The sequence below is a fragment of the Zootoca vivipara genome, chromosome 2 (genome assembly GCF_965207765.1).
Source record: "Zootoca vivipara chromosome 2, rZooViv2.hap1.1, whole genome shotgun sequence".
NCBI lineage: Eukaryota > Metazoa > Chordata > Lepidosauria > Squamata > Lacertidae > Zootoca > Zootoca vivipara.
This window is the reverse complement of record NC_142584.1, coordinates 119,625,053-119,759,040: the sequence shown is the minus strand read 5'-3', so window position 1 is coordinate 119,759,040 and position 133,988 is coordinate 119,625,053. Positions and strand designations below refer to the sequence as shown.

At 46.4% G+C, this 133,988-nt stretch overlaps 3 protein-coding genes across 3 annotated transcripts; all 3 read left to right on the top strand.

Moving 5' to 3' along the window:
- Positions 1–436: 436 nt before the first annotated feature.
- Positions 437–28,585, top strand: LOC132591223 (uncharacterized). The gene is made up of 3 exons (XM_060268712.2): positions 437–511; positions 6,461–7,963; positions 26,151–28,585. The coding sequence occupies exons 2-3, from the start codon at positions 6,574–6,576 to the stop codon at positions 28,583–28,585; spliced, it is 3,825 nt and encodes a 1,274-aa protein (XP_060124695.2). The 5' UTR covers positions 437–511; positions 6,461–6,573.
- A 16,291-nt stretch (positions 28,586–44,876) lies between these two features.
- Positions 44,877–87,836, top strand: LOC148687215 (uncharacterized). The gene is given in 5 exon segments (XM_088664268.1): positions 44,877–44,950; positions 55,027–57,170; positions 59,485–60,204; positions 85,859–86,571; positions 86,573–87,836. Coding segments are annotated over 4 exon segments (4,038 nt in total). The 5' UTR covers positions 44,877–44,950; positions 55,027–55,139; the 3' UTR covers positions 87,147–87,836.
- A 1,781-nt stretch (positions 87,837–89,617) lies between these two features.
- LOC132591245 (uncharacterized) lies at positions 89,618–124,210 on the top strand. The gene is made up of 6 exons (XM_088662560.1): positions 89,618–89,698; positions 90,428–90,585; positions 97,424–97,474; positions 100,517–100,689; positions 108,668–109,658; positions 121,177–124,210. The coding sequence occupies exons 1-6, from the start codon at positions 89,618–89,620 to the stop codon at positions 121,886–121,888; spliced, it is 2,166 nt and encodes a 721-aa protein (XP_088518686.1). The 3' UTR covers positions 121,889–124,210.
- The last annotated feature ends 9,778 nt before the right edge of the window (positions 124,211–133,988 follow it).

The window sequence follows — 133,988 nt, the reverse complement described above, 5'->3', positions numbered from 1 at the left end:
CTTCCATGGAGGTTTTTAAGCAGAGGCTGGATGGCCATCTGTCCTGGATGCTTTAGCTGAGATTCCTGCCTTGCAGGGGGTTGGTCTAGATGACTCTCCAGGCCCTCCCAGTTCTAAGATTCTGTGATGCTATGGTTCTGTACGATATAATGTCAAGGGATAACACCATTTAGGGTTGTCCTAAATTACTATTCCAAGCCTCAAACGCGTATAACAACTCCACTCTACATTGCAGGGCTGTTGTAACGGGGACACCCTACGCCACGTTGGGAAATGGGTGTGAAAATGACCGGATCCTCATCCCCCCCCCCTCCCGACAATGGATTAAAAGAGATGAAGGGGGAATGTAACCTTCGTGCCCCGGAGGCGTCACTCATTCCTCCCAAGGGTCAGTGAGCTCCACTTCCTAGAGAGGCAGGAAGGTTGGGGGGGGAGCCAAGGTTGGAGGGGGGAGGGGCCTCCATCCACATTCCCAGAAGAGGAGCAGGTCTGCAAAGGAGGAAGAAAAAAGGTGCGAAATGTTTTTGGTTTTTTTTTGGTTGGGGGGAGATTTGGGGTTGTGGGGAGGGGGAGGACGCGCTTTTCCTCCCCCTGAATCAGCAAACAGGGCAGCTGGGAAGGGAGGGCAGGCTTTTGGGCGGGGGGCGATGAAAGGAAAGTAGGGAAGTGCTCCCCCTCCCCTTCTTTCTGTGGATCAGTCGAGCGGTGGAGGGGCTGATTTAGGCCCTGCTGGGATAAAGGAGCCCCTCCCCCAGAGGGGGCGCATCCTTGGAGAGCGCCCAGCCCTTTAGATTGCGGCGGGAAAGGAAATCGGAGTAGAATAGCGAGCGGGGGGGGGAGCAGAGAGGACAAAGAGGTAGAGCTGCAGGGCGGGGAGAGAAAGGGGCAGAAACCCCCACCCAAGAACAACTCACTTCTTCCTGGGCGCTATCTGCAGAGACCCCGATCCATGCAATCCGGCTGCAGATCGGGGACCCCGAGGACAAAGAGGTAGAGCTGCAGGGCGGGGAAGGGGGCGCTGGGCGGGGAGAGAAAGGGGCAGAGAACATCTCACTTCCTGGGCGCTATCTGCAGAGGCCCCGATCCATGCAATCCGGCTGCAGAAATCTCCTTCGAGTAGACCAGGGAGAGATCCCTGAACAGGAGGCCTCATCCACCCACCCTCTCCTCCCTTGAAGCTCAGTCTTTGCCCTGCCATAAGTCCCAGGTCAGCTCCTGCATGGGGCACTGGGGGCTGTTATAGTGAGTCTAACCATGGGGGGAAAGAGGAAAGGGAGGAAGCCCACTTTATTATTTCCGTCCCTTGAGGCTTTTGTCTTGTCAACTAACGTCTCACCCGCATGCCTGTGTCTCTGTGGAGAAACATCTAAAGGGTTCCTAAAGGTAAAAGTAAAGGTAAAGTGACCCCTGACCATTCGGTCCAGTCGTGACCGACTCTGGGGTTGCAGCGCTCATCTCGCATTATTGGCCGAGGGAGCCGGCGTACAGCTTCCAGGTCATGACAAAACTGCTTCTGGCGAACCACAGCAGCACACGGAAACACCATTTACCTTCCCGCCGGAGCGGTACCTATTTATATACTTGCACTTTGAGGTGCTTTTGAACTGCTAGATTGGCAGGAGCTGGGACCAAGCAACGGGATTCGAACCGCCAACCTTCTAATCGGCAAGCCCTAGGCTCTGTGGTTTAACCCACAGCACCACCCATGTGCCCTAAAGGGTTCCTACCCAGAGATACCTGTGCCCCACTCCTCTCAATTCCACCAGGTTTCCATTATTCCCACTATATCAGTTCTCACATCTGTGCGTACTTAACCCGAAGTATGAGTGTAATTGGTTCTGGAAGTCTGTACTTAACCTGAAGCGTACTTAACCTGAAGTGAACTTTCCCATTGAAAGTAATGGAAAGTGAATTAATCCATTCCAGATGGGTCCGCGCCGTTCGCAAACGGAGGTGGTTGTAAACCGAGGTATGACTGTATGGTTCTCCCAAAATGGTCAATATGCACCTCCTGAGGTCAAAGGGGAGTGTGCAGGTGATTAATAAAGATCTAGAGGTCAAAGGGGACAAAATATGGCCCAAGGGGTGGAGGATTATACTGCAGAGTATGAATAACTTCATGGTGACCTTAGGAACCTGATCAATAGTGGACAGGTTCATGGACATAGAGCAGCTCCCTCCCCCCAAAAATTTTTATTCCTTTTATAATAAGACATAATACAATAAAGACAGAAACTAAACAAATACATAACAGAAACATTTAACAAAATACAGACAAACATACAGTATTTTTTGCTCCATAGGACGCGCTTAGTTTTTAGAGGAGGAAAACAGGGGGGGGGGATATTCTGAATCAAATGTGGTACTAAACTATTTAATAAACAACCGGTACCATATATCAGCATAATATTTCAACACATTTAAAAGGAATCTTATACACTAGTCTTTTCTGCTTTATTATCCTTATCAGAATAGGGGAGGTTTTCTGCAGGAAAATATAGTGATATTACATATATTATAGCATATACATCATTTTGCTTCCTTGAATTCTCCTAGGCATAGCAGCCAACTCCTAGAGGCCTAGGTGCCTTCACCCTCCCCGCCAATTAAATACCGTATTTGAGAAAGTCACCCCCCATGTTGAGGGCATGTGAGATGGGGCTTACCTGCCCCCCCCAATATTTTATTAAAGTTGGAAGAGGGAGGGGGAGGGGAGGGAGGGAGGACTCACATTTGTGGGTGATGCTGTGACGCTGGAACTTCAGAGCAGCAGGAGGAGATCCCTGTAGAGGACAGGATCCCTGTAAGCAGCTCTCTCTCGCTCTCTGCTTGGTTCACAGAGAAGTGGGAGGAGGGGCAGAGGGGGACACCACCACTTTTGGAAACATTAATGTGCCTATCAAAGCTACAGCCCCGCCCCCCTTTCCTTTTTCAATTCCTTGTAGCAACTTTGCAGAGTCACCTCAGCCAAATGGAACGTCTGCACACCTCTTTAAACAGCCACTAGAACTCCTCATGCCCTCATTAGCAACTGATAGAACAAGAGGGTAAAGTGAGCTGGCAGATCTTGCCTGAAAGGGGATACAAACGTATTGATCTGAAAATAAATAAAACTCTGAACCACAAGGAAAACTTGTTACGCTTGGGTTATAAACTGTATGCATTTCTGTCTTGATTCTTGGACACTGTATCCCTTCATTCCACTTTTTAAACTTCTCTATCCCACAGTATGTGTTGCTGTTTAGTCTTTGTAACTTTCTCTGTACACCCACCAACTGGCCACCCTAATTTGTTTACATAAGAACTCACAGATCTGATACAGGAAAAGGGATTTTATTACTGAACAAATAAAGCTAGAGAAGTTGAGAGGATGGGAAATCTACATGCAAATGTTCAGTTAACCCTCTCTCCTCCCCTGCGTTGGATCCCCTTTAACTCTTTGTGTCCCGGTTCCCCGCATGCCCATATTGCCGCTGCTGCTTGTGAGCCTCTTCCTCTCTCGGGTGATTCCCTGCCCGTGGCTAAGACAAGCAGCTTGCAATCCTCCGATACCCAAGTCTCTGTTCCTATATTCTTTGTCCCTGGGGAGGCGTCAGCTTGGTGCGTGCAGGGTTGGGGTGTGTGGTTCCAATTGTCCCTCTTGTTGTGTGGATCCCATCCCCCCTTAAGCCACAAGCACCTCGCTGCTGTTGTCGAATTACTGTGGCTCCTTTTAGGAGCCGACAGCTGAAGGGAATAAAAACAGCACGGGCGTTCGGTCCACGTGTTGTCTTTCCCTGTGCTGCCAGCCTTTAACCTTACTCAACACCCCCATTGTGTTTGTTTGCAATCGGTCCCTGTGGGCTCATTTTAACTGCCCTGCAGCTCAAAGGGACTGCTGTTTCACCCGGGGAGGATTTTAAAATGGTTTCTTGTTTGCTGTTTATTGCAGGAGGCTTGTTTTTTGTTTCTGTTAATTTGCCACAAGTTTAAAAAGCTGCTCGAGAGTTTTCTTCTCTCTCTCGCTTTGACCTCCCACCTTCTGGGCTAGGATTCCGAGGATTTGCACAGGTGCTGCTATCTTTTCTCTTTCCCCTAGACCATCACAGGACCCCGAAATTGTCAAGTTGTGTTTGCTGTTTATTGCAGGAGGTTTTTTGTTTGTTTGGTTGGTTCTTTTACTATCTTTTCTCTTTTCCCCCTCAAAAATCACAGGACCCCGAAATAGTCATGTGCTGAAGGGAAGCGAGTCCCGCCCCTCCCTCCTGCCTGCTGCTGCTGCTTCTACCACTTTCTTCTTCTGTCCCCGGATTAGCTCGCTTGTCCTTTAAAAACCCATTAGTTCCTCTTACGAAATAATGTCGCCACCTTGCCTCGCTCTCTGCCCTACCTCCTATTATTGAGGAGAGCCGGCTTGGCTAAACGGCCTCACCAGAGGGCTCCCGGGTGTTTTCACTGGGAAACGGGGTTACTTTTAAATGTTCCAGAGAGAGCTTCTGAGGCAGAGCTGAGGGGACAAAGTGTGCTTCGCAGGCAGGAAGGCAGGCAGGCACGAAGCAGCCCTCTCGACCCCCTTCCCTCTCCCGCCAGGCTGAGGTCAGGAAGGAAAGGGATGGGCAGTCTCAGGCAGGTGGGGGAGTGAGCGCAGTTTGGCGGTGGGAGGGGGCATTGCTCAGCTTTGTGGTGGCGGCGGCGAGTGACACCAGGGCCACGGCCATGCTCGCCCTTACCAGCCCTCCGCAGGAGAAGGAGAGGGAGCTATTTCCGCAACCTAGAAGAGGGCAAGGAAGCAACCTCATGGCTTCGGCCCCCCCAATCTCTCCCGATCTTGCCGATCAGTTGCTGAGCGGCTTCCTTTAACACCCCCTTCATTTTTCTTTTTTTTAAAAAAACACAATGTGCTCTTCACCCCTGGGGAATTTGGCTCCAGGGACCATGCCTTCGCTCCATAAGACGCACAGAGATTTCCCCTTACTCTTGAGGAATTGTTTTACCCTCATTTTTACTTAACATTGTTTTGTGGACTTCCTCAAATCCCACCCTTCTGATTTTCATTTTCAAAATTGTTTTTATCCTTTGCAGTTTTCATATATCAAAACTTCAACCCTTATCCTAGAAACAAAACATTACTTCAAACTAATTATATTTCTAAAACTTTCCTCTCTTATTTCTTTTTCACTTTTTATCCACCTCCTCCTATCCCCCCATCCCCGGTCCTCCTCCAGCCACGAGAAGGTCCCAGGGTGAACGGACACTTGGAGGTGGTCCTTTTTTAAAGTTAAGCCTCCCCCTGCCACCAAGAGGCCCCAAAGCAGAAAGAGGAACAGAAGCAGAAATCCGCTCAACTATCTAATTCCTTACAATTGCTATTTAACTATGCTAAACATGTTTCTCAATTCACACATTACATTATCATATTTTCCCTCCCTAGCCTAAATCTCCTTCAAAGAATAAAAAATAAATAAAAGATCCTACAATTAATCATTCCTTTTAATTTCACATATATCATCTACATTTTTTTCTTCAACTTCAGCCTCTTCCTCTCCCCGGTCTCGTCTTCCTCAATCGATACAGCAAGTTCCATAATATAGCCCAAATTCAAAAGCATTTTTATCCAATGCTACAAAACCACAATTTCCTTTTTTTCTTCATCCGACTCCCGTTCTGACCTGTTTTTAGCCCTGTTTTCCTCCCCTCCTTCTGCCCCCTGATACCATAAAGACTCCCTAGCCAGTCATTAGTCATAACATTTTCATTAAGTCCCAATAATGGTTCTTGTTCTTCCGTCCCTGGATTAACAAAGTTCCATGATACTACTTTGTAGATTTTCTTTCCATCTTGGAGCCTTCCTTCTTTTTTTCCTTTAAAATCTTTCACCTTGTCCCCAGGAGCTAATTCTTCATTTTTTCTTTTCTCCACTGTAATTTCTTGTATTTCCAATCCATCTTCCTTGTCCTCCAATATTTTATTCTTCCTTTACATCAGAGTTAGCGGTCTCTGTCCATGTGCCGCAGCTCTACGTCCTCACTCTCGGGGGCCCAAAACAGAGCTGAACCGGGGAGGAGGGAGCCCGTAAATGGTGCCCGCCAGACATTCAGCCCCCAAAACGCTTGATTGGGTTTTTTGGGGGTGGTCTGCTGCGCTCGAGTGGTTCCACCACCTCTGAAGCACTGAGATCTGCTCCGCTGAATGGACGTCCGACTGGAGAAGATGGCGCGGTCAATCGGAAGTTCAGAGCAGCTCCCTTTCCTGTGAGAAACCTCATTATTTAAAAAGTAAATTCCACAGTTCAACCATATACTGAGATAATGCTGCTTCATTAACGATGATTAAGGGTTATGAAAGGTTTATGATGCATTACCATTATTTCACATTAGTTCACTTCCATTTCCCAAAAATGTGGAACATACGGGGGACATGATAGAATATATGAGATGTTAAAATAAGAGCAGGTGCTAATATTCCTTTCTTCTCCTCGTAGAAAACAAATCGGGTTTCCTCCCCACTTCGCCCTCCAAACCAGACAATAAAGAAGGCAGTCAGAATTCTGTGGGGCCATGTTCAATGTGAATAACGAAGAAGCCATTTAAATACATGGAGTGTGGAAAGAGAAAGGAGAAACAATTTGAAAGTATGGAGTGTGGGAAGAGCTTCAGTCACAGTGGAACACTTAGAATTCATCAACGGAGTCATATAGGAGAGAAACCATTTAAATGCATAGATTGTGGAAAGAGCTTCAGTCAGAGTGCACACCTTAGAAACCATCAACAGATTCACACAGGAGAGAAACCATTTACATGCATAGAGTGTGGAAAGAGCTTCAATCAGAGTGGAAACCTTAGAATTCATCAACGGACTCACACAGGAGAGAAACCATTTAAATGTATGGAGTGTGGAAAGAGCTTCAGTGACAGCGGAAAACTTGGAAGTCATCATCTAACTCACACAGGACAGAAACCATTTAAATGCATAGAGTGTGGAAAGAGCTTCAGAAAGAGTGGACACCTTAGAAAACATCAACAGATTCACACAGGAGAGAAACCATTTACATGCATAGAGTGTGGAAAGAGCTTCAATCAGAGTGGAAACCTTAGAATTCATCAACGGACTCACACAGGAGAGAAACCATTTAAATGCATGGAGTGTGGAAAGAGCTTCAGTCACAGTGGAACACTTAGAATTCATCAACGGACTCACATAGGAGAGAAACCATTTAAGTGCATGGAGTGTGGAAAGAGCTTCAATCAGACTGGACAACTTAGAATTCATCAACGGACTCACACAGGAGAGAAACCATTTAAATGCATGGAGTGTGGAAAGAGCTTCAGTCACAGTGGAACACTTAGAATTCATCAACGGAGTCACATAGGAGAGAAACCATTTGAATGCATAGAGTGTGGAAAGAGCTTCAGTGACAGTGGAAACCTTAGAATTCATCAACGGATTCACACAGGAGAGAAACCATTTAAATGTATGGAGTGTGGAAAGAGCTTCAGTCAGAGTGGATACCTTAGAAACCATCAACGGATTCACACAGGAGAGAAACCATTTAAATGTATGGAGTGTGGAAAGAGCTTCAGTCAGAGTGGAGACCTGAATTCACATCATCGAACTCACACAGGAGAGAAACCATTTAAATGCATAGAGTGTGGAAAGAGCTTCAGTCAGAGTGGAACACTTAGAATTCATCAACGGAGTCACATAGGAGAGAAACAATTTAAATGCATGGAGTGCGGAAAGAGCTTCAGTGACAGTGGAAACCTTAGAATTCATCTACGGAGTCACATAGGAGAGAAACCATTTAAATGCATAGAGTGTGGAAAGAGCTTCCGTCGGAGTGGACACCTTAGAAATCATCAACGGATTCACTCAGGAGAGAAACCATTTAAATGTCTGGAGTGTGGAAAGCGCTTCAGTCAGAGTGGAACACTTAGAATTCATCAACGGACCCACACTGGGGAGAAACCGCTTAAATGCATGGAGTGTGGAAAGAGCTTCACTGACAGTGGAAAGCTTAAAATTCATCAACAAACTCATACAGGGGAGAAGCCATATAAGTGCTAGGGAAGTCTATAGAGGTTCAGTTGTAGTGGAAGTCTTAGAAACCATCAAAAGACTCTGAGGGGTAAGAGTTGTAAGGCTGGAAACTACAAGCCATCAATTAACTCAAATAAGAGAAATGGTTTAAATAGAAGTAGTGTGGGATCTGCTTTGGTTATTATGGAATGCTTTTCCAAAACATCTACTGACTTCCATGGGGTGGAACCATTTAGAGTGTAGAATGTGTTTCTCTGAGTTGACACTTTATTTCACATCAATAACAGGAAATCAATCTTTGTTAAATTGTCCAATTGTCTAATTGGCAATTATCAATAAAAGAGCTTTGTGAGACAGAAAGATAGCAGAGAAATCTATCTGCCTACGAACAACTTCTTAGCTGTGTTTTAGACACTTGCAAAAATACTCGCCCAGTACGCTCCGTCACAAATGTCGAGCCTCTGTTTCTAAAACTCCAGAAACTTTTCCTCCCAAGTTCAGATCACATTCCGTAGCAGCGGAAACTTTTATCCAGATTTCTGTGCCTGTGAAATAATCACATCCACTCCCTTGTTCGTTAAAACAAAGATTTATTGCTTAGAGCAGCTCAGCCAGGGGAGTTCATCTCCATCTCGACTGGAAGCTGTGACATGAACAGACAGTATAAAAACATACAGTGTCGTATATAACAGATACAACAGCAACAGGTACTACTTCCTGTTTATATGAACACATCACAGGGCCCCCGTGATACAGGACGATTGCTGAGCTATTAACCCTCTCAGCTCACAATCTTAAATGCATGCAGCATATGTGAGTTTCTGTTGTTTGTATGTAACATTGTCTAGACATGTATTTAAAGTAATGAAGAGGACATTTCACAATAGTAAGCATAATATAATATTTAATGTATTGTTATATAGGGAGGAGGAGTGTGTGAGTCTGGAGTGTTGCTTCTGAATGAGGACGGACTGAGAGTGAGCTTGTTTTGGTGTTTGGTGGAGGGAGGTGGAAATGTTTGTATCTGGGAATGGAGAGTTGCACAAAGTGGGGCTGAGACTGGGGGTGTTGATTTGGCAGCAGAGTTAGATTAATATTATAGGAACAGCAACATCACTCCCACTGTTATAATTGCAATAATGGAACCATGAAGACACAGAAAGACTGAAAGCACCTACTTACTTGCCCAAGGTAATCTTGAAACCCTCACCTTTTCTTTTGATTTATAGATATATTGTGTATAGATATATTTGGTGACAGGAGAAATAAAAAGGGTAATTAGTGGCCTAAGCAGGAAAGGTTCTGTTCCTAGCTGCACGTCTTGCATGAGGAGGGAAGGGGGCACAGGGAAGAAGGGGCTGTACCAGAGCATCTCAAAGCAATGTGCTGCGGGGGGGGGGGCACGGTGACACAAGTGTGTGTAGAATGCTGTCCCCAGAATGACACGGGGAGAAACAATATGGATGAGTATAATGTGGAAGGAGGTTCAGGCAGGTCCCAAACCGAGAGTGCTAAGGGTCAACTTCCTCCAAATCCACCAGCTGCCCCAAGGCAGGAGCCACCTCTGGGCCCAGAGGGTGGAAAGCCTCCCTCCACCTTTGAAACAGGACATGATCTGACAGAGTCCTCCTGTCAGCAGAGCACAATGTGTATTATTGATTTAATTATCTTATTGTTGCTGTTGCCATCATGGAATGGCTGGATGCAGAGGAGGGGAGAGACCCCTCTTTTCACTCTCCTAAATCTTCCACCATTCCTGCTTCATTGGATTCCATGAGTTCTCGTTTTATGGGGGGGGGACTTTTCTCTATCCTCTTTCTCCATGCTATCTGGTCAGTCACTCCTTCCTTGTCTTCTTTCTAAACTAAAAGGTCCCAAATACTGAACTGTGCACAGTACTCCTAATGTGTTCACACCCTAGATCTGCATGAGACCATTAGGATAGTGGCAGGTGTATGTTTTGCTAAATGCAAAATGGTTCTTTTATTAGATTCAGAGTGAGTGAGACGTTTTACATATTTTTTTCTGAGCAGCAAGTAAAATATATGTTCCCATCTCAAGCTACCTGGGGGTCACTTCGGCACTTGCTACCCCCAGGTAGCTTGAGATGCAAACTCCTTATTGCCATGCTAAAAATATAGATATTATATACAGGCTGTGCTCATGTTTTATGGCCAGACAGGCTTAGCTAGGCCACTCTGCATCAAAGGGTAAAAGCCAGGCCATACATCTCAGGCTTTTACTGAGCGGTGTATAGATAACACATCAAACATTGTTTATAAGGGATAGAGATAGAGTAATAAAACATAGGAATGCAGAGCCAGATCTCCCTATCAGATCACTATCTCCTCAAAATACAAAAATTCCTTCAGTAGCACCAACTAAGTTTTTATTTTGGTATGAGCTTTCGTGTGCATGCACACTTCTTCAGATACCTGTCCTCAAAATACAAAAATCTTCCACAATTAATCCATACAGTGCATTTCGAATCCCTTCCTTAAACATCCCCAGCGTGGATGTTTTTCTGAGCCTCTGCACACGGGGTCAACATTTTCCCTGAGTTACCTAACATGACCCCAAGGTCGCGCTCCTGGTCCCTCACCTCCTATCCTCAGCCTCTATGTGAAATTAAGGATTTTTTTTGGCCCAACATGCATCTGTTTAATCTTGCTGACATTGAACTGGAACTAGAGATGTGAAGGCCCGGAACCCCCCCCCCCCCGAAAAATTCCCCATTTTTTTTCCTGAAGCCTTTTTTGTTTGTTTGTTTTTTGGAAAAATAAAAAATAGATTATGGAATGTTTTATTTTAACATGATGAATAAAATATTTTAAATAAGGGGTTCAAATATTTTATAAATCATTTTTTAAAAATATGTAAGGTATCAGATTATTCTAATTTCTGTGAGGACAAGCAAGTCCTAGGTTACAAACTGAACTCTCCAATGCAAGAACAAGACACATTTCTTCCTTTATGAGGTGCTGTTGTCACCAGAAAAGAAAAAGGTTTCAGTTTTTTGGTTTTGCATTCGTGTGGTATGCATTGGTTCTGTTCCTCTTCACTAGGCCTCAAAGCACTGGAAGAAAATATAAAGCAACAAAAACAGGGGGGTGGGGGGGTTCCGAGCTTCAAAATTTCTGAAAGTTTTACATCTCTAACTGGAACCCTGGCAGAACGAATGGATTGTGCCAACCTGGGTTTAATGACAAAGGGACATGTTGTTGTTGTTGTTGTTGTTGTTGTTGTTACCACACCCATATATTACTTCCAGCATAATATAAAAGTTAATGAAATGTCAAACAAAAAACTCCCTGAACAGGGCTGCCTTCAGAGGTCTTCCAAAAGTTATGTTCTGTGGTACCTCTAGTTATAAACACCTTGGGTTGCAAACCCTTCAGGTTACAAACTGGAAGTCCTACCTCAGGATGAGAACAGAAATCATGCGCCAACGATCCACCATTATGACATCACAATAGAAAGGAATTTGTTTCCTCTTGGAGGCTGAGAGCTGTCAACACTGAAGAGAGACTACAATATGAGGTTGTAAATTTATGAAAGGCTTTTCTCAGCGCTGGATTAAAGACTTTTAAGTTATGAAGAAGATTAAAAAATGAGAGTTAGAAACCAGACCGGACGTGACTTTAAGTATTAAGGATTGGAAATACAGTCGGCACCATTTCCTGCTCTGTTACTCCCATGAAATTTGAGATGACCAGTAAGATGGAAGACACAACATCTGACTTTGTTGACTTTGAAAAACTATTTTTGGAATTACTTTTGGACTTTAGAGATGAGATGCGTAAGCACAATGGAAAAGTACCAATCCCAACAGAGAATGAAGAGAACAAAGTTGAAATAACATCAGACTTGAATCATGAAATACTTTAAGAAGGAGAAGAGGCATGGATCATTGTTCCTCCAGGGGGGGGGGGGGAGACAGGATCCATGTTTGATCCAAAAGACCTTCAAAGAGGAACCAGCATGGAATGATGCCCGCCCAGTGAGAGGGTGGGGGCAGGATGCATGCTGGGGACAGAGTTTGAGGGGAACAAAAAATGGAAGAGGGCTGAAATGTGGAAATACAATTGGATGGCATTGTACAACTGTTAAAGAATTGAGGACACAGCAGGGGACGAAGAGAGTAGAGTAGTGGTTGGAATGGGTCAGAGTGGGAGTGGGGTGAAAGCTTTCAATATATGATTTTCTCTGATTGATTAAGATGGTTCGAATCTGGAACGATTTAAGGAGCTGGCTGAGGCTTCTGGAGACACAGATTCCAAGGGAGGGGGGGGGGCTGAACTAGATTTAAATGTTTAATTGTGATTAGATGAAATAGTATTTGTTTATATGGATATTTTTGGGAATGAAATATGGGCTTTGGAGAGAAATAAAAGTTAAAGGGATTAGTTGTTATGTTTTTTTAGAATTAGGTTAATTGATCAATCTGGGAATGATATTAGCAGGTGAATATGAAATTAGAAATTATTTAAGTATAGTTTAAGATGCATTACGAAATTGTTCAAGGTTAAGGAAAAAATATGTTGAATGACATAAGATATAATGAGAAATTGTTTAAGGTTTATAAAAAAAATATGTTAGAATGATTCAAGATATAAATAAAAACTGCTTAGTTTGGTTATAAAATTGAACTCACTGAGGGAGATGTGAGGAAGTCTACAATGTTAAGAAACTAGATTTAAGATGATTTCCCCCCTTTTATTTTCTATGTCCTGTATTTTTTCTTTCTTTATTGCTTTTTTCCTGTTTTGTATTTTTGTATTTTGTTTTATTTGAAAATGAATAAAAATTATTTGGAAAATAAAGAACAGAAAATATGCACCAACAGCATGGCAGAAGCGGGAGGCCCGATTAGCTAAAGTGGTACCTCAGGTTAAGAACGGACTTAACTCAGGTTAAGTTCCCCACTTTCCTCCCTGACTGTAGTTCCCTTATTAATTCTCTCTCAGATTCAGCACAACAGCTCACCTCACTAGCTTCTCTAACCCTCTCTATCTCAAATCCTCTCCACCTCTCTCATCAACTCCACTCCACTCCTCTCATCCCTGCCTGCTTCTCCTTATATCCCCCTGCTTCTGCCTGGAGAGCTCCTATTGGCTATTCACCTCCCTTACAACTTAACTCTTGCTGGTCCCCTAGAGGTGAAACGCCATAGGGGGTCTCTGGGGTAGTTACCTCCATGGCAGGAGGGGGGGTCCTTGGGAATTGGGGTACTGTTGGGGTGGGCTGGTCTCTGGCAGAGGTCTGGTCTCCGGGGTGGGCTGTGTCCCGCGTTGGTGGGGTCAATAGAGAGTGGCCGTAATTTTGCCAGTATGTTGGATGTTGTTTGGTGGGGTGGATGAGGAGTGGGGGGAATTTGGGGTGTATGTAGGATTTTGTTTGGTGGGGTGGATGGGGAGTGGGGGGATTTTGCCACTATTTTGGATCTTGTTTGTTGGATGTCCACTGGAGGGGGCAATGTTTTAAAACCAAAAATCCAGGTTTTTTCCTGTGTTTGGTGTGTCTGCTGGTCAGTGTAAGTTCATGTTTACCTGCTCTCATGTGACTCTGAAGTTGTGGCCAAATTTCAGGGCGATCGGGTAGGTGCTTTTGGGAGAAAAGTGGGGAATAACACACATGCACCTTCACCATTTTTATATAGAGAAAGATTGTGTTGCAACACCTCCTTATTCTTGGCTATGTTAAGGAGGAAGTGTTCAGATAAAAATTATCTCTGAGGGCATCAGGAATAAATGGGCTGTTTAGTGGCATAACCAGGAAGGACTCGCCTCCTAGTGGGCAGTGCCAGAGAGACCTCCATGCAATGGGGAGGTGGCCTAAGTGTGTGTTCAATGCTTCACTGTAAGCTCATATCAAATTATCCCCAAGATAACACACATAGGGGAGAAACCCTATGGATGTCTATAGTGTGCGTTTGGCAGGTCCCAAACTTAAGGGTCAACTTTCTACAAATCCACAAACTGCCTGGAGGCCGACAGGAAGCTCCCTTTGAACGTCATCGGGGCACATGGACCTGGTGTGGCCACTTCTCAGGGCTCTTTCCAGGAACTGTTGAACCCATCATTCACAAGTGAGGCCTGGTATGCTCTCAAAGGGGTGGGGAAGGGAGGGAGAGGCCCAAAGTCTCTGCCTCCTCCACATCCCCAGGGGTTTAGCTTGTATCTGGACTGCACCACTTCAGCCTGCAAGGAAGACCCTGTTTTCTGGGACACATTGATTCCACCACTTGAGGAAGCAAACCAAGTCAGCCAGGACCCTCCTCCCTTGGGAAAAGGGGTGCACTGGAGAGCAGTCCATCCTGTGAGCTGCCTCCCCTGCAGTCTGAGGCAGGACACATCCTGCCCAGCCATAGATCCACCGCTTGGGAAAATGAGGACCGAGAATTTGGGCGCAACTTGCGCTATTAGTTTTCCCCTGATGTTTCCTGTAACAGGAATAGCAGCTCGGCTGGGGCACCTCCTTGCATAACAAAATGAATTTCAACAGAGAGAAATGTCAAGTCCTGCACTTAGGCAGGAAGAACCACCTGCACAAAGAGAGGATGGGGGACACCTGGCTTACTAGCAGGACATGTGAAAAGGACTGGCTTAACATGAGCCCACAGGGTGATGCAGCAACAAGAAAATATAACTCTATTCCATTATTATTATTATTATTAATCAAATTTATATACTGCCCTATACCTTGAGGTCTCAGAGCGGTTCACAGAATAAAATCAAAATATAAAACCACAAAATACAAAAGCAAAATAAAAACAACCCAATACCCACCCACCCCCGATAATAAACATTTTAAAAGGGCACAGGATGTCAATCAAATCAACCAAAGGCCTGGTTAAATGGTTATATGGTCTCAGTGGGTAACCCCAATCGACAGTCTAGCTGCCACAGGCTGCAGAAACCAATGGCTTCAAGTTGCAAGGAAGGAGATTCTGACTAAACATTTGGAAAGCCTCTCTGACAGCAAGAGCTGTTTGGCAGGGGAACAGACTCCCATGAGAGGTGGTGGGCTCTCCTTCCATGGAGGTTTTTGAGCAGAGATTGGGTGACCATCTGTCCTGGATGCTTTAGCTGAGATTCCTGCCTTGCAGGGGGTTGGTCTAGATGATTCTCCAGTCCCTCCCAGTTCTAAGATTCTGTGATGCTATGGTTCTGTACGATATAATGTCAAGGGATAACACCATTTAGGGTTGTCCTAAATTACTATTCCAAGCCTCAAACGCGCATAACAACTCCACTCTACATTGCAGGGCTGTTGTAACGGGGACACCCTACGCCACGTTGGGAAATGGGTGTGAAAATGACCGGATCCCCATCTCAATCACTCCCTCCCGGCAAGGGATTAAAAGAGATGAAGGGGGAATGTAAGCTGTGCCACCTTCCTGCCCCGGAGGACTTTTTCGGAGGTGGGGGGGGGGGTCTCTTTCCCTGCCGCCTCCGGGGATCGAACCTGGGAGATTATAGGAAAGAAACAGGATATTCAGAGCTTGTTTGGAGGGAGGAGGATTTGTGTCTTCTGGGAGGGAGGCGTCACTCATTCCTCCCCATGGGTCAGTGAGCTCCGCTTCCTAGAGAGGCAGGAAGGATTGGAGGGGGGAGGGGGGGCCCAAGGTTGGAGGGGGAGGGGCCGCCATTCACATTCCCAGAAGAGGAGCAGGTCTGCAGAGGAGGAGGAAAAAAGGTGCGAAATTTTTTTTTGGTTGGGGGGAGATTTGGGGTTGTGGGGAGGGGGAGAAGGACGCGCTCCCCCCCCCGAATCTGCAAACAGGGCAGCTGGGAAGGGAGGGCAGACTTTTGGGCGAGGGGGGGGGATGAGAGGAAGTAAGGGAGTGCTCCCCCTCCCCCTTCTTTCTGTGGATCAGTCGAGCGGGGGAGGGGCTGATTTAGGCCCTGCTGGGATAAAGGAACCCCTCCCCCAGAGGGGGCGCATCCTTGGAGAGCCCCCAGCCCTTTATATATTGCGGCGGGAAAGGAAATGGGAGTAGAATAGCTAGCAAGGGAGGGGGAGCAGAGAGGACAAAGAGGTAGAGCTGCAGGGCGGGGAAGGGGGCGATGGGCGGGGAGAGAAAGGGGCAGAGACCCCCACCCAAGAACAACTCACTTCTTCCTGGGCGCTATCTGCAGAGGCCCCGATCCATGCAATCCGGCTGCAGATCGGGGACCCTCCATTCGCAGGGTTCGCATTGCAAGCCCCACCCCCAAAAAGAAATCAGCCTTCCTGCCTTTTACTATGGGAAATGCAGCGGGGTGGGGGTGCAGGGGGGCCTCACTGCAGAGGGAGCACCGGCAGGGTTTGCATTGCAAGATGCTCAGCTCCCCTGCCCCCGGACCCCTTTTAGGGAATAGAAATGGGAGGCCCGCCAAGGGGGTCCCCCCACCCCCAAACTGAGGCCTCAATTCCGTTCCCCTCTGCATGTTCTGGGTTCCCCCTGGCAGGAATTCCTGGGGCGCTCCTGGCTCTGCCCGGGTACCAAGGCAAGTATGCAGATAGATTAGGTCCTCCAAACGCACTTTGGACATGCCTGGTCCAGAGAGAGGGAGTCCATGGAAGGGTTAATGGAGGCAAGATAGGGCTGGATAGAGACCCCCCTCTCCCTCCTCTGCCCCCTCCTTGCTCTTCTTGCTAGGCCCCTCTGGATGGAGAGGTGGGAGGGCTTGGGAGCAATTTGGCACGAATGGTGAGTCTGCCAGGGGGTCCTCTTGCAAAGGGGACCCTCAGGGGCGGAGGGAGGAGGGCAGAGGAAGTTAGGGGGCTGAGGGAGGAAAGGAAGCATCTATGGGGGAGGAATCAAAGCCATATTGGAGAAAGAGAGATAGATTTGGGGGCTGCCTGCCTTGACTTCTCCCACCTGCCCAGGAATCTGCCATGACTTCAAGTCGACCAGGGAGAGATCCTTGAACAGGAGGCCTGATCCAACCCACCCTCTCCTCCCATGAAGCTCAGTCCTTGCCCTGCCATAAGTCCCAGGTCAGCTCCTGCATGGGGCGCTGGGGGCTGTTATAGCGAGTCCAACCATTGGAGGAAAGAGGAAAGGGAGGAAGCCCACTTTATTATTTCCGCCCTTTGAGGCTTTTGTCTTGTCAACTACAGTCTCTCCCACATGCCTGTGTCTCTGTGGAGAAACATCTAAAGGGTTCCTAAAGGTAAAGGTAAAGTGACCCCTGACCATTAGGTCCAGTCGTGACTGACTCTGGGTTGAAGCGCTCATCTCGCATTATTGGCCGAGGGAGCCAGCGTACAGCTTCCAGGTCATGTGGCCAGCTTGACAAAGCCGCTTCTGGCGAACCACAGCAGCACATGGAAACACCATTTACCTTCCCGCCGGAGCGGTACCTATTTATCTACTTGCACTTTGAGGTGCTTTTGAACTGCTAAGTTGGCAGGAGCTGGGACCGAGCAACAGGAGCTCACCCCATCGCAGGGATCTGAACCGCCAACCTTCTGATTGGCAAGCCCTAGGCTCTGTGGTTTAACCCACAGCACCACCTGCGGCCCTAAAGGGTTCCTACCCAGAGATACCTGTGCCCCACTCCTCTCCATTCCACCAGGTTTCCATTATTCCCACTATATCAGTTCTCACATCTGTGGGATTTAAGGGATTGGGAAGATTGTTATGGAAATGGGTGGGGTTCCTCCCCAGCATGTGTATTTATCATTACAACTAGCTGACCCGGCCACGCGTTGCTGTGGTTCTTTTCTGTGATCCCCCCCCCTGTCCCGATCCATGACGTATCCTGCCCCTCCTCCCTCCACCCCGGCTCATCCCTGTGTTTCGGTAGGATATCCTTCCCTCTGTTGTCCCTGGGGAGTGTTGGCCCCTCCCCCATGTATCTCCATACCTTGGCCCCCACCCTTGGAGAAGGAACTGTTAGGTTCTGGGTTTTATTTCCCAGTATTTACTTTTGTCTGAGCCCTCTGTTGTCCCTGGGGAGTGTTGGCCCCTACCCCCGGTATCTTCCTACATTGGCCCCCAGCCTTGGAGAAGGAGCTGTCAGTTTCTGGGTTCCATTTCCCAGTATTTACTTTTGTCTGAGCCCTCTGTTGTCCCCTCCCCCCTGTATCTCCATACATTGGCCCATGCGCACGCATCGTGAGCATTTCTATATATTTAGATTAAGGATCGGGGGTGATAATGTGCCCTGGGAGGCAGAGAACTACTTAAAAAATCCCGAGGGGGGGTGTCAAATAGCGAAGCCCCATAGCTCCGTAGCAACAGACAGGCCCAGACAGATGGAGGGGGGTCATATGGGCCACCTGGCGCGGGCCTCCAAATCTAAAGGGGGTCTCGGTCTGCATATTCACAATCAGTAAAATGGAAAAAGTAACAAAAGGGTTAAAAACAGGGCCACATTATCTTATCTACCTGGCCCAGGCCTCTGTCTGGCCCTGCAAGGGCATAGCTGCCAAGTTTTCCTTTTTCTCACGAGGAAGCCTATTCAGCATAATGAAATTTCCCTGAAAAAAAGGGATAACTTGGCAGCTATGCTGCAAGGGCCTGGCAGCAGAAGGCGCGTTCTGAAGTACCTGAGTTGTTCAGTTCCATAAAAAACCCAGGAAGTGGCAAGGGGAAGGTAGGGGATTGTAAATGGGGGGGGGGTAGCCACTGGAAATATCTGAGGACTTAAACTGGGGAGAGAAAGTGCATGGTTGTGTGTTTTTTTTAAAAAAAGACACAGAGGCTTACAATCAGTTGTTTCTCCTAAAATAAGACATACCCATAAAATAAGCCATAGCAGGATTTCTAAGCATTTGCGCAATATAAGCCATACCCCAAAAATAAGACATAGTGATAGGCGCAGTTCTGGAGGGCCCCAAGGAAGAGGCAAGGCTGGACACGTAATAATAAATAAGACATCCCCTAAAAATAAGCCAATGTGGGGTTTTTTTTAAGGAATAATAAATATAAGACAGTGTCTTATTTTCGGAGAAACACGGTAAAGTCTAGGTTAAAAGGGGAACAACTGCCCTTACTTAAAATGGCCGCCATAGCCTCGCATGTGACACAACGGTCACTAAATTATAAAGCGAAAAACCCTCACTGTGCCCCCAAGTGCGTGTTAGGAGAAATTATGAACAACTGCCTAATGCTGTCAGGCGTTTATTAATGCAGCCGCCGGGACAGGTTTTGGTTGGGCTTGGGGTGGAATGGCTGTTTTAGTGGCTGTTGGACAGTTGCCCCCCCCACCCTACGTCAGCCCATGACCTATTTGGGCTCCTCCTCCCACCCAGGGCTCCTTTCGGGATAGTATTTAAAGGGTTATAGAGCTGAGGCCTAGTCCGTAAAATGGAGCCTAGGCCTAGTCTTTAGGCTGTAAAGTAGAAGCGAGCCCTTGGCTTGGGCTAGTATTTAAATGTGACCCGAGGCCTCCGCCCTGCATCTCCATTCCTTGGCCCTGGCCTGACTCTGTGGGTTGTCTGGTAATAGACCCCCTTCAGATCCCCCTGAGCCTCAGAGTCCCCCTGTTTTACAGGATATTGTGGCGGAGGCGGGGTTTGTGGGTGTGGTGCATTGTTGTGGCTAATCCCTGTGATTGGCCCCACGTGTCCCGATCCATGATCTATTCTGTCCCCCCCCCCCGTGACCAGCGTATCTCATGACGTTTTGAAGGATGGTATTTATTGGGGGGGGTATTGCTGCTAAATTGTAAAGTAAAAACCCCTTGCCGTGCCCCCAAGTGCGTTGCTGTCGGTTATCCCCCCCCTCGGGCCTAGTGGGGGCCTACATAAACAGAGGCCGTGCTGCGGCCTGTGATAATGGCTGCCTTGCTGATTTCATTTGCTTGGTTGATGATGATGTCATTTGGTTTGTGGGTGTGGCTTATATTTCACAGGAAGGGAGGGGGTGGAGGAGGGTATTACGCCACTTGAGGGCGCTGTTTGAGTTGGTGGGAAAGCAGGTCTGTACCTGCGCAGCTGTGCGATTTGAGGGATTTTTGCCCCCAACAACGCTCTGGGAGTGGCCTGGATCGTTGTGTCAAAATTTCAGGACGATCGGTCAAGCGGTTACGGAGAAAAGTGTCAAACGCAGTTTCACGATTTTTACATTTATATATATAGATTGTTATTGTTATTTATTTATTGAACCCCTCCCCAAACATAAATACATACTCTATCCACCTGTGGATTTATAGTCAGTGGTACGTCCAGCCCAATCTGCATCAGTATACCCAAACTTTTCAGGATTACTAACAGCTGGCAACCTCCATTTACAATTCATTGTGCCCTTCAAATACCGTACCCCCCCTTTTCACACCCGCACAGTCCTGTTCAGTGGGGGCATTTACCTTCCCACTAAGAATTCCCACAGCATTAGCTAAAACAGGTCTACAAGTGGTAACAAGATACAAAAGTCTACCAATTGCTGACCTGTATTCTATGTTGTCAGGCAATGGTTTCAAATCCTGCTGATTCCTTAAGAAGTCAGTAGCCATGGGCGTTGGAACTGGGTGTGCATCTTGCATTTGCAAATTCTGGATAAGGTCATGAATCTTTTGCCGTTGATTTAGAAGAAATGACCCATCTTCTTCTCTTTCAACTTGGATTCTGAGGTAGTTCTGGATCTTTCCCAGTTCCTTGACCTCAACCTCTTTGCTTAGGTGTTTCACAGCCTGTACATAGTGTCTGTCATTTGCTGTGGCAAGAATCAAGTCCTCAACAAACGCTAAAACGTATGAAAAATGGTCCATCACTTGACTTGCTGTGCAGGCACTTGTCGGCATGGCCTTGCTTGTACCCAAGCTGCATCAGCATTTTGTGCAGTTTCTGATTCCAGGCCCTAGCAGTCTGCTTAAGTCTATAAAGTCCCATTTGCAGTTGGCTCACTAAAGGTCCCTCATGTGGTTTAATAAAACCTTAAGGTTGCTTCTGAAATTTGACCATGAAGAAAGGCAATTGCAATGTCAATGTACCTAATTTCCATTTGCTTGGCGGCTGCAATGCTCAAAGGCATTCTTATGCTGCTGTACCTCACAGCCATACCTCATAATCTTTGCCATAGCGTTGAGAAAAGCCTTGCGCTGCACTTATTCTTTTGCCCCTTTCTTAATCTTAAACAGCCACTTACTTTGTATGGCCTTCTTACCGGGAGGTAGGTCAGTAAGGGTCCATGTCTTATTTTGATGCAGTGCATCCATCTCTTGTGCGGCCTTCCTCCAGAGAGAGGCTTCTGCAGTTTGCATCTCCTCCCATGTAGAAGGTTCTTGAGGTGACGGCGACCCTGTGAAGTAGGAGAGTCATACGGGTGGGACACCTCTGTTGGTTCTGGATGAGCATCTAACCTGTGGTTCCAGGACTGCATCAGCTTCCTCATCCTCCTCCAGTGCTGGCATGTCTCCATACGGATCCTCCTCTTCATCTCTGGTACCGCTAGGAGTCTGGTCCTCTGCCTCCTCTCCTTTTGCATCGCCTGTGGAGGGGGCTGTGACCTTGGAAGACAGCTCTGGACGTGGTAAGGTTAATGAAGAAAGTGCACAAGATTTGGGACTTTTTCTGACTCCTCACATAAATCCACAAGACTATTTTTTCGTCTCATCCTTGTTGTGCTCATCAAAGCATTTAGCTCCTTTGGCTGGCAATCTGTTCTAGAGATATACTGCAGGACTTGCTGCATCCGCCCACAGCTTTCTGGGGTAGGGATGCATATTTTAACAGGAATCTAGTTGTCTCCATGATAGACCTAAACTTTCTCTCAGCTATGGAGTTTTGTTGTGGTGTGTAGGGAATTGTGGTTACATGTTCAATTCCCTCCTTCGCCAGGAGAGTTTGCATTTCATGTGAGCAGTACTCATCCCCATTGATTCTGAACAATCAAATTCTTTTTTTATAGTACCAAGTGCGTTCAGATCTCCCCTTCTTTTCCTTACCTTGTTTATAAGGATGGGGTTTAATTGCCTTTGGAGCCTTACAGTTTCTTGCAGTCTGGTCTTCTTTGTTACAATTAAAGCACACAATTTTTCTGGGTGTGTCTCTGGTCTTTGCAATCTGTTTAGAAGCATAATTAGTGTCTCCATACATGTGCTCTAAATCCTATAAGATTTGAGACGCATCATCTCTTGCAGTCAATAATGGATAACTACTCATCATGGAGCCAATCTAAAATGATGGTTCTGGCTTTACTATTCTTCAGCCTCCATGCTGGCTAAATCCTCTTCACTCAGAACCATAGAGTTGGAAGAGACCACAAGGGCCATCAAGTCCAACCCCCTGCCAATCAGAAAACACCATCAAAGCATTCCTGACATCATAATAATAATAATAATAATAATAATAATAATAATAATAATAATAATAATAATAATATATTTATTGATACCCTGCCCATCTGGCTGGGTTGCCCCAGCCACTCTGTGAGGCTTCCAACCAAATATTAAAAACAATACAGCATCAAACATTAAAAACGTCCCTAAACAGGGCCATCTTCAGTTGTTTTTTAAAAGTAAAATGGCTGCTTATTGCCTTGACATCTGCTGAGAGGGCATTCCACAGGGCGGGTGCCACTACCGAGAAGGCCCTCTGTCTGGTTCCCTGTAACCTCACTTCTCGCAATGATGGAACCGCCAGAAGGCCCTCGGTGCTGGATCTCAGTGGCTGAATGATGGGGGTGGAGATGCTCCTTCAAGTATACAGGACCGATGGCTGTCAAGCCTCCGCTTAAAGATCTCCAAAAAAGGAGACTCCACCACACTCCTTGGAAGTAAATTCCACTGTCAAACAGCTCTTACTGTCAGGAAATTCTTCCTAATGTTTAGGTGGAATCTTCTTTCTTGTAGCTTGAATCCACTGCTCCATCTCCTCTTCTCTGGAGCAGCAGAAAACAACCTTTCTCCCTCCTTTATATGACATCCTTTTAGGACTTCCGGTTTGCTGCCATTGCCGAGCGGCGGGGGGTAACCTCGGTCTCCGAGGCCCCCAGCGCTGTAGAGGAGGTGGTGTCACAGGCGCGCTGTGACCCCTCGGGAAAACCCCAGATCGGGCTTTCTGGGGACGTGGAGACCCAGCAGTGTTCCGTGAAGTCTCCCTCGCTGCCCGGTAAGCTCTTTTAAGAGCCCCGAGAGCAGGCAGAGTGGAGACGGAGACTTGGGTCAATTCGCTACCTCAGCAGTGTGAAGCTCCGAGCCGACGACACAGGGACTATTATGCTTGGGCAAAAGAAAAAGACTGTACATGGAATTGTGCTCCCCTAGTGAGAGAGGGGGAGCACAATCCAGGCAGTGGACAAGATATCTGGGGGGATGAAAGTGTGAAAAAAGAAGAACGGTGTGGGATTTGGGTTAAAGAACTAGAACAGCAGAATGGGAGGGTGAGAGGGTGGTATGGATTGGAGTGGACCAGAGCAGGTGTGGGATGAAAAGTGTTTATGATTAATGAGGGGACGGATTAAAAAGGTCTGAAACTGGAATGTTTTAAGGAGTTAGTCGGTGCATCTGGGGAACCGGACTCTAGGGGAGGGAGGGTCGATCTAGGATAATGTATTAAAGTAGATATGATAGAAGTTATAAATTTGGAATGTTGTGAAGGGAAGCGAGGCCTGCCCCCTCCCTTCTGCCCTCTGCTGCTGCTTCTACCACTTTCTTCTTCTGTCCCCGGATTAGCTCGCTTGTCCTTTAAAAACCCATTAGTTCCTCTTGCGAAATAATGTCGCCACCTTCCCTCGCTCTCTCCCTGACCGCCTATTATTGAGGAGAGCTGGCTTGGCTAAACAGCCTCACCAGAAGGCTCCCAGGTGTTTTCATCGGGAAACGGGGTTACTTTTAAATGTTCCAGAGAGAGCTTCTGAGGCAGAGCTGAGGGAACAAAGTGTGCTTCGGAGGCAGGCACAAAGCAGCCCTCTCGACCGCCTCCCGCCAGCTTTCTGCCCTCAGCGCTCCAGGCTGAGGTTGGGAAGGAAAGGGCTGGGCAGTCTCAGGCAGGTGGGGGAGTGAGCCCAGTGCGGCGGTGGGAGGGGGCGTTGCTCAGCATTGGGGTGGTGGCGGTGACACCAGGGCCACGGCCATGCTTGCCCTTACCAGCCCTCCGCAGGAGAAGGAGAGGGAGTGACTGCCACCGCCAAGAAGAGGGCAAGGAAGCAGCCTCACGGCTTTGGCCCCGCCTAATCTCTCTCCCGATCTTGCCGATCAGCTGCTGAGCGGCTTCCTTTAACACCCCATTCATTTTTCTTTAAAAAAAAATACAATGTGCTTTTCGCCCCTGAGGAATTTGGCTCCAGGGACCACGCCTTCGCTCCATAGGGCGGACAGAGATTTTCCCTTACTCTTGAGGAGGAAAAAAAGTGCATCCCATGGAGCGAAAAATACAGTATCAATTGTTTTACCCTCATTTTTATTTAACATTGTTTTGTGGACTTCCTCAAATCCCATCCTTCTGATTTTCATTGTTTTTATCCTTAGCAGTTTTCATATATCAAAACTTCAACCCTTATCCTAGAAACAAAACATTATTTCAAACTAATTATATTTCTAAAACTTTCCTCTCTTATTTCTTTTTCACTTTTTATCCACCTCCTCCTATCCCCCCATCCCTGGTCCTCCTCCTGCCACGAGGTCCCAGGGTGAACGGACAGTTGGAGGTGGTCCTTTTTTAAAGTTAAGCTTCTCCCTACCACCCCCTCCAGAGCCCCCCCCCGAGCCTCCCCCTGCCACCAAGAGGCTCCAGGGCAGAAAGAGGAACAGAAGCAGAAATCCGCTCAACTATCTAATTCCCTACCATTGCTATTTAACTATGCTAAACCTGTTTCTCAATTCACACATTACATTATCATATTTTCCCTCCCTAGCCTAAATCTCCTTCAAGGAATAAAAAATAAATAAAAAAAAGATCCTACAATTAATCATTCCTTTTAATTTCACGTATATCATCTACATTTTTTCCTTCAACTTCAGCCTCTTCCTCCCCCCGGTCTCGTCTTCCTCAATCGATACAGCAAGTTCCATAATATAGCCCAAATTCAAAACCATTTTTATCCAATCCTACAAAACGACAATTTCCTTTTTTTCTTCATCCGACTCCCGTTTTTAGCCCAGAAATATTTTACCTAGAAATATTTAATATTAATCTCGTTCTGACCTGTTTTTAGCCCTGTTTTCCTCCCCTCCCTCTGCCCCCCTGATACCATAAAGACTCCCTTGCCAGTCATTAGTCATAACATTTTCCTTAAGTCCCAATAATGGTTCTTGTTCTTCCGTCCCTGGGTTAACAAAGTTCCATGATACTACTTTGTAGATTTTCTCTCCATCTTGGAGCCTTCCTTCTTTTTTTCCTTAAAAATCTTTCACCTTGTCCCCAGGAACTAATTCTTCCTTTTTTCTTTTCTTCACTGTAATTTCTTGTATTTCCAATCCATCTTCCTTGTCCTCCAATATTTTATTATTCCTTTCCATCAGAGTTAGCGGTCTTTGTCCATGTACCGCAGCTCTACGTCCTCACTCTCGGGGGCTCAAAACAGAGCTGAACCGGGGAGGAGGGAGCCCGTAAATGGTGCCCGCCGGACATTCAGCCCCCAAAACGCTTGATTGGGTTTTTTTGGGGGGGGTCGGCTGTGCTCGAGTGGTTCTGCCCACCTCTGAAGCACTGAGATCCGCTCCGCTGAATGGACCTCCGACTGGAGAAGATGGCGCAGTCAACCGGAAGTTCAGAGCAGCTCCCTTTCCTGTGAGAAACCTCATTATTTAAAAAGTAAATACCACAGTTCAACCATATTCTGAGATAATGCTGCTTCATTAACGAAGATTAAGGGTTATGAAAGGTTGATGATGCACTACCATTATTTCACATTAGTTCCTTTCCATTTCCCAAAAATGTGGAACATAGGGGGGACAGGATAGAATATATGAGATGTTAAAATAAGAGCAGGTGCTAATATTCCTTTCTTCTCCTTGTAGAAAACAAATCGGATTTCCTCCCCACTTCGCCCTCCAAACCAGACAATGAAGAAGGCAGTCAGAATTCTGTGGGGCCATGTTCAATGTGAATAACGAAGAAGCCATTTAAATACATGGAGTGTGGAAAGAGAAAGGAGAAACAATTTGAAAGTATGGAGTGTGGGAAGAGCTTCAGTCACAGTGGAACATTTAGAATTCATCAACGGAGTCACATAGGAGAGAAACCATTTAAATGCATAGATTGTGGAAAGAGCTTCAGTCAGAGTGGACACCTTAGAAACCATCAACGGATTCACACAGGAGAGAAACCATATAAATGTATGGAGTGTGGAAAGAGCTTCAGACAGAGTGGAGACCTGAATTCACATCATCGAACTCACACAGGACAGAAACCATTTAAATGCATAGAGTGTGGAAAGAGCTTCAGAAAGAGTGGACACCTTAGAAACCATCAACAGATTCACACAGGAGAGAAACCATTTAAATGCATAGAGTGTGGAAAGAGCTTCAGTCAGAGTGGACACCTTAGAATTCATCAACGGACTCACACAGGAGAGAAACCATTTAAATGCATGGAGTGTGGAAAGAGCTTCAGTCAGACTGGACAACTTAGAATTCATCAACGGACTCACACAGGAGAGAAACCATTTAAATGTATGGAGTGTGGAAAGAGCTTCAGTCACAGTGGAACACTTAGAATTCATCAACGGAGTCACATAGGAGAGAAACCATTTAAATGCATAGAGTGTGGAAAGAGCTTCAGTGACAGTGGAAACCTTAGAATTCATCAACGGAGTCACATAGGAGAGAAACTATTTAAATGCATGGAGTGTGGAAAGAGCTTCAGACAGACTGGACAACTTAGAATTCATCAACGGACTCACACAGGAGAGAAACCATTTAAATGCATGGAGTGTGGAAAGAGCTTCAGTCACAGTGGAACACTTAGAATTCATCAACGGAGTCACATAGGAGAGAAACCATTTAAATGCATAGAGTGTGGAAAGAGCTTCAGTGACAGTGGAAACCTTAGAATTCATCAACGGAGTCACACGGGGGAGAAACCATTTAAATGTATGGAGTGTGGAAAGAGCTTCAGTCAGAGTGGAGGCCTTAGAAACCATCAACGGATTCACACAGGAGAGAAACCATTTAAATGCATGGAGTGTGGAAAGAGCTTCAGTCACAGTGGAACACTTAGAATTCATCAACGGAGTCACATAGGAGAGAAACCATTTAAATGTATGGAGTGTGGAAAGAGCTTCAGTCAGACTGGAAAACTTAGAATTCATCAACGCACTCACACAGGAGAGAAACCATTTAAATGTATGGAGTGTGGAAAGAACTTCAGTCAGAGTGGAGACCTGAATTCACATCATCGAAATCACACAGGAGAGAAACCATTTAAATGCATAGAGTGTGGAAAGAGCTTCAGTCAGAGTGGACACCTTAGAATTCATCAACGGACTCACACAGGAGAGAAACCATATAAATGCATGGAGTGTGGAAAGAGCTTCAGTCAGCGTGTACACCTTAGAATTCATCAACGGACACACACCGGAGAGAAACCATTTAAATGCATGGAGTGTGGAAAGAGCTTCAGTCACAGTGGAACACTTAGAATTCATCAACGGAGTCACATAGGAGAGAAACAATTTAAATGTATAGAGTGTGGAAAGAGCTTCAGTGACAGTGGAGCACTTAGAATTCATCAACGGATTCACACAGGAGAGAAACCATTTAAATGCATAGAGTGTGGAAAGAGCTTCAGTCAGAGTGGAGACCTTAGAAAGCATCAACGGATTCACACAGGAGAGAAACCATTTAAATGTATGGAGTGTGGAAAGAGCTTCAGTCACAGTGGGTGCCTTAGAATGCATAAACGGATTCACACAGGAGAGAAACCATTTAAATGCATGGAGTGTGGAAAGAGCTTCACTATTAGTGGACACCTTAGAACACATCAACGGACTCATATGGGGGAGAAGCCATTTAAATGCATGGTGTGTGGAAAGAGCTTCAGTCACAGTGGAACACTTAGAATTCATCAACGGATTCACACAGGAGAGAAACCATTTAAATGCATAGTGTGTGGAAAGAGTTTCAGTCGGAGTGAACACCTTAGAAACCATCAACGGATTCACTCAGGAGAGAAACCGTTTAAATGCATGGAGTGTGGAAAGAGCTTCATTCAGAGTGGACACCTTAGAAACCATCAACGGATTCACACAGGAGAGAAACCATTTAAATGCATGGAGTGTGGAAAGAGCTTCAGTCGGAATGGAGACCTTAGAAACCATCAACGGATTCACACAGGAGAGAAACCATTTAAATGCATGGAGTGTGGAAGGAGCTTCAGTCGGAGTGCACACCTTAGAAACCATCAACAGATTCACTCAGGAGAGAAACCATTTAAATGCATGGAGTGTGGAAAGAGCTTCAGTCAGAGTGGAAACCTTAGAAAGCATCAACAGATTCACTCAGGAGAGAAACCATTTAAATGCATGGAGCGTGGAAAGAGCTTCAGACAGAGTGGAAACCTTAGAAACCATCAACAGACCCACACTGGGGAAAAACCATTTAAATGCATGGAGTGCGGAAAGAGCTTCACTGTCAGTGGAAAGCTTAGAATTCATCAACAAACTCATACAGGGGAGAAGCCATATAAGTGCTAGGGAAGTCTATAGAGGTTCAGTTGTAGTGGAAGTTTTGTTGTTGTTGTTTAGTCGTTTAGTCGTGTCCAACTCTTCATGACCCCATGGACCATAGCACGCCAGGCACTCCTGTCTTCCACTGCCTCCCGCAGTTTGGTCAAACTCATGTTGGTAGCTTCGAGAACACTGTCCAACCATCTCGTCCTCTGTCGTCCCCTTCTCCTTGTGCCCTCAATCTTTCCCAACATCAGGGTCTTTTCCAAGGATTCTTCTCTTCTCATGAGGTGGCCAAAGTATTGGAGCCTCAGCTTCACGATTTGTCCTTCCAGTGAGCACTCAGGGCTGATTTCCTTAAGAATCGATAGGTTTTGTGAGGGACAGGGGATATCGCGAAGTCCCTCCCCTCCTGAGTTCAAGCCCATCCCCGAGCACAGGGGAAAGCAGAGGGAGCTCCGATTCCAGTGAGGAAGCAGGAAGTCGTGTCCGAGGCTCAGGCAGGGTAGCGGAGCCAGGGTCCCAGGTGGGACAGGAAGGGGCAAATAAGGGGGGGAGACCCATCCCCCCAACTCCGGAATTACGGAGAAAGAGGAGGGGAAAGAGGATGGGTCTTCCAAGGCTTTTGTGTTGGGGAAAGACGCGCCAAAAGCCATTCGGAGGTTCTGCAACGTAATGACCCCATCGTTCCGTGTAAATAGCAATGACTTCAGCACTGTAAATACGCAGCACCAATAAAAGAATAAAATGCAGAGCTGCGTAGCGTCGTTACTCTGAAGTAGCCTGCTCCGGCCACTGTGACAGCAACCTCCGAATCTTTTTTTGGGCTACTTTGGAGTTGCCGGGATGAGTGTGTCAGAGGCGGAGAAATGGCGGCAGATCGCGGAGAAAGCCCAGCAAGACCTGCAGCAGTTGGCGCAGCAGGCGCAGGGGGAATTAAAGGCAGCTAAAGAAGAAACCAAGAAGGTCCAGGACGACTGGCTACAACTTGCGGAACAGGTGAGAGCGCTCCAGGAAAGAGAGCAGCAATTAAGGGCGGTGGCGGTAGACCTCCAAAACAAGCTGGATGCAGAGAAAAACAAGGCGGGAGGGGCACCCCAAGTCCAAGTGCTGCCAGGAAGGAGAGCCGGGACCCTAGTAAGCAAGTTCAATGGAGACCCGAGGGAATATCATGGCTTTGAGACTGAGATTGTGTATGCTCTTGAGCTGCACCATAATGAGTTCCCTGATGATGAGCACAGGGTAGCGTTTATTGTGGAGCACCTTACCGGGGCAGCCAGGGAGTGGCTAAGACCGTTAATCGCAACAAAGAATCCTTGCATGAAGAATGTCAAACTATTTCTAGAAGGTTTGAAAACGATGTATTCGTCCGATAGTCATATGGACCAGACTAAGGAGGAACTTCATAATTTACGCCAAGGAAAAATGACAGTTCGCGAATATTGGGCGAAATTCACCATGCTGGTGCACAGACTGGGGTGGGAACTAGAGTCAGGCCCAATGCAAGCGGCGTTCTACTTGGGTTTGCATGAGGAGGTGAAGGATGAGCTCTCGAGAGGTCCAAAGCCCAGTAATATGGATCAGCTGAGCAAAGCGGCTCTGGCGGTGGGGGTGAGACAGGAATCCCGGTGGAGCGACAAGCAAGCAACGCGCGCAAAGCGGGCTTGGTTCCCACGGTCGCAGGAGAAGCCACTCCTCCAACAACCCTTTCAAGCCACGCCTGGGGCCAGCCAGGACCAGGAACCCATGCAGATTGATAGCGCGCGCGCGCGGGCTTTTCAAACCCCAGCGGCGCCAAGACGCAAGGAGGGAAGGGGCGGGAATTGCTTTCTCTGCAACTCCCCCCAGCATCTCGTCAGAGACTGCCCACATCGCAGGGAGTGGCAAGGAAAGGCGGGAACGGTTATGCCCTCCCCCACTGACGCAGCACCACAGCAGGGAAACGGGAAAGCCTGGCTGCAGGAGACAAGGGGCAGCAGCCAGGCACAGTCAGCAGACAACAGCCCCAGCCCGCCCACCCGCAGAGAGAGGAGCAGAGCCAGCCCACCCCTCCCAGAGCAGGAGTGGTTCTAGAAGTGACGCTAACGCTCCCAAATGGCTATCCCCTGACAGTCCTCGCCTTAATTGACAGTGGTGCCTCAGCCAACTTCTTCTCGAGAAACTTTGCAGAAGAGCACCAGATCCAGCTTCTGCAGCTGGATTTTCCTCTGCACGTGGCAACCATTGACGGCAGAGAGTTGCTGGGAGGGGCCATCACTCATCAAACCCCCCCCCATGAGAATGACGGTGGGAAGGCACTCAGAGACACTGGCATTCAACGTCACCACCATCTCAGACCCCCCCATCGTCTTGGGCATGAGCTGGCTGGCGCGCCACGACCCCTCCATCAGTTGGCACCAGAGATGCATCACGTTTGGGTCGGACTTTTGTCTGGAACATTGCATGCAGCACCAACCAGGGGAGGGGCCTCCGATAGCCACGGTGGCCACCATGCACGTCAAAGGGGGTGAGGCGATACCCAAGCCGTACTGGGACCTGCAGGAGGTCTTCAGCGAAGCGGAGTCCGACCACCTACCCCCGCACAGGCCTTTTGACTGCCAGATCAACCTGGTGCCAGGGGCAACTATACCCCCAGCCAAGCTGTACGCCATGTCAGACCAGGAACTGGAGGATCTGCGCGCTTTCATCGACAAGAACCTCAAGCGGGGGTTCATCAGAGAAAGCAAGGCAGCAGGGGGCAGCCCGGTCTTCTGGGTGGACAAGAAAGACACGCAACAGCGCCGTCTTGTGGTGGATTTTAGACGGCTGAATTCAGTGACAGAGCCAGTGGCTTTCCCCATGCCCAGAGTGGATGATCTCCTGACAGCGGCACGCAGGGGCAAGATTTTCACCAAGCTAGACCTGAGGGGGGCGTACAACTTGATCAGGATCCGGGAAGGCGATGAATGGAAAACCACGATGTTCACGCCTCTGGGCTCTTTTGAATATCTGGTGATGCCCTTCGGGTTGCAAGGGGGCTCAGCATGCTTCCAGGCCTTCATGCACCACGTCCTGGGGTCCCTCCTTTTCAAGAACTGCTTGGTCTTCCTAGATGACATCCTTATCTATTCCAATGACCCAGTGCAGCATGTGAAAGACGTCAGGGAGGTGTTGCAGCGCCTGAAGAACCACCTGTATGTGAAGCTGGAGAAGTGCAAGTTTCACACCAAAGAGGTGGACTTCCTGGGCTACAAGCTGTCAGACAAGGGGCTGGCGATGGACAAGGACAAGGTGCAGGCCATCCTGGACTGGCACAGCCCCAGGACGCGCAAGGATGCCCAACGCCTACTAGGCTTCGCCAACTTCTACAGGAAGTTCATCAAGAACTTCTCTCGCGTTACGGCTCCCATCACTGACTGCCTGAGAGGCAAGCAGAAGTTCAGGTGGACACCAGAGGCGCAAGCAGCGTTCGAAAGCCTCAAGAGGGTGTTCGCCTCAGACCAGAACCTGTTCCACGTGGTTCAGGATGCGCCCCTTCGCGTGGAGACAGATGCTTCTGATAGAGCTCTGGGCGCCATTTTGTTGCAACTGGACGCCAACAGAGAGTGGAGACCCTGTGCCTTCTGCTCCAGGAAGCTGACCCAGCCAGAGCGCAACTACACGGTGTTTGATAGGGAACTTCTTGCGATCCACGCTGCGTTCCAGCATTGGAGACACTTCCTGGTGGGCGCCAAGCACCCCATCCAGGTGTGCACAGACCACAAGAACCTGGAGTTCTGGAGAACTGCCAGGGTGCTCAACCAGCGGCAGATACGGTGGGCAGAGTTCTTCTCGAACTTCAACTTCTCCATCCACTACATCCCGGGGGAGCAGAATGTCAGGGCGGATGCCCTCTCCCGCAAACCGGAGTACATGGAGGAGGAGGCGCCACCGGCACCCAGGCACATTTCCCCCCCGTCAGCATGGTCCTGCGGAGCAGCAGTGGTGAGCGAGGCAGAACTCACAGCACTGACAGCAGCGGATGAATTTGCCAACCGCATCTTCAGAGAACTGAGAGGGGGGAGGGAGCAGGCGAAAGACTTTGCAGAACGCAGTGGGCTGCTTTTCTACAAGGGTGCACTGTACCTGCCCACCACCCAGCTTAGACGTAAGGTCCTCAAGCAGATGCACGACAACCCAACGGCGGGTCATTTTGGAAGGGACAAAACCACTCACCTAGTCATGAGACACTTCTGGTGGCCAGGGGTGCGGGAAGATGTTCGAGACTATGTACGGGGCTGTGACACCTGCCAGCGGGCAAAGGTGGTCAGAGCACCGCCAGCAGGATTGCTGGAGCCCTTAGCCACACCACATAGGCCGTGGGAAGTGGTGTCCATGGACTTCATCACAGATCTGCCTTCTTCCAGAGGCAAGACCGCAGTGTTGGTGGTGGTGGACCTTATGTCCAAAATGTGCCATTTTATACCGTGTGCCAGGGCGGTCTCCGCAGAAGAAACAGCCAAACTGTTTGTTGACCACGTCTTCAGACTGCATGGATTGCCCTTAAGAGTTATTTCGGATAGAGGCCGCCAATTTGTTTCCAGGTTCTGGCGGCGGCTCATGAACCTCCTGCAGGTGGAAGTCAGCTTGTCGACGGCTAGACACCCGCAGACTAATGGACAGGCGGAGAGGGTCAACGCCATCCTGCAGCAGTACCTCAGATGCTACGTCAGCCAGAGGCAAACAGACTGGGTGGATCGCCTGCCACTGGCAGAATTTGCCTACAATAATGCAGTGCACGTCTCCACAGGGGTGTCGCCCTTTAAGGCCAATTATGGGCGCGACCTCAGATCTTTCCCAGAGAGGGAGGGGGAGGGGGAGGAGGAGGAGGAGGGCCCGCAGGCTGAGGATTGGGCAGAGGAACTGGAGACGGTGCACCAGCAGCTCATAGAACACTTGGAGAGAGCCAAGGAAGCGTACAAGAAGGGGGCAGATCGCCACAGGCGACAAGGGGAGGTCATCAGGGTGGGGGACAAGGTTTGGTTGTCCTCGGAGGGCCTTCCCATCAGAGGGAGGTGCAAAAAGCTGGCGCCCAGAAGGTTGGGCCCCTTCACGGTCACGCAACAGGTCAACCCGGTGGCCTTCAGACTGGCACTGCCAGAGGACATGAGGGTGCATCCAGTGTTTCATAGATCGCTGCTGTCGCCGTACAGGGAAAGCAGCAGGCTCCGAGGCAGCGAACAAACCCCCGAGGGAGGGGGGGAGTGGGGAGGCAGGGAGCAACTCAATGAGGCCACGGCCATCCTGGATTCACGGAGGGGGGTGGGGGGCCTGGAGTACCTCATGGCATGGGAGGATGCTCCACCGTCCCAGAATGAATGGGTCCCAGCCACTCAGATACAGGAGGAATTCTTGGTGGAAGAATTTCACGCCCTCTTTCCCCACAGACCCAAGCCCTGGCACATGGAAGGGGAGGGGGAGGAGGAGGAAGCACGGGAGAGCAGTTCACCATGGCGTTGGGAAGCGGAGTTTGAGGAACCAGAAGACGAGGTATGGGTGTCACCGAGATCCACCCAGTCAGAGGCAGAAGCAGATTGGCAGCACATTTTTACCCCCACTAGCTCGGACGCCACGGACTTTTTGGGATTCCAGTCCTCCCAGGCGGAAGGGGGGGGGCTCGCAGGACTGGGGGGAGGTGTTCACACCAACGGGCTCGGAAAGTACGGAGTTCTTAGGCTTCGAGTCGTCCCCGCCACCTGGGGGGGACTTGGGGAGGGGAGAAGGAGAGCTTGGGAGGGGGGTGGATGTGAGGGACAGGGGATATCGCGAAGTCCCTCCCCTCCTGAGTTCAAGCCCATCCCCGAGCACAGGGGAAAGCAGAGGGAGCTCCGATTCCAGTGAGGAAGCAGGAAGTCGTGTCCGAGGCTCAGGCAGGGTAGCAGAGCCAGGGTCCCAGGTGGGACAGGAAGGGGCAAATAAGGGGGGGAGACCCATCCCCCCAACTCCGGAATTACGGAGAAAGAGGAGGGGAAAGAGGATGGGTCTTCCAAGGCTTTTGTGTTGGGGAAAGACGCGCCAAAAGCCATTCGGAGGTTCTGCAACGTAATGACCCCATCGTTCCGTGTAAATAGCAATGACTTCAGCACTGTAAATACGCAGCACCAATAAAAGAATAAAATGCAGAGCTGCGTAGCGTCGTTACTCTGAAGTAGCCTGCTCCGGCCACTGTGACAGGTTTGATGTTCTTGCAGTCCATGGGACTCTCAAGAGTCTCCTCCAGCACCATAATTCAAAAGCATCAATTCCATATCCAGTTGTTCCATATCCAGTTCTAACTGTAGTTTCTTGTCCCACATAGAGATTTCTCAGGAGACAGATGAGGTGATCAGGCACTCCCATTTCTTTAAGAACTTGCCATAGTTTGCTGTGGTCGACACAGTCAAAGGCTTTTGCATAGTCAATGAAGCAGAAGTAGACGTTTTTCTGGAACTCTCTAGCTTTCTCCATAACCCAGCGCATGTTTGCTATTTGGTCTCTGGTTCCTCTGCCCCTTCAAAATCCAGCTTGCACTTCTGGGAGTTCTCGGTCCACATACTGCCTAAGTCTGCCTTGTAGAATTTTAAATTTGCTAGCGTGTGAAATGAGCGCAATTGTGTGCTAGTTGGAGCATTCTTTGGCACTGCCCTTCTTTGGAATTGGGATGTAGACTGATCTTCTCCAATCCTCTGGCCATTGCTGAGTTTTCCAAACTTGCTGGCATATTGGGTGTAGCACCTTAACAGCATCATCTTTTAAAATTTTAAATAGTTCAGCTGGAATATCATCACTTCCACTGGCCTTGTTATTAGCAGTGCTTTCTAAGGCCCATTTGACTTCACTCTCCTAGATGTCTGGCTCAAGGTCAGCAACCACACTACCTGGGGTGTACGAGACCTCCATATATTTCTGGTATAATTCCTCTGTGTATTCTTGCCACATCTTCTTGATGTCTTCTGCTTTTGTTAGGTCCTTACCACTTTTGTCCTTTATTATGGTAATCTTTGTACGAAATGTTCCTTTCATATCTCCAATTTTCTTGAACAGATCTCTGGTTTTCCCCATTCTATTGTTTTCCTCTATTTCTTTGCATTGCTCATTGAAGAAGACCCTCGTGTCTCTCCTTGCTGTTTTTGGAAATCTGCATTCAGTTTCCTGTATCTTTCCCTATCTCCCTTGCATTTTGCTTGCCTCCTCTCCTCCGCTATTTGTAAGGCCTCGTTGGACAGCCATTATGCTTTCTTGCATTTCCTTTTCCTTGGGATGGTTTTCGTTGCTGCCTCCTGTATAATGTTACAAGCCTCCATCCATAGTTCTTCAGGCACTCTGTCCACCAAATCTAAATCCTGAAACCTGTTCCTCACTTCCACTGTGTATTCATAAGGGATTTGATTTAGATTGTATCTTACTGGCCCAGTGGTTTTTCCTACTTTCTTCAGTTTAAGCTGGAATTTTGCTATAAGAAGCTGATGATCTGAGTTACAGTCAGCTCCAGGTCTTGTTTTTGCTGACTGTATAGAGCTTCTCCATCTTTGGCTGCAGAGAATATAATCAATCTGATTTCGATGCTGCCCATTTGGTGATATCCATGTGTAGAGTCGTCTCTTGTGTTGTTGGAAAAGAGTGTTTGTGATGACCAGCTTGTTCTCTTGACAGAACTCTATTAGCCTTTGCCCTGCTTCATTTTGAACTCCAAGGCCAAACTTGCTAGTTGTTCCTTTTATCTCTTGATTCCCTACTTTAGCATTCCAATCCCCTGTAATGAGAAGAACATCCTTCTTTGGAGTCATTTCTAGAAGGTGTTGTAAGTCTTCATAGAATTGGTCAATTTCACTTTCTTCAGCACCGGTAGTTGGTGCATAAACTTGGATTACTGTGATGTTAAAAGGTCTGCCTTGGATTCGTATCGAGATCATTCTGTCATTTTTGAGATTGCATCCCATTACAGCTTTTGCCACTCTTTTGTTGACTATGAGGGCCACTCTATTTCTTCTACAGGATTCTTGCCCACAGTAGTAGATATGATAGTCATCTGAACTGAATTCGCCCATTCCCTTCCATTTTAGTTCACTGATGCCCAGGATGTCAATATTTATTCTTGCCATCTCATTTTTGACCACATCCAGCTTACCATTATCCATGGTTCTTACATTCCAGCTTCCTATGCAATATTTTTCTTTACAGCACCGGACTTTCCTTTCGCTTCCAGGCATATCCACAACTGAGCGACCTTTCGGCTTTGGCCCAGCCGCTTCATCAGCTCTGAATCTACTTGTACTTGTCCTCCGCTCTTCCTCAGTAGCATGTTGGACGCCTTCCGACCTGAGGGGCTCATCTTCCAGCGTCATAATTTTTATATGCCTGTTGTCTTTGTCCATGGAGTTTTCTTGGCAGGGATACTGGAGTGGCTTGCCAGTTCCTTCTCCAGGTGGATCACGTTTAGTCAAAACTCTCCACTATGACCTGTCCATCTTGGGTGGCCCTGCATGGCATAGCTCATAGCTTCTCTGAGTTATTCAAGCCCCTTCGCCACGACAAGGCATTGATCCATGAAGAGGAAATTCTTAGAAACCATCAAAAGACTCTGAGGGGTAAATGCATGCAGCGTATGTGAGTTTCTGTTGTTTGTATGTAACATTGTCTAGACATGTATTTAAAGTAGTGAAGGAAACTTTTCACAATAGTAAGCATAATATAATATTTAATGTTTTGTTATATAGGGAGGAGGAGTGTGTTAGTCTCTGGAGTGTTGCTTCTGAATGAGGATGGAGTGAGAGTGAGCTGGTTCTGGTGTTTGGTGGAGGGAGGTGGAAATGTTTGTATCTGGGAATGGAGAGTTGCACAAAGTGGGGTTGAGACTGGGGGTGTTGATTTGGAAGCAGAGTTAGATTAATATTATAGGAACAGCAGCATCACTCCCACTGTTATAATTGCAATAATGGAACCATGAAGACACATAAAAAACTGAAAGCACCTACTTATATGCCGACGGTCATCTTGAAATCCTCACCTTTTCTTTTGATTTATAGATATATTGTGTATAGATATATTTGGTGACAGGAGAAATAAAAGGGGTATTTAGTGGCCTAACCAGGAAAGGTTCTGTTCCCAGTTGCACGTCTTTCATGAGGAGGGAAGGGGGTACAGGGAAGAAGGGGCCGTACCAGAGCATCTCAAAGCAATGTGCTGCGGGGGGGGGGCACGGTGACACAAGTGTGTGTAGAATACTGTCCCCAAAATGACACGGGGAGAAACAATATGGATGAGTATAATGTGGAAGGAGGTTCAGGCTGGTCCCAAACCGAGAGTGCTAAGGGTCAACTTCCTCCAAATCCACCAGCTGCCCCAAGGCAGGAGCCACCTCTGGGCCCAGAGGGTGGAAAGCCTCCCTCCACCTTTGAAACAGGACATGATCCGACAGAGTCCTCCTGGCAGCAGAGCACAATGTGTATTATTGATGTAATTATCTTATTGTTGCTGTTGCCATCATGGACTGGCTGGATGCAGAGGAGGGGGGAGACCCCTCTTTTCGCTCTCCTAAATCTTCCACCATTCCTGCTTCATTGGATTCCATGAGTTCTAGTTTTATGAAAGGGGGGGGACTTTTCTCTATCCTCTTTCTCCATGCTATCTGATTAGTCAGTCACTCTTTTCTCGTCTTCTCTCCAATCTAAAAGGTCCCAAATACTGAACTGTGCCCAGTACTCCAAATGTGTTCACACCCTAGATCTGCATGAGACCATTAGGATAGTAGCAGGTGTATGTTTTGCTAAATGCAAAATGGTTCTTTTATTAGATTCAGAAGCAATACAAGCGCAAGTGAGTGAGACGTTTTACAAAAATTCTTCTGAGCAGCAAGAAAAATATATGTTCCCATCTCAAGCTACCTGGGGGTCACTTCGGCCCTTTCTACCCCCAGGTAGCTTGAGATGCAAACTCCTTATTGCCATGCTAAAAATATAGATATTATATACAGGCTGTGCTCATGTTTTATGGCAAGACAGGCTTAGCTAGGCCACTCTGCATCAAAGGGTAAAAGGCAGGCCATACACCTCAGGCTTTTACTGAGCAGTGCATAGATAACACATCAAAGACTGTTTATAAGGAATAGAACAGGGGTCCCCAAACTAAGGCCCGGGGGCCGGATGTGGCCCAATCGCCTTCTAAATCCGGCCCGCGGACGGTCCGGGAATCAGCATGTTTTTACATGAGTAGAAGGTGTCCTTTTATTTAAAATGCATCTCTGGGTTATTTGTGCGGCCTGCCTGGTGTTTTTACATGAGTAGAATGTGTCCTTTTATTTAAAATAAATCTCTGGGTTATTTGTGGGACATAGGAATTCGTTCATATTTTCCCCCAAAATATAGTCCGCCCCCCTCCCAAGGTCTGAGGGACAGTGGACCGGCCCCCTGCTGAAAAAGTTTGCTGACCCCTGGAATAGAACATTGGAATGCAGAGCCAGATCTCCCTATCAGATCACTCCCTATCAGATCCATACAGTGTATTTCGAATCCCTTCCTTAAACATCCCCAGCATGGGATTTGCATTTTTCTGAGCCTCTGCACACGGGGTCAACATTTTCCCTGAGTTACCTAACATGACCCCAAGGTCGCGCTCCTGGTCCCTCCCCTCCTATCCTCAGCCTCTATGTGAAATTAATAATTTTTTTTGGCCCAACATGCATCTGTTTAATCTTGCTGACAATGAACTGGAACTGGGGATGTGAAGGCCTGGAAAACCCCCCGGAAAAATTCAGGGGGAAAAAACTGTTTTTTTTCCTGAAGCCTTTTTGTTTGTTTGTTTTTTGAAAAATTGGAAAAATAAAAAATAGATTATGGAATGTTTTATTTTAACATGATGAATAAAATATTTTAAATAAGGGGTTCAAATATTTTATAAATCATTTTTTAAAAAATATGTAAGGTATCAGATTATTCTAATTTCTGTGAGGACAAGCAAGTCCTAGGTTACAAACTGAACTCTCCAATGCAATAAAAAGATACATTTCTTCCTTTATGCTGTTGTCACCAGAAAAGAAAAAGGTTTCAGTTTTTTTTGTTTTTGCATTCGTGTGGTATGCATTGGTTCTGTTCCTCTTCACTAGGCCTCAAAGCACTGGAAGAAGATATAGGGCCTTCAAGTGTATGTGCTGTTGTGGCAATCAGATAAGTGTTATGAAAGAAAAAAGAAATGAAAATATTTTAAACATTAAATGCTGTAAGACAGTCTTTAAAAAGTGAAATAAACTAATTTAAGCATATAGTAGTAGCTAAAGTGGTTAACAGACCACACACATCAGTGTGAGGAAATACAGAAGGTCTCATGGACAAAACATGGGAGGTGGAGTAAGCATGTTGCATAGCAAACAGTGATGAATGCCAAGTTAAATTTCAGTTTATATTTTTTTAATATGCTCGTTGTGATAATTTTATGCCCATTAAAATTGTCCATAGTTATATTTTATGTTTCTAAAGTAACAGAATGACTTTCAATCTGGAAAAGAAAAAAGAAGTGCTAATGTAGCATTTTTCTTCTTCCAATTTTTCCAAAAATCTCCCCCCCCCCGTGGGGGTTTCCGAGCTTCAAAATTTCCGAAAGTTTTACATCTCTAACTGGAGCCCTGGCAGAATGAATGAATTGTGCCAACCTGGGTTTAATGACAAAGGGACATGTTGTTGTTGTGTTTAATGAAGAAGGGACATGTTGTTGTTGTTGTTGTTGTTGTTGTTGTTGTTGTTGTTGTTGTTCTTCTTCTTCTTCTTCTTCTTCTTCTTCTTCTTCTTCTTCTTCTTCTTCTTCTTCTTCTTCTTCTTCTTGTTACCACACCCATATATTACTTCCAGCATAATATAAAAGATAAGAAAATGTCAAACAAAACAACTCCCTGAACAGGGCTGCCTTCAGAGGTTTTCCAAAAGTTATTTTCTGTGGTACCTCTAGTTATAAACACCTTGGGTTGCAAACCCTTCAGGTTACAAACTCCGCTAATCTGGAAGTCGTACCTCGGGTAGAGAACTTTACCTCAGGATGAGAACAGAAATCATGCGCCAACGATCAACGAGCCACCATTATGACATCACAATAGAAAGGAATTTGTTTCCTCTTGGAGGCTGAGAGCTGTCAACACTGAAGAGAGACTACAATATGTTGTAAATTTCTGAAAGGCTTTTCTCAGCGCTGGATTAAAGACTTTTAAGTTATGAAGAAGATTAAAAAATGAGAGTTAGAAACCAGACCGGACGTGACTTTAAGTATTAAGGATTGGAAATACAGTCAGCACCATTTCCTGCTCTGTTACTCCCATGAAATTTGAGATGACCAGTAAGATGGAAGACACAACATCTGACTTTGTTGACTTTGAAAAACTATTTTTGGAATTACTTTTGGACTTTAGAGATGAGATGCGTAAGCACAATGGAAAAGTACCAATCCCAACAGAGAATGAAGAGAACAAAGTTGAAATAACATCAGACTTGAATCATGAAATACTTTAAGAAGGAGAAGAGGCATGGATCATTGTTCCTCCAGGGGGGGGGGGAGACAGGATCCATGTTTGATCCAAAAGACCTTCAAAGAGGAACCAGCATGGAATGATGCCCGCCCAGTGAGAGGGTGGGGGCAGGATGCATGCTGGGGACAGAGTTTGAGGGGAACAAAAAATGGAAGAGGGTTGAAATGTGGAAATACAATTGGATGGTATTGTGCAACTGTTAAAGAATTGGGGGGACAGCAGGGGACAAAGAGGGTAGAGCAGTGGTTGGAATGGGTAAGAGTGGGAGTGGGGTGAAAGCTTTCAACATATAATTTTCTCTGATTGATTAAGATGGTTCGAATCTGGAACGATTTAAGGAGCTGGCTGAGTCTTCTGGAGACACAGATTCCAAGGGAGGGGGGGGGGCTGAACTAGATTTAAATGTTTAATTGTGATTAGATGAAATAGTATTTGTTTATATGGATATTTTTGGGAATGAAATATGGGCTTTGGGGAGAAATTAAAGTTAAAGGGATTAGTTATGGTTTTTTGCCTTCAGTTTTATCTGTTTATCTTTGTATTGAGAAATGTTTTTTTGTTCTGACTATCAGTCGAATAAAGTATATTGATTGATGGTTATGGTTTTTTTTTAGAATTAGGTTAATTGATCAATCTGGGAATGATATTAGCAGGCGAATATGAAATTAGAAATGATTTAAGTATAGTTTAAGATGTATTACGAAATTGTTCAAGGTTAAGGAAAAAATATGTTGAATGACATAAGATAGAATGAGAAATTGTTTAAGGTTTATAAAAAATATGTTAGAATGATTCAAGATATAAATAAAAACTGCTTAGTTTGGTTATAAAAATGAACTCACTGAGGGAGATGTGAGGAAGTCTACAATGTTAAGAAACTAGATTTAAGATGATTTCCCCCCCTTTAATTTTCTATGTCCTGTATTTTTTCTTTTTTTGCTTTTTGCTTTTTTCTATTTTGTATTTTTGTATTTTGTTTTATTTGAAAATAAATAAGAATTATTTGAAAACAAAGAACAATAATCATACACCAATAGCATGGCGGCAGCGGGAGGCCCGATTAGCTAAAGTGGTACCTCAGGTTAAGGATGGACTTAACTCAGGTTAAGTTCCCCACTTTCCTCCCTGACTGTAGTTCCCTTATTAATTCTCTCTCAGATTCAGCACAACAGCTCACCTCACTAGCTTCTCTAACCCTCTCTATCTCAAATCCTCTCCACCTCTCTCATCAATTCCACTCCACTCCTCTCATCCCTGCCTGCTTCTCCGTAGATCCCCCTACTTCTGCCTGGAGAGCTCCTATTGGCTATTCACCTCCCTTACAACTTAACTCTTGCTGGTCCCCTAGAGGTGAAACGCCATAGGGGGTCTCTGGGGTAGTTACCTCCATGGCAGGAGGGGGGTCCTTGGGAATTGGGGTACTGTTGGGGTGGGCTGGTCTCTGGCAGAGGTCTGGTCTCCGGGGTGGGCTGTGTCCCGCGTTGGTGGGGTCAATAGAGAGTGGCCGTTATTTTGCCAGTATGTTGGATGTTGTTTGGTGGGGTGGATGAGGAGTGGGGGGAATTTTGGGTGTATGTAGGATTTTGTTTGGTGGGGTGGATGGGGAGTGGGGGGGATTTTGCCACTATGTTGGATCTTGTTTGTTGGATGTCCACTGGAGGGGGCAATGTTTTAAAACCAAAAATCCCGGTTTTTTCCTGTGTTTGGTGTGTCTGCTGGTCAGTGTAAGTTCATGTTTACCTGCTCTCATGTGACTCTGAAGTTGTGGCCAAATTTCAGGGCGATCGGGTAGGTGCTTTTGGGAGAAAATTGGGGAATAACACACATGCACCTTCACCATTTATATATAGATTGTGTTGCAACACCTCATTCTTGGCTATGTGAAGGGGGAAGTGTTCAGATAAACATTATCTCTGAGGGCATCAGGAATAAATGGGCTGTTTAGTGGCATAACCAGGAAGGACTCGCCTCCTAGTGGGCAGTGCCAGAGAGACGTCGATGCAGCGGGGAGGCGACCTAAGTGTGTGTTCAATGCTTCACTGTAAGCTCATATCAAATTATCCCCAAGATAACACACATAGGGGAGAAACCCTATGGATGTCTATAGTGTGCGTTTGGCAGGTCAACTTTCTACAAATCTACAAGCTGCCTGGAGGCCGACAGGAAGCTCCCTTTGAACGTCATCGGGGCACATGGACCTGGTGTGGCCACTTCTCAGGGCTCTTTTCAGGAACGGTTGAACCCATCATTCACAAGTGAGGCCTGGTATGCTCTCAAAGGGGTGGGGAAGGGAGGGAGAGGCCCAAAGTCTCTGCCTCCTCCACATCCCCAGGGGTTTAGCCTGTATCTGGACTGCACCACTTCAGCCTGCAAGGAAGACCCTGTTTTCTGGGACACATAGATTCCACCACTTGAGGAAGCAAACCAAGTCAGCCAGGACCCTCCTCCCTTGGGAAAAGGGGTGCACTGGAGAGCAGTCCATCCTGTGAGCTGCCTCCCCTGCAGTCTGAGGCGGGACAGATCCTGCCCAGCCATAGATCCACCGCTTGGGAAAATGAGGACCGAGAATTTGGGCGCAACTTGCGCTATTAGTTTTCCCCTGATGTTTCCTGTAACAGGAATAGCAGCTCTGCTGGGGCACCTCCTTGCATAACAAAATGAATTTCAACAGAGAGAAATGTCAAGTCCTGCACTTAGGCAGGAAGAACCACCTGCACAAAGAGAGGATGGGGGACACCTGGCTTACTAGCAGGACATGTGAAAAGGACTGGCTTAACATGAGCCCACAGGGTGATGCAGCAACAAGAAAATATAACTCTATTCCATTATTATTATTATTATTATTATTATTATTATTATTATTAATCAAATTTATATACTGCCCTATACCTTGAGGTCTCAGAGCGGTTCACAGAATAAAATCAAAATATAAAACCACAAAATACAAAAGCAAAATAAAAACAACCCAATACCCACCCACCCCCGATAATAAACATTTTAAAAGGGCACAGGATGTCAATCAAATCAACCAAAGGCCTGGTTAAATGGTTATATGGTCTCAGTGGCTAATCCCAATCGACAGTCTAGCTGCCACAGGCTGCAGAAACCAATGGCTTCAAGTTGCAAGGAAGGAGATTCTGACTAAACATTTGGAAAGCCTCTCTGACAGCAAGAGCTGTTTGGCAGGGGAACAGACTCCCATGAGAGGTGGTGGGCTCTCCTTCCATGGAGGTTTTTGAGCAGAGATTGGGTGACCATCGGTCCTGGATGCTTTAGCTGAGATTCCTGCCTTGCAGGGGGTTGGTCTAGATGATTCTCCAGTCCCTCCCAGTTCTAAGATTCTGTGATGCTATGGTTCTGTACGATATAATGTCAAGGGATAACACCATTTAGGGTTGTCCTAAATTACTATTCCAAGCCTCAAACGCGCATAACAACTCCACTCTACATTGCAGGGCTGTTGTAACGGGGACACCCTACGCCACGTTGGGAAATGGGTGTGAAAATGACCGGATCCCCATCTCAATCACTCCCTCCCGGCAAGGGATTAAAAGAGATGAAGGGGGAATGTAAGCTGTGCCACCTTCCTGCCCCGGAGGACTTTTTCGGAGGTGGGGGGGGGGAGTCTCTTTCCCTGCCGCCTCCGGGGATCGAACCTGGGAGATTATAGGAAAGAAACAGGATATTCAGAGCTTGTTTGGAAGGAGGAGGATTTGTGTCTTCTGGGAGGGAGGCGTCACTCATTCCTCCCCATGGGTCAGTGAGCTCCGCTTCCTAGAGAGGCAGGAAGGATTGGAGGGGGGAGGGGGGGCCCAAGGTTGGAGGGGGAGGGGCCGCCATTCACATTCCCAGAAGAGGAGCAGGTCTGCAGAGGAGGAGGAAAAAAGGTGCGAAATTTTTTTGGGGTTGGGGGGAGATTTGGGGTTGTGGGGAGGGGGAGAAGGACGCGCTCCCCCCCCCGAATCTGCAAACAGGGCAGCTGGGAAGGGAGGGCAGACTTTTGGGCGAGGGGGGGGGATGAGAGGAAGTAAGGGAGTGCTCCCCCTCCCCCTTCTTTCTGTGGATCAGTCGAGCGGTGGAGGGGCTGATTTAGGCCCTGCTGGGATAAAGGAACCCCTCCCCCAGAGGGGGCGCATCCTTGGAGAGCCCCCAGCCCTTTATATATTGCGGCGGGAAAGGAAATGGGAGTAGAATAGCTAGCAAGGGAGGGGGAGCAGAGAGGACAAAGAGGTAGAGCTGCAGGGCGGGGAAGGGGGCGATGGGCGGGGAGAGAAAGGGGCAGAGACCCCCACCCAAGAACAACTCACTTCTTCCTGGGCGCTATCTGCAGAGGCCCCGATCCATGCAATCCGGCTGCAGATCGGGGACCCTCCATTCGCAGGGTTCGCATTGCAAACCCCACCCCCAAAAAGAAATCAGCCTTCCTGCCTTTTACTATGGGAAATGCAGCGGGGTGGGGGTGCAGGGGGGCCTCACTGCAGAGGGAGCACCGGCAGGGTTTGCATTGCAAGATGCTCAGCTCCCCTGCCCCCGGACCCCTTTTAGGGAATAGAAATGGGAGGCCCGCCAAGGGGGTCCCCCCACCCCCAAACTGAGGCCTCAATTCCGTTCCCCTCTGCATGTTCTGGGTTCCCCCTGGCAGGAATTCCTGGGGCGCTCCTGGCTCTGCCCGGGTACCAAGGCAAGTATGCAGATAGATTAGGTCCTCCAAACGCACTTTGGACATGCCTGGTCCAGAGAGAGGGAGTCCATGGAAGGGTTAATGGAGGCAAGATAGGGCTGGATAGAGACCCCCCTCTCCCTCCTCTGCCCCCTCCTTGCTCTTCTTGCTAGGCCCCTCTGGATGGAGAGGTGGGAGGGCTTGGGAGCAATTTGGCACGAATGGTGAGTCTGCCAGGGGGTCCTCTTGCAAAGGGGACCCTCAGGGGCGGAGGGAGGAGGGCAGAGGAAGTTAGGGGGCTGAGGGAGGAAAGGAAGCATCTATGGGGGAGGAATCAAAGCCATATTGGAGAAAGAGAGATAGATTTGGGGGCTGCCTGCCTTGACTTCTCCCACCTGCCCAGGAATCTGCCATGACTTCAAGTCGACCAGGGAGAGATCCTTGAACAGGAGGCCTGATCCAACCCACCCTCTCCTCCCATGAAGCTCAGTCCTTGCCCTGCCATAAGTCCCAGGTCAGCTCCTGCATGGGGCGCTGGGGGCTGTTATAGCGAGTCCAACCATTGGAGGAAAGAGGAAAGGGAGGAAGCCCACTTTATTATTTCCGCCCTTTGAGGCTTTTGTCTTGTCAACTACAGTCTCTCCCACATGCCTGTGTCTCTGTGGAGAAACATCTAAAGGGTTCCTAAAGGTAAAGGTAAAGTGACCCCTGACCATTAGGTCCAGTCGTGACTGACTCTGGGTTGCAGCGCTCATCTCGCATTATTGGCCGAGGGAGCCAGCGTACAGCTTCCAGGTCATGTGGCCAGCTTGACAAAGCCGCTTCTGGCGAACCACAGCAGCACATGGAAACACCATTTACCTTCCCGCCGGAGCGGTACCTATTTATCTACTTGCACTTTGAGGTGCTTTTGAACTGCTAAGTTGGCAGGAGCTGGGACCGAGCAACAGGAGCTCACCCCATCGCAGGGATCTGAACCGCCAACCTTCTGATTGGCAAGCCCTAGGCTCTGTGGTTTAACCCACAGCACCACCTGCGGCCCTAAAGGGTTCCTACCCAGAGATACCTGTGCCCCACTCCTCTCCATTCCACCAGGTTTCCATTATTCCCACTATATCAGTTCTCACATCTGTGGGATTTAAGGGATTGGGAAGATTGTTATGGAAATGGGTGGGGTTCCTCCCCAGCATGTGTATTTATCATTACAACTAGCTGACCCGGCCACGCGTTGCTGTGGTTCTTTTCTGTGATCCCCCCCCCTGTCCCGATCCATGACGTATCCTGCCCCTCCTCCCTCCACCCCGGCTCATCCCTGTGTTTCGGTAGGATATCCTTCCCTCTGTTGTCCCTGGGGAGTGTTGGCCCCTCCCCCATGTATCTCCATATCTTGGCCCCCACCCTTGGAGAAGGAACTGTTAGGTTCTGGGTTTTATTTCCCAGTATTTACTTTTGTCTGAGCCCTCTGTTGTCCCTGGGGAGTGTTGGCCCCTACCCCCGGTATCTTCCTACATTGGCCCCCAGCCTTGGAGAAGGAGCTGTCAGTTTCTGGGTTCCATTTCCCAGTATTTACTTTTGTCTGAGCCCTCTGTTGTCCCCTCCCCCCTGTATCTCCATACATTGGCCCATGCGCACGCATCGTGAGCATTTCTATATATTTAGATTAAGGATCGGGGGTGATAATGTGCCCTGGGAGGCAGAGAACTACTTAAAAAATCCCGAGGGGGGGTGTCAAATAGCGAAGCCCCATAGCTCCGTAGCAACAGACAGGCCCAGACAGATGGAGGGGGGTCATATGGGCCACCTGGCGCGGGCCTCCAAATCTAAAGGGGGTCTCGGTCTGCATATTCACAATCAGTAAAATGGAAAAAGTAACAAAAGGGTTAAAAACAGGGCCACATTATCTTATCTACCTGGCCCAGGCCTCTGTCTGGCCCTGCAAGGGCCTGGCAGCAGAAGGCGCGTTCTGAAGTACCTGAGTTGTTCAGTTCCATAAAAAACCCAGGAAGTGGCAAGGGGAAGGTAGGGGATTGTAAATGGGGGGGGGGTAGCCACTGGAAATATCTGAGGACTTAAACTGGGGAGAGAAAGTGCATGGTTGTGTGTTTTTTTTAAAAAAAGACACAGAGGCTTACAATCAGTTGTTTCTCCTAAAATAAGACATACCCATAAAATAAGCCATAGCAGGATTTCTAAGCATTTGCGCAATATAAGCCATACCCCAAAAATAAGACATAGTGATAGGCGCAGTTCTGGAGGGCCCCAAGGAAGAGGCAAGGCTGGACACGTAATAATAAATAAGACATCCCCTAAAAATAAGCCAATGTGGGTTTTTTTTTAAGGAATAATAAATATAAGACAGTGTCTTATTTTCGGCGAAACACGGTAAAGTCTAGGTTAAAAGGGGAACAACTGCCCTTACTTAAAATGGCCGCCATAGCCTCGCATGTGACACAACGGTCACTAAATTATAAAGCGAAAAACCCTCACTGTGCCCCCAAGTGCGTGTTAGGAGAAATTATGAACAACTGCCTAATGCTGTCAGGCGTTTATTAATGCAGCCGCCGGGACAGGTTTTGGTTGGGCTTGGGGTGGAATGGCTGTTTTAGTGGCTGTTGGACAGTTGCCCCCCCCCACCCTACGTCAGCCCATGACCTATTTGGGCTCCTCCTCCCACCCAGGGCTCCTTTCGGGATAGTATTTAAAGGGTTATAGAGCTGAGGCCTAGTCCGTAAAATGGAGCCTAGGCCTAGTCTTTAGGCTGTAAAGTAGAAGCGAGCCCTTGGCTTGGGCTAGTATTTAAATGTGACCCGAGGCCTCCGCCCTGCATCTCCATTCCTTGGCCCTGGCCTGACTCTGTGGGTTGTCTGGTAATAGACCCCCTTCAGATCCCCCTGAGCCTCAGAGTCCCCCTGTTTTACAGGATATTGTGGCGGAGGCGGGGTTTGTGGGTGTGGTGCATTGTTGTGGCTAATCCCTGTGATTGGCCCCACGTGTCCCGATCCATGATCTATTCTGTCCCCCCCCCCCCCCCCGTGACCAGCGTATCTCATGACGTTTTGAAGGATGGTATTTATTGGGGGGGGGTATTGCTGCTAAATTGTAAAGTAAAAACCCCTTGCCGTGCCCCCAAGTGCGTTGCTGTCGGTTATCCCCCCCCTCGGGCCTAGTGGGGGCCTACATAAACAGAGGCCGTGCTGCGGCCTGTGATAATGGCTGCCTTGCTGATTTCATTTGCTTGGTTGATGATGATGTCATTTGGTTTGTGGGTGTGGCTTATATTTCACAGGAAGGGAGGGGGTGGAGGAGGGTATTACGCCACTTGAGGGCGCTGTTTGAGTTGGTGGGAAAGCAGGTCTGTACCTGCGCAGCTGTGCGATTTGAGGGATTTTTGCCCCCAACAACGCTCTGGGAGTGGCCTGGATCGTTGTGTCAAAATTTCAGGACGATCGGTCAAGCGGTTACGGAGAAAAGTGTCAAACGCAGTTTCACGATTTTTACATTTATATATATAGATTGTTATTGTTATTTATTTATTGAACCCCTCCCCAAACATAAATACATACTCTATCCACCTGTGGATTTGTAGTCAGTGGTACATCCAGCCCAATCTGCATCAGTATACCCAAACTTTTCAGGATTACTAACAGCTGGCAACCTCCATTTACAATTCATTGTGCCCTTCAAATACCGTACCCCCCCTTTTCACACCCGCACAGTCCTGTTCAGTGGGGGCATTTACCTTCCCACTAAGAATTCCCACAGCATTAGCTAAAACAGGTCTACAAGTGGTAACAAGATACAAAAGTCTACCAATTGCTGACCTGTATTCTATGTTGTCAGGCAATGGTTTCAAATCCTGCTGATTCCTTAAGAAGTCAGTAGCCATGGGCGTTGGAACTGGGTGTGCATCTTGCATTTGCAAATTCTGGATAAGGTCATGAATCTTTTGCCGTTGATTTAGAAGAAATGACCCATCTTCTTCTCTTTCAACTTGGATTCTGAGGTAGTTCTGGATCTTTCCCAGTTCCTTGACCTCAACCTCTTTGCTTAGGTGTTTCACAGCCTGTACATAGTGTCTGTCATTTGCTGTGGCAAGAATCAAGTCCTCAACAAACGCTAAAACGTATGAAAAATGGTCCATCACTTGACTTGCTGTGCAGGCACTTGTCGGCATGGCCTTGCTTGTACCCAAGCTGCATCAGCATTTTGTGCAGTTTCTGATTCCAGGCCCTAGCAGTCTGCTTAAGTCTATAAAGTCCCATTTGCAGTTGGCTCACTAAAGGTCCCTCATGTGGTTTAATAAAACCTTAAGGTTGCTTCTGAAATTTGACCATGAAGAAAGGCAATTGCAATGTCAATGTACCTAATTTCCATTTGCTTGGCGGCTGCAATGCTCAAAGGCATTCTTATGCTGCTGTACCTCACAGCCATACCTCATAATCTTTGCCATAGCGTTGAGAAAAGCCTTGCGCTGCACTTATTCTTTTGCCCCTTTCTTAATCTTAAACAGCCACTTACTTTGTATGGCCTTCTTACCGGGAGGTAGGTCAGTAAGGGTCCATGTCTTATTTTGATGCAGTGCATCCATCTCTTGTGCGGCCTTCCTCCAGAGAGAGGCTTCTGCAGTTTGCATCTCCTCCCATGTAGAAGGTTCTTGAGGTGACGGCGACCCTGTGAAGTAGGAGAGTCATACGGGTGGGACACCTCTGTTGGTTCTGGATGAGCATCTAACCTGTGGTTCCAGGACTGCATCAGCTTCCTCATCCTCCTCCAGTGCTGGCATGTCTCCATACGGATCCTCCTCTTCATCTCTGGTACCGCTAGGAGTCTGGTCCTCTGCCTCCTCTCCTTTTGCATCGCCTGTGGAGGGGGCTGTGACCTTGGAAGACAGCTCTGGACGTGGTAAGGTTAATGAAGAAAGTGCACAAGATTTGGGACTTTTTCTGACTCCTCACATAAATCCACAAGACTATTTTTTCGTCTCATCCTTGTTGTGCTCATCAAAGCATTTAGCTCCTTTGGCTGGCAATCTGTTCTAGAGATATACTGCAGGACTTGCTGCATCCGCCCACAGCTTTCTGGGGTAGGGATGCATATTTTAACAGGAATCTAGTTGTCTCCATGATAGACCTAAACTTTCTCTCAGCTATGGAGTTTTGTTGTGGTGTGTAGGGAATTGTGGTTACATGTTCAATTCCCTCCTTCGCCAGGAGAGTTTGCATTTCATGTGAGCAGTACTCATCCCCATTGATTCTGAACAATCAAATTCTTTTTTTATAGTACCAAGTGCGTTCAGATCTCCCCTTCTTTTCCTTACCTTGTTTATAAGGATGGGGTTTAATTGCCTTTGGAGCCTTACAGTTTCTTGCAGTCTGGTCTTCTTTGTTACAATTAAAGCACACAATTTTTCTGGGTGTGTCTCTGGTCTTTGCAATCTGTTTAGAAGCATAATTAGTGTCTCCATACATGTGCTCTAAATCCTATAAGATTTGAGACGCATCATCTCTTGCAGTCAATAATGGAGCCAATCTAAAATGATGGTTCTGGCTTTACTATTCTTCAGCCTCCATGCTGGCTAAATCCTCTTCACTCAGAACCATAGAGTTGGAAGAGACCACAAGGGCCATCAAGTCCAACCCCCTGCCAAGCAGAAAACACCATCAAAGCATTCCTGACATAATAATAATAATAATAATAATAATAATAATAATAATAATAATAATATATTTATTGATACCCTGCCCATCTGGCTGGGTTGCCCCAGCCACTCTGTGAGGCTTCCAACCAAATATTAAAAACAATACAGCATCAAACATTAAAAACGTCCCTAAACAGGGCCATCTTCAGTTGTTTTTTAAAAGTAAAATGGCTGCTTATTGCCTTGACATCTGCTGAGAGGGCATTCCACAGGGCGGGTGCCACTACCGAGAAGGCCCTCTGTCTGGTTCCCTGTAACCTCACTTCTCGCAATGATGGAACCGCCAGAAGGCCCTCGGTGCTGGATCTCAGTGGCTGAATGATGGGGGTGGAGATGCTCCTTCAAGTATACAGGACCGATGGCTGTCAAGCCTCCGCTTAAAGATCTCCAAAAAAGGAGACTCCACCACACTCCTTGGAAGTAAATTCCACTGTCAAACAGCTCTTACTGTCAGGAAATTCTTCCTAATGTTTAGGTGGAATCTTCTTTCTTGTAGCTTGAATCCACTGCTCCATCTCCTCTTCTCTGGAGCAGCAGAAAACAACCTTTCTCCCTCCTTTATATGACATCCTTTTAGGACTTCCGGTTTGCTGCCATTGCCGAGCGGCGGGGGGTAACCTCGGTCTCCGAGGCCCCCAGCGCTGTAGAGGAGGTGGTGTCACAGGCGCGCTGTGACCCCTCGGGAAAACCCCAGATCGGGCTTTCTGGGGACGTGGAGACCCAGCAGTGTTCCGTGAAGTCTCCCTCGCTGCCCGGTAAGCTCTTTTAAGAGCCCCGAGAGCAGGCAGAGTGGAGACGGAGACTTGGGTCAATTCGCTACCTCAGCAGTGTGAAGCTCCGAGCCGACGACACAGGGACTATTATGCTTGGGCAAAAGAAAAAGACTGTACATGGAATTGTGCTCCCCTAGTGAGAGAGGGGGAGCACAATCCAGGCAGTGGACAAGATATCTGGGGGGATGAAAGTGTGAAAAAAGAAGAACGGTGTGGGATTTGGGTTAAAGAACTAGAACAGCAGAATGGGAGGGTGAGAGGGTGGTATGGATTGGAGTGGACCAGAGCAGGTGTGGGATGAAAAGTGTTTATGATTAATGAGGGGACGGATTAAAAAGGTCTGAAACTGGAATGTTTTAAGGAGTTAGTCGGTGCATCTGGGGAACCGGACTCTAGGGGAGGGAGGGTCGATCTAGGATAATGTATTAAAGTAGATATGATAGAAGTTATAAATTTGGAATGTTGTGAAGGGAAGCGAGGCCTGCCCCCTCCCTTCTGCCCTCTGCTGCTGCTTCTACCACTTTCTTCTTCTGTCCCCGGATTAGCTCGCTTGTCCTTTAAAAACCCATTAGTTCCTCTTGCGAAATAATGTCGCCACCTTCCCTCGCTCTCTCCCTGACCGCCTATTATTGAGGAGAGCTGGCTTGGCTAAACAGCCTCACCAGAAGGCTCCCAGGTGTTTTCATCGGGAAACGGGGTTACTTTTAAATGTTCCAGAGAGAGCTTCTGAGGCAGAGCTGAGGGAACAAAGTGTGCTTCGGAGGCAGGCACAAAGCAGCCCTCTCGACCGCCTCCCGCCAGCTTTCTGCCCTCAGCGCTCCAGGCTGAGGTTGGGAAGGAAAGGGCTGGGCAGTCTCAGGCAGGTGGGGGAGTGAGCCCAGTGCGGCGGTGGGAGGGGGCGTTGCTCAGCATTGGGGTGGTGGCGGTGACACCAGGGCCACGGCCATGCTTGCCCTTACCAGCCCTCCGCAGGAGAAGGAGAGGGAGTGACTGCCACCGCCAAGAAGAGGGCAAGGAAGCAGCCTCACGGCTTTGGCCCCGCCTAATCTCTCTCCCGATCTTGCCGATCAGCTGCTGAGCGGCTTCCTTTAACACCCCATTCATTTTTCTTTAAAAAAAAATACAATGTGCTTTTCGCCCCTGAGGAATTTGGCTCCAGGGACCACGCCTTCGCTCCATAGGGCGGACAGAGATTTTCCCTTACTCTTGAGGAGGAAAAAAAGTGCATCCCATGGAGCGAAAAATACAGTATCAATTGTTTTACCCTCATTTTTATTTAACATTGTTTTGTGGACTTCCTCAAATCCCATCCTTCTGATTTTCATTGTTTTTATCCTTAGCAGTTTTCATATATCAAAACTTCAACCCTTATCCTAGAAACAAAACATTATTTCAAACTAATTATATTTCTAAAACTTTCCTCTCTTATTTCTTTTTCACTTTTTATCCACCTCCTCCTATCCCCCCATCCCTGGTCCTCCTCCTGCCACGAGGTCCCAGGGTGAACGGACAGTTGGAGGTGGTCCTTTTTTAAAGTTAAGCTTCTCCCTACCACCCCCTCCAGAGCCCCCCCCGAGCCTCCCCCTGCCACCAAGAGGCTCCAGGGCAGAAAGAGGAACAGAAGCAGAAATCCGCTCAACTATCTAATTCCCTACCATTGCTATTTAACTATGCTAAACCTGTTTCTCAATTCACACATTACATTATCATATTTTCCCTCCCTAGCCTAAATCTCCTTCAAAGAATAAAAAATAAATAAAAAAAAGATCCTACAATTAATCATTCCTTTTAATTTCACGTATATCATCTACATTTTTTCCTTCAACTTCAGCCTCTTCCTCCCCCCGGTCTCGTCTTCCTCAATCGATACAGCAAGTTCCATAATATAGCCCAAATTCAAAACCATTTTTATCCAATCCTACAAAACGACAATTTCCTTTTTTTCTTCATCCGACTCCCGTTTTTAGCCCAGAAATATTTTACCTAGAAATATTTAATATTAATCTCGTTCTGACCTGTTTTTAGCCCTGTTTTCCTCCCCTCCCTCTGCCCCCCTGATACCATAAAGACTCCCTTGCCAGTCATTAGTCATAACATTTTCCTTAAGTCCCAATAATGGTTCTTGTTCTTCCGTCCCTGGGTTAACAAAGTTCCATGATACTACTTTGTAGATTTTCTCTCCATCTTGGAGCCTTCCTTCTTTTTTTCCTTAAAAATCTTTCACCTTGTCCCCAGGAACTAATTCTTCCTTTTTTCTTTTCTTCACTGTAATTTCTTGTATTTCCAATCCATCTTCCTTGTCCTCCAATATTTTATTATTCCTTTCCATCAGAGTTAGCGGTCTTTGTCCATGTACCGCAGCTCTACGTCCTCACTCTCGGGGGCTCAAAACAGAGCTGAACCGGGGAGGAGGGAGCCCGTAAATGGTGCCCGCCGGACATTCAGCCCCCAAAACGCTTGATTGGGTTTTTTTGGGGGGGGGGTCGGCTGTGCTCGAGTGGTTCTGCCCACCTCTGAAGCACTGAGATCTGCTCCGCTGAATGGACCTCCGACTGGAGAAGATGGCGCAGTCAACCGGAAGTTCAGAGCAGCTCCCTTTCCTGTGAGAAACCTATTTATTTAAAAAGTAAATACCACAGTTCAACCATATTCTGAGATAATGCTGCTTCATTAACGAAGATTAAGGGTTATGAAAGGTTGATGATGCACTACCATTATTTCACATTAGTTCCTTTCCATTTCCCAAAAATGTGGAACATAGGGGGGACAGAATAGAATATATGAGATGTTAAAATAAGAGCAGGTGCTAATATTCCTTTCTTCTCCTTGTAGAAAACAAATCGGATTTCCTCCCCACTTCGCCCTCCAAACCAGACAATGAAGAAGGCAGTCAGAATTCTGTGGGGCCATGTTCAATGTGAATAACGAAGAAGCCATTTAAATACATGGAGTGTGGAAAGAGAAAGGAGAAACAATTTGAAAGTATGGAGTGTGGGAAGAGCTTCAGTCACAGTGGAACATTTAGAATTCATCAACGGAGTCACATAGGAGAGAAACCATTTAAATGCATAGATTGTGGAAAGAGCTTCAGTCAGAGTGGACACCTTAGAAACCATCAACGGATTCACACAGGAGAGAAACCATATAAATGTATGGAGTGTGGAAAGAGCTTCAGACAGAGTGGAGACCTGAATTCACATCATCGAACTCACACAGGACAGAAACCATTTAAATGCATAGAGTGTGGAAAGAGCTTCAGAAAGAGTGGACACCTTAGAAACCATCAACAGATTCACACAGGAGAGAAACCATTTAAATGCATAGAGAGTGGAAAGAGCTTCAGTCAGAGTGGACACCTTAGAATTCATCAACGGACTCACACAGGAGAGAAACCATTTAAATGCATGGAGTGTGGAAAGAGCTTCAGTCAGACTGGACAACTTAGAATTCATCAACGGACTCACACAGGAGAGAAACCATTTAAATGTATGGAGTGTGGAAAGAGCTTCAGTCACAGTGGAACACTTAGAATTCATCAACGGAGTCACATAGGAGAGAAACCATTTAAATGCATAGAGTGTGGAAAGAGCTTCAGTGACAGTGGAAACCTTAGAATTCATCAACGGAGTCACATAGGAGAGAAACTATTTAAATGCATGGAGTGTGGAAAGAGCTTCAGTCACAGTGGAACACTTAGAATTCATCAACGGAGTCACATAGGAGAGAAACCATTTAAATGCATAGAGTGTGGAAAGAGCTTCAGTCACAGTGGAACACTTAGAATTCATCAACGGAGTCACATAGGAGAGAAACCATTTAAATGCATGGAGTGTGGAAAGAGCTTCAGTCAGACTGGAAAACTTAGAATTCATCAACGCACTCACACAGGAGAGAAACCATTTAAATGTATGGAGTGTGGAAAGAACTTCAGTCAGAGTGGAGACCTGAATTCACATCATCGAAATCACACAGGAGAGAAACCATTTAAATGCATAGAGTGTGGAAAGAGCTTCAGTCAGAGTGGACACCTTAGAATTCATCAACGGACTCACACAGGAGAGAAACCATTTAAATGCATGGAGTGTGGAAAGAGCTTCAGTCAGAGTGGACACCTTAGAATTCATCAACGGACACACACAGGAGAGAAACCATTTAAATGCATGGAGTGTGGAAAGAGCTTCAGTCACAGTGGAACACTTAGAATTCATCAACGGAGTCACATAGGAGAGAAACAATTTAAATGTATAGAGTGTGGAAAGAGCTTCACTATTAGTGGACACCTTAAAACACATCAACGGACTCACATGGGGGAGAAGCCATTTAAATGCATGGTGTGTGGAAAGAGCTTCAGTCACAGTGGAACACTTAGAATTCATCAACGGATTCACACGGGAGAGAAACCATTTAAATGCATAGTGTGTGGAAAGAGTTTCAGTCGGAGTGAACACCTTAGAAACCATCAACGGATTCACTCAGGAGAGAAACCGTTTAAATGCATGGAGTGTGGAAAGACCTTCATTCAGAGTGGACACCTTAGAAACCATCAACGGATTCACACAGGAGAGAAACCATTTAAATGCATGGAGTGTGGAAAGAGCTTCAGTCAGACTGGAAAACTTAGAATTCATCAACGCACTCACACAGGAGAGAAACCATTTAAATGTATGGAGTGTGGAAAGAACTTCAGTCAGAGTGGAGACCTGAATTCACATCATCGAAATCACACAGGAGAGAAACCATTTAAATGCATAGAGTGTGGAAAGAGCTTCAGTCAGAGTGGACACCTTAGAATTCATCAACGGACTCACACAGGAGAGAAACCATTTAAATGCATGGAGTGTGGAAAGAGCTTCAGTCAGAGTGTACACCTTAGAATTCATCAACGGACTCACACAGGAGAGAAACCATTTAAATGCATGGAGTGTGGAAAGAGCTTCAGTCACAGTGGAACACTTAGAATTCATCAACGGAGTCACATAGGAGAGAAACAATTTCATAGAATCATAGAATCATAGAATCATAGAGTTGGAAGAGACCACAAGGGCCATCCAGTCCAACCCCCTGCCAAGCAGGAAACACCATCAAAGCATTCCTGACAGATGGCTGTCAAGCCTCTGCTTAAAGACCTCCAAAGAAGGAGACTCCAACACACTCCTTGGCAGCAAATTCCACTGCCGAACAGCTCTTACTGTCAGGAAGTTCTTCCTAATGTTTAGGTGGAATTTTCTTTCTTGTAGTTTGAATCCGTTGCTCCGTGTCCGCTTCTCTGGAGCAGCAGAAAACAACCTTTCTCCCTCCTCTACATGACATCCTTTGATATATTTGAACATGGCTATCATATCACCCCTTAACCTTCTCTTCTCCAGGCTAAACATACCCAGCTCCCTAAGCCGTTCCTCATAAGGCATCGTTTCCAGGCCTTTGACCATTTTGGTTGCCCTCTTCTGGACACGTTCCAGCTTATCAGTATCCTTCTTGAACTGTGGTGCCCAGAACTGGACACAATACTCCAGGTGAGGTCTGACCAGAGCAGAATACAGTGGTACTATTACTTCCCTTGATCTAGATGCTATACTCCTATTGATGCAGCCCAGAATTGCATTGGCTTTTTTAGCTGCTGCATCACACTGCTGACTCATGTCAAGTTTGTGGTCAACCAAAACTCCTAGATCCTTTTCACATGTACTGCTCTCAAGCCAGGTGTCTCCCATCCTGTATTTGTGCCTTTCATTTTTTTTGCCCAAGTGTAGTACTTTACATTTCTCCTTGTTAAAATTCATCTTGTTTGCTTTGGCCCAGTTGTCTAATCTGTTAAGGTCATTCTGAAGTGTGATCCTGTCCTCTGGGGTGTTAGCCACCCCTCCCAACTTGGTGTCATCTGCAAACTTGCTCAGGATTCCCTCAAGCCCATCATCCAAGTCATTGATAAAGATGTTGAACAAGACTGGGCCCAAGACAGAACCCTGTGGCACCCCACTAGTCACTACTCTCCAGGATGAGGAGGAGCCATTGATGAGCACCCTTTGGGTTCGGTCAGTAAGCCAGTTACAAATCCACTGAATGGTAGCATTGTCTAGCCCACATTTTACCAGCTTCTTTACAAGAATATCATGGGGCACCTTGTCAAAGGCCTTGCTGAAATCAAGATAGGCTACATCCACAGCGTTCCCTTCATCTACCAGGCTTGTAATTCTGTCAAAAAATGAGATCAGGTTAGTCTGACATGACTTATTTTTCAGGAACCCATGCTGACTTTTAGTGATCACAGAGTTTCTTTCTAGGTGCTCACAGACTGTTTGCTTAATGATCTGCTCTAGAATCTTTCCTGGTATTGATGTCAGGCTGACTGGGCGGTAATTGTTTGGGTCCTCTCTTTCCCCCTTTTTGAAAATAGGGACAACATTTGCCCTCCTCCAGTCTGCTGGAACTTCGCCTGTTCTCCAGGAATTTTCAAAGATTATTGCCAGTGGTTCTGAAATCACCTCTGCCAGTTCTTTTAATACTCTTGGATGTAGTTCATCTGGCCCTGGAGACTTGAATACATCTAAACTAGCCAAGTATTCTTGTACTACCTCCTTACTTATTCTGGGCTGTGTTTCCCCTGCTGAATCATCTGCTCCATATTCTTCAGGTCGGGCGTTGTTTTCTTTCTTGGAGAAGACTGAGGCAAAGAAGGCATTGAGGAGTTCTGCCCTTTCTCTGTCCCCTGTTTGCATTTCACCATCTTCTCCTCTGAGTGACCCCACTGTTTCCTTGTTTTTCCTTTTGCTACGGACATACCCATAAAAGCCCTTTTTGTTGCTTTTAACCTCTCTGGCGAGCCTGAGTTCATTCTGTGCTTTAGCTTTTCTGACTTTGTCTCTACACGTGCTGGCTATATGTTTGAATTCCTCTCTGGAGATTTCCCCCCTTTTCCATTTTTTGTACATATCCCTTTTAAATCTTAACTCAGTCAAAAGTTCTTTAGATAGCCAGCCTGGCTTCTTTAGGCACCTTCCATGTTTCCGTCTCATTGGTATTGCCTGAAGTTGTGCTTTTAATATCTCCCTTTTAACAAACTCCCAACCATCATGAACTCCCTTCCCTTTTAGTATTACTGTCCATGGGTATAGTCCATGGGTATAGTACTCTATACAATTTAAATGTATAGAGTGTGGAAAGAGCTTCAGTGACAGTGGAGCACTTAGAATTTATCAACGGATTCACACAGGAGAGAAACCATTTAAATGCATAGAGTGTGGAAAGAGCTTCAGTCAGAGTGGAGACCTTTGAAAGCATCAACGGATTCACACAGGAGAGAAACCATTTAAATGTATGGAGTGTGGAAAGAGCTTCAGTCACAGTGGGTGCCTTAGAATGCATAAACGGATTCACACAGGAGAGAAACCATTTAAATGCATGGAGTGTGGAAAGAGCTTCACTATTAGTGGACACCTTAGAACACATCAACGGACTCACATGGGGGAGAAGCCATTTAAATGCATGGTGTGTGGAAAGAGCTTCAGTCACAGTGGAACACTTAGAATTCATCAACGGATTCACACGGGAGAGAAACCATTTAAATGCATAGTGTGTGGAAAGAGTTTCAGTCGGAGTGAACACCTTAGAAACCATCAACGGATTCACTCAGGAGAGAAACCGTTTAAATGCATGGAGTGTGGAAAGAGCTTCATTCAGAGTGGACACCTTAGAAACCATCAACGGATTCACACAGGAGAGAAACCATTTAAATGCATGGAGTGTGGAAGGAGCTTCAGTCGGAGTGGACACCTTAGAAACCATCAACAGATTCACTCAGGAGAGAAACCATTTAAATGCATGGAGTGTGGAAAGAGCTTCAGTCAGAGTGGAAACCTTAGAAAGCATCAACAGATTCACTCAGGAGAGAAACCATTTAAATGCATGGAGCGTGGAAAGAGCTTCAGACAGAGTGGAAACCTTAGAAACCATCAACAGACCCACACTGGGGAAAAACCATTTAAATGCATGGAGTGCGGAAAGAGCTTCACTGTCAGTGGAAAGCTTAGAATTCATCAACAAACTCATACAGGGGAGAAGCCATATAAGTGCTAGGGAAGTCTATAGAGGTTCAGTTGTAGTGGAAGTTTTGTTGTTGTTGTTTAGTCGTTTAGTCGTGTCCAACTCTTCATGACCCCATGGACCATAGCACGCCAGGCACTCCTGTCTTCCACTGCCTCCCGCAGTTTGGTCAAACTCATGTTGGTAGCTTCGAGAACACTGTCCAACCATCTCGTCCTCTGTCGTCCCCTTCTCCTTGTGCCCTCAATCTTTCCCAACATCAGGGTCTTTTCCAAGGATTCTTCTCTTCTCATGAGGTGGCCAAAGTATTGGAGCCTCAGCTTCACGATTTGTCCTTCCAGTGAGCACTCAGGGCTGATTTCCTTAAGAATGGATACGTTTTGTGAGGGACAGGGGATATCGCGAAGTCCCTCCCCTCCTGAGTTCAAGCCCATCCCCGAGCACAGGGGAAAGCAGAGGGAGCTCCGATTCCAGTGAGGAAGCAGGAAGTCGTGTCCGAGGCTCAGGCAGGGTAGCGGAGCCAGGGTCCCAGGTGGGACAGGAAGGGGCAAATAAGGGGGGGAGACCCATCCCCCCAACTCCGGAATTACGGAGAAAGAGGAGGGGAAAGAGGATGGGTCTTCCAATGCTTTTGTGTTGGGGAAAGACGCGCCAAAAGCCATTCGGAGGTTCTGCAACGTAATGACCCCATCGTTCCGTGTAAATAGCAATGACTTCAGCACTGTAAATACGCAGCACCAATAAAAGAATAAAATGCAGAGCTGCGTAGCGTCGTTACTCTGAAGTAGCCTGCTCCGGCCACTGTGACAGCAACCTCCGAATCTTTTTTTGGGCTACTTTGGAGTTGCCGGGATGAGTGTGTCAGAGGCGGAGAAATGGCGGCAGATCGCGGAGAAAGCCCAGCAAGACCTGCAGCAGTTGGCGCAGCAGGCGCAGGGGGAATTAAAGGCAGCTAAAGAAGAAACCAAGAAGGTCCAGGACGACTGGCTACAACTTGCGGAACAGGTGAGAGCGCTCCAGGAAAGAGAGCAGCAATTAAGGGCGGTGGCGGTAGACCTCCAAAACAAGCTGGATGCAGAGAAAAACAAGGCGGGAGGGGCACCCCAAGTCCAAGTGCTGCCAGGAAGGAGAGCCGGGACCCTAGTAAGCAAGTTCAATGGAGACCCGAGGGAATATCATGGCTTTGAGACTGAGATTGTGTATGCTCTTGAGCTGCACCATAATGAGTTCCCTGATGATGAGCACAGGGTAGCGTTTATTGTGGAGCACCTTACCGGGGCAGCCAGGGAGTGGCTAAGACCGTTAATCGCAACAAAGAATCCTTGCATGAAGAATGTCAAACTATTTCTAGAAGGTTTGAAAACGATGTATTCGTCCGATAGTCATATGGACCAGACTAAGGAGGAACTTCATAATTTACGCCAAGGAAAAATGACAGTTCGCGAATATTGGGCGAAATTCACCATGCTGGTGCACAGACTGGGGTGGGAACTAGAGTCAGGCCCAATGCAAGCGGCGTTCTACTTGGGTTTGCATGAGGAGGTGAAGGATGAGCTCTCGAGAGGTCCAAAGCCCAGTAATATGGATCAGCTGAGCAAAGCGGCTCTGGCGGTGGGGGTGAGACAGGAATCCCGGTGGAGCGACAAGCAAGCAACGCGCGCAAAGCGGGCTTGGTTCCCACGGTCGCAGGAGAAGCCACTCCTCCAACAACCCTTTCAAGCCACGCCTGGGGCCAGCCAGGACCAGGAACCCATGCAGATTGATAGCGCGCGCGCGCGCGGGCTTTTCAAACCCCAGCGGCGCCAAGACGCAAGGAGGGAAGGGGCGGGAATTGCTTTCTCTGCAACTCCCCCCAGCATCTCGTCAGAGACTGCCCACATCGCAGGGAGTGGCAAGGAAAGGCGGGAACGGTTATGCCCTCCCCCACTGACGCAGCACCACAGCAGGGAAACGGGAAAGCCTGGCTGCAGGAGACAAGGGGCAGCAGCCAGGCACAGTCAGCAGACAACAGCCCCAGCCCGCCCACCCGCAGAGAGAGGAGCAGAGCCAGCCCACCCCTCCCAGAGCAGGAGTGGTTCTAGAAGTGACGCTAACGCTCCCAAATGGCTATCCCCTGACAGTCCTCGCCTTAATTGACAGTGGTGCCTCAGCCAACTTCTTCTCGAGAAACTTTGCAGAAGAGCACCAGATCCAGCTTCTGCAGCTGGATTTTCCTCTGCACGTGGCAACCATTGACGGCAGAGAGTTGCTGGGAGGGGCCATCACTCATCAAACCCCCCCCATGAGAATGACGGTGGGAAGGCACTCAGAGACACTGGCATTCAACGTCACCACCATCTCAGACCCCCCCATCGTCTTGGGCATGAGCTGGCTGGCGCGCCACGACCCCTCCATCAGTTGGCACCAGAGATGCATCACGTTTGGGTCGGACTTTTGTCTGGAACATTGCATGCAGCACCAACCAGGGGAGGGGCCTCCGATAGCCACGGTGGCCACCATGCACGTCAAAGGGGGTGAGGCGATACCCAAGCCGTACTGGGACCTGCAGGAGGTCTTCAGCGAAGCGGAGTCCGACCACCTACCCCCGCACAGGCCTTTTGACTGCCAGATCAACCTGGTGCCAGGGGCAACTATACCCCCAGCCAAGCTGTACGCCATGTCAGACCAGGAACTGGAGGATCTGCGCGCTTTCATCGACAAGAACCTCAAGCGGGGGTTCATCAGAGAAAGCAAGGCAGCAGGGGGCAGCCCGGTCTTCTGGGTGGACAAGAAAGACACGCAACAGCGCCGTCTTGTGGTGGATTTTAGACGGCTGAATTCAGTGACAGAGCCAGTGGCTTTCCCCATGCCCAGAGTGGATGATCTCCTGACAGCGGCACGCAGGGGCAAGATTTTCACCAAGCTAGACCTGAGGGGGGGCGTACAACTTGATCAGGATCCGGGAAGGCGATGAATGGAAAACCACGATGTTCACGCCTCTGGGCTCTTTTGAATATCTGGTGATGCCCTTCGGGTTGCAAGGGGGCTCAGCATGCTTCCAGGCCTTCATGCACCACGTCCTGGGGTCCCTCCTTTTCAAGAACTGCTTGGTCTTCCTAGATGACATCCTTATCTATTCCAATGACCCAGTGCAGCATGTGAAAGACATCAGGGAGGTGTTGCAGCGCCTGAAGGAGAACCACCTGTATGTGAAGCTGGAGAAGTGCAAGTTTCACACCAAAGAGGTGGACTTCCTGGGCTACAAGCTGTCAGACAAGGGGCTGGCGATGGACAAGGACAAGGTGCAGGCCATCCTGGACTGGCACAGCCCCAGGACGCGCAAGGATGCCCAACGCCTACTAGGCTTCGCCAACTTCTACAGGAAGTTCATCAAGAACTTCTCTCGCGTTACGGCTCCCATCACTGACTGCCTGAGAGGCAAGCAGAAGTTCAGGTGGACACCAGAGGCGCAAGCAGCGTTCGAAAGCCTCAAGAGGGTGTTCGCCTCAGACCAGAACCTGTTCCACGTGGTTCAGGACGCGCCCCTTCGCGTGGAGACAGATGCTTCTGATAGAGCTCTGGGCGCCATTTTGTTGCAACTGGACGCCAACAGAGAGTGGAGACCCTGTGCCTTCTGCTCCAGGAAGCTGACCCAGCCAGAGCGCAACTACACGGTGTTTGATAGGGAACTTCTTGCGATCCACGCTGCGTTCCAGCATTGGAGACACTTCCTGGTGGGCGCCAAGCACCCCATCCAGGTGTGCACAGACCACAAGAACCTGGAGTTCTGGAGAACTGCCAGGGTGCTCAACCAGCGGCAGATACGGTGGGCAGAGTTCTTCTCGAACTTCAACTTCTCCATCCACTACATCCCGGGGGAGCAGAATGTCAGGGCGGATGCCCTCTCCCGCAAACCGGAGTACATGGAGGAGGAGGCGCCACCGGCACCCAGGCACATTTTCCCCCCGTCAGCATGGTCCTGCGGAGCAGCAGTGGTGAGCGAGGCAGAACTCACAGCACTGACAGCAGCGGATGAATTTGCCAACCGCATCTTCAGAGAACTGAGAGGGGGGAGGGAGCAGGCGAAAGACTTTGCAGAACGCAGTGGGCTGCTTTTCTACAAGGGTGCACTGTACCTGCCCACCACCCAGCTTAGACGTAAGGTCCTCAAGCAGATGCACGACAACCCAACGGCGGGTCATTTTGGAAGGGACAAAACCACTCACCTAGTCATGAGACACTTCTGGTGGCCAGGGGTGCGGGAAGATGTTCGAGACTATGTACGGGGCTGTGACACCTGCCAGCGGGCAAAGGTGGTCAGAGCACCGCCAGCAGGATTGCTGGAGCCCTTAGCCACACCACATAGGCCGTGGGAAGTGGTGTCCATGGACTTCATCACAGATCTGCCTTCTTCCAGAGGCAAGACCGCAGTGTTGGTGGTGGTGGACCTTATGTCCAAAATGTGCCATTTTATACCGTGTGCCAGGGCGGTCTCCGCAGAAGAAACAGCCAAACTGTTTGTTGACCACGTCTTCAGACTGCATGGATTGCCCTTAAGAGTTATTTCGGATAGAGGCCGCCAATTTGTTTCCAGGTTCTGGCGGCGGCTCATGAACCTCCTGCAGGTGGAAGTCAGCTTGTCGACGGCTAGACACCCGCAGACTAATGGACAGGCGGAGAGGGTCAACGCCATCCTGCAGCAGTACCTCAGATGCTACGTCAGCCAGAGGCAAACAGACTGGGTGGATCGCCTGCCACTGGTAGAATTTGCCTACAATAATGCAGTGCACGTCTCCACAGGGGTGTCGCCCTTTAAGGCCAATTATGGGCGCGACCTCAGATCTTTCCCAGAGAGGGAGGGGGAGGAGGAGGAGGAGGGCCCGCAGGCTGAGGATTGGGCAGAGGAACTGGAGACGGTGCACCAGCAGCTCAGAGAACACTTGGAGAGAGCCAAGGAAGCGTACAAGAAGGGGGCAGATCGCCACAGGCGACAAGGGGAGGTCATCAGGGTGGGGGACAAGGTTTGGTTGTCCTCGGAGGGCCTTCCCATCAGAGGGAGGTGCAAAAAGCTGGCGCCCAGAAGGTTGGGCCCCTTCACGGTCACGCAACAGGTCAACCCGGTGGCCTTCAGACTGGCACTGCCAGAGGACATGAGGGTGCATCCAGTGTTTCATAGATCGCTGCTGTCGCCGTACAGGGAAAGCAGCAGGCTCCGAGGCAGCGAACAAACCCCCGAGGGAGGGGGGGAGTGGGGAGGCAGGGAGCAACTCAATGAGGCCACGGCCATCCTGGATTCACGGAGGGGGGTGGGGGGCCTGGAGTACCTCATGGCATGGGAGGATGCTCCACCGTCCCAGAATGAATGGGTCCCAGCCACTCAGATACAGGAGGAATTCTTGGTGGAAGAATTTCACGCCCTCTTTCCCCACAGACCCAAGCCCTGGCACATGGAAGGGGAGGGGGAGGAGGAGGAAGCACGGGAGAGCAGTTCACCATGGCGTTGGGAAGCGGAGTTTGAGGAACCAGAAGACGAGGTATGGGTGTCACCGAGATCCACCCAGTCAGAGGCAGAAGCAGATTGGCAGCACATTTTTACCCCCACTAGCTCGGACGCCACGGACTTTTTGGGATTCCAGTCCTCCCAGGCGGAAGGGGGGGCTCGCAGGACTGGGGGGAGGTGTTCACACCAACGGGCTCGGAAAGTACGGAGTTCTTAGGCTTCGAGTCGTCCCCGCCACCTGGGGGGGACTTGGGGAGGGCAGAAGGAGAGCTTGGGAGGGGGGTGGATGTGAGGGACAGGGGATATCGCGAAGTCCCTCCCCTCCTGAGTTCAAGCCCATCCCCGAGCACAGGGGAAAGCAGAGGGAGCTCCGATTCCAGTGAGGAAGCAGGAAGTCGTGTCCGAGGCTCAGGCAGGGTAGCGGAGCCAGGGTCCCAGGTGGGACAGGAAGGAGCAAATAAGGGGGGGAGACCCATCCCCCCAACTCCGGAATTACGGAGAAAGAGGAGGGGAAAGAGGATGGGTCTTCCAAGGCTTTTGTGTTGGGGAAAGACGCGCCAAAAGCCATTCGGAGGTTCTGCAACGTAATGACCCCATCGTTCCGTGTAAATAGCAATGACTTCAGCACTGTAAATACGCAGCACCAATAAAAGAATAAAATGCAGAGCTGCGTAGCGTCGTTACTCTGAAGTAGCCTGCTCCGGCCACTGTGACAGGTTTGATGTTCTTGCAGTCCATGGGACTCTCAAGAGTCTCCTCCAGCACCATAATTCAAAAGCATCAATTCCATATCCAGTTGTTCCATATCCAGTTCTAACTGTAGTTTCTTGTCCCACATAGAGATTTCTCAGGAGACAGATGAGGTGATCAGGCACTCCCATTTCTTTAAGAACTTGCCATAGTTTGCTGTGGTCGACACAGTCAAAGGCTTTTGCATAGTCAATGAAGCAGAAGTAGACGTTTTTCTGGAACTCTCTAGCTTTCTCCATAACCCAGCGCATGTTTGCTATTTGGTCTCTGGTTCCTCTGCCCCTTCAAAATCCAGCTTGCACTTCTGGGAGTTCTCGGTCCACATACTGCCTAAGTCTGCCTTGTAGAATTTTAAATTTGCTAGCGTGTGAAATGAGCGCAATTGTGTGCTAGTTGGAGCATTCTTTGGCACTGCCCTTCTTTGGAATTGGGATGTAGACTGATCTTCTCCAATCCTCTGGCCATTGCTGAGTTTTCCAAACTTGCTGGCATATTGGGTGTAGCACCTTAACAGCATCATCTTTTAAAATTTTAAATAGTTCAGCTGGAATATCATCACTTCCACTGGCCTTGTTATTAGCAGTGCTTTCTAAGGCCCATTTGACTTCACTCTCCAAGATGTCTGGCTCAAGGTCAGCAACCACACTACCTGGGGTGTACGAGACCTCCATATCTTTCTGGTATAATTCCTCTGTGTATTCTTGCCACCTCTTCTTGATGTCTTCTGCTTTTGTTAGGTCCTTACCACTTTTGTCCTTTATTATGGTAATCTTTGTACGAAATGTTCCTTTCATATCTCCAATTTTCTTGAACAGATCTCTGGTTTTCCCCATTCTATTGTTTTCCTCTATTTCTTTGCATTGCTCATTGAAGAAGACCCTCTTGTCTCTCCTTGCTGTTTTTTGGAAATCTGCATTCAGTTTCCTGTATCTTTCCCTATCTCCCTTGCATTTTGCTTGCCTCCTCTCCTCCGCTATTTGTAAGGCCTCGTTGGACAGCCATTATGCTTTCTTGCATTTCCTTTTCCTTGGGATGGTTTTCGTTGCTGCCTCCTGTATAATGTTACAAGCCTCCATCCATAGTTCTTCAGGCACTCTGTCCACCAAATCTAAATCCTGAAACCTGTTCCTCACTTCCACTGTGTATTCATTTTTTTTTTTTAATAATATTTTTATTGATTTTATAAAAGATACATTGAAAAAGAAAAATAAGAAAAAAAAGGTACAAAAACGATAAAAAAAAATAAAAGAATAAAGAATAAAAAATAAAAAATAAAAACATCACATAATCTTGTTAACATCTTATCATCGACTTCCCCGTCCCCCCTGCCCGACTCTTTTTTCTCTCTCTCTCTCATACAGCTTTTGCAATACTCACGAATAATTAAACAATTCCAATTCTTAGTCTTACATCACTACTATTATTTGTTCAAACTTTGGTAACCCTCTTAACTTCTTCTAATTACCTCCTTTAGCCTCTAGTTTCTCTCTAAGAAATATATCATGTTCCCAAATCCTCCCTCTTTATAAAGTTTTACAATACTTCTTAATTCTTCCCCCTTCCTCTCCTGGGTAGCAGTTCCCTCAGAGCCACCACCAGATCCGTAATCCTTAAACCTTGAACCTCAGTCCTTTCCAATTCTTAAACTTCATAAGCCGTCCTTTAAATAATACTTCACAAAAAATACATTTTTACCCCACACCTTCCCTAAGCCACTCCATTCCAGACCATTCTCCACTTTTCCCCTTTTGTTGCTTTAAGTGCTCAGCCTGTCTCCCTCCCATATCTTCATTTTCCTTGTCCCCCATTATCATGAGACTCCTGACTGGATAGTGTCCCTCTTCTCTCACTAGAGAGACACCAAACCAGTCCCAATCGTCTTTTTCAACCACAATTTGATTGTCTCTAACTGAGGTCTGGCCTCCCTCTCTCACTGGCAGGCCAGAGCCCCAGACTTCGTCTCCATCTGGAGAGTCTTGGATCCAACAAAAGTCCTTCTCTGCCACTCTCACTGGTTGCTCTTCATCTGACTGCTCCTTTTTTTCTTCTTCTTGAAAATTTTCCTTACAGTCCTGTTCTTCCTCCTTCGCTTGTGGTTGTAGATTTTCCACTTGGGGTTGTAAAATCCCCACTTGGGGCTGTAAAGTCCTATTGGGATTACACAGTTCCTGAGTCATTTCTTGGATAAAATCCAAAATCTGTTGCACAGTGATCTCTTCTGACTGCATGTCGGTTGTTTTGTCTAGCTGAGTTCTTTGTCTTCTCGTATTACACCACGAGGCATGTACGTTAGTTCCCAGGGTGTTGCTATTGTCTTTTATTTATTTTATCCATAATAAAGGCTCTTTTTTTTAACATCCAGAGTTCAAGGCTTTTTAATTCTCAAAGTTGCCTCAAAATCACACTATATTGTAACCATACATCCAAAGTTCACCAAGATTGATACATAAAGGCTATTTTAAGGCTACAATCTTTTCCCCTTGCTTCCTCCCGGCTCCGCTGGTAATGGCTTCCAGAGTCCCGCTCCCAGGGTCCAGGAGGGGGGAATCGTTTAGCCTCACGACGTTCCTTGCAGAAATCCCAGATTAAAATCCTCTCTTCCCTTGGCTCTGCCGCCTAAGGGAAGGGCTCAAGTTAACTTTCTTAAGAGAGTTCTTGTCGTTTCAAAAGCACGGCTGCAGGCTAGTTAGCTGTTGCTTGAAATATCGGTGGGGGGGGAGCGACCTCCGTTCCCTTATAATTTAAACTCCCCTCCCGTGTCCAAATTTAATTCTTTCAAATCAAGTCTTGTTCTTTTACTCACGGTCGAATTCTATTTTTGAAGGTATCTGCCGCTCCCTTGTCGTCGGATCGGAGCTTTCCGCCATCCAAGTAGCACTGGACCCAAGGCTCCGTCACGTTCCCTCTGCTCTCAGCGCCCCCGGCATGGGGGCTTTCCGGGCAGCGAATCGTGACTATATGGGGCACAGCTGGGAAATCCAAGCCCCCAGAACGCTCAATCTGGGGTTCTACGGGTGGTCGCGGCGCTCGCGCGACTCTCCCCCTTCTTGGTGGCGGTGGGGGTCTCGGAGACCGAGACGATCCCCGCCGATCGGCAATGGCGGCAAACCGGAAGTCCACTTCCACTGTGTATTCATAAGGGATTTGATTTAGATTGTATCTTACTGGCCCAGTGGTTTTTCCTACTTTCTTCAGTTTAAGCTGGAATTTTGCTATAAGAAGCTGATGATCTGAGTTACAGTCAGCTCCAGGTCTTGTTTTTGCTGACTGTATAGAGCTTCTCCATCTTTGGCTGCAGAGAATATAATCAATCTGATTTCGATGCTGCCCATTTGGTGATATCCATGTGTAGAGTCGTCTTTTGTGTTGTTGGAAAAGAGTGTTTGTGATGACCAGCTTGTTCTCTTGACAGAACTCTATTAGCCTTTGCCCTGCTTCATTTTGAACTCCAAGGCCAAACTTGCTAGTTGTTCCTTTTATCTCTTGATTCCCTACTTTAGCATTCCAATCCCCTGTAATGAGAAGAACATCCTTCTTTGGAGTCATTTCTAGAAGGTGTTGTAAGTCTTCATAGAATTGGTCAATTTCACTTTCTTCAGCACCGGTAGTTGGTGCATAAACTTGGATTACTGTGATGTTAAAAGGTCTGCCTTGGATTCGTATCGAGATCATTCTGTCATTTTTGAGATTGCATCCCATTACAGCTTTTGCCACTCTTTTGTTGACTATGAGGGCCACTCCATTTCTTCTACAGGATTCTTGCCCACAGTAGTAGATATGATAGTCATCTGAACTGAATTCGCCCATTCCCTTCCATTTTAGTTCACTGATGCCCAGGATGTCAATATTTATTCTTGCCATCTCATTTTTGACCACATCCAGCTTACCTCCACTCATGGTTCTTACATTCCAGCTTCCTATGCACCGGACTTTCCTTTCGCTTCCAGGCATATCCACAACTGAGCGACCTTTCGGCTTTGGCCCAGCCGCTTCATCAGCTCTGAATCTACTTGTACTTGTCCTCCGCTCTTCCTCAGTAGCATGTTGGACGCCTTCCGACCTGAGGGGCTCATCTTCCAGCGTCATAATTTTTATATGCCTGTTGTCTTTGTCCATGGAGTTTTCTTGGCAGGGATACTGGAGTGGCTTGCCAGTTCCTTCTCCAGGTGGATCACGTTTAGTCAAAACTCTCCACTATGACCTGTCCATCTTGGGTGGCCCTGCATGGCATAGCTCATAGCTTCTCTGAGTTATTCAAGCCCCTTCGCCACGACAAGGCATTGATCCATGAAGAGGAAATTCTTAGAAACCATCAAAAGACTCTGAGGGGTAAATGCATGCAGCGTATGTGAGTTTCTGTTGTTTGTATGTAACATTGTCTAGACATGTATTTAAAGTAGTGAAGGAAACTTTTCACAATAGTAAGCATAATATAATATTTAATGTTTTGTTATATAGGGAGGAGGAGTGTGTTAGTCTCTGGAGTGTTGCTTCTGAATGAGGATGGAGTGAGAGTGAGCTGGTTCTGGTGTTTGGTGGAGGGAGGTGGAAATGTTTGTATCTGGGAATGGAGAGTTGCACAAAGTGGGGTTGAGACTGGGGGTGTTGATTTGGAAGCAGAGTTAGATTAATATTATAGGAACAGCAGCATCACTCCCACTGTTATAATTGCAATAATGGAACCATGAAGACACATAAAAAACTGAAAGCACCTACTTATATGCCGACGGTCATCTTGAAATCCTCACCTTTTCTTTTGATTTATAGATATATTGTGTATAGATATATTTGGTGACAGGAGAAATAAAAGGGGTATTTAGTGGCCTAACCAGGAAAGGTTCTGTTCCCAGTTGCACGTCTTTCATGAGGAGGGAAGGGGGCACAGGGAAGAAGGGGCCGTACCAGAGCATCTCAAAGCAATGTGCTGCGGGGGGGGGGGGCACGGTGACACAAGTGTGTGTAGAATACTGTCCCCAAAATGACACGGGGAGAAACAATATGGATGAGTATAATGTGGAAGGAGGTTCAGGCTGGTCCCAAACCGAGAGTGCTAAGGGTCAACTTCCTCCAAATCCACCAGCTGCCCCAAGGCAGGAGCCACCTCTGGGCCCAGAGGGTGGAAAGCCTCCCTCCACCTTTGAAACAGGACATGATCCGACAGAGTCCTCCTGGCAGCAGAGCACAATGTGTATTATTGATGTAATTATCTTATTGTTGCTGTTGCCATCATGGACTGGCTGGATGCAGAGGAGGGGGGAGACCCCTCTTTTCGCTCTCCTAAATCTTCCACCATTCCTGCTTCATTGGATTCCATGAGTTCTAGTTTTATGAAAGGGGGGGGGGCTTTTCTCTATCCTCTTTCTCCATGCTATCTGATTAGTCAGTCACTCTTTTCTCGTCTTCTCTCCAATCTAAAAGGTCCCAAATACTGAACTGTGCCCAGTACTCCAAATGTGTTCACACCCTGGATCTGCATGAGACCATTAGGATAGTAGCAGGTGTATGTTTTGCTAAATGCAAAATGGTTCTTTTATTAGATTCAGAAGCAATACAAGCGCAAGTGAGTGAGACGTTTTACAAAAATTCTTCTGAGCAGCAAGAAAAATATATGTTCCCATCTCAAGCTACCTGGGGGTCACTTCGGCCCTTTCTACCCCCAGGTAGCTTGAGATGCAAACTCCTTATTGCCATGCTAAAAATATAGATATTATATACAGGCTGTGCTCATGTTTTATGGCAAGACAGGCTTAGCTAGGCCACTCTGCATCAAAGGGTAAAAGGCAGGCCATACACCTCAGGCTTTTACTGAGCAGTGCATAGATAACACATCAAAGACTGTTTATAAGGAATAGAACAGGGGTCCCCAAACTAAGGCCCGGGGGCCGGATGTGGCCCAATCGCCTTCTAAATCCGGCCCGCGGACGGTCCGGGAATCAGCATGTTTTTACATGAGTAGAAGGTGTCCTTTTATTTAAAATGCATCTCTGGGTTATTTGTGCGGCCTGCCTGGTGTTTTTACATGAGTAGAATGTGTCCTTTTATTTAAAATAAATCTCTGGGTTATTTGTGGGACATAGGAATTCGTTCATATTTTCCCCCAAAATATAGTCCGCCCCCCTCCCAAGGTCTGAGGGACAGTGGACCGGCCCCCTGCTGAAAAAGTTTGCTGACCCCTGGAATAGAACATTGGAATGCAGAGCCAGATCTCCCTATCAGATCACTCCCTATCAGATCCATACAGTGTATTTCGAATCCCTTCCTTAAACATCCCCAGCATGGGATTTGCATTTTTCTGAGCCTCTGCACACGGGGTCAACATTTTCCCTGAGTTACCTAACATGACCCCAAGGTCGCGCTCCTGGTCCCTCCCCTCCTATCCTCAGCCTCTATGTGAAATTAATAATTTTTTTTGGCCCAACATGCATCTGTTTAATCTTGCTGACAATGAACTGGAACTGGGGATGTGAAGGCCTGGAAAACCCCCCGGAAAAATTCAGGGGGAAAAAACGCCCCCCCCTGTTTTTTTTCCTGAAGCCTTTTTGTTTGTTTGTTTTTTGAAAAATTGGAAAAATAAAAAATAGATTATGGAATGTTTTATTTTAACATGATGAATAAAATATTTTAAATAAGGGGTTCAAATATTTTATAAATCATTTTTTAAAAAATATGTAAGGTATCAGATTATTCTAATTTCTGTGAGGACAAGCAAGTCCTAGGTTACAAACTGAACTCTCCAATGCAATAAAAAGATACATTTCTTCCTTTATGCTGTTGTCACCAGAAAAGAAAAAGGTTTCAGTTTTTTTTGTTTTTGCATTCGTGTGGTATGCATTGGTTCTGTTCCTCTTCACTAGGCCTCAAAGCACTGGAAGAAGATATAGGGCCTTCAAGTGTATGTGCTGTTGTGGCAATCAGATAAGTGTTATGAAAGAAAAAAGAAATGAAAATATTTTAAACATTAAATGCTGTAAGACAGTCTTTAAAAAGTGAAATAAACTAATTTAAGCATATAGTAGTAGCTAAAGTGGTTAACAGACCACACACATCAGTGTGAGGAAATACAGAAGGTCTCATGGACAAAACATGGGAGGTGGAGTAAGCATGTTGCATAGCAAACAGTGATGAATGCCAAGTTAAATTTCAGTTTATATTTTTTTAATATGCTCGTTGTGATAATTTTATGCCCATTAAAATTGTCCATAGTTATATTTTATGTTTCTAAAGTAACAGAATGACTTTCAATCTGGAAAAGAAAAAAGAAGTGCTAATGTAGCATTTTTCTTCTTCCAATTTTTCCAAAAATCTCCCCCCCCCCCCGTGGGGGTTTCCGAGCTTCAAAATTTCCGAAAGTTTTACATCTCTAACTGGAGCCCTGGCAGAATGAATGAATTGTGCCAACCTGGGTTTAATGACAAAGGGACATGTTGTTGTTGTGTTTAATGAAAAAGGGACATGTTGTTGTTGTTGTTGTTGTTGTTGTTGTTGTTGTTGTTGTTCTTCTTCTTCTTCTTCTTCTTCTTCTTCTTCTTCTTCTTCTTCTTCTTCTTCTTCTTCTTCTTCTTGTTACCACACCCATATATTACTTCCAGCATAATATAAAAGATAAGAAAATGTCAAACAAAACAACTCCCTGAACAGGGCTGCCTTCAGAGGTTTCCCAAAAGTTATTTTCTGTGGTACCTCTAGTTATAAACACCTTGGGTTGCAAACCCTTCAGGTTACAAACTCCGCTAATCTGGAAGTCGTACCTCGGGTAGAGAACTTTACCTCAGGATGAGAACAGAAATCATGCGCCAACGATCAACGAGCCACCATTATGACATCACAATAGAAAGGAATTTGTTTCCTCTTGGAGGCTGAGAGCTGTCAACACTGAAGAGAGACTACAATATGTTGTAAATTTCTGAAAGGCTTTTCTCAGGGCTGGATTAAAGACTTTTAAGTTATGAAGAAGATTAAAAAATGAGAGTTAGAAACCAGACCGGACGTGACTTTAAGTATTAAGGATTGGAAATACAGTCAGCACCATTTCCTGCTCTGTTACTCCCATGAAATTTGAGATGACCAGTAAGATGGAAGACACAACATCTGACTTTGTTGACTTTGAAAAACTATTTTTGGAATTACTTTTGGACTTTAGAGATGAGATGCGTAAGCACAATGGAAAAGTACCAATCCCAACAGAGAATGAAGAGAACAAAGTTGAAATAACATCAGACTTGAATCATGAAATACTTTAAGAAGGAGAAGAGGCATGGATCATTGTTCCTCCAGGGGGGGGGGGAGACAGGATCCATGTTTGATCCAAAAGACCTTCAAAGAGGAACCAGCATGGAATGATGCCCGCCCAGTGAGAGGGTGGGGGCAGGATGCATGCTGGGGACAGAGTTTGAGGGGAACAAAAAATGGAAGAGGGCTGAAATGTGGAAATACAATTGGATGGTATTGTGCAACTGTTAAAGAATTGGGGGGACAGCAGGGGACAAAGAGGGTAGAGCAGTGGTTGGAATGGGTAAGAGTGGGAGTGGGGTGAAAGCTTTCAACATATAATTTTCTCTGATTGATTAAGATGGTTCGAATCTGGAACGATTTAAGGAGCTGGCTGAGTCTTCTGGAGACACAGATTCCAAGGGAGGGGGGGGGCTGAACTAGATTTAAATGTTTAATTGTGATTAGATGAAATAGTATTTGTTTATATGGATATTTTTGGGAATGAAATATGGGCTTTGGGGAGAAATTAAAGTTAAAGGGATTAGTTATGGTTTTTTGCCTTCAGTTTTATCTGTTTATCTTTGTATTGAGAAATGTTTTTTTGTTCTGACTATCAGTCGAATAAAGTATATTGATTGATGGTTATGGTTTTTTTTTAGAATTAGGTTAATTGATCAATCTGGGAATGATATTAGCAGGCGAATATGAAATTAGAAATGATTTAAGTATAGTTTAAGATGTATTACGAAATTGTTCAAGGTTAAGGAAAAAATATGTTGAATGACATAAGATAGAATGAGAAATTGTTTAAGGTTTATAAAAAATATGTTAGAATGATTCAAGATATAAATAAAAACTGCTTAGTTTGGTTATAAAAATGAACTCACTGAGGGAGATGTGAGGAAGTCTACAATGTTAAGAAACTAGATTTAAGATGATTTCCCCCCCTTTAATTTTCTATGTCCTGTATTTTTTCTTTTTTTGCTTTTTGCTTTTTTCTATTTTGTATTTTTGTATTTTGTTTTATTTGAAAATAAATAAGAATTATTTGAAAACAAAGAACAATAATCATACACCAATAGCATGGCGGCAGCGGGAGGCCCGATTAGCTAAAGTGGTACCTCAGGTTAAGTTCCCCACTTTCCTCCCTGACTGTAGTTCCCTTATTAATTCTCTCTCAGATTCAGCACAACAGCTCACCTCACTAGCTTCTCTAACCCTCTCTATCTCAAATCCTCTCCACCTCTCTCATCAATTCCACTCCACTCCTCTCATCCCTGCCTGCTTCTCCGTAGATCCCCCTACTTCTGCCTGGAGAGCTCCTATTGGCTATTCACCTCCCTTACAACTTAACTCTTGCTGGTCCCCTAGAGGTGAAACGCCATAGGGGGTCTCTGGGGTAGTTACCTCCATGGCAGGAGGGGGGTCCTTGGGAATTGGGGTACTGTTGGGGTGGGCTGGTCTCTGGCAGAGGTCTGGTCTCCGGGGTGGGCTGTGTCCCGCGTTGGTGGGGTCAATAGAGAGTGGCCGTTATTTTGCCAGTATGTTGGATGTTGTTTGGTGGGGTGGATGAGGAGTGGGGGGAATTTTGGGTGTATGTAGGATTTTGTTTGGTGGGGTGGATGGGGAGTGGGGGGGATTTTGCCACTATGTTGGATCTTGTTTGTTGGATGTCCACTGGAGGGGGCAATGTTTTAAAACCAAAAATCCCGGTTTTTTCCTGTGTTTGGTGTGTCTGCTGGTCAGTGTAACTTCATGTTTACCTGCTCTCATGTGACTCTGAAGTTGTGGCCAAATTTCAGGGCGATCGGGTAGGTGCTTTTGGGAGAAAATTGGGGAATAACACACATGCACCTTCACCATTTATATATAGATTGTGTTGCAACACCTCATTCTTGGCTATGTGAAGGGGGAAGTGTTCAGATAAACATTATCTCTGAGGGCATCAGGAATAAATGGGCTGTTTAGTGGCATAACCAGGAAGGACTCGCCTCCTAGTGGGCAGTGCCAGAGAGACGTCGATGCAGCGGGGAGGCGACCTAAGTGTGTGTTCAATGCTTCACTGTAAGCTCATATCAAATTATCCCCAAGATAACACACATAGGGGAGAAACCCTATGGATGTCTATAGTGTGCGTTTGGCAGGTCAACTTTCTACAAATCTACAAGCTGCCTGGAGGCCGACAGGAAGCTCCCTTTGAACGTCATCGGGGCACATGGACCTGGTGTGGCCACTTCTCAGGGCTCTTTTCAGGAACGGTTGAACCCATCATTCACAAGTGAGGCCTGGTATGCTCTCAAAGGGGTGGGGAAGGGAGGGAGAGGCCCAAAGTCTCTGCCTCCTCCACATCCCCAGGGGTTTAGCCTGTATCTGGACTGCACCACTTCAGCCTGCAAGGAAGACCCTGTTTTCTGGGACACATTGATTCCACCACTTGAGGAAGCAAACCAAGTCAGCCAGGACCCTCCTCCCTTGGGAAAAGGGGTGCACTGGAGAGCAGTCCATCCTGTGAGCTGCCTCCCCTGCAGTCTGAGGCGGGACAGATCCTGCCCAGCCATAGATCCACCGCTTGGGAAAATGAGGACCGAGAATTTGGGCGCAACCTGCGCTATTAGTTTTCCCCTGATGTTTCCTGTAACAGGAATAGCAGCTCTGCTGGGGCACCTCCTTGCATAACAAAATGAATTTCAACAGAGAGAAATGTCAGGTCCTGCACTTAGGCAGGAAGAACCACCTGCACAAAGAGAGGATGGGGGACACCTGGCTTACTAGCAGGACATGTGAAAAGGATCTAGGAGTCTTGGTGGACCACTGGCTTAACATGAGTCCACAGGGTGATGCAGCAACAAAAAAAGATAACTCTATTTTATTATTATTACTATTAATCAAATTTATATACTGCCCTATACCTTGAGGTCTCAGAGCGGTTCACAGAATAAAATCAAAATATAAAACCACAAAATACACAAGCAAAATAAAAACAACAACCCAATACCCCCCCAACAGAAAAAAACATTTTACAAGGGCACAGGATGTCAATCAAATCCACCAAAGGCCTGGTTAAATGGCTATATGGTCTCAGTGGCTAATCCCAATCGACAGTCTACCTGCCACAGGCTGCAGAAACCAATGGCTTCAAGTTGCAAGGAAGGAGATTCTGACTAAACATTTGGAAAGCCTCTCTGACAGCAAGAGCTGTTTGGCAGGGGAACAGACTCCCATGAGAGGTGGTGGGCTCTCCTTCCATGGAGGTTTTTCAGCAGAGGTTGGGTGGCCATCTGTCCTGGATGCTTTAGCTGAGATCCCTTCCTTGCAAGGGGTTGGTCTGACTCTCCAGGCCCTTCCAGTTCTCAGATTCTGTGATGCTATGGTTCTGTACGTTATAATGTCAAGGGATAACACCATTTAGGGTTGTCCTAAATTACTATTCCAAGCCTCAAACGCGCATAACAACTGTTGTTGTAACGGGGACACCCTACGCCACGTTGGGAAATGGGTGTGAAAATGACCGGATCCCCATCTCAATCACTCCCTCCCGGCAAGGGATTAAAAGAGATGAAGAGGGAATGTAACCTTCCTGCCCCGGAGGACTTTTTCGGAGGTGGGGGGGGGTCTCTTTCCCTGCCGCCTCCGGGGATCGAACCTGGGAGATTTATCAGGAAAGAAACAGGATATTCAGAGCTTGTTTGGAAGGAGGAGAATTTGTGTCTTCTGGGAGGGGGGCGTCACTCATTCCTCCCCAAGGATCAGTGAGCTCCACTTCCTAGAGAGGAAGGAAGGTTTAGAGGGGGGAGGGGGCAAGGAGAGAGGGGAGGGGCCGCCACTCACATTCCCAGAAGAGGAGCAGGTCTGCAGAGGAGGAGGAAAAAAGGTGCGAAATGGTTTTTTTTTGGTTGGGGGGAGATTTGGGGTTGTGGGGAGGGGGAGAAGGACGCGCTCCCCCCCCCCCGAATCTGCAAACAGGGCAGCTGGGAAGGGACTCGGGAAGGCAGGATTTGGGGCGGGGGATGAAAGGAAAGTAGGGGAGTGCTCCCCCTCCCCCTTCTTTCTGTGGATCGGTCGAGCGGGGGAGGGGGCGCATCCTTGGAGAGCCCCCAGCCCTTTATATATTGCGGCGGGAAAGGAAATGGGAGTAGAATAGCGAGCAAGGGAGGGGGAGCAGAGAGGACAAAGAGGTAGAGCTGCAGGGCGGGGAAGGGGGCGATGGGCGCTATCTGCAGAGGCCCCGATCCATGCAATCCGGCTGCAGATCGGGGACCTCCATTCGCAGGGTTCGCATTGCAAGCCCCACCCCCCAATAGAAATCAGCCTTCCTGCCTTTTACTATGGGAAATGCAGCGGGGGGCCTTTCTGCAGAGGGAGCACCGGCAGGGTTTGCATTGCAAGATGCTCAGCTGTCAAGAGATGCTCAGCTCCCCTGCCCCCCCCTTGGGCCCCTTTTAGGGAATGGAAATGGGAGGCCCGCCAAGGGGGCCCCCCCACCCCCAAACTGAGGCCTCAATTCCGTTCCCCTCTGCATGTTCTGGGTTCCCCCTGGCAGGAATCCCTGGGGCGCTCCTTGTTCTGTCCGGGTACCAAGCCAAGGCTTGGTGGGTCCCTTTTATCTGGAGCAGGGGTGCCTGAACTTTTTTCAAGGAGGGCCAGATTTAATGAAGTGAACATGTATGAGGGCCGACCAAAGTTGTTGACCTTTTTTTTACGATTTTACCCCAAAGTTGTTGACCTTTTTTAGAACACAGAGAGAGTATGCAGATAGATTAGGTCCCCCAAACGCTGGTCTAGAGAGGGAGTCCATGGAAGGCCTGGATAGAGGACCCCCCCTCTCCCTCCTCTCCCCCTCCTTGCTCAACTGGTGAGGCCCCTCTGGATGGAGAGGTGGGGGCACTTGGGAGCAAAAGCCATCTTGGAGAAAGAGAGAGAGACTTGGGGGCTGCCTGCCTTGACTTCTCCCTCCTGCCCAGGAATCTCCTTGGAGTCGACCAGGGAGAGATCCCTGAACAGGAGGCCTGATCCACCCACCCTCTCCTCCCTTGAAGCTCAGTCCTTGCCCTGCCATAAGTCCCAGGTCAGCTCCTGAATGGGGCGCTGGGGGCTGTTATAGCGAGTCCATCCATTGGGGGAAAGAGGAAAGGGAGGAAGCCCACTTTATTATTTCCGCCCTTTGAAGCTTTTGTCTTGTCAACTAACGTCTCACCTACATGCCTGTGTCTCTGTGGAGAAACATCTTCTAAAGGGTTCCTAAAGGTAAAAGTAAAGAGACCCCTGACCATTCGGTCCAGTCATGACTGACTCTGGGTTGCAGCGCTCATCTCGCATTATTGGCCGAGGGAGCCGGCGTACAGCTTCCCGGTCATGTGGCCAGCATGACAAAGCTGCTTCTGGCGAACCACAGCAGCACACGGAAACACCATTTACCTTCCCGCCAGAGTGGTACCTATTTATCTACTTGCACTTTGAGGTGCTTTTGAACTGCTAGGTTGGCAGGAGCTGGGATCGAGCAATGGGAGCTCACCCCATCGCAGGGATTTTAACCGCCGACCTTCTGATCTGCAAGCCCTAGGCTCTGTGGTTTAACCCACAGTGCCACCCGCATCCCTAAAGGGTTCCTACTGAAGTATGAGTGTAATTGGTTCTGGAAGTCTGTACTTAACCTGAAGCGTACTTAACCTGAAGCGTACTTAACCTGAAGTGAACTTTCCCATTGAAAGTAATGGAAAGTGAATTAATCCATTCCAGATGGGTCTGCGGCGTTCGTAAACAGAGGTGGTTGTAAACCGAGGTATGACTGTATGGCTCTCCCAAAATGGTCAATATGCACCTCCTGAGGTCAAAGGGACCGTGCAGGTGATTAATAAAGATCTAGAGGTCAAAGGGGACAGAATATGGCCCAAGGGGTGGAGGATTATAGTGCAGAGGATGAATAATTTCATGGTGAGCTTAGGAACCTGATCAATAGTGGACAGCAAAATAGAAAAAAAATTCCTTCAGTAGCACCTTAAAGACCAACTAAGTTTTATTTTGGTATGAGCTTTCGTGTGCATGCACACTTCTTCAGATACCAGGTAGTGGTATCTGAAGTGGACAGGTTTATGAACATAGAGCAGCTCCCTTTCTCTCTCCCCCCCCCAATTTTTTTTTATTCCTTTTATAATAAGACATAATACAATAAAGACAGAAACAAAACAAATACATAACAGAAACATTTAACAAAATACAGACAAACATACAGTATTTTTCGCTCCATAGGTCGCACCTCACCATAGGACGCACTTGGTTTTTAGAGGAGGAAAACAAGGGGGGAAATATTCTGAATCAAATGTGGTACTAAACTATTTAATAAACAACCAGTACCATATATCAGCATAATATTTCAAAACGTTTAAAAGGAATCTTATACCCTTCGTTGGGTCCACTTTAACTCTTTGTGTCCCAGTTCCCCGCATGCCCATATTGCCGCTGCTGTTTGTGAGCCTCTTCCTCTCTCATAGAATCATAGAGTTGGAAGAGACCACAAGGGCCATCCAGTCCAACCCCCTGCCAAGCAGGAAACACTATCAAAGCATTCCTGACATATGCCTGCTTAAAGACCTCCAAAGAAGGAGACTCCATCACACTCCTTGGTAGCAAATTCCACTGCCGAACAGCTCTTACTGTCAGGAAGTTCTTCCTAATGTTTAGGTGGAATCTTCTTTCTTGTACCGTGTTTCCCCTTTTTTAATACGTAGTCAAAAAGTAAGGCATGGCAGGGTTTTTAATCGTTTGAGAAATGTAAGACATACCTCGAAAATAAGCCATACTTCCGCGACGTGCGGAGCAAGACCACCTAGCGCCCCAGCCAGCTAGCAGGACCCAGCACGCCGGCCGCAACAGGAGGAGGAAGCCTGCCGGGTTGGGTCGGAGCCCGGAAGCGGCGGCGGCGGCTGCAGCGCCGATAAAGTGTGCAGCAGTGCCGCACGGAACACCGAGGGCACAAGCCGGCAGGACCCAGCTCCTGCAGTGCCGGCCGTGGCAGGAGGAGGAAGCCTGCCAGGTCGGGTTGGTGTTTGGAAGCGGCGGCAGCTGCAGCGCTGACAAAGCGTGAAGCGGCGCCACACTCTCTGTGTGTGCGTGTCCGTCTTTTTCTCTGTGAGCGTGTGCGTCTCTCTCTCCCCGTGCGTCTTTCTCTCTCTCTCCCCCTGTGCGCGCGTCTGTCTCTCTCTGTATATTTGTGATCGCGTCTCTCTCTCCCCCCCCCCACATAGAAAAGGTTCCTCTTCGGCTCGTCATTCAGCCACCCCGGCCTCCTCGCCGAGAGCTGATGCGGCTCCTCTCCCCCTCCTTCCCTTTCCCCCCTCCCTTCCCTTCCTTCCGTCGGTCCGTCAGTTGGGGTTGCGCGCGCCAGAGGCGCAGGCCCAAGCCTCATCCCCCTCACGCTTCCCTCACGAGCGTCTTAGAGCGGGACAGGTCCCTGCCTCCCTCCTCATTCCCCGGCCAGCGTGAGAGAGCCCGGGGAGCAGCCTCTATACCTCCACGCGCACACACACCCGGCCGCCACCGGAAAGAGAGCCCTTGATTCAGGATGGGGAGGAGGGGAAACAGAGAGAATAGAAGAGGCAATAAATGCGCCAAGCATCCTGAGCCAGTGGGACCCAGTTGTACCGGCACTTAAAAAAAAAAAAAGACACCCCCTGAAAATAAGCCACCGTGTGTTTTTTTGAGGGAAAAAAGTTGTAAGGCGGTGTCTTAAAAAAGGGGAAACACGGGTAGTTTGAATCTCGGGTGATTCCCTGCCCGTGACTGAGACAAGCAGCTTGCAATCCTCCGATCCCCAAGCCCCTGTTCCTATATTCTTTGTCCCTGGGGAGGCGTCAGCTTGGTGCGTGGGGGGTTGGGGTGCGTGGTTCCAATTGTCCCTCTTGTTGTGTGGATCCCATCCCCCCTTAAGCCACAAGCACCTCGCTGCTGCTGTCGAATTACTGTGGCTCCTTTTAGGAGCCGACAGCTGAAGGGAATAAAAACAGCACGGGCGTTCGGTCCACGTGTTGTCTTTCCCTGTGCTGCCAGCCTTTAACCTTACTCAACACCCCCATTGTGTTTGTTTGCAATCGGTCCCTGTGGGCTCATTTTAACTGCCCTGCAGCTCAAAGGGACTGCTGTTTCACCCGGGGAGGATTTTAAAACGGTTTCTTGCTTGCTGTTTATTGCAGGAGGTTTTTTGTTTGTTTGTTTGTTTCTTTTACTATCTTTTCTCTTTCCCCCCTCAAAAATCACAGGACCCCGAAATTGTCATGTGATGAAGGGAAATGCCCCTCCCTCCTGCCTGCTGCTGCTGCTTCTACCACTTTCTTATTCTGTCCCCGGATTAGCTCACTCGTCCTTAAAAAACCCATTAGTTCCTCTTGCGAAATAATGTCGCCACCTTCCCTCGCTCTCTCCCCCACCTCCTATTATTGAGGAGAGCTGGCTTGGCTAAACAGCCTCACCAGAAGGTTCCCGGGTGTTTTCACTGGGAACGGGGTTACTTTTAAATGTTCCAGAGAGAGCTTCTGAGGCAGAGCTGAGGGGACAAAGTGTGCTTCGCAGGCAGGAAGGCAGGCAGGCACGAAGCAGCAAGGAAGCAGCCTCATGGCTTCGGCCCATCTTATCTCTCTCCCGATCCTGCTGATCAGCTGCTGAGCGGCTTCCTTTAACACCCCCTGCATTTTCTTTTTTCTTTTTAAAAAAAGCACAATGTGCTTTTCGCCCCTGGGCAATTTGGCTCCAGGGACCGCGCCTTCACTCCATAGGACGCACAGAGATTTCCCCTTACTCTTGAGGAGGAAAAAAGTGTGTCCCATGGAGCAAAAAATACAGTATCAATTGTTTTACCCTCATTTTTACTTAACTTTGTTTTGTGGACTTCCTCAAATCCCACCCTTCTGATTTTCATTTTCAAAATTGTTTTTATCCTTTGCAGTTTTCATATATCAAAACTTCAACCCTTATCCTAGAAACAAAACATTATTTCAAACTAATCATATTTCTAAAACTTTCCTCTCTTATCCCCCCCCCACACTTTTTATCCACCTCCTCCTATCCCCCCATCCCCGGTCCTCCTCCTGCCATGAGAAGATCACAGGGTGAATGGACAGTTGGAGGTGGTCCTTTTTTAAAGTTAAGCCTCCCCCTGCCACCAAGAGGCTCCAGAGCAGAAAGAGGAACAGAAGCAGAAATCCGCTCAACTATCTAATTCCCTACAATTGCTATTTAACTATGCTAAACATATTTCTCAATTCACACATTACATTATCATATTTTCCCTCCCTAGCCTAAATCTCCAAAGAAGAAAAAATAAATAAAAGATCCTACAATTAATCATTCCTTTTAATTTCACATATATCATCTACATTTTTCCCTTCAACTTCAGCCTCTTCCTCCCCCCCCCGCCCCCCGGTCTCATCATTCTCAATCGATACAGCAAGTTCCATAACATAGCCCAAATTCAAAACCATTTTTATCTAATCCTATAAAACCACAATTTCCTTTTTTTCTTCATCCGACTCCCGTTCTGACCTGTTTTTAGCCCAAAATTCTGTCCTCCCCTCCCTCTGCTCTCCTGATACCATAAAGACTCCCTTGCCAGTCATTAATCATAACATTTTCCTTAAGTCCCAATAATGGTTCTTGTTCTTCTGTCCCTGGGTTAACAAAGTTCCATGATACTACTTTGTAGATTTTGTCTCCATCTTGGAGCCTAACTTCTTTTTTCCTTTAAAATCTTTCACCTTGTTCCCAGGAACTAATTCTTCATTTTTTCTTTTCTCCACTGTAATTTATTGTATTTCCAATCCATCTTCCTTGTCCTCCAATATTTTATTATTCCTTTCCATCTGTAAACTGAGCCAGTGCACTCCACATGTAAATTTCCCATAACATTTTTTAGCACTGTCAGTTGAAACCCAGGTGCTGCTCCGGATGTTGACATTCTTTCCAGCTTCAAGGGCAAAGCCGAGATTTGAGAACAAAGGATAATGGAGTCAGTTTCATAGAACAAAAGTCATAACCAAATTGGCTGAAAAGAAAGTTTCCAAAGAAGTAAAAGAACGATTGCAATTTTAATGACAGCTGTCAAACGTGATTATTTCTTTCTTGCAACAGTTCACCTCCTATTGATAATAAACACATTCCATTCCTTTATGACATCATAATGGTGTCTCGCTGCGTCTCCTGGGTTGCTGATTTTGGGGCAAAGCGATGCTTTTCTTCAAGCCAGTTACACATTTTTGCAGGGATTTTTATTAACAAAAGGATCTTCCCCCCTTTACCCTGCTTCAGAGGGGAATATAGGTCCATTCCTTGGAGGTTTAAAGCACTCAAAATTTCTTTCTGGCTTCGTGGCATGTTACTGCCTCAGTGGGTAGAGATCGACTCCCGTTTTTGGATCTCCTGTGTCCAAAATTTTTCCAAATTTAAGTCCAATGGGTCAAATTACTCACGTTCTATTCCTTTTGCAGAATTTTTTGCCCTTTCGGAGAATTGGCCGCTGCTGTCTCCCAGTCTTGCAGCTTCGCGCTGTCAAAATTAGTGGTCTCTGTCCGCTTCACTCTCAGGGGCTCAAAACAGAGCCAAACCAGGGAGGAGGGAGCCCGTGAATGGCGCCCGCCAGACATTCAGCCCCCAAAACGCTCGATTTGGGGTTTTTTGGGGGGTGGTCCACTGCATTGGAGTGGTTCCCCCCACCTCTGAAGCACCGAGGTCCGCTCCGCTGAACGGACCTCCGACTGGAGAAGATGGTGAGGTCAACCGGAAGTTGAGGGCAGCTCCCTTTCGTGTGAGAAACCTCTTTATTTAAAAAGTAAATACCACATATTCTGAGATAATGCTACTTCCTTAACAATGATTAAGGGTTATAAAAGGTTGATGATGTATTACCATTATTTCACATTAGTTCATTTCCATTTCCCAAAAGTGTGGAACATTGGGGGGGGGACAGGAGAGAGTGTATGAGATGTTAAAATAAGAGCAGGTGCTGATTGATGTCTGTAATATTCCTTTCTTCTCTTCATAGAAAACAAATAGGATTTCCTCCCCACTTCGCCCTCCAAACCAGACAATGAAGAAGGCAGTCAGAATTCTGTGGGGCCATGCTCAATGTGAATAACGAAGAAGCCATTTAAATACATGGAGTGTGGAAAGAGAAAGGAGAAGCAATTTGAAAGTATGGAGTGTGGGAAGAGCTTCAGTGACAGTGGAACACTAAGAAAATATCAACGGACTGACATGGGGGAGAAGCCATTTAAATGTATGGAGTGTGGAAAGAGCTTCACTACTAGTGGAAGCCTTAGAACACATCAACGGACTCACACAGGAGAGAAACCATTTAAATGCATGGAGTGTGGAAAGAGCTTCAGTCAGAGTGGAGACCTGAATTCACATCATCGAACTCACACAGGACAGAAACCATTTCAATGCATGGAGTGTGGAAAGAGCTTCAGTCACAGTGGAATACTTAGAATTCATCAACGGAGTCACACAGGAGAGAAACCATTTAAATGCATGGAGTGTGGAAAGAGCTTCACTACTAGTGGAAACCTTAGAATTCATCAACGGAGTCACACAGGAGAGAAACCATTTAAATGCATGGAGTGTGGAAAGAGCTTCACTACTAGTGGAAACCTTAGAATTCATCAACGGAGTCACATAGGAGAGAAACCATTTAAATGCATGGAGTGTGGAAAGAGCTTCAGTGGAACACTTAGAATTCATCAACGGAGGCACATAGGAGAGAAACCATTTAAATGCATGGAGTGTGGAAAGAGCTTCAGTCAGAGTGGAGACCTTAGAAGTCATCAACGGACTCACACAGGAGAGAAACCATTTAAATGCATGGAGTGTGGAAAGAGTTTCAGTCGGAGTGGGCATCTTAGAAGCCATCAACGGACACACAGGAGAGAAACCATTTAAATGCATGGAATGTGGCAAGTGCTTCAGTAGTAGTGGAATGCTGAATTTGCATCATCAGATTCATACAGGAGAGAAACCATTTAAATGCATGGAATGTGGAAAGAGCTTCAGTCAGAGTGGAAAACTTAGAATTCATCAACGGAGTCACATGGGGGAGAAACCATTTAAATGCATGCAATGTGGAAAGAGCTTCATTGATAGTCGACACCTTAGAATACATCAACGGAGTCACATGGGGGAGAAGCCATTTAAATGCATGGAATGTGGAAAGAGCTTCACTACTAGTGGAATCCTTAGAATTCATCAACGGACTCATATGGGGGAGAAACCATTTAAATGCATGGAGTGTGGAAAGAGTTTCAGTCAGAGTGGAAAACTTAGAAAACATAAATGGACTCACACCGGAGAGAAACCATTTAAATGCATGGAGTGTGGAAAGAGTTTCAGTCAGAGTGGAAAACTTAGAAAATATAAATGGACTCACACAGGAGAGAAACCATTTAAATGCATGGAGCGTGGAAAGACCTTCAGTCAAGAGTGGAGACCTTAGAATTCATCAACGGAGTCTCTCATTCTGCATCGCCTGTAGAGGGTGCTATGACCTTGGAATACAGCTCTGGACGTGGTAAGGTTAATGAAGATAGTACAGAAGATCTGGGATTTTTTCTGACTGCTCACATAAATCCAGAACACAATTTTTCGTGTCTGCCTTGTTGTGCTCATCAAAGTAAATTGCTTGATCTGCATTCACTATACCAGTCTGTAAGAACATTATTCTGAATCCTTTACCTTCAGACGCGTATTCCACAAGGATACCTGCTTGCGCTCTGGAGTTAAGCTTGTGTGTATGTTCTTTGGGAAGGTTTGAGTAGCATAGACTTCAAAAGGTGTGCATTTTGCTCCCTTGGTTGGCAATCTGTTCTAGAGATATACAGCAGTTAGGGATGCATCTTTTAATAGGAATCTAGTCGTCTCCATGATAGACCTAAACTTTCAGCTATGAGGTTTTGTTGTGCGGTGTAGGGAATTGTGGTTACATGTTCACTTCCCTCCTTCACATCCCACGTGAGCAGTACTCACCCCCATTGTCAGTCATCAGGATAGCTGGAGCTCTCTGGAACTTGTTCTTCACCATTGCAAGGTAGTTCTGGAACATGTCCACTGTCTCACTCTTTTCCTTGATGAAATATGCAACACGATACTTTGAGAAATCATCAATAAATATTAGTATGTACCTGTTCTTCCCTAGTGAGGGAACATTCATAGTTCCACTGTAGACTCTGTCAAGTCACTGCAGACTATGTCAAGCACTTTGATACTTCTTTGCTCTGTGCAAGGAGGAAATGAAGGTTTTACAGCTTTCTGAGTAACGCAGCTTAGGCACTTTGTTGGTGCTGTGGTGCTCTTTGTCACCTGCGGTCCCCTTGCAAGTTCTCTTTTCTGTCGGTCCTGAATGGCGTTGGTGTCCCTGTGTCCCAGCCTTCTATGCAACAGCTCCAGGTCCGCCCCATCTTTCTGGTTTGAGCGTGACACCTTAGCAGACTGATTCTCTGAAAGATCAACCATACACACACACACACACACTATTGTCATTGTCATAGTACAATGAAAATGAATGTCATCCCATAAAAACAAAACAAAAACACAATTACAGCCACACACACACACCCATCACAACTCCCCAAGATCATATCATTTAGTTACAGCATTTAAGATGGTTATAGCTCTTGGACAGAAACTGTTTTTTAATCTATTCGTTCTTGATTTAATAGTTCTATATCTCTTGCCCAAAAGCAACGGTGCAAAAAGACTATATCCAGGATGAGATTAATCTTTTAAAATATTATTTGCTTTTTTTGAGGCAATGGGATCTGTATATTTCTTTCAGAGATGGGAGAGGATGACAGATAATTTTTTGGGCTGTGGTTATGACCTTCTGGAGCACTTTCCTATCTATGACTGTGCAGCTGGAAAACCAAGCAGACATACAGTATGTAAGAATGCTCTCTATGGAGCCTCGGTAGAAGGACACCAGCAGTCTCTCACTCAGCTTGTTCTTTTTTAAACGTCTGAGGAAATATATTCTCTGCTGGGCCTTCTTCACCAGAGCAGTGGTAATCACGCTGAAGGTCATACGCTGCTCGATGGTAACACCCAAAAACTTAAATACAGCCACCCTCTCCACCTGGTCCCCACCAATATACAGGGGCTGAATGTCCGCCTTTTTCTTTCTGTAGTCCACCACCAGTTCCTTGGTCTTGGCAGTATTAAGGACCAGATTATTATCTCCACATAAACCATAGAGCTGCTCCACCTCGTCCCAATAGGCGGACGCATCCCCCCCAGAAATGAGCCCCACCGCAGTGGTGTCATCAGCAAACTTTATGGTTTTGTTGCTGGAGTGGATAGCTGTGCAATCATACATGTAGAAGGTATAGAGCAGGGGACTCAACACACAACCCTGTGGGGAGCCGGTGTTAAGGCTAAGGGTTATGGATATATATGACCCTATTCTAACCCTTTGGGAGCAGTCTGACAGAAAATTCAAAACCCAGAGACAAATTGAGTTGGAAATTCCAAGCGCCTCTAGTTTGGACATCAATCTATGGTGGAGGATAGTGTTAAAAGCAGAGCTAAAATCCACAAACAGCCTCGCATAACTCCCCGGCTTCTCCAGATGGGACAGAGCGGCATGGAGTGTGGTAGTGATAGCATCCTCCGTTTATGCCATTTATGAGATTGGCTTGAACATACACCTCACCATTCTTAGTCAAATTACATTTCCCATTCCCAAATGTTATCTGGAAAACCTTTGCTGTGCAAACTGGACACACTAAGCATGTTGCAACAGAGTTGTGGAACATGCAAAACTTTCCCCACAGTAGTATCCAGAGCTTCGTTGTTCACATTAAATTTTAAATTCACAGAACAAGCATCTTTAGCTTCAACACCATTGCCACCGGCGATTTCAATGTGAGATTCTGCAATCGCCTCGTGTTCCCACCAAGTGGAAAGTGAGCCATGCCTTTCCAAAGGGAGGCAAAGGTCATGGACAGGACATGGCGGACTGGTGAGAAAGCCAAAGGTGAAACTAAGGGCACGGTGTGCAGACAGCTGCAGCCCGTGCATAGGCAGTGGTTTGCCTCGCCCAGAGGCCGAGCCTTGGCTTGTCTGCGTGCCCCCATGGCCGATCCCTACATCTCCCCCTTTCCTTCCTATATGAGCACAAGGCTCGCAGCATCCATGCGCTGTGCATGACAGGGCACTCCCCGAAGCGGAGGGGACCATGACGTGAGGGCCAGGTTGACCTTTGCAATGTTGGGAAATGAGGGAACACATTGTATAAATGACGCATAAAACAATAACAAACATAGTATGAGAAACGGTCAGCACGAAATGTGCAAAAAGTGGGGCCAGTGTGGCAGCAATTAATGTGATTTACAATGTTGACAGCAAGTAATGAGCTTTGCAATAAATTGGCAAGAAATAATGAGATGTGCAATAAGTTGGCAGCAAACAGTGAGTCTAGTGTCTCTGGTTATCAAGTTCAGCAAGCTGGCATTGTTCGGCTGCGAGGAGAGCTTTGATGAAACCTCAAGTGGCTGGACACAGTTCTTTCTTGGTCCGAGCTTGACAGAACAGTGTTCTCGAAGCAACCAACATGAGTCTGATCAAACTGCAGGACGCAGTGGAAAACAGGAGTGCCTGGCATGCTCTGGCCTACGGGGTCACAAAGAGCCGGACACAACTGGACGACTAAACCACAGCATCAGCGACAATCCTGCAACGCTTGGTCTCTCTTGGATGGCCCAGTCCTGCCATCTCTTGTAGGGTCAGCATGAAGTCCTGGAATGGAATGGACAGGTGCTGGTGCTTGCCCTGGCGCTGGAGAGCTGGTTGGACTGCCGGCCTCACACTGAGCTGGGACCCATCGATGGACCCATCGAAAGAACAGCAGAGCCTTGCCCCCCAAGTGGTCAGGGGCGCAGGTCAGGTACTGTAGCTGGTGATAAGACGTCTGTGGGGGTCAATGGCCTGGAACCTGCAAAAGCAACCTTCTTCTGGTGCTTGCTGCTCAGAATTAAAAGCAAGATAGCTTAGGGAAAACAGCAATGTATTCAATTTACACTGAACTTTGCCAGGGTCCGGAAGCTTTCCCCCTGTCTTAACTGATTGACCAAAAGGTTCTCAGCGCATGATGGGCAAAACTCCATCATTACGTGGCCATTGGAGTTATAGGAATTCCATGTGTTAGGGAAACATTCTCTTGCTGGCCGAACTGGTGGCACAACTTAGAGCAATATGAAGGGGTGGTATATCTGTATTTAAGCTTAGGGAATGACCAGAACAGTGATGCAAGCAGTCCTCAGACTTGACTGGCAGGATTTCATGCCTCCAGGATTAAAAGCACAGGAGACTCAGCCAGGTTCTGGAAGCACCGTGGGTCGGCTCTGACCAGCTTTTAGAGCTGACAGTCAGGTGCAGGTGAAGCCCCTTGTTCCATTTTTGCACTTTGATGTCGGGCAGAATCGAAAGTCAACCCACGCAAGAGCATCTGATTTAGCTTCCTGTTGCTGAGGCCAAGTAGGGTAGATGTGCCACATATAACTAAACATCAGGCATTGCACTGGGTAGGGCAAGTGTTTGCAAAAAGAGGAGCAAGCGCCATAGATTCATCACTTAAATAATAAATGGCAGCTACGAACAAATGTGCAATGCTGAAGCACATAGAGCAGGCATCCCCAAACTTCGGCCCTCCAGATGTTTTGGACTACAATTCCCATCTTCCCCGACCACTGGTCCTGTTGGCTAGGGATCATGGGAGTTGTAGGCCAAAACATCTGGAGGGCCAAAGTTTGGGGATGCCTGACATAGAGACTACGTACAAAATAAACTGAGCATCTCTAAAGAGCTGGAAAGCTAAATTCAGAGCTCTTTGCTCTTTGAGCTGCTTTTTACACTCCAAACCACAACTGCTCAGGAAGTTAACGCGTCACCACTTCCTGGCTGCAAGAACAGAGAGGACAGGAAGTGAAGGGGGAGTGAAGGTCCTCCGTGGCTAAATTCCCTCGCTCCCACATCCCTTCCTGCCGTCAGAGAGGAGGCTGCTTTCTGCTCTCGCCTTTGCAAAAAGCTTCCTCGGTGCCCCTCCTGGAATCGGGTGAGTCTCCTTCCTCGGTGCCCCTCCTGGAATCGGGTGAGTCTCCTCTCTCTCTTCCCCTGAGGGTGCAATGGGGAGAAGGGGGTCCCAGGGGTGCAGGGAGGGTGCATGGGGGTCGCTGTTCAGATCATGCCTGATGGGGGGAGACCCCCCCCAAGTTAGGGAGCAGAGCAGGGCCGTCTTAAGCATATCCAGCGCGTGGTACAAAGATCCCTCCGGCGCCCCACCCCCCGTTTCCCAGAGTTGTCGACCTTATTTAAGGGGCGGGGAACCCCAAAGTTGTTGAAATTTTTTAGGAAAAGTTTCCCAGAGTAGTTGACTTTTTTTAAAGGGAGCTGACACCATGCGTACACATTATCTCTGCTTGGGAAAGGAAAACAGGAAACATAAACTTTGTTTAGTTGCTCGTTTATTAATATTGCACTTATTATTAAGTATACATCACCACCACATTTGTTCTAAAGGTTTATTTTTTTAACTGTACTGTGTTCCCATATTCTTTTCCCCCCAAGTTGCTTTACAATGGGATGCTATGTATATGATCTTGCTGCAAACTTCCCATACAACTTGCCAATACCAGTAAGCCTAGCCTTGCCACTCAGCCCAAAAGCTGCTCTTGTCTGATATCCCCCCCTCACTTTTAATATCTATCCAAAGGGCTGATCCATTTTATCTTGGGTAGGATTTGAAAAACTGCCAGCCATCAAAAGAAATCCAGCTCCTTCTCATTTTAACCCCTCACCCCTCCTGGGAAGAAGAAAAAGAAGAAAAGGGGGGGGGGCAGATGGAGAAGGTTATATTTATGCAGACACAGTTTCTCTCCAGCAAAGCCCTGATAGGTGGGGTGCCTTCTGTTACCTGTCCTTGTTGTTGTTTAGTCGCTTAGTCGTGTCCGACTCTTCGTGACCCCATGGACCACAGAACGCCAGGCACTCCTGTCCTCCACCGCCTCCCGCAGTTTGGCCAAACCCATGTTCGTAGCTTCGAGAACACTGTCCAACCATCTTGTCCTCTGTCGTCCCCTTCTCCTAGTGCCCTCCATCTTTCCCAACATCAAGGTCTTTTCCTGTTACCTGTCCTTACAGAACTCAATACCCCCCCCGCCAAAGAAGTGTGTTCCCAATACTGCAACAAAGAATATTAAATAAGACAAATACATATCCTGGGTTTGCATCATGAGGCACATGCCAAAGCCCTCAACCCCAGCGGGGGGGGGGGGGGCGGCGGTCCCTGCTGAGCCCCAGAACCCTTACTCTTGCTGTGTCTTTGCCTGACTTCTCAAAGCAAGAGCAAGGGAAAGCAACTGGCTGCACTTGCTGCTTCAAGGCAGTGGTTCATATTGTGACGGCTCCTCCTTTTCTGCTGAACTCCGTCGGCCAGAGCTGGGAGGCAGAGTTGGGGCTGCGCACACAGCGCTCTCCTCTCTTGCCCGGTGGCTGTGCTGGCGACAGCGGTGGCTGCAGGAGCGCCTGCTTCTCCGCCTCCTCTTGCTGCTGCTTCCATCGGTGCTCGGAACCTCAGGGTCATAGAGCCCACATGGCGCAGCCAAAGGAGGCAGGGAGGAGAGGGGAGGGGGCGGCACGCAAGCCTGCCAACCAGCCAGCCAAGCGCCCACCCCCCAGATGAGCCAGCCAGGCACACGCACCTGGCTTGGCCCAGAAGACTGCCTCCCATTCCCCCCGCGCTCCAAGTTTACGCCCACCCTTCACTGTGGATGGCAGAGAGGAGGCGAATTGTCTGCACAGCCAGCCCACTGCCATAAACACAGTAAACCACGTTCCTGCCAGCCAAATTGGCGGGCGGGGTGGCATGACGTGCCAGGGTCCTGGAGCCGGCTGCCTCAGAGGCAGCGCTCACTTGATGTTCCTGGACCCCGCTGCTGGGCGCCCTTGCTGGGTGTTCGCCGTGGCGCAGGGCGCCACTAAACCAACAGGAAAAAGCGCCTGTGGAGCAGAGGGTCCAAGCCAGGGAGGGGACGAGTTCGCAGGAGGTCTGCAGCTCTGTTCTTCCTTGGGATCCAAATGCTGCCTTCCTTTTTGGGGAGGGGGCTTTGGGTCAAGTAAAATTGGGCATGCAAATAACCCCCCCTTCAGATCTAGGGTTAAGTCACATTTCTTAACAGAGGCTGTAGCCAGATGGGAACATTTGCATATGGGAAGAGCACAGGGAGAAGAAAAGCCCTTCTGCATCTACAGCAGCAAAACCGGACCATGTCCTCTGTCTCAGATGCAACAACACATGTCTCTCCCCTATTCAGGCTAAAAAAGTAGAGGAACTAATGTGAAAGCAAATTTCAGATCTATCCTTATGAAATGCTAAAGCAAGGATAAAAGACTCCTTCTCCCAACATCATGGAGGGATTATCAGTCATTGAGTGGCTTGTACTACTAACATAAGATCCTTTTGGCTGACTGTAATACAATTCATACCATACTGATAGGTACTTGTAAAAGCTTCTGGAAAAAATATAGCAGAGAGTCTGTGGGTTTTGATAAACAAGAAATGGAAATTGGTGCCATCTCAAAAGAGGCTAGTTCTATCAAGCTACCCTAAGCCATTGGGCATCTTGTCACAAGAGGAGCGTAAAGCTCACCTCTGGAGTTTTTATGTTTTGTTTTTCCTTTGGGTGGGTTTTATTCAGCTGAATTCATTATTATTATTTTGCCTTCTCCACACGTGATTTTTTATTTTTATATACAATCTTTTCAACAGAAGATTTACAACCAAAATTAACCAGAATATAAGTAAGAACATGACTCCATAGCTGCCAAGTTATCCCTTTTTTAAAGGGATTTTCCCTTATGCTGAATAGGCTTCCTCGCGAGAAAAGGGAAAACTTGGCAGCTATGCATGACTCACATATTTTCCTTTGTACCAAATTATTCTGAAATCTCATTTTCTATTCCTTAATATTAATATCCTTCTTTTAACTCTTTGTTCTTGACCTCTTAAATCACATTTATATATTTAACAGATTTCCAGATGTTGCCCTTTACCTCCCTCCCCTCGACCCATTACTTCCCTTCACCCATGTGCAATCTTCTCTACATAATGTTATTTCTTGTTGTGTTAACTAACATTTGTATTTCTTATTCCATATATGTTATAATATCATCTTATATTCTTGCGCACTTTGAACTCCAATCCCAATTCTTTCCATGTACAGTATTCCTTTACACAGTTCCACTCTTTGTAGATTTTTTGGTTAGAATTGTTGCCGTTAATTTTGCCATCTCAGGAAATTTGCAAATTTTATAAGATTTCCTCTGGAGCTTTTAAAGGGTCTATAGAGCACCTAGCGGCACAACAGAGCACAAAAGAGCACAACAGATTTAGGACTTGTGCAGGATCTATACTTTGACGGCTTCCATGCCATGGTGGGCAGGGGCATAGGCAGGGGGGGCAGGGGGGCAATTGCCCCCTCCTAGAGCACTACCGTTCCTAGAGGGGGTACCTAGCCTACACCCCAAAAAAGAAGAGAGAAAAAGGCTTGCGCGCTTTTCTCTTCTCTCTGTCTTTTTCTCCCCTCCGTCTCTGGCAAGGAAAAGAGCAGAGGACTGCCCCCTCCCCTTGGGGGGGTGTGGCCGTTGGCCACGCCCCCTGGGAATACCGGCCAGCACGTCATCGCCAGCTAGCCAATCGGGTGGCTGGGGGCGTGGCCGGATCCCTTTAGCGAGCGGAGAGGCTGGGGAAAATGCTTTGCTTGTGCCTCTACTCGCCCTAAGCAGGGGGTGTGTTTCGGCCCCCTGCTGCAGCCTATCCCTGCTGCCCTGCAGAGGCTCTTGGCTGGCCTATAGGGCCAGCTGGGGGGCGGGGTTTTACTACATTTCGCGGCAGCATTCAAACCCTTTTTCTGCTGCTGCACCACATCGGATTTCCATCGTTACCTGCCTTCGGAGGGATTTTTCTGCAGCCTCTGCTGAGCCTCATTACCTTCCTGCTTCTCTCCTGGGTAAGTATTGGCAATGTGAGAGTAGCTCAGTGTGTGTGTGGGGGGGGTGTAATTATTATTTTCGCTCTGCAGTCTTTGCCTTATCTCCGTGGAGTATTGTGTGCTGGTGTGTGTGGCTGGGGGGAGAAGACCAGGCGAGCATAGCTGAGCGTGAGGGAGGGGGCTGTTTGACTGTTCATGCTTTCTGTGAAGGTCTTTTGGGCTTGCATTAATTTCTCTGTGCTGCTGATTGCTGCCTCCCCACCTCTTTTATTTTCCCCCTTTCAATTCGACTGCCCCCCTCCCTAAATCCGCTAATTTCGCGTTTAGTGGGGATTCCCCTGCTTTGCCAATTGTTTTGGTGCTTGAGTCTGGACTGGAGGATTCCCTAACTGGGGGAATTTCTTGCAAGCAGCTGCCCTCTCCTTTGGGTCATTGCTGGGGTGTGTGTGTTGATGTTATTGAGAGGAATACTCAGCCTCCTTTATTTTTTTGATTCCTAAAACTTTTAAGCAACTGTGCAGCCCCTTCCAGGCATCTTAATTACTCCTTGGTTACCTGGTACATACCGGTAGTTCTTGGCCTGGAACAGTAATTGTTTTTTTCTGCTGGGTACTTAAGGCCGCATTGTGTAACTCTGCTGGATACTTAACGCTTATCAGCCGGCCACATTGTATCATAGCAACAGTAATGCTTCTCTTTTGCTTCTCATTTGGTACTGCTGAGTTCCTCTATTTTAGTTCCCGTGCTTGCAATAATTGCTTTTTGCAAGTTGCTTTATCCTTGACCTGAGTGGCTTGTGTTATATTTGACAACATTGCTGAGTTTTCAAATTTAATTTTGCTTTAACTTATATACTTATTAGTTTGACGTTCTGCATTTGGTTTAAAGGAGAATTGGCCAGTGGGCTGGCTGTTTTTTTCTAGAACTCTTTCACAGGACAATTTTACAGTACAATAGTAAATATACGTGTCTCCCACCCATCTCCCACTTTTAATACATACTTTTAATACATACTTTTAATACATTCATTTTATACACCAAAACCCCTCATTTTATACACCAAATCCCCTCATTTACTCATCTCCTTATCATCCTCACCTACCCCACTTCTCACCTCCCCACTCCCACATTTGTCACTGTTGTTTGACTGCTGGTTGGCCTGCCATTAAATTGAAACCTGCTTGTCTGACTGTTTTTGAGAGGAGAGCCTTTTCCCTCCCCCTCCCCACCCCCTTATCTTTTTAAAAATAATAATTATTAAAATACTGCGGTAGAAGGCTGGGTGGAACAAAGTTGGTAAGCTGTTAAAAATCTGAGAGACTGAAGCAGGAGACCGGAGTGGGCACAAAAAAAAAACAAAAACTGCAAGGGAAAGAGGGGGTCAACCCCAATGCATTTTAAACCTCCTCTCAAGGAGTGGGAGTGAGGGGATAGGTGGGCTGAAGAGGGCCACGAGGAAGGCCTGAGCCCAGAGTCCCACTGGGAAAGACCTCTGGGTTTTGCCTTATTTTCCCCCTTTTTAATTTTTTTTAAAAAAACTTTAATATTTTTTTTCTCGCTCAGTGTAATTATACATTTTTGTTATTTAAACTATAAATATCGTGAAATTATGTTTTTTTTTTCTCAAAGTGACACACGACTTGAGTTATGCTCGGTTTTTTGGCAAAATTTGACACACCAAGCTCAAAAGATTGCCCATCACTGCTCTAGACCCTTGCCCCCGGTCCTCCAGACCCGCACAGGGGATCGTGCCCTCTGCCTGGCTGTACCCTGCCTCCACCAGGTGAGTTGAGCATGTGTGCTGGGGGGGGGGGCTCTGCCGCCCGCTGCTGCTAGCCCTGGAAGACAGGGTTGCCTTGCAAGAGGGTTTCCGTGTGTCTCTCCCCCCCAACCCGTAAACGGTCCTGTGTCGTGGTTAGAACTTAGAGGAGACCTGGGTTTGAAGCCCCACTCAGACATGAAGTTCAGTGGTCAGCCTTTGGACACCCCCTCCTCTCAGACTGGCCTTCCTTGCAGGGTTGTTGAGAGTGGGAATTGAGGGTGAGGAGGCAATTTTGCCCGCCTTGAGCTCTTTGCAGGAGAGCAAGGTTAGAGACATGATCCTGGACCTGTGACCAAATAAATCCAATTCAAAACCTGACTTCAGATAGACAATTGCTGCAGATGGAAGTTCTACTTTTGATAAGGGATGCTCATTTTCCTTTTGAACATAGTCATAATACTTCTTAGGATTCCTTTGTATTCAAATAATATATTGCCTATTTTTATGCCCTGGGGTGTGTGTGCCAAACTGGGTCTGTTTCGGGTAGGATCCTCCCTCCGCATGTGCGCGCAGGGCTGGGCTGCGAGGAAAAGCGAAGGGGCAGCAATCCATGTGGGTGCAGGGCAATGATAGCCACCATTTTGTTGGTGCCACATGTGCACCATGTGTGGGAAGTTTTACCTGTTGAACTCTTTCTAGCGGCCTACGGGGGTTTAAAATAAATAAACTGTTTTCCAGTCTGGATTTGAAGTTGATAGATAAATAGTTGATACTGTTAATAATTTTAATAAATAAAAAACTTGGGAAAACTTGATCCTGGACCTGTGACCAAATAAATCCAATTCAAAACCTGACTTCAGATAGACAATTGCTGCAGATGGAAGTTCTACTTTTGATAAGGGATGCTCATTTTCCTTTTGATCATAGTCATAATACTTCTTAGGATTCCTTTGTATTCAAATAATATATTGCCTATTTTTATGCCCTTTTTATGCCAATAATATATTGCCTATTTGGCCCGGTAGTGTTCTTTTTTCTGAATTTGGTCACACACACCCCTTTAGACCTGAGCTTGGCTCATGTTACTCAGAGCAAAAAAACATTAGTACACTGGTGAGCAGAGGTGAATTATCTTTGATTTGTTAGTAGATTAAGGTAATTTAATCTTTGTTGGTTAGCAATTTAAATTTATATCCGTGGTAGAGGCTTGTTATTTCAGTTCATTTGTGGACAGGGTTTGGTGCCTGATTTGAAGTAAAGTAATAATTATATAACAAATAGGGTGGCAATTTATTTGATGGTTGCAGGAAATCTTGGGGCTTGATTTGCATGGAAGTCCACCTTTCTCTTTCTCACCTTTCTCTCTTTCTCTCTTTCTCCCCCACCCCCTCAGCAGGAGGACAGGCCTGAAAACCATTTTGACTCAAAAACTGACCAAATGTTTCTCTATGAGGAGGGAGGCAATGGGGGGAAAATACCTCCCCTTTGTCTCTCTGCTCACAGATCCTGCCTTAAGGGCACATTTCAGGGCACATTTAAGATATGAATAGGGTGTGAGTCTGTGTTCTGGCTCAGGAATTAGGTATTTATCATTTCAAAAGAATGGCCAGGCCCCCTGGTAATCCAACATTACAGGTAACTTGCCATACAGGAAAAATAATCATTACCTTAATAATAACAATATAAATAGATTTATTCAACTGAAACAACAACATTACAGCATATGTTATTTGCTGAAACAAACATCCATGTTTGTTAACCAATTTGGCTAAACAAAAACAATATATATATTTTAAGAAACTTAGACTGTCAGCCCAGCCTACACATGAAAAACTTAAATACTGTCCACTCCAAACAATCAGAAAAATATTGTTTCTATTCTATTCACTGGACTTCTTGAAACTTATCACTGAAGGGGTTGTTGTTTCTGTATTTCTAGGTTTGTAGAACAATAGGATTAAGGTCTTTTTCTCAACTCTGTTCATAACATTTTTGCTGTGAAGAAGGGGCATGTGATCTCTGTTGAGTCAAATTCAGTTTTGAGAACTGCAAAAGTAAACCAAGCATCTGTCATAATATCTTGTAGGCAGTGAAACTGCCCAATGATCTTACAAAAACCTCTGGAAGAGCATGACATTGTGAATGGATTAATGGAATTTATTTACCCCCCAAAAATAAACATATACAACCTTATTCTACATGATTAAAAAACTAATCTTTATTTCATGATGGAACAACCTTTGGATGGTAATATATTTTCCTCAAAAAGCATTTTATTTAAAAAATTTGATTTAAATTAAAAAAATCCGTTTTTTAAGAAATAATTGATTTTTCTCCCCCCTGCTCGGCACGCAATTATATATAATAAAATTTTGGTTTCATTTTGCCTTTTCCGTGCTAAAATGTCACAACCTGGATGACCATGGCTTGCCCCCCCCCTAGATTTGATCCTGGCTACGCCCATGATGGTGGGAGCCACATTTCGAGACTGGAGACTTGCGAAGATGGTGTATAAACACCGGGAATATCAAAGGAGGAGGAGGGGTGTATTAGTCTCAAGATTATTCAAAAATGTGGCATCACCAGCTCCTCTGCTTCCACATACAGATTTGGTCCCCATGCAACCCCAGACAGAGGCAAACATGGCCACAACATCTGCCTGGCTTGCAATGAGAGAGCTCAAGAGCGTCAACAGGGCTCTCTATACAAAGCACCTAGCATGGGGGCACCTACATGTAATAGCTACTTGTCTATTTTCTGCCCATGCACTTCTCAGGCTTTGGGACAGGACGGTGACTGGTTTTGGCACCAAGTTCTGTCCATTATCCCCAATGAGTTCAATGGGATTTACTCTCAGGTCATTACTGTGCAGACCATGCCAGCCTTACAAAGTGGGGTGAGGAGGAAACAGAGGAAATTTGAACCACTGGAAATGTTTAGAAATGGGGCTTCTGTTGGGAAGGGGCTGCCCCGTTTGTGCTTCTCCAGGGGCAGCAGAATGTTTTGGGCAGGAGAATCCCCGCAGGGCCTCTGAGGCTCCCTTTGCTTCTTCCTCTCTCCCAGTACCCTGCAGCTTGTTTGGCTTCTCGACTCCTCAGGATGGATGAAAGAGACTGATCCTGTAAACCGAGCGAGGATGGAAGGGGGAAGATGGACGGTTGACCTGGTCAGGTTGTCTCCTGCATCCCTCCTCACAGCCTCTGAGCGTTCTCTCCCCGGGACCTCCAAGAGATCTGGTGAGTTCCAGGGGAGTGGAGATGGGGACATGGAGGGATGAAGCCGGAGAGGTTTTGGGGCTTGCTCAGCTTCGGGGTGGGAGGAGGCAGGCAGGCGGATGGAGATGGAGAAAGAGAGCACCTTTGGGGGCTCCACCACCTGTCTGCCTGCACCTTTGTCATCTACAGGGAATTTGAGCTTTTATTAGCAACTCACCAAAGGAGCACTGGGGGAGAAACTGTTAATATGAGTCCTATCCACTGGCGAGCTGGCAGATGTGAGCCAGGTTAGTGGTGAGACTGTGTCTTTTCCCACACAGGAGAAAGGAAGTGCTTATCTCCTTATGTTCACGTGATACGTTACCCTGTACACTTTCTCTTTTGACTGAGCAAGATGCCTGTCGCTCACCGCTGCATCTCTCTCTTTGTAATAAAGTAGTTTAGCCTACTTAATGTGTGTTGTGCTTCATGTCGGAGGGCAATCGCAAATTGCTGCACTCCCGGACTAACAGCCAGGTGTGCTCCGGAAAGCTGTCAGCTGGATGGGCCTAACAAAAAGAGCCTCCAGCCTCAGTTTGTAAGCTCCGCCTTCTGTTCTCCAACAATGGACGGAGGGGCTGGAAGGGGGGCAGCGATCGACCGCGATTGACCAAAACCTTGCAGGGATCTACCAGTGGATCGTGATTGACCTGTTGGACATCCCTGCTCTATTTGGATGGAGACCAATAGCATCTGGGATTCTGACATGCAGACCGTCAATCCTGAATGGAGGGATATCAACTGTTTCCTCTGTGACTGTTCTTTGTCTACTCATGCCTTCTTCTTTTTTTTTATTTAAAAAATAAACTTTATTAATTCATTCTTTAAAACAAGTACATTAAAAGAAAGATATGAATACAACAAATCTATACATCAAATATAAGAATAAAACCACTTCCCAACTCTTAACGTATCGCTTATTTCTCATATTCTCCGTATTCTTGCGTTCTTGTGTTATCATTTCTCATTACGAGAAGCCAAGTTACAGGGAACCAGGCAGAGGGCCTTCTCGGTAGTGGCACCCACCCTGTGGAATGCCCTCCCACTAGAGGTCAAAGAGAACAATTACCAGACCTTTAGAAGGCATCTCAAGGCAGCCCTGTTTAGGGAAGCTTTTAATGTTTGATGGATTTCTGTATTTTAGAATTTCTGTTTTTTTTTTTGGGAAGCCGCCCAGAGTGGCTGGGGGAACCCGGCCAGATGGGCGGGGTATAAATAATAAATTATTATTATTATTATTATTATTACTCCTATCATATTAATATAATTTTCTTTTCTTATCACTTAGCTCCTTAAAAAAAAACCCTGCTCTCCTCTAACTTAAACAGACCCTTAATTCCGTTTTAATATTCTTTTTTCTGAAATATTCTTCTACATATTCCCATTTTTTAATCAATTTTTGTTTCGATATATTTCTTATTACAGCAGTCATTTTGTCCAAATTCATAAATTCAACTAATTTTATCTGCCATTCTGCTACTTCAGGTGCCTCTTCCTTTTTCCATTTCTGACCTATCAATAATCGTGCTGCTGCACACCCATATAGAAAAATATCTCTTCTATCCTTAGGAAGGCTTTCTGGGATTAGGCTTAACAAAAAATATTCCGGTTTTTTTTTGAGGGTAACTTTCAATATCTTTTTTAATTCATCATAAACCTCTCCCCAAAAATTTTTGATTTTAATGCAACCCCACCAACAATGCATATAATCTCCTATTTTATCACAACCTTTCCAACAATTCTTATCAGTAGTTTTATATATTTTTGCTATCTTGTCCGGCGTAAGGTGCCAACGATATAGCATTTTCAGCATATTTTCTTTAATTCCTTCACAGGCTGTAAATTTCATTGTTCTTTCCAACAGCTGTTCCCATTGCACTTTATAAATTGGCTTACCCAGATCTTGCGCCCATTTAATCATAACACACTTTATCTCCTCGTCCTTTAATTCCCACTCCAGGAGATATTTATAAACTTTAGATATTGATTTGATCTTATTATCAATTATTAATTCCTGTAGTTTGGATTTTTCTTTGGCAAACCCCTTAACTTTATGTTCCTTAAATAGGCTTTGGACTTGAATATACTGTAGCCAACTTGCACAATTTGATTTTATCTGATCATATGATTTTAAAATTAATTTAACTCCATTTTTTTCTATTAAATCTTGGTAAGTTAGCCAATTTCCCTTCTTATTTTTACCTCCCATTGCTGTCATTTCTAATGGGGAAGCCCACCACGGGATTTTAGGTTCCAATAAATCTTTGAATTCCCACCAATTTTTAAATAAAGTTTTCTTTAGTACATGGTCCGAAAATTGCTTAAATTTTTTTCCCTCTCCCTGTACCAGGTAAGTATGCCATCCGGTCGTAATTCTAAATCCTTCAACTATCAATATTTCCTTGTCTTCTAATAAAAACCACTCCTTAAGCCAACAAAGGCAGGCCGATGCATGATAAAGTCTGAGGTCAGGGACCCCCCAACCTCCCCTTTCTTTAATATCCGTAAGCAATTTGTACTGTACCCTCGCTTTTTCCCCCATCCAGATAAAATTACTTAAGTCCTTCCTCCAGATGTCAAAAATTTCTTTTTTACCTACTATGGGGAGCATTTGAAACAAGAAAAGCATCTTTGGGAGTATTGCCATTTTAATTGCGGCTATTCTTCCTGAGAATGAGAGTTTCAAATCTTTCCATCTCTCGATATCCTTTTTAATCTCCTTCCAAATTCTTCCATAATTATTTTCAAATAGATTTATATTATTTACACTAATTATGATACCCAAATATTTAAAATTTTTAACTATCTCCCATCCTATAATCTTCTCCAATTTATCCAATTCCTTTCCCTTTATATTTTTAACCAACACTTTAGTTTTTTCCCCATTGATTCTAAGCCCAGATACCTCTTCAAAAATTTTTAAAATTTTTCTCAGGTCTTTGATTGTTTCATCTGAGTCCTCTACCATTATCAACATATCATCGGCGAAGGCGCTGATCTTGTATTCTTTCCCATTAACTTTGATTCCTTTGACTTCTTTGTCTTCCTTGATATCTATTAACAGGAACTCAATTGATAATACAAACAGCAATGGGGAGAGGGGGCACCCCTGCCTTGTTCCTCTTCCTATCTCAAATTCTTCCAACACCTCCCCATTTAAAATTAGCTTTGCAAATTGTCTGTTATATATCGAATTGATTCCCTCGTAAAATTTCCCCTTTATACCATACATGTCCAGCGCTCTCATCATAAAAGTCCAGGATAGTGAATCAAAAGCTTTTTCAATATCGAGGAAGACGAAGCCCGCCCTTTTCCCCGGAGTCCAGTCTAAATATTCTATTAAATCCAAAAGGATTCTTATATTTCTGGACATCGACCTTCCTGGTAAAAATCCTTGTTGGTTCTTCCCTATGATTCTAATCAAAACCTTTTTTAATCTACTAGCTAGGATATCAGCAAAAATTTTATAATCAACATTAAGAAGGGAAATTGGCCTAAAATTTCCGGCTTGCCTAAATTCCTCCTCATCTTTTGGGATCAAAGTTACATATGCCTCTTGCCATGTCCTTGGCACCAATCCTCCTTCTAGGATTCCATTTACCAATTTTTGATAAGCCCCTCCTATTTCCTCCTTAAAAATTTTATAATGTTGGCTTGAAATGCCATCTGTCCCGGGGGACTTGCCTAATTTGGATTTTTTAATAGCCTCATAGATTTCCTGCAGCGTCACGGGGTTGTTAAGGGCTTCTCTTTCTTCCTCCGTAATTTTTTCTCTTCTTCTTTCCCCAAAATAACTATTTAGTTTTTCTTGATTTATCCCACCTTTATCATACAATTTTTTATAATATTCAGTGAGACACTTTTGGATATCTTCTATTTTTGTTAGTCTTACTCCCCCATCCATTATCCCACTAACTGTCCTTTCCTTTTGGATCTTTCTTAATTTCCATCCTAATAGTTTCCCTGCCTTATCTCCCCACTCAAAATTTCTTTGTTTAGCCCATTTTATTTTATTTTCTATTTCCTGGCCTATCAATGCAGAAAGCTCTTTCTGTAAAATTTTGATTCTCATCCCCAGTTCTTCATTATTTGGGTTATCCACTAGCTCTTTCTCTTTCTTACCAATTTCCTTCTTTATTTCTTCCAGATTCTTTTCTCTTTCTCTTTTTATTCTGCTTTTTTGTTGAATATACAAACCCCTAACGTAGGCTTTGCCCGCATCCCACACTGTTGTCATATCTACTTCCTCTGTTATATTATTTTTGTAAAATTCTTTTAATAATTCTTTCATTTTTTTTACAAATATCTCATCATTTAAAATTCTCTCATCCATTCTCCACCTATTAAATTTAGTATTTCCCCCCCTAATTTTTATCATAATTGGGTTGTGATCCGTAATTGATTTAGCCATTATTGCACATTTATTTACTTTCTGAATTAAGCCAGATGTTAGCCAGATCATGTCGATTCTAGATGCTGATTTTTTTGCATTGGAGAAATAAGTGAATTTCTTTTCTGTCGGATTGTCCCTCCTCCAAATATCTTCAAATTCATAATTCTTGATCAAATTCAAGAAGATTTCTGGTAGTTTCCCTCTATCCTTTTTCCCTTCTTTTTTCTTTGTTCTATCTAATTCTGGTTGCATTACCCCATTAAAATCACCTAATAAGATTATTTCTTCATCTGAAATATACTCTCCCATCTTCTCTCCCAATTTTTTTAAAAAATCTTTTTTACAACCATTTGGCGCATAGATGTTAATCACTACTACGTTCTTTCCTGGTGTAAATAGTCTCACTCCCACCATCCTTCCTTCTTCATCCTGAAATTATTTCTCTGCTTTAATATTTTGTTTAACGTAAATTACTACCCCCCTTTTCTTTTTTCTATTACATGAAATAAATTCCGTTCCTAAACTTTTATTAATTAATACTCTCTCGTGTTTTTTAGAAATATGGGTTTCTTGAAGAGCAATGACATTCCAATTATTCTTTTTTAATATGCGTTCTATCTTGTTTCGTTTGCACTTATTATTTAACCCATTAGTGTTCCAAGAAACAATATTAAAATCCATTGCTTTATTTAATTTCACAAATCGATTTCTAAAATATTCTTCTACAGAAAACAGAAAAGGGTGGGGGTTTCCCTTTCAAACAACCTTGATACAGGATGTAATGAATCTTCAAAAAAAAGTGATTATAATCCAATTTAGCTCTCTATTATTACTATCGGGGTTGTTTTCCACTTAGGCTTACAATAAAGAAAATTCAACAGGTCAAGTTAACAATTCAGGCTATTCTTACTAGTCCACCAATCAATCATTCAAGTTCGTCTCCTCCTTCCTCGTCTTCCTTGAAAAGTTCTTTCCTATTTCTGTTACAAAATTTCTCCACTTCACCCACCGATCTAAATGTTCTTTTTCTACCTTTAAATACAAAGGTGAGTCCCTCGGGAAACTCCCAAGCAAACCAAATACCCTGTTTTGTTAGGGCCTCTGTCAAATTTTTATAGGCCTGTCTTTTCATCCTAAGCCTTTTGGGTATCTCCTTAAATATGGCTATTGACCTCCCTTCAATGGTTAAATTTTCTTGTTTCTTCCTTTGGAAGATTTTATCCTTCAAAAATATAGAATTCAAAATCAACATACAATCTCCTGGCCCCTTAATATTCTTTGCTCTGTCGATTCTTATTCTATAAATTTTTTCAATGTCCATTGCTAAATCCTCTTCCTTCACTTGCAGCCACTCCGCCAGTCCTTTAATTATTTTCTCTTCCACTTGTTCGTTTGCGGTCTCGGGTACGCCCCTCATCCTCAAGTGCAGTTCTTTTTGCTTCATCTCCAGAAGCGCAATTTGATCCGCTAGGTCCTCCTGTGTCTTTTTTTCTTTTTTGCGCTTCTTCTTCCTCTTTTTCTCTTGCTGCCTTCATTTCTTTATTATCCATTGTCACTTTCTTTATGGCTTCTTCCTGTTTGCTCATTTTTGCACTTAAGTCTTTAACAGCTTTGTCCAGTTCTTTATTTTTTCCATGCAATTCCTTCATTTGGCTAGTCAAATCTGCAATCATTTTGGAGTTACCCTCAATTTTGGATTGTAAATTATATTCCACAGAGTCTAATTTCTCATTTAGAGACTTGTTCATTTCCGTTATAAGTTCCTTTATGTCAGTCAGAGCATCGTTGTCACTTGGATTGGTCATTGATTGTCTCCTTTGCTGATTTCCTGCCATTGCTGTCGCAGATCCTTGCTGTTCTTTGTATTTTTTCAAAGGCATACTCTGCTGTAGTGTCTCCTTTTTCCAAGTCTGTCTCTCAAATTCTTCCCGTGTATTTTAGATCTCTAAGTTTGACAGAGACCTCTTTATTCTCTTTCTTGGGAGCTCCCTCTCCCACCTTTAAAAAGTCATTCTCTTAGTTCAGCCCGTTTTTAGAAAGGGGAATCGGCGATGTAATAGGGATGGGGGGGAACTCTCCTCAGAGACAGCTCTTTGTTCTTTTATGGCTGCTTGCCAGAGGGCTAGATTGTAACTCTCCCTCCCACACCTCTTCTAGCTGTGCGAGCCGTGTGAGCTGTCACGTCACTTTCTCTTTCTTCCTCTCCTCCTCCTCCTCCGTCCTTCCCCCTCCTCCTCTTCTCTGCTTAGGAAAGAACTTTTAGCAGAGCCTGGCACTCATCCAAGTCTCCATTTTGAAACAAAGTTATTAACTCGTTTATTTGGGGATTGATCTTTATTAAATATATATTTTCCTCAGTCCGCTGTTATCCCCAATAATCAGTTCGAGGTCTGAATCACAGTCTTTAACAATAATCCACAGGGCTATCAAATCGCAAGTCTTTGGCGATACGTAAAAGAAGTTCCTTCGACTCTTTCCCCCCCCCCCACCCGTGCTGTAGTTAAAGCCCTCTTAAAATTTTCTTCTCTCAACTCACGGGTCGGTGTTCCCTGTTTTCCTTCAGCCGAAGAGCTCTGGTGCTTGCTAGGTGGATCTCTAGGGCGCCGCGTCTGCAGTTACTTTGTAGCGGTCGCTGCTCTTGCCGCCGCTGCCGCCGGTATCGCGTCTGGCTCCTCTCCGCCGCTTTCACCGTTTTTGGGGTGCCGCGGCAGAGTTCCGCCACTCCACGCTGCTTTTGGTTCCTCAGCAGGGGTCCCGTACCTCTGCCTTTACATGCGGGGGGGGGGGGTTTCAGGCGCCAATCGCCCCCCGTCAACCCACTAACTGCAGTTTTTCTCTCCGCTGTTATCGGAGCTCTTCCAACCTGATCCACTCGCTAGCGCACCTTCACCGGAAGTCCTACTCATGCCATTTTAAACACTGATCAGGCGTGTCTGAACCACCCAGACCTTCTTAAATGTGGACTTCAGAGTTTTTAGGGAAGTTGAAGTAAGGGAAGTTTTTAGGGAAGTTGGAGTGGATTCCTGACTTGAGCCAAACAAAATCTATCCCAGTAAAAGCCAAGCAATATGTCAGTTACTATCAGCCAACAAACACAGTGAAAACTATAGTAAAGCCTCACATCTAACTTTCTTCAGTTCTTCCTCTATCACAAGCATTCATTAACTTTGTTCAATAATGGATGTGAACCACATCCCGTTTGCTCTGAGTGGGGTTGGGGTCCGGGGCAGCAATGCAGAGTTAGCAAGACTTACACTAACATGGCTGGGGGAGGGGTCAGGCGGTGGGTTTGATGGTTCTGTGTCTTCTGCACCCCAGTCACAGTATGCTGGCAGTGGCCCCCCACTGGTTTCAAGAGAGTCAGACGCCCGGCAGGCGTGCTCAAATGCTGGGGGGTCAAAGATGCCACACATTGACAATGACATTAAGTTAGACTTCAAGGATTTCATCTTGAGGCCAAAATGGAGCACTCTCAATCTTGCAGTGAGGTGGGGAAAATAACTTGGTTCAATAATCTGGAGCTCCATTTCTTCCTGAGGCTCTAATTAGCTTCTCTCTTCATTGCAGATGATGATGAATTGGAAGGGAAGAACAAGGGGGACCACAACGGAATCCACATAGCGGAGAAGCCAGATAAATATTCAGAGTGTGGAGAAAACATCCGTCAGAGCTCCCAGTCCACCTCCCATCCAAGAAAGAGCTTCATTCGGAGGGATAGCCTCACTCCACACGAAAGAACTCACAGTAGAGAGAAATTGCATCACTGCAGAGAATGTGGGAAGAGCTTCAATCAGAAGTATAGTCTCACTTCCCATCAAAGAATTCATACAGGGGAGAAACCCTATCAGTGCTTTGAATGTGGAAAGAGCTTCAGTCACAACTCCCATCTCACTTCCCACCTCAGAATTCATACAGGGGAGAAACCCTATCAGTGCTTGGAATGTGGAAAGAGCTTCAGAAAGAACTCCCAGCTCAGTTGCCATCAAAGAATTCATACGGGGGAGAAACCCTATCAGTGCTTCGAATGTGGAAAGAGCTTCAGCCAGGGAACCCATCTCACTCTCCATCAAAGAATTCATACAGGGGAGAAACCCTTTCAGTGCTTTGAATGTGGAAAGAGCTTCAGTCGCAGTCAGAGTCTCACTCTCCATCAAAGAATTCATACCGGGGAGAAACCCTTCCAGTGCTTTGAATGTGGAAAAAGCTTCAGATACAGCCAATCTCTCTATTCCCATCGAAGAATTCATACAGGGGAGAAACCCTATCAGTGCTTCGAATGTGGAAAGAGCTTCTGTGACAGTTCCAGTCTCTCTTCCCATCAAAGAATTCATACAGGGGAGAAACCCTACCAGTGCTTTGAATGTGGAAAAAGCTTCAGTCACAGGCAAACTCTCACATACCATCAAAGAAGTCATACAGGGGAGAAACCCTATCAGTGCTTTGAATGTGGAAAGAGCTTTCGTCAGAGTGGGGGTCTCACTTTGCATCAAAGAATTCATACCGGGGAAAAACCATTTCAGTGCTTCGAATGTGGAAAGAGCTTCCGGGAGGGGACTAAGCTCAATAGCCATCGAAGAATTCATACAGGGTAGAAAACGTATCAGTGCTTGGAATGTGGGGATTGGACTCAGCTCAATAGTCATCGAAGAATTCATACAGGGGAGAAACCCTATCAGTGCTTGGATTGTGGAAAGAGCTTCAGTCAAATCGCCCATCTCACTTCCCATCAAAGAATTCATACAGAGGGAACACCAAAAAGGAAAAATAATAAAGCAAAAATTATTAAACAACCCTCACAAAACACAATTGTATAGAAAACAGAAAGGGTGGAAGAATAACTGAAATTACCCTTTATCACATTTGTATCATATATATCATATCACTCGTCAGCACATTGAAAGGCAGGCTCCCCCACCTCTCCCCTGGGTGCCCCCCTCTTCTCCCCATCTCCTACCCTGAGAGATCCTTCCTTCCCTGAGTTCCTTGCAGGTCCCGCCCACCTCCAACTCTCCTCTTCCTATGTGTGTCCTCCTTAATTCAAAATAAAGGAATCTGAATATAAATTATACAAAAAGTAGATGAAAAGGAATCTCCCATTCCCGTTTGAAAATCATCTCTAGCAATAATTATTCAGAATATGCACTCCAGAATAAACCCAACTGTATTTAGTATCTAAATGTTTTTCCTCCCTTTCAGCAAGATGACACTTTCCCTACATTTCCCTCCCTAGCCAAACTTTTAAATTGTAACCACTCAGACAGTTATAATAATAATAATAATAATAATAATAATAATAATAATAATAAATTTTTATTTATACCCCGCCCTCCCCAGTCAGAAACCGGGCTCAGGGCGGCTGACACCAACAGAACCACAATAAAACATAAAAACAATTAATTAAAATACAGATTAAAATACAGTATTAAAATTTAAAGTGCAGCCTCATTTCAAGTAGGCCATAAGTGGCTGACACCAACAGAACCACAATAAAAGAGTCAGTTCAATATGACTCTAATAATGATAGTCTCTTAATCCACATTAGTATTTATCCAGTTCCTTGTTCAGTTCTTATAAAGCCTTTTAAAAACCATTTCAACAAATTTCAGCCAAATCACAATCCAAAATTATTGTCTCTTAATGTTCATCCAATCCTGCTTCCTTTTAGGAAATCTTTGGACATCTTAATCCACTGGGGATTGGGAAGAAGGCATTTTAGTTCCCTTTCCTCATACGAGATCGTAGCTTGCGTTGTTCACAGTTTCAGGAGTTGCATTGAATCCCCTTTTGCTGGCTGTACATTTTTCTCTGCCGATCATTCCCACACCAGCTCAGCCCAACCTCGTCTTTCCGTGGAGCTCTTTATCCTCCTGTTCTTCCCTCACCTGCTCAACACAACCTTCTGTGTCTCCCAGTGACTCCTTTCCAATGACTCCCAGCTTATGACCCACACATTCCCCACGGTCTCTTTTTCTGGGTCTTCAGTGCCAAGGCGCTCCATGTCTGGATGGAGAGCAGAGCTGCAGAAGCTTCTTTGGAGTGGATGCATCTGGTTCCCAATAAATCACACAGAGGCAAAGTTCATTGGCAAAAGAAGAACTTTCTACTACAGGTTTTTCAGCTTTGTAATCGAACAAAACTTCACAGACATGAAAGTAAGAAACAGAAACCAAAGAACTGGAAATCTCAAAGAACTGGAAATCTCATGACCAACAGTCTATGATTGGCAGATGAAGATGATGGAGTATATGGAATTGGCTGAGATGACCGGAAGAATCCGCAACCGGGGAGAAGAAGCGACAGAAGAAGAATGGAAAGATTTTGAATTGTATTTTTAAAAATATGCTAAAGTTATATATTAAGATCAGATTTAGGATATAAAGAAGCTGTGGAATTAGGGATTAAGTAAATTAGATAGAAGTATAATAATTTTAGAAAATGTTATTAAAAATGTATTGAAAATTGCTAAATTTTAAATTGCAAGGAAGCGTAGTAGGTGGGAACCCGAGGAGGTCCCTATATATAATGTGAAAAGAAAAGGATTAGGTATTTAGATTTCTGTGGTTTTCTTTGTCTTTTTCTTTCTTTCTTTATCTTTGTTTTATTCTGTATTGCTGTCTTTTTTATTATTGTAAATTTAATAAAAATGTAATAGAAATAAAAGAAACCAGCCCACTGAGCTCTCAGATTTATCTTTCTGGCTCAGTGCGACCTTCAGCTAACAAAATGCAAATCATATATCCAGCTGCCTCAGCAGAAAAGAACAGAACCTTCTGGAAGGAACCAGTATTTTCTGGTTTCTGCCCTCAAAACTTTAGCCATTACATTTTGTCTGCCAGAAAAAAAGATCTTTAGCTCCCTAGTTTCTGTGGCAACTCTTTATGGGATGTGGTTATTTGCTGGCACATTTGTATTTCAATCTTGATGGCAGAAAGTGAGGAGGAATTAAAGAACCTTTTAATGAGGGTGAAAGAGGAGAGCGCAAAATATAGCTGAAGCTCAACATCGAAAAAACTAAGATCATGGCCACTGGTTCCATCACCTCCTGGCAAATAGAAGGGGAAGAAATGGAGACAGTGAGAGATTTTACTTTCTTGGGTTCCATGATCACTGCAGATGGTGACAGCAGTCACGAAATTAAAAGACGCCTGCTTCTTAGGAGAAAAGCAATGACAAACCTAGACAGCATCTTAAAAAGCAGAGACATCACCTTGCCTACAAAGGTCCGTATAGTTAAAGCTATGGTTTTCTCAGTAGTGATGTATGGAAGTGAGAGCTGGACCATAAAGAAGGCTGATTGCCAAAGAATTGATGCTTTTGAATTATGGTGCTGGAGGAGACTCTTGAGAGTCCCATGCTTGGTCCCAGCTCATGCCCACCTAGCAGTTTGAAAGCACGTCAAAACAAGGAACATAGGAATAATAAATGATGCAAACATGTAGACCAAGTCTTCTCATGTCATTTGTATATAAAATAGCAGAATAAATTTGCTGTAATATCTGTAACATATGGTTCATCAATAGTGGTCGGTGTATGAGTTCTGGGTTCAAGATTACTTTAAACTGAAATAAAAAAGCGGAAACAGGAAAGAACAGAGAACATTAAACTCTTCTTCTTTGGCGATCACTCGTATCGCATAGCCAAATGCCTGGTCAAGACCTCCTGTGGCCGCTGTGCTTAGGTGCTTAGTGTGAGTAATAGTCATTTTCCCTCTTCTGTCACCAATCAAACAATGCTGAAATGGCGAAACTTACAGTAAGCCTGGCCATTTTGGGGGGGGGATCCAACTGCCCCCAAACAATGGGGGGCATGAAGAGAAGGAAGGAGAAATGAAGGAGAAGCTGGAAGGGGGAGCAGCCAAGAGGGAAACTCGGGGAAAACTCCCTCAGGAAAGTGGGGCAAAGGAGAGGAGGAGGCCAAAGGGAATCTGAACAGGGATTGGCCAGCTGTCCAATGGAGAGGCTTCTGATTGGTCCAGCCCTGCTCTAGGGTGGGGAATGGGGTTAGATGTTTCTTGGGAGCCCAGTATAAACTTCCTTTCTGGCAGGAAACACAGGGAAAGGGAGGCAGGGATTCCTCTCGCGTTGAACTGGGAAGATTCCCAGAGGGAGGGGCCGCCCTGAGCAACCATGCGTCCCCTCCCCCCTTCCTGGGCTTCCCTTTCCTGCCTGTGGGGCTTTTCAAGGGGGGGGTCTTCCACATCAGCCCCCCTCCCCCATCGCATGTGCATTTCATTCCTTGTATGGGACGCTTCCTCCTCTGTCTCTTTTCCTGGGATGAAAAGTGGCTGCAGAAGCATAAAAATCCACTTGAGGGGGGGATTATTTTCGGGAGGGGGAAAATCTCCTGGAAGGGGAGCCCCCCTCCATCACCCCCCATGGAGCCATTTCTGAGTACCTCCTGCCACTAGGCAGACTTTCGCCTCTTCTCCATCCCAGCCCTTCCTTGGGATCCAGGAGCCTGGAGGTACAATGTTGGGAGAGGGGGAGAGCCAAGGTAACCCCCCATGGCCAGCCCCCCCTCCCTTGCAGTTAATCTGGTTAGATGTGGGCTCCTTGGGGCAGAGTCCTTGGCACTGACAGAGGGAGGTAATGAAGGGGTGGCAGCCCTTTGAGCGCAGGCGCAGAAGCAGGAAAAACTGCAGGAAGGGAGAGGGAGGGGCGGGCTCGGTGCCTTCGGCTTTGCAAGGGTTAAAAGGAGCAGACCTGATTCCTAGAGAGGACAGGAAGTGAAGGGGGAGTGAAGGTCCTCCGTGGCTAAATTCCCTCCCTGCCACATCCCTTCCTGCCGGCAGAGAGGAGCCTGCTTTCTGCTCTCGCCTTTGCAAAAAGCTTCCTTGGTGCCCCTCCTGGAATCGGGTGAGTCTCCTCTCTCTTTTTCCCCCTGAGGGTGCCAAGGGGAGAAGGGGGTCGCAGGGGTGCAGGGAGGGTGCATGGGGGTCCCTGTTCAGATCATGCCTGGTGGGGGGGAGACCCCCAATTTAGGGAGCAGAGCAGGGCCGTCTTAAGCATATCCGGCGCCATGGTACAAGGATCCATCCAGCGGCCCCCCCCCGTTTCCCAGGCTTGTAATCTTTTTTAAGGGGGGGACCCCAAAGTTGTTGGAATTTTTTTAGGAAAGGTTTCCCGGAGTAGTTGACATTTTTGTAGGGAGCTGACACCATGCTTACACATTATCTCTGCTTGGGAAAAGAAAACAGGAAACATAAACAAACTTTTTTAGTTGCTCGTTTATTAACATTGCATTTATTATTAAGTATTACAACACCACCACATTTGTCCTAAAGGTTTATTTTTTTAACTGTACTGTGTTCCCATATTCTCCCCCCCCAAGTTGCTTTACAATGGGATGCTATGCATATGATCTTGCTGCAAACTTCCTATACAACTTGCCAATACCAGTAAGCCTAGCCTTGCCACTCAGCCCAAAAGCTGCTCTTGTCTGATATCCCCCCCCCCACTTTTAATATCTATCCAAAGGGCTGATCCATTTTATCTTAGGTAGGATTTGAAGAACTGCCCGCGATCAAAAGAAATCCAGCTCCTTCTCATTTTAACCCCTCACCCCTCCTGGGAAGAAGAAAAAGAAGAAAGGGGGGGCAGATGGAGAAGGTTATATTTATGCAGATCTTCAGACACATTTTCTCTCCAGCAAAGCCCTGATAGGTGGGGTGCCTTCTGTTACCTGTCCTTACAGAACTCAATAACACACCCCCCCCCCCGCCAAAGAAGCGTGTTCCCAATACTGCAACAAAGAATATTAAGTAAGACAACTACATATCCTGGGTTTGCATAATGAGGCACATGCCAAAGCCCTCAACCCCAGCAGGGGGGTCCCTGCTGAGCCCCAGAACCCACCATAGCTGCCAAGTCTCCCGTATTCCCCGGGAAACCCCTGTTTTTCCAGCCATTCCCAGCTGGAGAAATGGATTTTTTTGTTTTTCCCCGGTTTACTTACCGGCCGGGGGAGGCTCCGGAGTCTCTGGACATGTGCAGAAGCGATTTCTGGCGTGGCGGCCATTTTGGAACTGGGCAGAGCATGCTCAGAAGCGACTTTCGATGCTGCTCTACCCAGTTCCAAAATGGCAGCAGCGCTACTTCCGGTCTGCCGGTCCCTTTTTTTTCCTGCAGGAACTTGGCAGGTATGGAACCCACTCGCTTACTCTTGCTGTGTCTTTGCCTGACTTCTCAAAGCAAGAGCAAGGGAAAGCAACTGGCTGCACTTGCTGCTTCAAGGCAGTGGTTCATATTGTGACGGCTCCTCCTGCTCCTCCTGTGCTGCTGAACTCCGTCAGCCAGAGCTGGGAAGCAGAGTTGGAGCGCCTGCTTCTCCGCCTCCTCTTGCTGCTGCTTCCATCGACGCTTGGAACCTCGGGTTCATAGAGCCCACACGGCGCAGCCAAAGGAGGCGGGGAGGGGAGGGGGCAGCACACAAGCCAGCCAGCCAGCCAAGCGCCCACGCCCCAGACGAGCCAGTCGGGCACACGCACCTGGCTTGGCCCAGAAGACCGCCTCCCATTCCCTCCGTGCTCCAAGTTTACGCCCGCCCTTCACTGCGGATGGCAGAGAGGAGGCAAATGGTCTGCACAGCCAGCCCACTGTCATAAACACAGCAAACCACATTCCTGCCAGCCAGATTGGCTGGCGGGGTGGCATGACGTGCCAGGCTCCTGGAGCTAGCTGCCTCAGTGGCAGTGCCTAACCGCCCCAAACACGAACAGCGCGCAGCTCTCTGGACACTGTTGCTGGGCGCCCCTGCTGGGTGTGTGCCGTGGCGCAGGGCCCCACTAAACCAAATGGAAAAGGCGCCTCTGAAGCAGAGGGTCCAAGCCAGGGAGGGGACGAGTTCACAGGGAGTCTGCAGCTCTGTTCTTCCTTGGGATCCAAATGCTGCCTTCCTTTTTGGGGAGGGGGCTTTGGGTCAAGGAAAATTGGGCATGCAAATAACCCCCCCTTCAGATCTAGGGTTAAGTCACATTTCTTGACAGAGGCTGTAGCCAGATGGGAACATTTGCACATGGGAAGAGCACAGGGAGAATAAAAGCCCTTCTGCATCTACAGCAGCAAAACTGGACCACTTCCTCTGTCTCAGATGCAACAACACATGTCTCTCCCCTATTCAGGCTAAAAAAGTAGAGGAACTAATGTGAAAGCAAATTTCAGATCTATCCTCATGAAATGCTAAAGCAAGGATAAAAGACTCCTTTTCCCAACATCATGGAGGGATTACCAGTCATTGAGTGGCTTGTACTACTAACATAAGATCCTTTTGGCTGACGGTAATAAAATTCATAGCATCCTGATAGGTACTTGTAAAAGCTTCTGGAAAAAATATAGCAGAGAGTCTGTGGGTTTTGATAAACAAGAAATGGAAATTGGTGCCATCTCAAAAGAGGCTAGTTCTATCAAGCTACCCTAAGCCATTGGGCATCTTGTCACAAGAGGAGTGTAAAGCTCACCTCTGGAGTTTTTATGTTTTGTTTTTCCTTTGGGTGGGTTTTAATCAGCTGAATTCATTATTATTATTTTGCCTTCTCCACACGTGATTTTTTATTTTTATATACAATCTTTTCAACAGAAGATTTACAACCAAAATAAACCAGAATATAAGTAAGAACATGACTCACATATTTTCCTTTGTACCAAATTATTCTGAAATCTCATTTTCTATTCCTTAATATTAGTATCCTTCTTTTAACTCCTTGTTCTTCACCTCTTAAATCACATTTATATGTTTAACAGATTTCCAGATGTTGCCCTTTACCTCCCTCCCCTCGACCCATTACTTCCCTTCACCCATGTGCAATCTTCTCTGTTGTTGTTTGTTGTTTAGTCGTTTAGTCGTGTCCGACTCTTCGTGACCCCATGGACCATAGCACGCCAGGCACTCCTGTCTTGCACTGCCTCCCGCAATTTGGTCAAACTCATGTTCGTAGCTTCGAGAACACTGTCCAACCATCTTGTCCTCTGTCGTCCCCTTCTCCTAGTGCCCTCAATCTTTCCCAACATCAGGGTCTTTTCCAAGGATTCTTCTCTTCTCATGAGGTGGCCAAAGTATTGGAGCCTCAGCTTCACGATCTGTCCTTCCAGGGAGCACTCAGGGCTGATTTCCTTAAGAATGGATAGGTTTGATCTTCTTGCAGTCCATGGGACTCTCAAGAGTCTCCTCCAGCACCATAATTCAAAAGCATCAATTCTTCGGCGATCAGCCTTCTTTATGGTCCAGCTCTCACTTCCATACATCACTACTGGGAAAACCATAGCGCAATCTTCTCTACATAATGTTATTTCTTGTTGTGTTAACTAACATTTGTATTTCTTATTCCATATATGTTATAATATCATCTTATATTCTTGCGCACTTTGAACTCCAATCCCAATTCTTTCCATGTACAGTATTCCTTTACACAGTTCCACTCTTTGTAGATATTTTGGTTAAAATTGTTGCCGTTAATTTTGCCATTTCAGCAAATTTGCAAATTTTATAAGTTCTCCTCTGGAGCCTTTAAAGGGTCTATAGAGCACCTAGCAGCACAGCAGAGCACAAAAGAGCACAACAGATTTAGGACTTGTGCAGGATATATACTTTGACGGCTTCCATGCCATGGTGGGAGCCACATTTCGAGACATTTGCAAAGATGGTGTATAAACACAGGGAATATCAAAGGAGGAGGAGGGGTGTATTAGTCTCAAGATTATTCAAGATTATTCAAAAATTTGGAGACTGGAGACTTGCAAAGATGGTGTATAAACACCAGGAATATTGAAGGAGGAGGGGTGTATTAGTCTCAAGATTATTCAAAAATCTCAAGTCTCAAGATTATTCAAAAATGTGGCATCACCAGCTCCTCTGCTTCCACATACAGATTTGGTCCCCATGCAACCCCAGACAGAGGCAAATATGGCCACAACATCTGCCTGGCTTGCAATGAGAGAGCTCAAGAGCGTCAACAGGGCTCTCTATACAAAGCACCTAGCATGGGGGCACCTACATGTAATAGCTACTTGTCTATTTTCTGCCCATGCTCTGGGGTTGCACTTTTCAGGCTTTGGGACAGGACGGTGACTGGTTTTGGCACCAAGTTCTGTCCATTATCCCCAATGAGTTCAATGGGATTTACTCTCAGGTCATTACTGTGCAGACCATGCCAGCCTTACAAAGTGGGGTGAGGAGGAAACAGAGGAAATTTGAACCACTGGAAATGTTTAGAAATGGGGCTTCTGTTGGGAAGGGGCTGCCCCGTTTGTGCTTCTCCAGGGGCAGCAGAATGTTTTGGGCAGGAGAATCCCCGCAGGGCCTCTGAGGCTCCCTTTGCTTCTTCCTCTCTCCCAGGACCCTGCAGCTTGTTTGGCTTCTCGACTCCTCAGGATGGATGAAAGAGACTGATCCTGTAAACCGAGCGAGGATGGAAGGGGGAAGATGGACGGTTGACCTGGTCAGGTTGTCTCCTGCATCCCTCCTCACAGCCTCTGAGCGTTCTCTCCCCGGGACCTCCAAGAGATCTGGTGAGTTCCAGGGGAGTGGAGATGGGGACATGGAGGGATGAAGCCGGAGAGGTTTTGGGGCTTGCTCAGCTTCGGGGTGGGAGGAGGCAGGCAGGCGGATGGAGATGGAGAAAGAGAGCACCTTTGGGGGCTCCACCACCTGTCTGCCTGCACCTTTGTCATCTACAGGGAATTTGAGCTAGGAATACAGCACAGCCCCGCAATGAATTGGCAGCTCAAAATGTCTAAAACCAGTACCGTGATCTGGATGCCTTACCAATGTCAGACACTGACCCATCACGCAGCTCTAGAAGCCACGACTCTTGAAAGTAACCTGATCCTGCATTGCAGATTGAACGCAGATGAGGCCTCTGTATGTTGCATTTTTCTTTTCTTTTTGGAGGAACTGTTTATTGCTTTTAAAAACAAGGATCATAGGACTAATAAGCGATACAAATATATAGACTCAGACTTCTCATGTCATTTGTATATCTCATAAACAGCAGAATAAATTTGCAGGAATATCTATAACATATGGTTCATCATTGGTGGTCAGTGTTCTGGGTTCATGAATTGGTATTAATTGAAACCAAAAAAGTGTAAACAGCAGAGAACAGAGAACATTCAACATTGCATAGCCGAATTCCTAGTCAGAAGCTCTTGTGGCTGTTGTGCTTAGATTAAGTGTGAGTAATAGTCATTTTCCCTCTTCTATTACCGATTAAACAATACAGAGCTTGTCTCCTCATGAAAATGAGGAGTGAAGAAAGTGAAGAAAGTGATTTACATATAAATATAAATTTAGACCAACCACATTGAGGTAACTGCTAATGGGGAGTATGCAGGCAAAGATGTTGCTGTTTCTTTCAAAGACGAGGCTTGGATGTTGCCGGATCCTGACCAGAGAGCTCTGCATAAGGAAATGAAGAAGGGGAATCGTGGGATCATGGACCTTCTCGGTAAAATTCCCGGTTAGATCATAACATGACCAACCTCCAAGAGACTGCAATCTACTTGCAGAATTAAAAATTGGGAGTTATCTACCCCCGGTTTTTTAGGGGTTCAGGTCAAAGTTGTTGAGCTTTTATTAGCAACTCACCAAAGGAGCACTGGGGGGGGGGGAACTGTTAATATGAGTCCTATCCACTGGCGAGCTGGCAGATGTGAGCCAGGTTAGTGGTGAGACTGTGTCTTTTCCCACACAGGAGAAAGGAAGTGCTTATCTCCTTATGCTCACGTGATACGTTACCCTGTACACTTTCTCTTTTGACTGAGCAAGATGCCTGTCGCTCATCGCTGCATCTCTCTCTTTGTAATAAAGTAGTTTAGCCTACTTAATGTGTGTTGTGCTTCATGTCGGAGGGCAATCGCAAATTGCTGCACTCCCGGACTAACAGCCAGGTGTGCTCCGGAAAGCTGTCAGCTGGACGGGCCTAACAAAAACAGCCTCCAGCCTCAGTTCGTAAGCTCCGCCTTCTGTTCTCCAACAATGGACGGAGGGGCCGGAAGGGGGGCAGCGATCGACCGCGATTGACCAAAACCTTGCAGGGATCTACCAGTGGATCGTGATTGACCTGTTGGACATCCCTGCTCTATTTGGATGGAGACCAATAGCATCTGGGATTCTGACATGCAGACCGTCAACCCTGAATGGAGGGATATCAACTGTTTCCTCTGTGACTGTTCTTTGTCTATTCATGCCTTTTTAAACACTGATCAGGCGTGTCTGAACCACCCAGACCTTCTTAAATGTGGGCTTCAGAGTTTTTAGGGAAGTTGAAGTAAGGGAACTTTTTAGGGAAGTTGGAGTGGATTCCTGACTTGAGCCAAACAAAATCTATCCCAGTAAAAGCCAAGCAATATGCCAGTTACTATCAGCCAACAAACACAGTGAAAACTATAGTAAAGCCTCACATCTAACTTTCTTCAGTTCTTCCTCTATCACAAGCATTCATTAACTTTGTTCAATAATGGATGTGAACCACATCCCGTTTGCTCTGAGTGGGGTTGGGGTCCGGGGCAGCAATGCAGAGTTAGCAAGACTTACACTAACATGGCTGGGGGAGGGGTCAGGCGGTGGGTTTGATGGTTCTGTGTCTTCTGCACCCCAGTCACAGTATGCTGGCAGTGGCCCCCCACTGGTTTCAAGAGAGTCAGACGCCCGGCAGGCGTGCTCAAATGCTGGGGGGTCAAAGATGCCACACATTGACAATGACATTAAGTTAGACTTCAAGGATGTCATCTTGAGGCCAAAACGGAGCACTCTCAATCTTGCAGTGAGGTGGGGAAAATAACTTGGTTCAATAATCTGGAGCTCCATTTCTTCCTGAGGCTCTAATTAGCTTCTCTCTTCATTGCAGATGGTGATGAATTGGAAGGGAAGAACAAGGGGGACCACAACGGAATCCACATAGCGGGGAAGTCAGATAAATATTCAAAGTGTGGAGAAAACATCCGTCAGAGCTCCCAGTCCACCTCCCATCCAAGAAAGAGCTTCATTCGGAGGGATAGCCTCACTCCACACGAAAGAACTCACAGTAGAGAGAAATTGCATCACTGCAGAGAATGTGGGAAGAGCTTCAATCAGAAGTATAGTCTCACTTCCCATCAAAGAATTCATACAGGGGAGAAACCCTATCAGTGCTTGGAATGTGGGAAAAGCTTCAGGTTCAGCCAAACTTTCTATTCCCATCAAAGAAGTCATACAGGAGAGAAACCCTATCAGTGCTTGCAGTGTCGAAAGAGCTTCAGTCGGAAGGAACATCTCACTTCCCATCAAAGAATTCATACGGGGGAGAAACCCTATCAGTGCTTCGAATGTGGAAAGAGCTTCAGGCGGGGACACCATCTCACTTTCCATCAAAGAATTCATACGGGGGAAAAACCCTATCAGTGCTTCGAATGTGGAAAGAGCTTCAGCCAGGGAAACCATCTCACTTTCCATCAAAGAATTCATACAGGGGAGAAACCCTATCAGTGCTTCGAATGTGGAAAGAGCTTCAGCCAGGGAGCCCAACTCACTGCCCATCAAAGAATTCATACTGGGGAGAAACCCTTTCAGTGCTTTGAATGTGGAAAGAGTTTCAGCCAGGGAAACCATCTCACTTCCCATCGAAGAATTCATACAGGGGAGAAACACTATCAGTGCTTCAGTTGTGGAAAGGACTTCTGTGACAGTTCCATGCTCTCTTCCCATCAAAGAATTCATACAGGGGAGAAACCCTATCAGTGCTTGGAATGTGGGAAGAGCTTCAATTGGAAGAAAAGTCTGACTTCCCATCAAAGAATTCATACAGAAGGAAAGTGAAAAAGGAAAAGTAATATAGCAAAAATTATTAAACAACCCTTACAAAACACAATTGTATAGAAAACAGAAAGGGTGGAAGAATATCTGAAATTACCCTTTGTCACATTTGTATCATATATATCATATCACTGGTCAGCACATAGAAAGGCAGGCTCCCCCACCACTCCCCTGGGTGTCCCCTTCTTCTCCCTGTCTCCCACCCTGAGAGATCCTTCCTTCCCTGAGTTCCTTGCAGGTCCCTCCCACCTCCAACTCTCCTCTTCCTATGTGTGTCCTCCTTAATTCAAAATAAAGGAATCTTAACATAAATAATACAAAAAGTAGACGGAAAGGAATCTCCCATTCCCATCTGAAAATCATCTCTAGCAACAATTATTCAGAATATGCACTCCAGAATAAACCCAACTGTATTTAGTATCAAGCCTTTTTCTTCCCTTTCAGCAAGATGACACTTTCCCTACATTTCCCTCCCTAGCCAAACTTTTAAATTTTAACCACTCAGACAGTTCAATATTACTCTAATAATGATAGTCTCTTAATCCACATTAGTATTTCTCCAGTTTCTCCGTCCAGTTTCTATAAAGCCTTTTAAAAAACCATTTCAACAAATTTCAGCCAAATCACAATCCAAAATTATTGTCTCTTAATGTTCATCCAATCCTGCTTCCTCTTCGTTCTTCTTTTCCTAATCTTTGGACATTTTAATCCACTGGGGATTAAAATCTTGGTTCCCTTTCCTCATAGGAGATCATAGCTTGCGTTGTTCACAGTTTCAGGAGTTGCACTGCATCCCCTTCTGCTGGCTGTACATTTTTCTCTGCCGATCATTCCCACACAAGCTCAGCCCAACCTCGTCTTTCCGTGGAGCTCTTTCTCCTCCTGTTCTTCCCTCACCTGCTCAACACAACCTTCTGCGTCTCCCAGTGACTCCATTCCAACGACTCCCAGCTTATGACCCACACATTCCCCAAGGTCTCTTTTTCTGGGTCTTCAGTGCCAAGGCGCTCCATGTCTGGATGGAGAGCAGAGCTGCAGAAGCTTCTTTGGAGTGGATGCATCTGGTTCCCAATAAATCACACAGAGGCAAAGTTCATTGGCAAAAGAAGAACTTTCTACTACAGGTTTTTCAGCTTTGTAATCGAACAAAACTTCAGGAAACTTGGCAGACATGAAAGTAAGAAACAGAAACCAAAGAACTGGAAATCTCAAAGAACTGGAAATCTCATGACCAACAGTCGATGATTGGCAGATGAAGATGATGGAGTATATGGAATTGCCTGAGATGACCGGAAGAATCCGCAACCGGGGAGAAGAAGCGACAGAAGAAGAATGGAAAGATTTTAAATTGTATTTTTTTAAAAATGCTAAAGTTATATATTAAGATCAGATTTAGGATATAAAGAAGCTGTGGAATTAGGGATTAAGTAAATTAGATAGAAGTATAATAATTTTAGAAAATGTTATTAAAAATGTATTGAAAATTGCTAAATTTTAAATTGCAAGGAAGCGTAGTAGGTGGGAACCCGAGGAGGTCCCTATATATAATGTGAAAAGAAAAGGATTAGGTATTTAGATTTCTGTGGTTTTCTTTGTCTTTTCTTTCTTTCTTTATCTTTGTTTTATTCTGTATTGCTGTCTTTTTTATTATTGTAAATTTAATAAAAATGTAATAGGAAAAAAAAGAAACCAGCCCACTGAGCTCTCAGATTTATCTTTCTGGCTCAGTGCGACCTTCAGCTAACAAAATGCAAATCATATATCCAGCTGCCTCAGCAGAAAAGAACAGAACCTTCTGGAAGGAACCAGTATTTTCTGGTTTCTGCCCTCAAAACTTTAGCCATTACATTTTGTCCGCCAGAAAAAAAGATCTTTAGCTCCCTAGTTTCTGTGGCAACTCTTTATGGGATGTGGTTATTTACTGGCACATTTGTATTTCAATCTTGATGGCAGAAAGTGAGGAGGAATTAAAGAACCTTTTAATGAGGGTGAAAGAGGAAAGCGCAAAATATAGCTGAAGCTCAACATAAAAAAAACTAAGATCATGGCCACTGGTCCCATCACCTCCTGGCAAATAGAAGGGGAAGAAATGGAGGCAGTGAGAGGTTTTACTTTCTTGGGTTCCATGATCACTGCAGATGGTGACAGCAGTCACGAAATTAAAAGACGCCTGCTTCTTAGGAGAAAAGCAATGACAAACCTAGACAGCATCTTAAAAAGCAGAGACATCACATAGGAATAATAAATGATGCAAACATGTAGACCAAGTCTTCTCATGTCATTTGTATATAAAATAGCAGAATAAATTTGCTGGAATATCTATAATGTATGGTTCATCAATAGTGGTCAGTGTATGAGTTCTGGGTTCATGAATTACTTTAAACTGAAATAAAAAAAGGGGAAACAGGAAAGAACAGAGAACATTCAACTCTTCTTATTCTTTGGCGATCACTCGTATCTCATAGCCAAATGCCTGGTCAAGAGCTCCGGTGGCCGCTGTCTCACACACACACCTCCCCAGCGGCTGGCCGGCAATGCTCCTGCGTCTGGATCCCTTTCCCTGTTTAAGAGGCTGCACTAGTAAACCCCCCTCCCTCCCAATAGTACAAAATGCTGGGCTTTTGCTTTTTAATATATCTTTTTAGCAGCACCTCCTCCTGTGCCCAGCCACATAAAAGAAGGAGCTGCGAGCTCAAATCCAAATTGCACCCCAAGTACAATAGATTTGCCTGGGGGCAGGGATTCAATTTGCATCTTGCAAATACGTGACATTCTTTGGTTTCAAATAAACAAAAGGTGCCTTTTGCAAGCCACTCTCTTGAGCTGGTTTAGGTAGCCAAAGCTTGCCAAATTATAGCAAACTGTTATTGTCCTTTCTTACTGTAATTGTCTGGGGCATTTTAATTTTTAGAAAAAAGGCGAGTAATTGTGGGTGGGAATGAAGAGATTTTTTCCCCCTTCTCATAATACAGTACTAGAACCAGGGAATATCCAATAAAGCTATGCGCTTCGCCCTTCTATGGGCACCAGAAAATGGCGCCAGCGCCGGAAGTCGCTTCCGCGCATGACCGGAAACACGTAAAAGCGACTTCCGACGCCATTTTCTGATGCCCATAGAAGGGCAAACCGCAACCGGAAGTTGCGTCACGCAAGTTCCGGTCATGTGCGGAAGCGACTTCCGGCGCCGCCGGCGCCATTTTCTGGTGCCCATAGAAGGGCAAAGCGGCACCAGAAAAATGGCCACCGGGAAGAAGCAAATTTAAGGGACAATGCCGGGATTTTCCGCCAAACGGGAGACCGCCGGGAAACGGTAAGAAAAAAGGGGTTTCCCCGGCAGATACGGGATACTTGGCAGCTATGCTTCCTATCCTCTCTAAGAATCCAGCTCTGCTCCTTTTAACCCTTGCAAAGCCGAAGGCACCGAGCCCGCCCCTCCCTCTCCCTTCCTGCAGTTTTTCCTGCTTCTGCGCCTACGCTCAAAGGGCTGCCCCCCTTCGTTCCCTCCCTCTTTCTCCCTCTGCCAAGGACTCTGCCCCAAGCAGCCCACATCTAACCAGATTAACTGCAAGGGAGAGGGGGGCTGGCCATGGTGGGTTTACCTTGGCTCCATGGGCATAGACAGGGGGGGCAGGAGGGGGCAGCTGCCCCCCCAGAAGCAAAAAATTATTGTATTTTACAGACCACAACCAGCACTTTCCCCCTCCAAAAACTGAAGTGGAAAGGGCTTTGCTTTAGCAAGAGTAGCTCTCTACTTGCTGGGGGGGGCGGGAACACAGCTGTAACAAAAACACATCAAATAAAGCAAAGTGGCTTAAGAGGTTAAGACAATGGAGCAGAATATCCCTTCAGGCAAGGTTCACCCTATTCACCCTATTGTTCTTCAGTGGGAGCTGTTAATGAGCATTCAGGGATCGCATTAACAGTTCTATTGTCGATTTAATGAGGGTGCAGAGGATTCAATTTGACTAAGGTGGCCCTGCAAGGCTAAAAGGAAGTGAATAAGAAGGGGGGGGCTGTAGCTTTGATAGACACAGTGATGTTTATAAAAAGCAGTGGTGTTCCAGTCTGCCCCTCCTCCTGCATCTGTATACTGTAAATCAGGGGTGGCCACCTCCCAAGAGAGCACCACCGGAAGTTGTGTCACGCAACTTCCGGTCATGCGCGCGCTGCCGATCCCGGATCTTTACGATCCAGACTTGGCAGCTATGATAGGAAGTTAAGGGGGAGTCAAGTCCTCCGTGGCTAAATTCCCTCCCTCCCACATCCCTTTCTGCCGGCAGAGAGGAGGCTGCTTTCTGCTCTCGCCTTTGCAAAAAGCTTCCTTGGTGCCCCTCCTGGAATCCGGTGAGTCTCCTCTCTCTTTTTCCCCCTAAGGGTGCCACGGGGAGAAGGGGGTCGCAGGGGTGCAGGGAGGGTGCATGGGGGTCCCTGTTCAGATCATGCCTGGTGGGGGGGGGGGAGACCCCCAAGTTAGGGAGCAGAGCAGGGCCGTCTTAAGCATATCCGGCGCCATCGTACAAAGATCCCTCCGGCGCCCCCCCCCCCGGTTTCCCAGAGTTGTCGACCTTTTTTAAGAGGGGGACCCCAAAGTTGTTGGAATTTTTTAGGAAAGGTTTCCCGGAGTAGTTGACATTTTTGTAGGGAGCTGACACCATGCTTACACATTATCTCTGCTTGGGAAAAGAAAACAGGAAACATAAACAAACTTTTTTAGTTGCTCGTTTATTAACATTGCATTTATTATTAAATATTACAACACCACCACATTTGTTCTAAAGGTTTATTTTTTTAACTGTACTGTGTTCCCATATTCTTTTCCCCCCAAGTTGCTTTACAATGGGATGCTATGCATATGATCTTGCTGCAAACTTCCTATACAACTTGCCAATACCAGTAAGCCTAGCCTTGCCACTCATCCCAAAAGCTGCTCTTGTCTGATACCCCCCCCACACTTTTAATATCTATCCAAAGGGCTGATCCATTTTATCTTAGGTAGGATTTGAAGAACTGCCCGCGATCAAAAGAAATCCAGCTCCTTCTCATTTTAACCCCTCACCCCTCCTGGGAAGAAGAAAAAGAAGAAAGGGGGGCAGATGGAGAAGGTTATATTTATGCAGATCGTCAGCGACACAGTTTCTCTCCAGCAAAGCCCTGATAGGTGGGGTGCCTTCTGTTACCTGTCCTTACAGAAATCAATTCCCACCCCCACCAAAGAAGTGTGTTCCCAATACTGCAACAAAGAATATTAAATAAGACAAATACATATCCTGGCTTTGCATCATGAGGCACATGCCAAGCCCTCAACCCCAGCAGGGGGGTCCCTTCTGAGCCCCAGAACCCTTACTCTTGCTGTCTTTGCCTGACTTCTCAAAGCAAGAGCAAGGGAAAGCAACTGGCTGCACTTGCTGTTTCAAGGCAGTGGTTCATATTGTGACGCATGGGCGTAGACAGGGGGCAGGAGGGGGCAGCTGCCCCCCCAGAAACAAAAAATTAATGTATTTTACTGACCATAACCAGCACTTTTCCCCTCCAAAAACTGAAGTGGAAAGGGCTTTGCTTTAGCAAGAGCAGCTAAGTCTCCGCTTGCTGGGGGGGGGGGACACAGCTGTAACAAAAACACATCAAATAAATAAAGCAAAGTGGCTACCAGTAGTTAAGTAGTTAAGACAATGGAGCAGATATCTCCAGGCAAGTTTCGATAGCTGACCACTTCACCCTATTGTTCTTCAGTGGAAGTTGTTAATGAGCATTCAGGAATCGCATTAAGAGTTCTATTGATGATTTAATGAGGGTGCAGAGGATTCAGTTTGACTAAGATGGCTCTGCAAGGCTAAAAGGAAGTGAATAAGAAAGGGGGGCTGTAGCTTTGACAGACACAGTGATGTTTATAAAAAGCAGTGGTGTTCCAGTCTGCCCCTCCTCCTGCATCTGTATACTGTAAATCAGGGGTGACCACCTCCCAAGAGACTCTGATCTACTCACAGAGTTAAAAACTGGGAGTGATCTACCCCCTTTTGGGGGGTTCAGGTCAAAGCTGTTGAGTTTTTTTAAGGAAGGGAAGCCCTGTTTTGGGGGGTTTAGGTCAAACTTGTTGAACTTCTTTTAGGAGGGAGGGAGGCCCATTTTTGTTTAGGGCTTCAGGTCATAGTTCAACTTTTTTTAGGGAGGAGGAAAATATTGGGTGAGCTTTTTTTTAGGGGTGCCAGTGATCTACCACAGACATCCAGTGATCTACTGGTAGATCACAATCTACCTGTTGGACGTGCCTGCTGTAAATCAAGCAGAGAGAAAGCTGCTTACAAGGCTCCTTACAGGCGTACCGGTATCTTCCTCTTGCTGCAGAGTTCCAGCATCACAGCGTCACCCAGAGGCACCCACAAATATGAGTTATCCCTCTCTCTATTTCTTCCTTCCTTCCCTCCCTCTTCCATCCTTAATAAAATACTGGGGGGGGGGGCAGATAAGCCCCACATAGAAAGCCCATCAACATGGGGGGATGACTCTTTCAAATATGGTATTTACCAGTAATTGGGGTGGGTGGTGGGTGGGAGAGGCACCTAGGCCTCTAGGAGTTGGCTGATATGCCTAGGAGTAGGACAATTCAAGAAAGCAGAATGATGCATATGATATGGTAATATATCAATAGAATCATAGAATTGTAGTCGGAAGGGACCACAAGGGTCATCTAGTCCAACCTCCTGCAATGCAGGAATTTTTTCCTAAGGTGGGGCTTGAACCCACGACATGGTTGAAATATTATGCTGATATGCAGCAACGCCTCGGAGCCGTCGTGGCTGCGGCCATGCCTTGCCTCGCCCTCGCCTGCCCTGCCCCCCCTCTCGCCTGCCCAACCCTCCCGTCCTCTCCAGCCAAGCAGGGTAGCTGCCAACGCTGCCAGCCCCAGAAGCACAAGGTGGCTGCTGCTGCCGCCGCCGCCACAATATCATCGGGCCCGCTGGCCCTGTAGCCCCGCCCACATTCCCACTTCACGGCCCCTCCCCTCCCGTGCCTTGGCCCCGCCCCTGAATGACCATGGCTTGCCCCGCCCTAGTTTTGATCCTGGCTACGCCCCTGCTCACGGCTCCTCCTGTTCTGCTGAACTCCGTTGACCAGAGCTGGGAAGCAGAGTTGGGGCTGCGCACGCAGCTCTCTCCTCTCTTGCCCGGTGGCGGTGCTGGCGACAGCGGTGACTGTGGGAGCGCCTGCTTCTCCGCCTCCTCTTGCTGCTGCTTCCATCGCCGCTCGGAACCTCGGGGTCATAGAGCCCACACGGCGCAGCTAAAGAAGGCGGGGAGGGGAGGGGGCGGCACAGAAGCCAGCCAGCCAGCCAAGCGCCCACCCCCCAGACGAGCCAGCTGGGCACACGCACCTGGCTTGGCCCAGAAGACCGCTTCCCATTCCCTCCGCGCTCCAACTTTACGCCCGCCCTTCACTGTGGATGGCAGAGAGGAGGCAAATTGTCTGCACAGCTGGCCCACTGCCATAAACACAGCAAACAACGCCCCTGGCAGCCAGATTGGCCGGCGGGGTGGCATGACGTGCCAGGGTCCTGGAGCCGGCTGCCTCAGTGGTAGCGCCTTCCTCACTTGATGTTCCTGGACACTGTTGCTGGGCGCAGAGAGTCTGTGGGTTTTGATAAACAAGAAATGGAAATTGGTGCCATCTCGAAAGAGGCTAGTTCTATCAAGCTACCCAAAGCCATTGGGCATCTTGTCACAAGAGGAGCGTAAAGCTCACCTCTGGAGTTTTTATGTTTTGTTTTGTTTTTCCTTTGGGTGGGTTTTGATCAGCTGAATTCATTATTATTATTCTGCCTTGTCCACACGTGGTTTTTTTATTTTTATATACAATCTTTTCAACAGAAGATTTACTACCAAAATAAACCAGAATATAAGCAAGAACATGACTCACATATTTTCCTTTGTACCAAATTATTCTGAAATCTTATTTTCTATTCCTTAATATTAATATCCTTCTTTTAACTCCTTGTTCTTGACCTCTTAAATCACATTTATATATTTAACAGATTTCCAGATATTGCCCTTTACCTCCCTCCCCTCGACCCATTACTTCCCTTCACCCATGTGTGATCTTCTCTACATAATGTTATTTCTTGTTGTGTTAACTAACATTTGTATTTCTTATTCCATATATGTTATAATTCTTAGAATTTTGAAGTGTCAGGCATAGCTCTAGTGGCTTTAGCCCAAACGTAGCAGAGTTTTCCTGCACAGCACAGAAGCTAGTTGAGGTGGAAATGACTAGTTGGCTGGATGCAGAATAACTATTTACAGGATTTATTAAAAGAAAATAAAACCAGCAGAGTTTCTGCATACAAAGCAAAGCAAAATAAATCCTCTCTGTCTCTCTCTCTCCAACCATACGCAGCACTCCTACTCCTAACACCTAGCACATTTGTTTGATAAGGCTACACAACAAGAAACAAATGTGCTAGCATTCCTAGATAACAGAGTTCAGTGCTGGTCATTAACCAATCAGAGAGCTGTTGCCAGCCCAGGCAGACCGTGGCTTTCTGCCAAGAGTAAATTGACACTGCCTTGAGTTAATTGTGTGAAGCAACAATCTGTAAGTTTCCCATGAGAACCACTTTGAACTCTAATCCCAATTCATTCCGTATATTCCTTTACACAGTTCCACTCTTTGTAGATTTTTTGGTTAGAACAGCCTCTAATTGTTGCCAGTAATTTTGCCATCTCAGCAAATTAGCAAATTTTATAAGCTCTCCTCTGGAGCTTTTAAAGGGTTTAGAGCACCTAGCAGCACAACAGATTTAGGACTTGTGCAGGATCCATACTTTGACGGCTTCCATGCCATGGTGGGAGCCACATTTCGAGACTGGAGACTTGCAAAGATGGTGTATAAACACCGGGAATATCAAAGGAGGAGGGGTGTATTAGTCTCAAGATTATTCAAAAATGTGGCATCACCAGCTCCTCTGCTTCCACATACAGATTTGGTCCCCATGCAACCCCTGACAGAGGCAAATACGGCCACAACATCTGCCTGGCTTGCAATGAGAGAGCTCAAAGAGCGTCAACAGGGCTCTCCATATGAAGCACCTAGCATGGGGGCACCTACATGTAATAGCTACTCGTCTATTTTCTGCCCAAGTTTTCAGGCTTGGGGACAGGATGGTGACTGATTTTGGCACCAAGTTCTGTCCATTATCCCCACTGAGTTCAATGGGATCTACTCTCAGGTCACTACTGTGCAGCCCATGCCAGCCTTACAAAGTGGGGTGAGGAGGAAACAGAGGAAATTTGAACCACTGGAAATGTTTAGAAATGGGGCTTCTGTTGGGAAGGGGCTGCCCCATTTGTGCTTCTCCAGGGGCAGGAGAACATCTAGGGCAAGAGAATCCCTGCAGGGCCTCTGAGGCTCCCTTTGCTTCTTTCTCTCTCCCAGGACCCGGCAGCTTGTTTGGCTTCTCGACTCCTCAGGATGGATGGAAGAGACTGATCCTGCAAAGCTAGTAAGGATGGAAGGGGGAAGATGGACGGTTGACCTGGTCAGGTTGTCTCCTGCATCCATCCCCACAACCTCTGAGCATTCCCTCCCAGGGACCTCCAAGAGATCTGGTGAGTTCCAGGGGAGTGGAGATGGGGACATGGAGGGATGAAGCCAGAGAGGTATTGGGGCTTGCTTAGCTTGGGGTTAGGAGGAGGCAGACAAGCAGATGGAGAAAAGAAGGGGAGCACCTTTGGGGGCTCCTCCACCTGCCTGCTTGCGCCTTTGTCATCTGCAGGCAATTTGAGCTAGGAATACAGCACAGCCCCGCAATGAATTGCCAGCTCAAAATGTCTAAAACCAGTACCGTGATCTGGATGTCTTACCAATGTCAGACACCAACCCATCGCGCAGCTCTAGAAGCCATGACTCTTGAAAGTAACCCGATCCTGCATTGCAGATTGAACGCAGATGAGGCCTCTGTGTGTTGCATTTTTCTTTTCTTTTTGGAATAACTGTTTATTGCTTTTAAAAACAAGGATCATAGGACTAATAAGTGATACAAATGTGTAGACCAAATATTCTTATGTCGTTTGTATATCTCAAAACTAGCAGAATAAATTTGCAGGAATATCTATAACATATGGGTTCATCATTAGTTGACAGTAGGAGTTCTGGGTTCATGAATTGGATTAAACTGGAATAAAAAAGGGGGAAACAGCAGAGAACAGAGAACATTCAACATTGCATAGCCGAATGCCTAGTCAGGAGCTCCTGTGGCCGTTGTGCTTAGATTAAGTGTGAGTAATAGTCATTTTTACTCTTCTGTTACCGATTAAACAATACAGAGCCCCAATTAAGTTGATAATATAAATCTCTATAAATCCTGGAATATGCTTATAATAGTGAATTATGGGAGCTTGTTGCTTTAAGAAACTGATGATTTTGCAAGATGCCGTTCTTTTACCAGAACAGAAGGTCAGCTAACACGCAAATCACAAATATATAATTCATAAACTAGAACACAAATTGTTACATGGTACACGTAACACAGGTTCCCAACACGCATATTATCTCACAATGTAACATATTATTGAGAATCAAAGGCCTAGTTAGCAATCCTTGGCCTAGTTAGCAATGCTTATTGCGCATGCGTATTAGATTAGGTAATGACATACCGTATATTCCAGCATATAAGACGATTGGGCGTATAAGACGACCCCCAACTTTTCCAGTTAAAATATAGAGTTTGGGATATACTCGCCGTATAAGAAATACGATCTGGCATATAAGATGACCCCTGACTTTTGAGAAGATTTTCCTGGGTTAAAAAGTAGTCTTATACGCAGAAATATACAGAACGTATTAATTATGAAATGAGATAATGATGAATATTAAATATTAAATGATGTAATGCTTTATGTGATTAGTTAAATCAAAATCCTTTGTCTGAAATGTTATAAATTCCCATGGGCGTAGGCAGGGGGGGCAGGAGGGGGCAGCTGCCCCCCCCTAGAAGCAAAAAATTAATGTATTTTACAGACCATAACCAGCACTTTTCCCCTCCAAAAACTGAAGTGGAAAGGGCTTTGCTTTAGCAAGAGCAGCTAAGTCTCCGCTTGCTGGGGGGGGGGGACACAGCTGTAACAAAAACACATCAAATAAATAAAGCAAAGTGGCTACCAGTAGTTAAGCAGTTAAGACAATGGAGCAGATATCCCCAGGCAAGTTTCGATAACTGACCAATTCACCCTATTGTTCTTGAGTGGGAGTTGTTAATGGGCATTCAGGAATCACATTAAGAGTTCTATTGACGATTTAATGAGGGTGCAGAGGATTCAATTTGACTAAGATGGCTCTGCAAGGCTAAAAGGAAGTGAATAAGAAAGGGGGGGGCTGTAGCTTTGACAGACACAGTGATGTTTATAAAAAGCACAGGTGTTCCAGCCTGCCCCTCCTCCTGCATCTGTAAACTGTAAATCAGGGGTGGCCACCTCCCAAGAGACTCTGATCTACTCACAGAGTTAAAAACTGGGAGTGATCTACCCCCTTTTGGGGGGTTCAGGTCAAAGCTGTTGAGTTTTTTTAAGGAAGGGAAGCCCTGTTTTTTTGGGTTTAGGTCAAACTTGTTGAGCTTCTCTTAGGAGGGAGGGAGGCCCATTTTTGTTTAGGGCTTCAGGTCATAGTTCAACTTTTTTTAGGGAGGAGGAAAATTTGGGTGAGCTTTTTTTAGGGGTGCCAGTGACCTACCAGTGATCTACCACAGACATCCAGTGATCTACTGGTAGATCACAATCTACCTGTTGGACGTGCCTGCTGTAAATCAAGCAGAGAGAAAGCTGCTTACAAGACTCCTCTTGCTGCAGAGTTCCAGCATCACAGCGTCACCCAGAGGCACCCAAAAATATGAGTTATCCCTCTCTCTATTTCTTCCTTCCTTCCCTCCCTCTTCCATCCTTAATAAAATACTGGGGGGGGGGGCAGTTAAGCCCCACATAGAAAGCTCATCAACATGGGGGGGTGACTCTTTCAAATACGGTATTTACCAATAATTGGGGGGGGGAGGGGAGAGGCACCTAGGCCTCTAGGAGTTGGCTGCTATGCCTAGGAGTAGGACAATTCAAGAAAGCAGAAT

What these genes read in the sequence shown, in the direction of transcription:
- LOC132591223 (XM_060268712.2), top strand. Translation starts at nt 6,574, where the DNA reads ATGGAGTGTGGAAAGAGAAAGGAGAAACAATTTGAAAGTATGGAGTGT. An exon ending in ACCGCTTAAATGCATGGAGT is followed by an intron (nt 7,964 to 26,150) that starts GTGGAAAGAGCT and finishes TTAAATGCATAG; the next exon opens with ATTGTGGAAAGAGCTTCAGT.
- LOC132591245 (XM_088662560.1), top strand. Translation starts at nt 89,618, where the DNA reads ATGCCTTTCCAAAGGGAGGCAAAGGTCATGGACAGGACATGGCGGACT. An exon ending in CGGGACCTCCAAGAGATCTG is followed by an intron (nt 100,690 to 108,667) that starts GTGAGTTCCAGG and finishes TCTTCATTGCAG; the next exon opens with ATGATGATGAATTGGAAGGG. An exon ending in AGCTTCCGGGAGGGGACTAA is followed by an intron (nt 109,659 to 121,176) that starts GCTCAATAGCCA and finishes TCAGAAGTATAG; the next exon opens with TCTCACTTCCCATCAAAGAA.